Raw genomic sequence first — 144,179 nt, forward strand, 5'->3', positions numbered from 1 at the left:
TTGGTTTACAACTGTACTTTTGTTAAGGTTTAAAAATTGGCCATACACGGTACATGTATAATAAAATACATTTATTCCTATATTTTACATGTATTAGTTAGCTGGGGCGGGAGAGAGATCGAGATCGAGAGAGATTTAGATCCACGCTTCATGTGCCTGTGCCCCACCCATCCAAATGGTCTAAGAAGTATATGGAGCACTGCAAAGCATTAAAGATTAAAATTTTCTTTGAAGATATTAACATGTGCTAATAATAACATATGTTTAATATTTGTATATCTAGCAAAATAGTACAAGCTTTCAATTTCCTCTAAGGCCCCAAGCATCCAATCATCAACCCCCGCCGAGAGCCCCTGAATCTGAAACCGGTGAATTTTAATTTTGTAAACACGAGACGGGCGCTACAGCGCCGCAATCCACGTGTAATCTACGAACACAAAGAACACGTAGTTTGTGGATAAGGATACAGTTTCATTTTTAAAAGCCAAGTTTTTATAAAGAAATGTTTTGTGACATCCAATATGGCTAGATAATTCGTATTTACCTGCCGTTTGGTTTTATTAACATTTTCCCCCTATTTTTTGACACACCGGAGTTATTGTATCGGAACGTTTAAAACAGGAGGTTTTAATTCAGAAAATCTATTTCTCTGTTTGATGTGTCGAAAAATATGATGGATGTTGTGTATCGAAGTTAGTGTTTGCTGAACACATACTTTTGGAAGTCTATTATTAAACTTTATAGACGTTGGTGCTGCTTTAATTGTGTGCTAATAGGACAATATTTTGCTCAGAAAAGAGGAAAACTGAAACTACATTTCAAGTGACAATTTGGATTATGTACAAGCTTGGTATTTACATGTAATTTGTTAAGTGCCATCTTCGAAAGATTTTTTTTCTATTCAATGGCTTTTTATTCCCATGACAGACTTGCATGTTGAAGCATCAGTAATGTAAATCGTTACCAAAGTATGTATGAATGTCTTATGCAGCTGGATATTTTCTGTTTCAACTCATGCGCATTGACACCTGACATAAAAGACATACATGACCACCCCTCAAACGAGGGGTTTACCACCCTAAGCAGTATGGAATAACTTCCCCTTGTCCATCTTAAAGTGACGTCATAATCTCTGAGGTCTGATGATGTCGTCGAAATGTACAGACCTACCAGAAAAGGCCCCGGGCACCGGTCCTTGCTCCCGAAGACTCTGGGTATTCCTGGTCTTAGGGGCGGTAGACATTGTGTTAGGCCTTATCAGCGTTGGCCTTTATTTCAACATTCAGGCAATCACCACCTCTGACAGTTTGACGGAAGTGATACCCGGGTATATCGTTTGTCTTGTGGTGAGTATAGTGTACGTATACGTTTAAATCAAGAATTCAACCCGACACCTCTTATCAAGAGATCACAGTCTCTGTTATTTTAGAGTGTGTCATTTAATGTGCAGTTTTTGGCCTTGTGAAAATGATTTAAGTGTGAACAATCACCAATTAAAGACACTCAACAAAGGAAGAGATAATTGTGAGAATTGCTGATTTATTGAATCCCATGAGTGGAAATGATCATATTTAGAAACGGGAGATTAAAACAAGGAAGGTTTATATATGTACGTACCGAACTGTATTCAGATTTGCTAGATATGGTAGCTTATACAGCCAACATCCGACCGTGGATCCACGTACGTTATATTTGTCCACTCTTCGAAAGTGCTAGGGTAATGGTTGTTACGACCTTGCTATATTATAAGTAAACCCATTAATAAACCTATAGGACAAGCCAGGCAATGAAACATTAGCATGGAACTGTTATCAAACTCCTATCAGATGTTTCTTCTAGAAATTGAGGTGAAAACAGATGTAGTTAATGCTCGTTTGACACTACACCCCGACCTAATCGCTGCCTTGATCTGTACAGATCTAAGCGTCTTTACAAATAAGTGTGGAAGTGCTATGGGGGCTGAATATAATTATAAAGTGTTTGTCAGTATTAATACAGTAACTAAAATATTTCATGCTCCAAAAACACACAGACTTTATTGTACCTAATCCGTGACAGGCTTCACATAGAGTTTAGATGTATATAGTGTGTGTGCATTGATAGCCATATGTCTGTGTGTGTTGTTGTGGTAATTGTGCATATTATATGTATGTTGATCGATTGCCAACCATATTGTTCAAAATTAATGTTTTTTTCTGTGATAAAATTATATCCAAAGGAATGTACAGGCTTAAATATACTGTAACATTTTTAATTTTAGTGGCAAAAGTTGACAGCCCTTGCATTTAAGCTAATACAGTGTATAAAAATTGTGTTATATGGAGAGCTTTTTATGCTCCGAAAGTCACACGGGCTAGGTCCCGTATTGCAAGCTATCCGAAATTCTAAAAATGGTGCCTTAGATATGACATTTGGTAGAAAAGGTCCCAAGATTTGTAATGTTTGAGTTAAATAGTAACAGACGGCCTTAGCACTGTGGTCAACACCAAGGTGATCAAAATCCCATTGTCCGTCAAGAGTACATTTGTTACTCTGTCAAATGTCCCCGGACCTCGCCCAGTCAACGGGCACCTTGCCGTTAAATTTCGGACAAAATAACCCCCGTTTTCAACAATGTTCAACGTGTGTTGGAATGTGTCCTCCATTGTTCATGACCCCCCTACGGAGATTTAGCTCTTTAATTAGACCCCCATTTATGTATTCAAAATCCACCATTGTCATCCCCTAGCAAAACCACCTGTCGTATTTTCCACGGTTCGGCGCGGGTCAAAGAGGACGACATAAAGGCGAAAGAATTCACCGTCTTTTTATATCTTTTGATTTTGAAAGTGCAAGAAAGAGATCTGTATCACAAAGAAAAGGGTAGACCTCGAATGCATCCTTTGTATCGGTGTGTAATTAAGGTCCCAACAAGCGACGAGGGATGCAAGAGAGCGTTTTGTGTAAAGAAATGATGGGGACAAATTTGTTATCCATGGGATGAAACAGGCAAACAGTATTAATTTGGGAACCAGATCTCAATTGTTGCTACATGAATATGATTATGATTTCAGAGAGAGTTAATCGCAAGATCTTATGTTTAATTTTAACAAATATAACATGCCAAGGTGAAGTAAAGATATAGATCATTATGTAAAGACTTTTTACTTAAATATGCTTTGATTTCATTTCATTTCCATGTACCTAATTTTTTTCCATCAATGGCCACTAGGATTATTTAAGAGTTCTCTATGGCGAAACCTTTCCCATCAGACTACTTGTTTTTTGTTTTTTTTTTAAATTATTGGAAAAAATACTTTTTTACTTTTTAAATTAAAATTCAATAGGCTTCCTTGTGTTTCTAAATAAGCTATATGTGGATTTTAAACAAATTCCTATACATGACACTTCGATCCGCTCCTTTTCTACAATTTTGATCACACTTCATTATCCCTAACCACCATGAGAATGAGCGTGGATAACGTTGTTCCTCATTATATTGTCGTCTGTGAAGTTTTATGAGTGCCAGACTCATAATTTCAACAGCCACCGAAATTGCGTGTAAACGTTCTATCGACCTTTTTCTATAAAGACCGTGGGAAAATCTCCTGCACGCGCGGCGCTCTCAGTTTTTCACCGAGGTTAACTCGCAATTCTTGATGTAGGAAAATATTAGTTTCAGTGCTAATCATTTGTTTTCCATTAGCCCATTACCCCCCTTTTCCCTCGCAACATTACAATTAAGTATATCTCCCTTTATATGAGTTTTCCCATTTTTAAATTGAGTATGATAAAGTATTCACATTCTTTGCCAATTGCATGGTGTACCACAACTTGGATACATGTAAGATTTAACATTTTTATATGATTCGAAAATACCAAATACTATAGTAATATTTTATTCATAAGTACATGTATATATAGGTCAAGCATTCTTATTTTTAAAAAAAGAACAATATTTGATATCAGGGATAGAGTATCTGTGTAGTTAAACCTGTTAAAACTGTGTTACATGTAGGTGGTTGCCAACCCCCATTGTTTCAACAAAGCGTTAGTCCCAGTGTGGGCTGATGAAGTGGGAAGGAAAAAGTGACATGATAAATTCGACATCTGTTTTAAGTTTAATTTAATAAACAACCGTTCGATGGTCAGAGAGATAAAAATAAAAACACGTGGGAACTGACGGGGGCCAACAATGGGGGAAGAGGAAAAATAATGTATCATAGTAAAGTACATACTAGTTAAACTGATAAAGAGGGGAAGTTAACACTTGTGATAGACTTTAATATAATTGTTAGGAAAGAAGATTTACTATTATGTATTTAATGTGTGTAGCATTTGTATTAAAAAGGAAGATAACCCCGCTTTATCTTTTTTTTTTATCACGGCGGTGTATCTGGCTAGCTTTGTTGTTTTTGTAGGAAAAAAGTCATCATGCCAAATTAAAAGTGTTTATGCGATGGAATTTATGCAAATAACGCCACAGTTCAGTCAGACACCCGATACTTTATAAAATAAGTCAAGCGAGGCGACTGTCGTCTGTACACACTTCTGAAACGATTGACTGGCCAGACATCGGGTTCAACGCGTGGAGAGAGGGGATTTGAACAAATCTCTTTTTAAAACATATTCAGAATTCTTCATGCTTTATTGTCCGTAATGTTCATGTATCATTTATCAATTCGCTGATTTTATACAGACTTCACAAATTCTTTTTACAGAATGGTAGCTAAGCTGCACGATTTTTCAAATTATATGTGTGTCATTAAAATTCTACATGTTATTTCACTCATTCATGTTACACTTAAGGAAGCTCTGAACACTGCACACTAAAGAGTTCTAATTGTAGGGTAGTTTTATACAGTATGAGTGATCTGCCCTTGTAAGTAAGATAGAAAAAATGGTTATTTATAGTTAATTACACAATTTGTAATAGATTGAAATATTCGTAGCATTATATTAGACCAAGAAAAAGTAATTGAATTCATTATTTCCATTAATTTTCCCATTGTTGGTAGACAACAGTGATTTCTGTTCACGCATAGACCATTGTCTTTGAACATTTTTCTTGCAGAAATAAGGCAGGTACCCTATGTTGAAAATGAATTAAATAGTCGATCTCAATATGGACACCTTTATATGATATATTTTTCTCCAAGTCCAAAAAGCACTTTTTATTAGTGTTTAGAGCTTCCTTAAGATATAATGAAGAAAGACAACTCTGTAAGGAAAGTCTGGAGTCTGTATTGATCACATGACCAGAGGAATAAAAATACAGTATAACACGGATAAAGCGAAGACGCATATAATGATTCACACTTACATCGAAGAAATTTTTATTCCCTGCAGTTTTAAAACGTATTATAAACAGATGTAAGAATTTAATACATTTATAACGAACCAAAATACCTTGTCCCTTGTACTTCACTTCACATTTTCTCAAATGTACACACAGATTTCAAAATAATAATCACTAGTATGTTTTTTTTTCTTGCGGAAAACTAAATTTGGTTTAGCACGAACAATAAACAATCGAAAAGTGTACTTATTAATAAGTATTTTTATTTTTTGTGTAAAGTACAATTTTTTTGTAGTCAACCCACAGAAATGCAATTGGCAAGTAACATTCCTAAACCGTCTTCTCTAACCATACTTTACATAAGCAGGGATAGAGATTGAAGTTTACGAAAAGGTCTTGAATCCCCCTCCCTGATCTATAAAGGTATGATAATTATTTGTTTATTTATAATATGTAATATTTCTCTTTTTTGTAGGTCCTTCTAAAAGGGTCCATTGTGCTTGTTTTATTTTGGTTGCGGCCATCTTGTCTGGTAAGTGTTAGCATATAATATCATTGTTATCTGTATAATTTATAACAGTGATTTTTCCTATATTTTTCTTTATAACTGGTTGTTTAAGCTTTGGTGACTTAATTCTTATTTATGTCTCTATCTCCTGGGAAATATACCAGGACAAAAACGTAAGTAAAGAATATTTAAGTTACAAAAATATTTATGTATAATTTTGCTCGCTATTGCTTTATATTTCTTAGATATTTGTCTGTCTTGCGGTGGCTACAGGTTGTGGACTTCTTTGTGTTGTGTCGGCCATCTTGTGTGTGACGCATGTCCTTCAGCCAATCACAAACCTCGACTCATGTACCTATGTCAAGCAGGAATCAGTTTGCGAATGTAAATCGTCCTATCGGAGAGATGGCTTAACTGTAGAATTTCTCCCTGCAGGTTAGTCATAGGTGGATTCAATTACACTCAATTTTTCAGATTTTGGTGTCTCTTCCATTTTAAGTGAGAAATGTATGTATATAAATAATTAGATATGTGAAAAGTAAATGTTTAGTTTTTATTCTTTAAATTCAGATAAATTGATAGTCAGTTTATATAATTGGTTGAAACAGAGATGTCTTCTTCTTTTTAAAGAAAAAGATAAAATAAAGTTTGAAAGAAGCACTAGCTGTGAGGACATTGAATCTATACTTCCGGTCCTATTATATGCTGAGTGCGCCCTCTATTTGTGTATATTCATCGTGTGTACCATCGTCGCTGTCCTCTCATTCCTCATCATAAAGTTAGAGAAAAGAAATATTTTAAGGGTAAGATTCTCTCTCTCTCTCTCTCTCTCTCTCTCTCTGCAATTAAGTACATGCTTGATCTCATTCCATGATAGTAGCAATTCAAAGCACTGTTATTAGGAGTACCCCAAAAGTGCAATGCGAATTGCATTCTTTGTGATTTGAGATTTGTCCTGAGACTACCCAGTCTTCGCTAGGCAAGTGTTTCTGATTCGCTTACCTCCTCACAACCAAAAAGTTTGTGAAGAGGAACGGACACACTAACCTAGCGAAGTTAATCAAACCAAACGAAGTTCCCTCTGTTATAAAGACCTAATTTTCTGCCATACCATTGCTCATATAAATTTAATATATAGCTTACAACTGAATGCCTAGATCTTCCCTAATACGCTAATACCGAAACCTTGAAAATGTTAAAGAAATAAAAAAAAAAAAACAAAATTCATCTGAAACTTAAGTAGTCGTTTATGGTTTATCAGAACAAGAGAAAAAAAAATTGCATTCAGGTATCACTCAAAACTAGTATTAGTAACAAAAACAAACATTCAGTGTAATCAGACCTAAAATCGATTACATTTCTTTCAAAATGAAAACTGGAAGTTTAGTAGAGCTCCCAACCGGAAAAGGAAGATCGGTGTGAATTGGCACTGAGTATACTTCCGTGTATGTTGATACCGGGGCGAGAGCGCACCCTAACGAGGTCCCCAGAGTTTAACTGGGCGACCACCACCCCTGTTGTCATGTGGTACTCGCTGTTCTGCTGGCTGTCCGTGATGACGTTTCCTGTAACAGAATGATTTTGAAATTAAACGTACGGAATATTTGTGTCCCGGGTTATTAATTCATTCAGTTGAACATGTAATTTTTGTCTTTTTAGAAGCCCCCTATCTAATGATGTCATTTTTGATGACTTGGGAACCTATTCGACCTATTGACACATGATATTTATACATATAATGTATCAGTAGTATCAGTAGCATTGAATTTACAGAAATTACGTAGCCATTCTGAAACTGCCTTCAATTTTATCCCAGTGAACTACAAAATTCCCTTGTTTTTGTGAATGACTCACTGAATATTTTTTTAAGTGACGTCAGATTTGTCTAAGCCAATGAAAACACCCTGTAGCAATGTTGGATACGTTTACATGGCGGCGCCCATAATGAAACCATCTTCGCAATAAAGAAAATGAAATATATTCTGAAATCCCTACAAAGTTTAGCATTAAAAGACAGGATTTTTCATGCAAATTTTGTGCTACGCTGAATATACACTGAATAGTGTCACTCGTCTAGACAAGGAAATTCGAACCAAGGTTGATATGCGCTCGTGGTTATGGTACCTTACATCCAAATATAAGATAGACCGATCATTTTCATTGGACAAAAAATTCTGACGAAGCGAGACAGATCGTTATTCCACTGGTTTAGTGTGTGTCAATAATATGTTATTAGAGCGAGCGAATCCATGGGCTTGTGGAAAAGAATGAAAACAAAACCCTTGGCTTGCGAAGATGTGAATACATGTACGCAAAGTAACCTTTCTTAATTTACATATTAACTATAAGATAATCTGAACCCACCATTCAATTTGACGTTTTCTTCTGTTAAACTCTTTATAAATGCTTTATATGCACCAATTTATCCATTGAGATTTCTAATCTAGTTATCTTCTATGTATAATTCCGGCTATATATAAACTGAGATTTTGTTGAAATACATACCAAATGCTTTATTATACGATAGCTATATCTCTACCTGGCCCACATCTACAGATACAAGTCTCTATGCACATGTATTTAGTTTCACCATGTTGCTGACTATACATCTGGAATTCTCATCTTTCATAGAAAACCTGGTCTTCTTTCTAAGATCCTCTTTGATTTCCAATTATGGTTTGCGCTTTATATCTATTATAAACGCTTTGGTCCACCGTAATAGGAATTCTAGCTATTTAGAGGAATTTTTGTACATGCCTAAACTCTTGATCCACATAAAAAGCATTCTAGCTATTAACAGAAAATGTTTGTCATACCTAGTGCAACAGAGTTAACGGTGAGTTCCGAGAAAACATAAGAATTAGAATCCACGGTGATAGTCCAGGTAAACACGTAAGTCCCGGCATGAGGGGCTGTAAATACTCCCGATGTGTTGCTGTAACCGGAACCGACGTTAGTCCGGATGTTATCGAAAACGAAAGTAGTATCCGGATGAGGATACTGCAAGTTGTTGTTCATATAGGCGTAGAAAGCGTTACGAGTGGAGCCTTGACCTAATTAAATGAGAGACAAAGTATGCTAAGTATTTTAAGTGTTTTTAAGTATTTTAAAGTTGGTATATTAGAAACGATTTAATATTTACTAAAACATATCTAACAATAACAAGCAGATGACAAATTCCTTTTTGGGTGAATAAAATATCCAGTTAAAGAATATTAAAAAATAACGGTCAGTTTTTAAAAGATTTCTTTGGCTTTAAAGCCAATTATACTTTTACATGACCGGAAAAAGAACTTCAGACTAAATTGAGAACAGAGGTGGTATTTTGAACAAAATGTTGTACGTATTTCACATTTACCGAAAGAAAAAACAAATTACTAAATGTACATAAGACAATTACGTTTTGTCAGTCCTACATGTTCGTGTATTTGCGAGTCACACTTGTCTGATAATGCATGGATTTCTTTTCGTCCTTGAATGGCGTCTGCCTCCAGCACTCTCACTCGATCTTCTAGCTTCTGAATTGTCATCAGCAATTGACCAATCAGATCTTCGCTTTGTTGAGATCCCACCTCATCCCTACCGCTTGCTGTTGCCAAGGAGATGAGAACACAAAGAAGCGCAGCTGCAATATCGCGAGGTCCCATGTCCAAAAAATGGCTGAATGCAATGAAACGGCCTTATCTGAGATCACTAACCTAGTCCTGTCTGCAGAATGTCTGTGTCACACATAGCTTATATAGACCAAAGTGCCCGTGGTTCGTTTGGAGAGATAAGAATAAGTCCAAACTGCAGTACTTAATACACTATGGATCATAAGCCGGAATCGCCATCGACGGTATCACGACTGTTATTGTTGTTTTGTGTTGTTAAAACGTCGTGCATTGTACTGGGTAAAGGGTTCTTTCGTGCACAGTACTTGAAATGGACGGGTTATACACTTCACTTATACACTGTGTTTATTTGTACTAACTCGACTCGGTCACCATTTGATCTGCATATGACGTCACCGACTGTTTAGCTGATTTCAGTACAGCATGGGCTATATCTCTGGTGCTTATCAACCTACATTTTCATATGCCCGATTTCCCCCTTCACCTTTCTGCAAGTTTTATGGCAGGTGTATTAGTTATTGGAAATTTGCATTCAAGTAAATTTTGAAAAATGTTCCTAAAAGTATTTTGAAAGAAATCCAAGATTCCATCATCATGTAGTGCGCTTTTCTCTCACAACATACTAGTAATATCTAACATGTAGAGAAACATTGTGAAATAATATAAAAGAATTAAAGAGACAATATTAATTTTGACTGTTTATCTCTCAAAATGGATAATATCTGTATTACAGTGAACGTGAAAACTAAGTGTTAATCCCACATACATGACAATTACAATATCATGAAGGTTTTAAATGTGTGTGCTTTGTGTCGTATGAAATACTTTTTTAATCTTTAATTTGTTTTTTGATATTTTTTAGAATGAAACGTATGAAGAGATTTTTACCGTAAGCGGGGGATCTTCCTGCAGTGAAAGTGACGGCGAACCGGAAGCAGACTCCACTCCCACATCTGAAGGAAATACCGGACCGGGAAGACCGGAAGTACCCAGTCAGCTAGACGGCAGGAACACCTGCCCACCCGGGATCCTAAAAAATCAGGATAAACATGAAATTCTTGTAGAAAAATCTCTCTCGCGTTCAAAATCATGCGATTCTATTGATCTAATTTACGATGCCTCCGAAAGCGACAAGGTAAAAAAGGGCCGTCTTAAAGAACATAGAAGAAGGGAGAGGCGCGCTGTCACTCTCAACAACCTCGACTCGAAACAGTTACTGTTGATTTTAGATCTGCAGAGAAGATATCAGGAAGAAACTCGCTTGTTGAAATCTCAGGGAAATCTGAATATTACTCCGCCCGGTGCGACACCTAGTGCGGACATCACTATCCAAAGAAGGGCAATAACTCCTCAACCGTATAGAAAACCTAATCCCAACACTCTGCCACGTTCACATACACCACAACCTGGTCCCGTTAGTGGCTGTAATATCAGAATGGGTGAATTAGCTCGCGATCTACAGAATTGTCTTAGAGAGAGAGAATCTGCTACGCAGATTCAAGAACCACAAAGAAAAACTGACGGATCTGACGACAAGAAACTGATGCCTCAGAACGACGGTTATGTTCATATGGCTCCAAGACCAAAGTCCCGTCCATCTGTACAAAAATACTTTCTTCCACCACACCCAGTACAGAGGTGCAGATCCACATCTCCGTTCACCAACCCGCGCCATAGAAGGACTTCTCCTTCTGAACAACTGCCGTCTCAACCGAAATCGCGAACGCTTGATCCGACGACACTGTTACCACCCGCACCCATACAACGAAACGGATCCGCATTCCAATTAGTAGGACATCCTGTTGGACCAATGTATAATAAAGGATCTGTTTCTCACGATGTTGTGTTCCGAACACCTGGAGAGGTTTTCTGCGAAAATGCAATCCGGGACAATTTCAAACTGTATTCAAGTCCTTTTCTCTTAAAAAATACGAAGCAGGGGCGTGTTGACTCTGTGTCTGGTTCAAACATAACACCGCCTTATTCAGGTCCACCGTCGTACACGGACTTTCTTTCTAGAACGGATTCTGCCCAGGAATCCGGATCAGAGCATATATATGAGACGTACGAAAACATCTCAGAAACAAAATCACCTTCGAAAAAGGTCTCATCTCCGAAAAGGAGTCCCAAGAAAATGAGTGACATTGTTCAAACTACAGAGAGTGAGGACGACGTGTTTCTCCCTGTTAAGGCCTCGCCATGTGGTGCAAATTCCTCACCCTTACAGCCTTATATCCCCGCGTATAACGACTCCAGTCGTAGACGAAAACCAAAGAAACGAAGTGGGCGACAGAAACAGGCAGCCAATGATATCGCTGATTTCATTAGTCACGTGAGTCCTTCTAAGACCACAACAAAGTCAAGTGATTTCATTCAGCATCAGAGCCCTCCACAAAATGACAATGTATATGCAATAAGTGCCAAAGCAAGAACTAAATCAGCAAACATTGACACTGAATGCGAAAGCGAAAGCCGAAGTTCTGGAAAATTGAACACAAACAATTTTCCACAAATGCGTTCTAATTCAGCCAGTGCATCGGAAGAAAAAGTAGATGAAAAACAATCGTCAAAGAACGAGACAAGTTCGACGAAGCCAGGGAGATTTCTCTCTGGATATGTTATTGGAGCAAGAGGTTATTCCAAACGTATGTCTGAGAGTTCCGGATGTACGTACGAGGATGTGGAAGAATCATCAATAGGAGTTTCAAGCCAAGCATCTCTAATCTCAAGTAGTGACGAGATAACGCGAGAATTCAATAGAGCAATAGATGAGATCCACCCAGGTCTGGGCGATCCAAGAGTTCTGGAGACTATGATTTGACGCATGTGCATTGTTAAGTTCCTCTCTAGACATTTATTGATTAAAAGATTTCATGTAAATTTCTGCAAATTAATATGAAATAACGTGTAATGAAAGGGTGGGGGTCAAGGAATAACAAGCACACAAGTGAGATTGTGAATTTGTGTTCTGTTTACAAAACACTGTTTATTATATACTTTGTATGTGAATGTGTTCAGTCAGATTTTATGACATTATTTTCTGTTTTACCTTTATAGATTTACTTTTGTAATGTAGTTATGTCGTATTTGCGGCTGACATAGAAATAAATTTAAATTATATGTTTCAGTTTTCAAATCTATCTACAGTATAAAAGATATCAACAGATTCAATGTCGAAATTTCTAGTTGAAGAACATGTTCAAACATGCGCGGATGTAGACCCCCCCCCCCCTCCGAATTTGCAGAGGTATTAAATGTATATACTAAACCAACTAAAAGTGACCTTGGACCACCCGCTAGAAAACGCGAACCCCTGTTAAGTTGATCGGAAAAGTCGTACATCATATGGAGCTCAAGAAGTGAAGTGGAGCGGCAACAACCCCGCCAACCCACCCACCCCCCACCCCCATTCACGAAATAGGTTTTTCACATTTAGGAAAGATGTTTACTTTTTTATACGGCCGTTTTAAGGTATTCAATGTATAATGAAGGGATATCGAACTCGTCTAGACAAAGAAATTCGAACCAAGGTTGATGTGCGCAAAAAAAAAAAGATAATTTTATCCAATCTGATTAAAATCAGATCCTTTGATCCGCTCACATGAATCGCTACACAACCAGTTGAGAAATTTATGATGTATTATTTGTTATAATTAAGGACATACGCAACATAGTTTTGAACTTTATTTTCATATTCCCTGAATAATTTAATAGATACAATAACTGAGTGACCTTTGTGCAATTTTATGATGTCCCGTAATGCACTACACCTTTCCCGATTCAAATTTTGGAGAAATACCCGCTGAAACTTTTCCCCCTTAATTTTTCTTTTAAAAATGCAATGATTTTCATCATTTGATGTCTGTTCAAAAATCCTGGAAATGTCTGCTGATTTTTTGTCTTAGAACATGTGATGGAATTATGATTTTAAACTAAAATATCAAGGAAAATTATCAGTGGGAAAGGTACATTAATTGTAAAGTACATGTCCATATACATTGCGTATATCCTTAATACCTACACCACAGGAGAAGTATGTACAACAAACATTAAAGGGAATGGAAAAATCATTGAAATCTTTCTATCAAGGTTAACATGATTTTCTTGCACTCTAAACTGTTTATGATAATTGAACAATATTTGATGGGTGTGTCGTGCTGTGGCGGGGCAGTTTATTCCCTTGCTTGTCAAGAAATTTCTTGGTTGGACTTTTTTGGACCCCCCCCCCTTAGAAAAAAATTCCTGGATCCGCGCCTATTCAAATGAGGAATAATATATGCAACAGTAACACTGGTTGTGACTAGATGTATTTGGGGTGAAAATGACAAAGAATGTACACAATATACATGTAAACAAAGATTGGCGGATCGAGGCAATACTGCCCCGTGTAAACAAACCATAAAGGTCCCTTATAAACGTTGATCTAGAGTCGTTTTGAGTTTACCTATAGAATTGAACAGCGGATAAGAATGGGTCAGTATATTGAGAGATCTCTTCATATGTAACAGCTTTCATTTTTCTTCAAATACAGATCAATCAGTTATTGTTGCATGTGTTCCATTTTTGGAGGGGAGTACTTTTTTTCATAAATGGGGATTGGAAGAGATGGGGGAGGGTGGAGTCATCATTTTTTTGATCTAAAAAAAATCCTGTCATCCCCTAAAAGTTGCGAAAATCTATATCCTTCCTTTATATGTACGAAAAAATGATGTTATCATAACTCAGTTGTTAAAATTTATTCGGTGGGGGGGGGGGGGGGGGGGGAGTTCATTGTCTGAAGTATCTCTGTCGCACATTGAATGTTTCGTGAATTTCTTTCAATGTTAAAAGATTGCATGGATTTTTATTATCTCTTCTAAGGCCATGTGTCTGTAATTCATTAATGGAAATAACTAGACTGGAACGAGAAAATTGATTCTTTATTCATATACAGGTTCTTACCTTGTTAAATCAGTCAGATGTAAACGCCAAAAACATTATCATTAACCTCTCACAAAATAGTTACAAAAATTCCTGAATCTCAATTCAGCTGTTTTAGACAAGCGTAATAATCCGTCCTGATAAAATTGCTCTTTGAGATATGAGCGAGTTATTGCCCTTACAATATTAGACTTTTTCTTTCGAAATAAAAAAAAAACATTTATTTGGTTAAATTGAGGAGAAATCATAGTGACGTGTCATGCAGATTTTTCTATGAAGGGCTCGAGTCTTTACAAAAAATGGCTTTGCTATAAGTTCATTACATGTACAATATAATTGTACATCGAGATTTATTTTCATATTCCATGCATGCTTGGCACTAGGACTGTCGGAATGTTTCGTGTCGTGGAAATTGAGCAACTAAATTTACCGGAAGTGGGTGACAGACTATTAGTACTAGTTTAGCAGGAAAGGAGAAAATAAATGGCTGGACCGGGAATCGAGCCCGGAACCTCTGCATCACAAGTCAGGTACTCTATCAACTGAACTTCTCAGACACATATCCAAGGCCCAAACCATTACACTAGTATTCATCAATCAAACGTTTTTAGGAAAGAGGAAACATGACAAATTAAACTGAAAAAAAAAACTGTTAAAAATGTTGGAATTGTTTCCATACATGTATATAGAGAAGTGTTTGGGGTTTGTTTTGATTTGATTTTGCTATAGAACTGGGAGGTGGGGGGGATAGCGTTCTTTGTGTACTATATATAAAGAATATGATCATTGTACGGGTGTGGTAGACTGGTCATTTCACCATATATGTACACATTGAATGCATATAGGGAGGAAAAAAAACTTTGTTCGAATGAATTTTTTTTACAATACAAATGAAATGTGGGAAATTGCAAAAATTCTTGATATAGTGACGATGTTTTAATGTGGTAAAAATAAAAACAAAAAGAGGAAGTATCCCAAACACTCACAAAAAACTGAATAAAGAAGAAGAAATAACAAAAGTGAATTGGAGAAATACAGTGGAGAATGTTCAAATATCTCAGTACTCTGGGACATGTTAACCAACAGTTTTTACCAGCTCTCTATTAGATCAATAAAACAGAGGGATTTTTCCAACCGTTCACTAGGAATACACAAAGGCTTTAAAAGCTCTGAGTTAAATGTTTAGAGATAGATATTCCATATTGATCGTGCTGATTGTCTTTTTACAAAGATTTTGTTTAAAGCCGTAAACAATTAATTAAGACAGGGGCCAACGGCAGGGTTTCTGTCATTAAAATTAAATTAATTATCGGTCAGTAAATACAAATACATATATACCTAAGAAAAAATCAATAAAACGTTTTCTTTGGGTATTAGGATACATGAATTATTTATTTAAAGTATAAATGTAAGATAAATTAAGTATAAAATACTTAATTAAATAAAACAGTATAACGTTGTATGATAGATTGTCCTTATTTACAAAGTGCCCCATGTTCATTTGTTTATAGTGGTGATAGGTTATGTTTGGAGAAAGAAGGGTTCGAGCTTGCAATTTTCACTGAAAAAAGGTTCCTATATTTATTGAATAGACGAAAGATATTGCATGGATCGTGGTAAAGGGAAGGAGGCAATTAAAAGTTTCAAAAAAAAGAACCGGTTGTATCAGCATGAATAAGGGATCTGTGACTTCGTTGAACGGAGAAAAGGAGCCGGAAATTGACGTAATCACTTGTCCACTATGTTTACGTCACTTTACTTCTCCGAAACAGCTGGACTGCCTCCATAACTTCTGCGAGGGATGTTTAACAGCTTACATCACCTCCAGCTCTGAAGAATGTGTACAGGAGGGAAAATTCACCTGCCCGGTTTGTCATATCCCAACCATTGTGCCTGCTCCAAATTCCAGCCATGACTCATGGGCAGGGCAGCTCCCCAACAATAGCTTGATTACGTCCCTTGCGGAGGGAATCCCTTTGAACAACGACACGCAGATCTGCACACCCTGTAAACGAGAGGGAAAGTCAACTGTTGCAAGGCATTGGTGCAGGGACTGTTTTGAACCTTTATGCGACTTCTGTAAGGGAATTCATCGAAAGATTAAGCAAATTAATGGCCATCGAATCATCCCGCTTGAAGAAGTCCGGAACAAGCCTGGCAACCAGAGATTTGAATCAAACACAGACCAAACGTGTACCGTGCATAAAGGTAAGAATGTCGAGTTGTTCTGTCCGGTGCATCGAAAGCTCTGCTGTGTTGTGTGCTTTGCAGCGACTCATCGAGAATGCCCAGGAATCAAAACGATTGACGAGTTATCAGGCGACATCAAGAGCACGGGAGAACTGACTGAAGTTGTAGACGCCATGACAGAAATCATTCAGAGAGCAGACGAACAGATTGCCGAAAAAACACAGACAGCAACAATACTGAACTTCAAATACACGGAACTGACAGAAAAGATAGAGTTATTGACCAAAAAGGCAATCGAAAGACTCGAGGTTCTTCGAGACGAGTCATTAAAAAGGTTCGAAAAGTTTCATTCAAAAGAGTCGAAAAAGATCGAGAATCAAAAGGATGTTCTTCAGAGCTGGAAACTTGCAATGGATCTTGATATGAAATATCTCGAAGCAGTTGCTAAACACGGAAACTCCTCGTTACTATTCATAACATCTGAACGTTTACGTCATCAAATAGGATTTCATCGAGAAATTATGGAAGTAGACAGGGAGAAAGCTGAAGATTTAGATTACAAATTTGAATTTAATGAACAGTTTTTAATAACAGCCGAGAAAATGACATCTCTTGGGAAACTAAAGCTCCTCCGTGCGCAATTTAAGGTTGACAACCATGACAACAAAGAGACTTCACCGGAGCAGCCCGCTCATATCGGAAACATTACGTCACGAGGAGCCGGAACTTACACAGGCATGTCTGGTAAGGTTTCTAACATAGTCAACAATAATCCGGATCCGGTCAGCCTGAAAATGATCAAGGAGAAAGATTATGATGGCTCTATGCCTAATGAAAGGAGGATAGTTTGGTTTACGGGAGGAATGTTCATGTCTGATGGTCTTTATTTTCTCATGGCTGATTACAATAATCACAAACTCAAAAAGTTTAAGAAAGATGTCTATCATCCAGTAATGGAGTTTCCGCTGGAGTCAGCTCCTTGTGACGTCACACCAGCGGGTGATGATGAGATCATAGTAACCCTCCCACACGTTTGTAAGATTGCTCGTTATCGTATTCGAAACGATTCACTGAAATTTCTGGGAGCTGTAACAACATTCTCTGCCCCGGAAGGTGTGGCGTGCATGGCGGACAAGACAGTGGTGTCTTTCGGGGATTGTATCAAAGTTTTTGACGAGGACGGAGGTGAAGTTATTTCAATTCCAACTGAAGAAAGTTTTACTTATACCGCTCCTGTAGTAGTGTCACGTGACAACAAAAGATTTTACCATCGTGATGGCGACGCAATTGTTTGTAGGTCGACCGAGGGAGAAGAATTATTCAGGTAACGTTTATAAAGCTCTATGTCTCCCCTACGAAGGTTTCACTATTCTAATATAGAAAAAAATCCACCTTTTTTGCAAAATAAAGTAAAAATATATTTTTCAGGATATTATTACATAATAACCTCGACCGGATTAGTCAATATGCTTTGAAAATCAGAAAAGTACATTATAGTGGAACGAGTTCAGAATTATATATATATATATATATATATATATATATATATATATATATATATATATATATATATATATATATATATATATATATATATTTTTTTTTTTTTTTTTTTTTTTTAAGTAGAATGGTACCAGTAGGCATTAATTTTAATACTTCATTTGTAAATACAGTGGATTTGAGAATCTAAGTTTTTTCATGTTGATAAAAATTGGGAATATGATTTCATCTATTTAATAGATATCAGGATCGAGCGCTGAGAGAACCGGCAGGTATTGCTTTAGATTTTGAGGAGAACATTTACATCTGTGACTGCAAATCGAACACGATCTTCCAGGTGACGTCAGACGGTACTCGTGGGCGGATCATTCGTTCTTCCCGAGTGTGTGTTGGCAGTCCTATTGGAATAGGGTTCGATAGAACCGGAAGTAGATTGTGGCTAACATCGAATATACGAAGATCCGGACAACTCCTCACCATGTTCTATTTAGTGAATTGATCACTGTGGGTGGATCTAGTATTTATTCTATTTAGTTAATTGATCACAGAGAGTGGATCTAGTATTTTACTAACTGGTCTCTTTAAAAAGAAATTTTATTTATTTATGTTTCATACACAATTCACTGATTTGGGAGTGATAATAGTGTTATTGTCTTTCTATACTCACTACTGTGGTTCACTATGCAACAGTAAGATTTTTTTTAGAATTAACTCTTTTTTTATTTTTTTAAAAGGAGGTGAAAGATTTTGCAAGATAGATTTGCACACGATAAAAATCGATCAGTTGTTTTTCAATGATCAGTGATTTTTAGTGTAATAAATATTTAGAAACATATAACTATGTGTCATCTTTCCACTTTCTTCCTTTTAACGCAACAAATTATCCCCAACTCCCAGAAAAGTCTTAAATCTTATTTCAAAGGAATAAAGTTTAGTCTCGCAGTTTTCACAAGTTGTCGAATATACATTTATCTTCATTATCCGGTGGTTAGAAGAATCAAAGAAAATAATCGTCTAGTACTTTATTTTCACTCATTCCTGTTCAGCAAACACTTTATTTACTTTTGTCTGCGAACTCCTACTTACTAACAAACTCTGCTATTATATTTAACATATTTACATTCAAAGCCATTTAACTCGAATATGAACTAAAGATATTCAAACCATTTTATTGAATAAATTATGCCCATGCCAATTATGTAACAAAGGTGAAAAGACTGTTCATTATAATGACAGTTAATCAACTGAGTATATCAATGACAAGGAATCGTGTTATCAGGAGCTTAGAGACGACAGGCTAGATTTGCATGTTCTAGATTTTGTTTTTTCATGCTTCAGTGAACACAAATAAATGAGCAATCTCCTGATTCAGAATCTATTTTTAAAAATGCTAGATTCCCGTCACGATATATTCAGGTAGTGCGTGATTAGAAATGTAAACATTTTGACAAATAAGTTTAAAAAAATCTGGTACTTAGAAAACTTGGATGTTTGACTTTGCTCGAGCTTTACAGAACACGATTGATTTAAAAAAAAAACGAACTGACCAAATGTCAGTCCTGTCCTATATTGGAGAAGATGTTTTAAGGATAAGCAAATGTTGAAACAGGAAGTTAAGACAAGGGAACGGCGGTAAGTGAAAATTACAACTGCAAGAATATTGTTATTTACATGTAATTATTTCCGCAGACAAGACTGTATTTATCTTATGAGTTTTATGTACAAATTTCGATTGATAATTGCAATTTTATATCCACGTACTGCTTCTTCCTTTAATAGAAATAGGAATGTCAATTTCACTATGATAGACGAGTCGAATAATCGGGGGCTTTAGTCGAGTACTCATTAAAATTATTTTTCTCGTGTCAGTTTAAGGGCCTTCTATACATTACACACTAAAGAATTCTATTTCCGTGGTATTTTATACTGTTTGAGTGATCGATCTACCCTTAGTTCTAAAATTAAATAAATTGAAATCTTTACAGCATATTACTCTATTTGTAATCAATTCAGGTAATTTAAATATTTTTAAGGCCATGGCTAATTACGTGTAACTTAAAAAAAGCAGCAATGATTTTTATTCATCAGTGGTAAAATTAATGTTTGTTGTCATGAAACTTTTTCCCTGGGGGTAAATGGTGAGTTTCCTGTGTTGAAAATGAAACAGATAGACTCGGTATTTCCATTATATGATTTCATTTTCTAATGAATGTCCAAAAACATTTTTCATGAGGTATAGAGGGGCCATAACTTAATTCATGCCCTTTTCAGACTGCTTGTGCATGTACACTCGATATAAGCTACTGTCACATACATCGTACATGCATTTCTCCATACAATGATTTATTTAATACAATTAAATGTCCATACTATACATGTGCCTGAATTAAAAGTCGTCTTAACACAATATTAAATAGTATGACTTGTTATTTTTTTCTCTCCAGACGCGAATAATGACTAATTAGTTTATCACTTGACGGCATTTAAACCTGTCTACTTTTAACTAAAGTACTGACCCGTGATTTGTGTAGAGTTAAACTAAACTTATGATTATCAAAACATGAAAAAGCTTGCTATAAATAATAATTTTGCAATATTTTTTTTGCAAACAACAAATCCAATCATGAAGTTAATTTATACTAAACCTTAAAAAATATCAAAGTTCGTAACATCTTTCTCCCCAGTTTAATGTATATGTATGTTATCATTCTTGTTTTAAAAAAATGAATGAATGAAAAATATAATTTAATTCACTTGAGAGAAGGGCTTATGTTTTAACACTAAAAGACCAGTTGAATAAAAAAAAAACCTCTCAATTTATTATATTGAATTGAGAATTGCTATTAAACCGAGTAAAAATATATTTATTCGCGATAGTTAGATGTGAAAGAACAATGATCGAGTGCTGGAACACTCGTTGACATCCTTACCCAATAGTAATTATGCAAAGTATACATGTATAATATTACACCAAATTACATAGAAATGCAGTCAAGTCTGCTTTCAATGAAAGATTTTACTGCCATTATTTTTTATACGATAATTTCGATACGCAATTGTGTATTGTATCTATTGTTAATCAAGTATTTCTCGACGACTGCATGTAAAACTTGTTTCATATCAAGAAACGCTAAATACTAATCTTTTCATGTATTCCATTATCAGGCCCGGAGGAAGCAATTTCAGTGGAGGGGGGTACAACCATACATTTTCAATTTTCAGTTGGGGGGGGGCACTATCAATTTCCAAAAATTCCTTGACAAGCAATGAAAAAGGGGGTCATCAGGCGTTTTTATTGAGGGAGCACAAGCATATAGTAGCGATATTTTCTATAGTTATCTATATATCGGCAAAATTATTGGGGCACGGCCCCCGTGCCCCCCGAATCCTACGGCCATGCATTATTGCAGTACAATCGGGATTTCAATATGAGTCAGGTATTGATATGGAACACGGCAATTTTTACATTGCAGATCATATGAACAGACACCTAATTAGCTGGTATGGCATGCGCAGAGTGTAGTTCCGGTGATGTTGCAGAATGGACGTGTTTGACATGCAATGTTAGTTTGCATGATAAATGTATACAGTGTCACAGAGGAGACACCGGAGATAAGACTCATACAATCATACCGGGATTTGATGCCTGTGAGGAAAATTCAATGCTGCATTTTTAGTGATGTTTTCAAAATTTTCATTTTGGAAGCTCTAGACCTTTACGAAAAACATCTTTTTTTTAAATTTGAGAACGTTATATTATGTACATATATAGTCTTAACATCGAGTACCTGCCATATTTTCCCAGGAAAAATGGTCAAAGGCCGTGAAGTATTTGTAAACAAATATCACCGTTGTTTACTTACATTAAATACTGCATTCATTACTGTATCTTGTTCTTATATAATGTTAAGAATACATTTATCTATTACGAACTGTCTCTCATTAACTGTAGATTCATGTTTTTCATATCTTAACATCTTAAGGACGGATCAATCTAATTGCAAACAACTATCCTACAATTAGAACTCTTTAGTGTGCGCTGTTTGGGGCTTCCTTAAAAAGATGACTGAACTAAATTCCCTGACACAGTCCCCATGAACTTGGATGTCAAATGCAAGCCACTGTAGACGACACATGAGACCATTAAATACTAGTAGATTACTAATTTAATATTCATATTTCATGCGATTTTAACGAAGTTGATGGTAATTTGATTAATTTATACATGATCTCGTTTCAGTGTTACATAGCCCTGTGGTTTCATCTACTGCATCCAAACCAAGAATCGACAAAATTGTAGTCAGGGGACCCGGTGTGGCTCCAGAGGGTGTTATAGGGGAATTTGACCCTACCTTTTATGTTAACACATACGGGGCTGGACAGGGAAGTCTAGGCGTAAGGATCAGGGGGCCAAAAGGTATAAAGGAAAAAGGGCAATATGATCCAGCTCTGTTGAGCTGTTTGCTCTGTCGTCCTCGAATTCCATCTCCATCGCGTTACATCCTTGAAACATAAGGGATTCTGAGTCATCGTAGCCGTTGGATCCCTGACAAACTTTATTCGATCTTTTACGCGCTGACTGCAGCGATGCCTCTCGGTGAAATTAAATCCTGATTGTTTTTCTTATCATTCCACCAATCACATTAAGCCTTTTGATGTCAAACAACGCGTAACACGTGCATTGAGGTGTCCACTGCTTAGTTCATTTCAACTTTTGGCAGCCCCAATTTGATTGGTGCTTCTCAATATGAGAAGCTGCCCAGAGAAAAATGCCAGGGGTTCCTTGGACACAAGTGCACTCAGGACCCTCGATGTTTTGAGAATGTTGCTCTGTCCCCTCAAAATCTCCCCTACATGTAAATCTCACCTAAATGCTGAGGGAGTGAATGGCCCCTTTAGATATTTAAGATTTTTTATATTCCTTTTATAATATGATATATCCCTTTTCAGCTGCCTTTAAAGTAAAAATGGAACCAGACAAAGAAAAAAGAACTACTATGATCTGTTCTTATGAAGCAGAGGAGGCAGGTGATTACGTCATTACTGTCACGTGGTCTGATATAGAAGTGAGTGGATCACCATTTACAGTTCATTTGGAAAACAAGGAAATGTGAACAGATTTACTCTCAGAGAACCACAGAAAGCAACAGGATTCATTGTATGAAAATACGTGTAAATGTAAAATCAGAAGACAACATGTATGGAAGACAACATAAATATATCTGTTTTATTGTCTCTGTTAAACCATTATAAAACGACAGACTTGTTGAATGTACATTAATAAGTCTGGTCTGTCTGTTCGATTGTATGTATAAATATATATGTGCAATGTAGTTTTTAAACTAATGTTCCTTGTTCATGTTGAGAAGTTACTACATGTAAGTTACTAACTATACACATGTATAGTATTTAAGATTTGCATTTATTTCATGTAGTATTTGTCAACAATTCCTTTTGGTATATCATCAAATTTCTTGTGATGTTATGATTTAAAGTCATGCTGCCATTTACACTTACATAAAGTTTGATGGTTAATTTAACTAACGTGTAAACAGACTGACTGGGACAAAAATGGACAGTCATTAGCCACATTGATTTACTCAGTGTTTTTTTTTTTTTACTTTTTTGTTCTGTTTGTTTGTTTGTTTTTAACAGTAAAATGTAGATCCTGAAAGTATTTTTTTGCTGTCAAAAACCCGCTATACACAAAAACAATTGTTGGGACATTCAGAAAAAATATATTTTATAACGGTGTACAAATAGATTGGGTTTATCTATATATGATTCTACTTAAAGGGCGGAGCTATATGCAAATAAAGTGTTCAATTATTTTATCTTGGCCAATTTATAAAAAAAATGTTAAGCATGTCTAAATTGATTATGAGTAGAAATTGGGTGTTAATTTACTAATGAGTAATGACAGATCACTCTAACTGCATAAACACACCACAGAATCAAACTCTATAGAGGGTTGAAAATTTACCCCATCCCCCCTTTACCCCGACACACGCTTGAGATTTTCCTATTTGACCTTTTTTTGGCTATAGTAATTTTTTTCTTCTCAAGTACATGTACGTTTATTTTTTCATGCCTAATTTTTACGTACGTCCGTCTGTCTGTCCGTCCGTCCGTCTGTAAACTTTTCACATTTTCAACTTCTTCTCAAGAACCACTGGGCCAATTTTAACCAAACTTGGTACAAAGTATCCTTGGGTGAAGGGGAGTTTAAATTGTTAAAATAAAGGGCCAAGTCCCCTTACAAGGGGAGATAATCAAGAAAAGACAAAAATAGGGTGGGGTCATTAAAAAATCTTCTTCTCAAGAACCACTGGGCCAAAAAAGCTGAAACTCGTGTGGAAGCATCCTGGGATAGTGTAGATTTTAAATTGTTAAAATCATGACCCCCAGGGGTAGGGCGGGGCCACAATAGGGAATCCAAGTTTTGCATTGAAATATGTAAGAAAAATCTTTAAAAATCTTCTTCTCAAGAACCACTAGGCCAGAAAAGCTGAAACTTATGTGGAAGCTTCCTGGGGTAGTGGAGATTCTAAATTGTTAAAATCATGACCCCCGGGGGTAGGCGGGGCCACAATAGGGAATCCAAGTTTAACATTGAAATATGTAAGAAAAATCTTTAAAAATCTTCTTCTCAAGAACAACTGGGCCAGAAAAACTGAAACTTATGTGGAAGCATCCTGGGATAATGTATATTTTAAATTGTTAAAATCATGACCCCCGGGGGGTAGGGCGGGGCCACAATAAGTATTACAAGGGGGAAATCTGGTAAAGAACAGCATGGCCAAAGTTACTCAGGTGAGCGATGTGGCCCATGGGCCTCTTGTTTAAAATTAAAATCTGCATATCAAAATTCAAATATTTTTTATTATTATTTTTTCTGAACCCCCTTGAAAAGTATTAACCGATGTTACGTGTTTTTGCTTATGGGCTAATTTATTTAATTGATAGAGATCTTGCATAGAGTTTAGTTGTGTTATATTTATAGGGTATGAGGGTAGAGTGGTAGCTATAGCGTATGAAGGTACAATGGTAGCTATAGCGTATGAGGGTTTAGTGGTAGCTATAGCGTATGACGGTACAGTGGTTGCTATAGTGTATGAAGGTACAGTGGTAGCTATAGAGTATGAGGGTACAGTGGTAGTTATAGAGTATGAGGGTACTGTGGTAGCTAAAGAGTATGAGGGTATAGTGGTAGCTATAGCGTAAGAGAGTACAATGGTAGCTATAGCGTATGAAGGTACAGTGGTAGCTATTGAGTATGATGGTACAGTAGTAGTTATAGAGTATGAGGGTACAGTGATAGCTATAGAGTATGAGGGTACAGTGGTAGCTAAAGAGTATTAGGGTACTGTGTTAGCTATAGAGTATGAGGGTTTAGTGGTAGCTATAGCGTATAAGGGTACAGTGGTAGCTATAGCGTATGAGGGTAAGGTGTTAGTTATAGCGTATGAGGGTACAGTTGTAGCTAAATAGCGTATGAGAATACAGTGATAGCTATAGAGTATGAAGGTACAGTGGTAGCTATAGCGTATGAGGGTACAGTGATAGCTATAGCGTATGAGGGTTCAGTGTTAGCTTTGAGAATGAGAGTACAGTGATAGCTAAAGAGTATGAGGGTACAGTGATTGCTATAAAGTTTGAGTGTACAGTGATAGCTATAGAGTATGATGGTACAGTGGTAGCTGTAGCGTATGAGGGAACAGTGATAGCTATAGAGTATGAGGTACAGTGATAGCTATAGAGTATGAGGTACAGTGATAGCTATAGCGTATGAGGGTACAGTATACACTTATCCACTGGTGGTGAGTGGGATAGCTCTTTTATCAAACCCGCGACAGGAACTATTCCCCGAGGGCTTGCCTGAGGGGAATAGTTCCTGTCAAGGGTTTGATGAAAGAGCTATACCACTCACCACCAGTGGATAAGTGTTTTATTATGCTGATGTGTATCATAATTTCTGAAGGTTGAATTACCTGATGCTACAATTTCATAGGCAAAACACGAAAACTTCAAAAGAATAGTTATAAAAGTTTTGAGCAAGTATTTGGAGTAAGATTATAACACTGCAAGAATGAGCCTGAAATCCTGATGACGTCACAATGCTACTGAAGTCATAATGACATCATCAGTCTATAGACGGATTACAGGAAATCAAAATTGGCGGCAAAAATTGCATGGACATTTTCTGAGGGGTGGATAGCACAAACTATACCCCGGGGTATAGCTTTGCTCTGCGTGGAAATTTTCAGACTATAAAAGATAGTTATTTTACCTTCTTAACTTTATATAGGAAACATTTAACAGAAGTATAATAATGATAGCTATAGAGTATGATGGTACAGTGATAGCTATAGAGTATGGGGGTACAGTGGTTGCTATATAGTGTATGAGAGTACAGTGATAGCTACAGTATATGAGGGTACATTAGTAGCTGTAGCGTATGAGAGTACAGTGATAGCTATAGAGTATGAGAGTACAGTGGTAACTATAGCGTATGAGGGTACAGAGATAGCTATAGAGTATGAGGGTACAGTGGTTGCTATAGAGCATGAGAGTACAGTGATAGATATAGCGTATGAGGGTACAGTGGTAGCTGCAGAAATTTGTAAAAAGAGATGTCCTTAACAATGTTAAGAAAAATCTAAAGACGCACAGCCATAAATTCTGAATGCGTGTAGCTTACTTTATGTGATATTAATGAAGTGAACTTGGTGCATTAGACATAATATACATATCAGTAACTCATACATTGACAGTAAATAAGGATGAATTGATACAAAGAAATATTCATTGCCATTTTTAGAGAAAGGAGGAAGTTTATCAACTGGCTCAAACAAACTTTTTTTTACAGCCTTAAAATTCAATCATGTCATCATGTCCCATGTTCGTCATATTTTATGGAAGATTTTGTTTAGTGGACGTATCTGTTCGTCAGCAGACAAAAGAGGGAACGAAGGACCCAACATGTAGACTAACTTAAACGACTACGCACACTAACTCTCGATTCCTGCATATATTTTACACCCATTTAATTCAATATAAATGGTAAATTAGCTATGAAAACTTTTGAAAAGCAAAGAAGGGTTTAAATTTTTAATTGATTAATAATTTTGTGTCAAAGTGTCAAATAGTTAATTTCTCTTAATTACAACTCTTTTTATAATGAGGTAGAAAAATGTTAACCCTTGAAATCGGGCTTCAGCACTTCGCCGAATTTTCAAATTTTCATGGAAAAGGATAGATGACCCTTAAATCTTTCCGTATCTTAATTAACTTATATTAAATTAAACATATAAGTTGTTTAAGTGTGTGGGTGTTTTAATTTGTAATCTCATTGAAATTGGTAATAAAATGACCCATTTTTTCTGTTTTTTGTCTGTTAACATACATGAAACAACAAATTTAAAAGCTTTGGTATGGATTTGTGAAATCACAATTCATATTACAAGTAAAAAGTTTTGTTTCACTAAGAGAGAGAGAGAGAGGGGGGTTAAAATATTTTCCATTTTCACATTCACTATTTTCACAAGATTTACCAAAATTATAGTCATCTCTCTTTCTCCCAAATAAGTTATGTTTTATGAAAATTAATTCACATAATTATTTAGTATATACATTGTAAATTGAAATAATCATTGAAAAATTAATATGTTAAAACTTTTGAAAATTGACTTGGAGGTAGGAGGCAGTATCGTCCACAGTTATTCTAATCTCCATTATATTTTACACGTAGAAGCTCAAATTCAATGGAACTTGCATAACAGATCCTAAAAACTTCTATTGATTTATATAAATCACGAGGAATAGTATTAAATCGCATCTTCGACCTCCTTAAAATCCGGCAAGCTCAGAAACTAGGTTGTACGAAAGGCCCGAGAAGTTTCGACTGGGATAGCAATTTGATCCGCCCATCGTAGTGGCTTATCATCTGATTAATAAGTGCACAAATCTATCGCATTCAGCTCCGTGTATTAACACAAACAGACCCCTGTCGTGTCTTTTGTTATCTATTTAAATGTCTTTTACAGAATTTAAGCAGTTTTCACGGTCTGTTGAACAATGTATATAAACTTTACCTACTTTAAATCCCCCCTTCGGCGGTCCTCTAATCTAAATATAGCACGTGTCAACGAGAGAAAATTACACCGCCTTTTACAAGCACACGTTGTGACATTGTCGATTTCGTAGTGTATGTAAGTTTTAGCAGGAAGTTACATTTTTAGAGGAAAATGTAACAAACGTGGAACTGTGGTAATTTCTCATGAGGTAAGTTTTAGTGACTTTTGAGCTCCACATGTCGATTTCTTTTGCCTAACCTAGTTGACATATCTACACTCGATCGGGTTTGGTTCTGTACATCGGAAGTACAGCAGTGAATCACCTGGGTTCGGTGCATGTGTATAATCAAAACTAGTGCATGTCACTTTAAAAATGTGGTTTTATACATGCATCTAAATACGGTGATGCATATTTTATATACGTACACTAACTGACTGAAGTACGTCAATTTTCAGTCATCATAATCAGCTGTTGTTTTCTTTTGTTTGTTGATACTTCTTTAAGTGACTGTTGTCATCCTTTAATATATATAAGCCACATGCACACAAACCTGCTATTATACCCCCCCCCCCTTCTGATTGTAAAAGATTTCACGTATTGATTGATATGAATACCTCAAATCCGTGTTGATGTTTTGACCACGATAGGAATACAAACACTTGCTGGCATTTAATCTTAGACATGTTAAGAGTGGCATGTTCTAAATCTTCATTGTTCTTCTAGAGAACGCATTAAGAAATAATAAATAAATGAGAATTAAAGGGAGTTGCCATGAAAACTTTAACATTATAAAATGTCAAACTTTTCATGCATGTCAACAATGTCAAACTTTCATTGCAACTCCCTTTCATTCTCAGTAGTATTCCTAAAATTAATACGTGTACTGATTATTTTAAACAATGTTTCGATTTTTTTTTTTTTTTTGGTATCATTGGTTCTAATACACTTTTATCACGGTGTCCTAATCAGCCCAGACCCCCCCCCCCCCAAAAGAAAGAAAGAAAGGTAGATTTTCTCTGTCATCACTCACACGGACCTACTTACATTCTACTGACCACTATATATATAAGTACAATAGTGATCACGTAAAATTAAACATAGTATGTTACCGGTCCATGTGGCCTCTTGCACAGGTAAATGATTACCTGATAAATTAGCTATAGCGTGTTTTCGTCGTTTCAGGTCAATCCGGTGCTTTCGCAGCCTTGTCTCGTTAATAATGTGTGTTACATAATTTTCAGAACAACAGACTATTTGTATAATAGTCAAGAAAGTTTAAAATTCTGAAACTTTGGCTAACATAATTAACATTTACCAGTCATTTCATTATGAGAACATGTTATGAGCAGAGAATAATTAACAACAACTGTACGTAATATCGTAAAACACTATAGATAACAGAATTTTTTACAAAGATTTTATAGTTATATGTATAAACTTTAAAATATTTTGTAATTTTCAAAAATCGACTATCTTTTTCCAAATTTGTTCAATTTGAATTTTTATATTACAGTATGCAAATTTAAATTTTACACATTCTTAATTTGGTAGAGGACACTCACGTACATGTACGGATGGGAAGCTAGTCGATATTAAGTGGACTTTTTCTATCAGGCAATAATATGTAAACCCCCCCCCCCCCCCACCACCACCACCGTACCACCACAAAAAAGAGAAAAATCGATAAATATTACACAAAAATACACGCACATGTATATCTCACGCTTGAAGTTACACATGTATATAGCCACAAGGAAAATACAGAAAAAAAGTAAAAATAGTAGATTATGCATATTGTGTCAATTTGAAGGTGAATTCCTCTGTAAATAAACTAATTCAACATCATACTGTGAAGCGATGTCAAAATGTTAAAACGTACAGTATATGGTACCGGTACCAGATAGAAGGGTTAATACTTCTGCAACAAATTAATGTCCATTGCATGGTCATATTTATGTACATAATTTTATTTATTAATATATGAATATTATCTATCTTCTCTCTTCTGTCTAAAGTAATCTTCTCTGATGTGCTACAACACAAGGACAAGGAAATATAAAACTTATCTGAAGTGTTGACGCAAGTTTCTATAATAAAAACCAGGAAAAAAGTGTACTCTAGGGGGAAAAAAAATAAGGGATATAATTCCCTGAGTCCAGTCGACTTGGACTTAACTACATGTATTCTAAACTTCTCATTCTTTATTAACTAAGTTGCGCTTTTTTGACAAAAGTTATTAACTTTGTTTAATTACTTGGAGAGAATAGACTGTGACTTGCCCCCCCCCTCCCCCCCCCCCCGCTAGCATCAGTGCATTACTAAGAAAAAATATTATTAAATAAATGTCCAAGATAGAAATAAAGCGGTTAGGAAAAAAACACATGAATCGCGTGAATGTTCCTGAGTTATATATTTTTGTGTGTTTCGTACTAGGTAGGAAGACTACTGCATTAATTAATTCCGTTTATTCATATATAACATTGATTTTGTATGCACATTTTGGTTTTCTGGAGTGATAACAATATAATGACGCATACCTTTCAAGCCCTCGGCAAAACACAGCGTAAAAAAGTACACACAGGTCAAAAGTTACGAAATCTTATTTTCATAGGGATATTTTTAAATTGAAGCACTAGAACCAAATCTACTTTTTGACATTTATAAGGGGCCGACATAAATTTGCATGAAAAAATATATATGAGTATGTAGCTAATTCCTCACTTTTGAAATATTTAAAGATGTACAATTTGAAAATATGTGACCTACTTTCTGTCAACCACATTTTTTTCTGACCGTAAGTAAATACATAAGAAATGCAGTTTTTTTTTTTTGTATTTTATGTTTTAATATCTGGTTTTGAAGTTCATACGAAAGTCAAATAGATGTTCATCAAAATTTCTCTTGTCCTAAATTTTACACTTCAAAAAAAATTAATTTTAATTACAAATTAATTCAGTCTGTTTCGTTGGTTGATTTACGACTTTGTTTATTAGTTCATCAAGGACGGTCTTCTGACGCCATTATACCACTCAATCTGTAACGGGAATAAAAGATTGTAAAATAAAACCCGCAACGAATTCTCTGACTGATCAAATTGAAACAAAGAATATGCATATAAGTTTTATTTGTTTATTTTTTATTTTTTTGTTTTTCTTTTGTTTTTAATCCAAAATGAAACAATATTACATATGAAGCGGTAAGGTAGTTCTAACTCACACAGGTAAGAATTCAAATAAAAACAACTTGATGCGTAATAAACTCCCCCCTTATTATTATTTTTTAACAAAAAGCACTTGGACACCTACATGTACTAACTAATGATTAAATGAATGTTTTCTGTTCATATGACAGTCATTAAAACTGTTACATCATCCTTCTTATATAGACTAAGTTTATTCATAAAAATAAAATTATATCTATAAGTAACGTTACTCTTGAAGAAATCTATGAAAGACTGTAAAATCGTGCATTGCTCATTGCATGCTTATTGAGTTCAGATCGAAACATATAATTTCCCGGTATTTTTTAACTCTGTTGCTCAAAACTCTGATAATCTAACCAAAAAATATTCTAGTTTTCAGGAAACTAAAAGAGGGAACCAACACGATAAACAACACATAGTCCGTATGTAAGACACTTAACACGAGAATAAGGAAATAAGATAAACATCCTGTTTTTGTTTTTTTATACATGTATTTTGCTTATGATAACCCAACCTGGGTACTTTTTACTTGAAATATATATATTAAGTGTACACGAGGGATTACCGCAATTAAAACTGTTACCTCTTCCTGGTAAGCTACTCTCTGGATTTATTTTTGTGGGGGAAATTCGGTCAGAATTTTGGTTCGTATTCGTGTTGAGAAACTTTGCATTGTTTTTTGTCTGTCCGATAAAAATGTAAGATATTTATCGTTTGTTTGTATGACTGGTAAGGATTGCGGACAGACCTAAGAAAAATAAAGGTCTTGTCTGTAATACTTTGACAATGACCGTTATGATTGACTGACGCGTTATCAGGTTATCAACTTATTTGTTTAATGAAGCATTGGCTTTTAAAACTAATAAATGATACAAATCAATTTGTTCTAAGTATTCATTTTAAAGCAAAGTAATTTAAAACCCATATTCTTGTTGATCTTTCAGGGACTACAGGTTCACAGTATGAAAGAGGCTGATAATTTTGAGAAATATGTGACCTGAGGAGAAGGTATAAGAAGATACCAACATGGCGTCAAAACATTCAGAATTTGCGCAAAATAAGGTTTATGTTGACCTGCTGTTTGATTCGATGAAGAGACTCTGGACAACTGGTGACCACTCTGACGTAACAATCGAAGTTGGTGAGAAAACGTTTAAATGTCACAAATGCATCCTAGCTTCGATGTCGCCATATTTTGACGCCATGTTTAGCTCGGGCATGCGCGAAAGCATAAGTGGTCAAGTAACATTTCCGGAAATGGATCCCGATCTCTTTGAAATCGTTTTAGGCTTTATGTATACAGGCAGAGCCGAGGAGGTAATGACGACAGAAAATGCAGTGGAACTGTTACACATTGCGGCAGTGTTACAAATCAAAGCTCTTCAGGGAATCATTGAAGAGTTCCTACATCCACACCTTACTAACGAAAATTGTCTCAAAGTTTGGCGGCTCTCCGTTCTTCACGACTGTCATACTCTGACGGAAAAATCCGTTCAGCTGATAGCTAGGAATTTCCAAGAAATTATTAAGACAGAGGAATTCTGGGACTTAGATGGGCGTGAAGTGGCATCCATCATCAAAGAAGACACGCTTGACATTGATCACGAGGACCAGTTGTGCGACCTCGTCATCAAGTGGATCGAAAGAGACGTAGAAAAACGGAAAGAAAGCTGCGGTATTCTGTTTGAACAGATTCGACTGGCTTTTCTCACGCCGGAGTATTTAGTGAATTTAGAAGAAAAACACGAATTTCTGAAAGAAAATCTAGCATGCATGAAATTTATTAATGATGCAAAGTCGTTCAAACTCTTACCCGCTCGCCAACAGGAGGCCCAAGGAAAGCAGACGTGTTTGCGATTGACTGCCAATCAGGAAGAAGTTCTCGTGTTACTTGGTGGATGTGAATCGACCACGCCTCCATATGTTCGTTCATTGACTGTGATATGCTACAGTTTTTACAGAAAAGAGTGGTTCAATATTGCGCCCCTTCCTTATGATCCAGGAATTGAATTCGCCTCGTGTACGTATCAAAACGACATATACATCAACGGGGGTGGATCAATGCAGAAGTGTTTATTGTGGTATGACAGCAGCAAGAATAAGTGGCTGCAAAATAATTGTATGGCATACGGACGACGCAGACATGCAATAGTCGCCGTCACAGGGGCGCTTTACGCTATCGGTGGCTATGATAACAAGCTGGATGACGGACACCGGATGTTGTCAAGCATTGAGCGCTATATCATCCAGGAGGACGACTGGGAACCGGCGGGAGATCTACCCATCGCCGTCAGTTCCTTCTCTGCAGCCGTAGTAGGCGAGTCTATTTACATATTCGGAGGGGAGAAAAACGACCGGAAGGACACAGCGTTCATTCAATGTTACGAAACTCGTACTCGACAGGCAACGAAAGTGGACGCAAAGATCCCCATGGCGTGTAAACTTACAAAATCTATCACTTGTGACAAACGCATTTTTCTCATTTTCTTCGATGGTCGGGTTGTTGAATTTGTTAAAGACAGAAAAGACACGACGAAAAAGCCATTCTGTCGGACGGTTGGTCGCCTCACGGCATTTCAACGCATTCATTTCGGTGTCATACAACATCGTGGTAACGTTATAGTCTTGGGTGGAGAGATTGATAACGCTACTCTCTGCAGTGACCTCATTATGTTTGACCCATCAACCACCGGATGTACGAAACTAAGGGACACACTTCCCAAACCGAGGCTCATTGATGGTTGCGTGAAAGTAGCCATTCAGAAGAAATACCTGCAAACGCTTAAAGAGGATTCCCCCAAATCGTCACGAAGATGACGTTAGCATAAACCCTTGTTGGAGAAAACGTAATGCACCTATTAAATCTAGTGATTTTTACTACACTTGCTTTAAATGAACTATACATTAATCAGTGTTTGTCAGTTCGGTGTGAGGCAAGTTTAAGCATACATATACTTGTATCATCGTCAAACTGAAAGTCCAGATTACCAGTAAAATTGTTAAGAATCAGAGTAGACACTGACTTCGGGAAAGAACAGTCAAAGTGACCATACCATCTCCACATTAGAGTACACAAGTTCTCCCTTTACCGTCACCTCGACCGTTCTTTCCTTGTACTCTCACTTGAATAACGTCACCTCGACTGTTCTCTTCTTGTACTCTCACTTGAATAACGTCACCTCGACTGTTCTTTCCTTGTACTCTCACTTGAATACTGTATAGGGGATTAATTTCACGGGTTGTAATTTTCACGGTTTTCTCTCCTCTGACACGATCGCGGTTTGTTGAATTCGCGGAATCGGTATTTAATAAAAATTACCTCCCTTGTCTATATCCGTTTAATCCAGAACGACATTAATCAGCGTTAAGTATTCACTTAAAAAACAACAGAGTAGGTTTATATAAAATAGTTAGATTTAATAATTAATTGACGACTAATTAAAACAAGTGCAGTTAATAAAAGTCCTTGACTATAAACGTCGAATGACTTTCTTATATACTATTACGATGAGTGCATGCACACCCGAAGATCTTCTTTCCGAAGGGCTAATACATCGCGGCGAAAAACCACTGGACGGTAAGAAATGTGTTAATGTAGGTCGAATAAATAATATCCTTCCACATCTTCAGCAAGTTCAAAAGTTATTTGAATGATTTTTTAAAAACAAAATGTCGATAAAAACTAATACGCATGATAATGCAGGTAACAAATACATGTGGTCACATAGTTATGCACGGGTAATCAAAACCATGACCCACGTGTTTTGATTGATGTAGCGTGGGCTATTAAAACAGCTTTCTAACAAATACAGGTTTATTATCTGCTGATCTAAATTAAAGTAAAGCGTGATAATTAAAATAATTGAATGACAAGTGCGACTCGTAATTACTGAAATGACCATGTAATATACGTATATACATGTATACCTATCGTAGTGTATTCTCAAATTTCCAAATATAACATTGAGGTTATTGAAAACTTATTCACTGTTTCTTGAATTCACGGATTTCTTAACACCGTGAATATAGCGAATATTAACACCGCGAGTTATTTTCCCCCTATACAGTAACGTCACCTCGACTGTTCTCTCCTTGTACTCTCACTTGAATAACGTCACCTCGACTGTTCTTTCCTTGTACTCTCACTTGAATAACGTCACCTCGACTGTTCTTTCCTTGTACTCTCACTTGAATAACGTCACCTCAACTGTTCTTTTTCTTTACGATAGAGTGGATTTGGAAAGGAATTTAGATTTTGATAAACAGAGAAGTGACTTAAGCCAAACTTATAAATCATAATAAACCGAAATGTTTGTGAAAGGGAAGATTTTTTTCCAAGATCCAAGCTTTCGCAAAATATGCAGGGTGTGCAGTATATGTCACTGCTTAACATTGCAGTTTCAGGTTATTGTAAGCACGATATCCAAGTTATTGATGAAAACGTTTTATATTAAACGTTTTGTGTTGATTTTGGATAAAGTGCGCCCCAGTGTGGAAATAGTGTGCCAGTATTTATTGTAAAATTAAAATGAGGCTGTGAAAAAAAAATGTATTTATTGTTTGATATAAACAAAAAAATATATTATATCATGTTATCCAGAATTGCATTTATTTATATTCATGTCTGTATCACAGAATTTTCATGATTAAAGAAGAAACAGTGTTTTTGTTTTCATGATTGTATATAATACAAGCATTTGTAAGTCTACAATGCACCATCAGGCGCGTAGCTGCCTATACGCAAATACGCATGTGCGTACACATCATTTTCAGAAAAAAAAGAAAAAAAAGATATGAAAAAAGAGAGAATTATTCGGAGAAAAAAAATCTCAGTACCATCCAACAAATATTCGTGTTTCAAATTATTCTGTGTCATACAGTGTCGATTTAAATTTTAAATTATTATGGCTGTATGATAAAATTTGAAATCTTTTATTTAATAACTAAATCCAAATAAATCATTCATTATTTTGTCATTGTTCTATCATACATTGATATTTTTTTTAAAGATCTTTGAAAAATTAAATTTCAGCCACATCGTTGAATGCCATGATCTACTAGTATGATTTACAATACGATATTTTTTGTTCACAATTAAAATTTCGTATACGTGTTTTTAAACGTTAAGAATGATTATATGATACCAATTAATATATCGGTTAAATTTTTAGCCTCAATTATATGTACAATAAGTTTCCATGGAATATTAATTTTCGGTAAAGCAATAAATATTACTATGTCTTTTATTTCCTAAACAAAAACTAAATGGCATCATTTTTATATTTCAAGAAAATGAATGAAATATTTGGTAAAACTCCGGAGCTTCCGGGTCCTCACCAGCAGGCACGTAGTATCAGGGGAGCTACTTATTCCCAAAACCCAACCTTTTTACTATTGAAAATGTACATTGAAAGGGTGGACCCCCACTGTTTGTTGCACCATTGTTAAATCATGGTAATTTGGTAATGTATTAATAAAAATTTGGTTTGTGAAAGATGGACATCCCCTCCCCCCCTTCAGCAAACACACATACACAAGAAATAGGACTTAGAATTTTGAAAATCTTCCTTTTTCGTCCTTGCTTGACAAAATTTTTAAAGTTGTTATTTTTTCCTGGCTGGCAAAAGCTATATTACGTGCCTGGCCAGAACCCTTAAACACTTGGGGGGGGGGGGGGAGGGCTCAAGACCGCCCCCACCCAATCCCTTGCCGTTCTCTGCGTACACATCATTTCTATTCTGGCTACGCGCCTGACCATCTCTGTAAACATTAATTTAGAGAGGGGTTTTTCCTGTTAGTTATTCGTTTCAATCTTTCTTTAAATCTTAAAAAATTATTCTAAGAGCATTATCATATTGAATAGACCTTACCAACTGAGTTATCCGATTTCAGTGAAATCAGGATTTAAATATAAATAAAATTTTCAGTGACCTGTTTACGTCATTTGTTTATGAAATTGAATACGACGAGGGTGGATCCAGTAACTTTTTCTTAACGGGGTGGGATGGGGGATTGCATGGGGAAGTCATACACACTCAAAAATAAAACCTCTTACTCAGATTTTTTTTTACAAACAAAAGTAAAAAATATATTAAAGAAACCCGCAATTTCGAGAGGGGGTCGGTCGACAATTTTCATGTTCACCAGAGTAGGGGGGTTTAAGGCATTTTGGTTACTTTATTATGTGAAATTGAGATTTCATCATCCTTGAACCAACCAAATAAATTTTTTTATTCTAAATGTCACGCAGTTTGTAATAATTCTAGTGCCAGCTTAGATGAAGGAAAGAATTTCAAAATATATATTTAAGTTGAACTTATATTCTGTACACGAGGAGTGAGTGTAATGTGTGGGGAAAAAACAGAGAGGGATAATGGGGGGGGGGGGCGTTAATAACGGAAAGTAGTGGTACATATAGATTTCTCAGCTCAAAAATCGTCTACTTGTGGTTTAGTCATGACTTAATTTTTTTTGTTTTTTCAGTTTATTTATTAAGTAACTCAACATCATATATTAACATTACTTCTCAAACCTATAGCTGTTATCAATTCATCTATAAATGATATTTGTAAATGATTTGAACATAATAATATGGAAGTATCACATCGACAAAAATTTTTTTGGGGGGGTGGTCGGCCTCATCAAAGAAAGCGTTTCCAAATTTAAAAAAAAATGCCTTTACATGCAGTGATTTATCGTATAAACGTGCATTGTTTTGTTGTTGTTGTTGTTTGTTTGGGTTTTTTTTTTTCGTTATATAAAGTTTTAGCTGGTATATCATGCAATGTGAGTTTGTCTTTTGATTGGCCCGAAAGTACCTGTTTCTATTCGGTTCAATATTTTGCGCCTTTTTTGATTATTATTTATCAAGATACGAGGGACAACTCTAGCAAACTCCATTACGTTACATGAGTTGTCTGCTCTTCTGATGAACTTGAACAATACAGTGCATTAAATGACATTTTTAGATAAGGCTGTTATTACCTTGATTGACCTCCATAATATTTTATTGACACATATTTTATAAATTCAGAATTAAAATTCTATGGCTAACAAACATTTTATAACATATATCATTTATAAACATGTATTCAGTTATATACATTTATATTATTCAGTTAGAGGTAAAAACTTAAGGGACGATGTAGGAATTTTATCTGCCAGTGCTGACGAAATCCCCGAAGTTAAGAGTTCAACGCGGAACAATCTTATCATGAGAAAATGTAGAGTCCTACAAAAAGACCTAAGTCCAGTGTCTAAAGTAAAAACATTACAAAGATCAGATTCAAATTACATTCAGATTTCAATAAAATTAAGATTAACACGTGTGAAAGCTTTCACATTTCACGTGCAAAATACACTATCGATTAAGTATCGTAAAGACATTAAATAAAAAAAAGTAAACAGGTGTACTGGTGCAGGTAAAACAACAATTAATGTTTATTCATTAGGCTATAAATAGACTACCTGTGACGCCGCTTCCCTGGCCCCGGGGGGCAGAGTCTTCCATCATGTAATCTGACAGGACGAAACACGGCCTGCTAGGTAATGTAGGTAATACCATGTTTCTATACCCAGGTACATGTAAGGATGCAAACCTGATTTTTTAACATATGGACAATTTGTGAATTTACTTCTTATTACACCTACACGGGACAGTTAGTGGGCCAAGTTTGGGTTTTTTTATATACCATGGTCATCTAATAGGATTTTTACATTTTATCACCTTGAGCGTTCTATTTTGAAGACAAAGAAGGAAAGGTAAGAAGTATTGCTTTCTCTCTCTCTCTCTCTCTCTCTCTCGTACAGACAATGTAAAGTACATATCCATTGTGTTGTATGTATATAGTTTGTTTACGTTTCCTTTTGTAATTATGACACGAATATTGCTTTGTAAATGCCTCTATGAATATTCATTGTTACCAGGTACAGTATTCTATACCTGTGAAATGACCTACTTTCATTAAACTAATTGTAACAGTTATACGTCTACATGTACATTGTATGTATATGCATCTATCAAATACCTACCCCTAATAAATAAGTCTCAAGGTTAAACAATATACATGTACCACATTGCATGCAAAGGCAATTGCAATTTACGTGACTAATTTCACCTACGTGAAGTTATAATTATCTTTCTTGATTTACCTTTGTTACCATTAAAATTTCATGTTTCTGTAAAATATAACAAAGGTTGATTTAAATTTATAATCAAAATGTAAATACCAATTACTGCAAATATATGCAATTCATCAGAAAAAAATATTATTTTAGTTGAATCTTAGCGACGATATATATTTCATTCTAAAAATAATGTTAAACCTTAAATTAACAACTTACTTTATCGCCTTCGGCATATAAACAAAACTGCGGTTTTTTTCCCTTGATTAATTTAAAATTCTTAATTTAACATCCTCACACACATAAAGTTTTGAAATCATTAATAGTCGCATTAATTTATTAATTTCAAAGAACATTAAAAAATAATTATATGAAGAAGAATGGACATGACAATATGTGCATGATATAAATGTAAGAAAATTACTAAATAAATTGACTTTTTTTTTGTAGGATATATCTAAAAAGAATCTCCTTGAAAGATTTCTCGGTTTGATCTCTGTTGGGTATTACTCTCTGGAATCTTTGCAAAATGCACATAATTATAACTTAAAGTTCTTTTTTCCACTACCCAAAGTGAACCATGCGCTAGGTACATGTTCATCGTCAACGGGGGTGAAATGAACCATTTTCCCCAATATGAAGTCCTTGAGTTCTCGCTGGACAAAAACCAAATATTCGCCCTTCATGCATCACTTACTCACTTTTTTACTGACTTGTCCCAATTTTCCAAAATTAAAATAGCAATATGATCTTTGATCATGCAGGTCAAACATGTAAATTAGACAATTTTTCTTGCATTTTATTTAGTTCTCGGCTTTTATTAACAAAAAGAATGCTGGGGACCCGATATATAACACTGGCTGCCATTTTTTGGAAGATTTCCGGGGTCATTTGTGGAACATTTACGGTATCTGTTGAGTGGTATCCTGGGAAGTTCCAAACATATGATTTCAATCGGAGCATCTCCGGAGAGTGCATACTTTCCATGAGGGAGGATGTGGTTCGGTGCATGCGCAATCACAGATTCCAGGATATTGAGGATCAATGGCGATATCAACCTCAGAATATAACTTATATCGCTGTGAATTGTCTGATGCAGGTGCACAATGATGTTTATTTATTTATTCTAGGTGTTTAAGATAGTGTATGATGTAAAATTAAAATGTTTTGATCAATGTGAAAATTATCATTTTTCTTTCTTTATTTATTTAATTTTTTTTTTTTTTTTTTTTGCTAATTTCTGACGATATCAGTTATTTAATGGATAACTTGATATCCAATCATCAAAGGATATCTACATTATATTTTCATTTCCTGGTACAAAAACCACGCTCACAAAATGAATTTAAAATAAATGTTTACTTAACTGAAAATCAGCTAAATTTAATTTGTATATTTACAATTTTGTAGGAATACTTTACGTCTCCACGACATGTCTGCTTGTGTAAGAAAGGAAGCAAAGCCGCAAGCGCCCAACATTTCCGGCAATTTGACGAGTTTTACTACTGTCAACTTCGGCAACTCTCAGATAAAATGTTCGCCTCTCTTCGTAATCTGCAGGTTTTAGATCTCTCCGATAATATGATTTCCCACATAGAAGGGGATGCCTTAAAATCTGTGACGTCATTGAAGTATTTAGACCTGAGTCGGAATCCAATGGAAACACAGACGTTGGCGGCAGGATTTTTGTGTGATGCGTCGGGGCTTGAGATTTTAGTGATGCAGGGGACTCGTTTTCACGGTTTTCCACTCCATATTTTTGACTGCAATGAAAACCTTGTGAATCTATCTTACATTGACTTTAGTGATAGCTTAATGCATTCTATTCCACATAATGCTTTCAAAAACATCCCGAATATTTTGTCCCTAAATTTGACATCAAACAATATAAATAACAGTTTGATTCAGCGGGACGCTTTTGTAGGTCTTACAAAACTAGTCTCTGTCGACTTTACCGAGAATGACTTAACATCCATACCGGAGACACTCTGTGCGCATGCACCGGAAATTCGATACTTACACATGTGCGAAAACAGGTTACCATCATTTGATTTTCAGGCCATACAGTCATGTAAAAGTTTATTGTTTCTGGACTTGTCGCACAATGACATAAGGAATTTAGTTGGAAGAATAACAAGTTCATCTCCTTTGAAATCTCTTAGGATAGCTAAGAATTTCATCACAGATTTGCCGACAGAAGGTTTCCTCTACGAAGCCCGGAATCTGACAATGCTTGACCTATCAATGAACTCCATTAAACACGTTTCCAAGAAGGCATTTGACGGACTTTTGTCTTTGAGGAAGCTCGACCTCTCAGATAACTTACTGAAAAATTCAACTTTTCCACTGTTTTCGCAGCTTTCGGCATTAGAGGAGTTAGATATCAGCGTAAATTCCTTCAGGAAAATACAATCAGGATTCTTCGAAGGATTAAAATCTTTGAATGTTTTGAATTTGTCCCGGAACGACTTGGAAGATTTAGAAAGCAATGCCTTTGACGGCCTGAAAAGTCTTACAATTTTAGACCTGAGAAATAATAAGCTTTCCGACTTTGAAGACAATGTTTTTTCAGTGTTAAAGAATCTTAAAACACTTCTTCTCTCTCAGAATAGAATTATTTCTTTTGATCAAGTGAAATTTCCATCATTTCTGGAAACCCTGAATGCGGCCAACAATAGACTGGAACATTTTCCACCTTCTATTTCAAATACAAATATTAAAGAAGTGGTGTTGGATAATAATGAAATGACGTCATTTTCAATATCACAAAGTTTGAACTTTTCGTCAATAACCTCACTATCTATCTCTAACAATCTTATAAATACATTAATTGAACATTCTTTTAAAACTTTTACAAACCTAAAATATTTAAATTTCTCAAGGAATCGCCTCGCTCTCAATTTATCACGTGATTATTATGACGGTGCTGATTCGATTAGTACGTTAGACCTATCAGACAACAGGATACAAAATATAAATGGAATGTTTTCAACATTTGAATCTCTGTCGAAACTTCGGAATTTATTTCTGTCTAAAAATCCGATAACTCGTGTTCATAACCTGATCCCTGAACTTCTAGATATGAAGGCCTTTACTGAGATGAGCCTTGAGAATATTGATCTCTCGTTCTGTAACATTTCATATGTGTCTGTGGAGGCGTTTGATGGTTTTCCCAACCTAAACTTAGTGGATCTAACCGGAAATGAACTAACCGTGATAAAACCCTTCAAAACGTCCAATCCAAACACGGTTTACAATCTAACAAGGAACCCCTTTGAATGTTCATGCTCTATGAGATGGCTCACGGAAAGGGGTATTAAAGTAGGAGACCAATTTATTTCAACCGATAGTTATCTCGTTGATTTTTGTACCGTTTTTCCTAACAATTACACTATGAAGGTCCGAAATGTAGCGAAGATGGATTACTTGTGTAAAACGCAAGATGAATGTCCTACGAAATGTTTCTGCCTCGGAATTTCAGAAACCAATAATACGACTCTAGCTAAGTGTTCTGACATCACTTCCGTCCCTCCAGGAATACCTCGGACTTCACTTCAACTGTTCCTTGACGGAAACTCCCTGCACAATCTGAATTTCACGAGTGATGTTGATGATCACTTTCTCACAGAAGAGCTATATGTAAATAATAGCGACGTCATGCTTTTAATAAGGGACTTTTTCAGGCCATTTCAAAATCTCCGGAAGTTGGTTTTGTCGAACAATAAAATAAAGAAGCTACAGAACGATGTCTTCTCTGACCTAAAAAATCTGGAAGAATTGCACATCAGAAACAATTCCTTAAAGGCATTTAGATCAAAGGCATTACCTATTTCCAACAAACTAAAGTTACTTGACATAAGTTACAATCAAATAAAATTCTTAGATTCGGAGGTGCTTGAATCAATATCAGAAAAGAGGCATCTTAGGAGAATTTTTATCGGAAACAATGCATGGGTGTGTAATTGCAGGAACCAAGCACTGCGATATTGGGTGGACGAGCACAGGAGCCGGATTTTTGATCGTGAATCAATCAAATGTGAAAATAATCAGGAAATGACTCATGTCAGATTTCAACGATTTACTTGTGTCGCGGCAAAGCAAACAGTTACGTCATCTTCCCAAAAAGGAATAATTGTGACGTCAGTAATTCTCCTGTGCGTGGTATTTCTAGGTTTTGTCTCTTGTTTTTACTTTCGACGTGACATAATAGCTGTTGTTGGAACTAAGTTTAACATTAACTGCTTACATCATCAGTACGACCAGCTTAAGGTCTATGATGTGTTTCTTATGTTTGATTTCAATGACCCGAAAGGATGTGATTGGTCAAACAAGGAATTGTTACCATGGTTAAATAACACCGGATATAAGATAACAACTTCCGACTCAACAGACCTGGCAAAGAGTCTTTTAGAGACCGAAAACACAAAATTAAGAGACAGCAAATGTGCATTATTTGTAGTGACAAAATATATCTGTAACAATCAGTATTACTTGAACTGTTTCCGGTCCGCGGAAAAACATGCGCGCGAAGATCATAGATTCAAGTTGATTATTGTAATTGTAGGGGACATAGACCATTCAATTTTAGAGCCAGAATTGCGAAAAACTTTATCTACCGGAAATTACATCACAGCACGTTCTCGGTGTGTTTGGGAAAGACTTGCGTTTGAGTTGCCGAAGAGGCAGTTCTTACTGCAACCTTTTGCTCATGAGAATGAGGTGGATGAATCTGAGACAGCTGTTATTGTATACAGTGCTGCAGGTCCTGGTAGATCGGAGGAACAAGAGACTGTGCAGATAAAGTAAACCTAGTGTGATGTGTCAAGTTCTATGCAGTATAAAGAGAGAGAGAGAGAGAGAGAGAGAGAGAGAGAGAGAGCACAATGTATTGTAAAATGAAGGAAAGTTTGATATTTTTATTTTTTGTGCAAGGTTTAATTTAATATGCTAAAAATGCAGGAGAGAGAGAGTGTGTACAAATATTTCCTTTACAATTGTGTATGAGGGAGAGATAAGAGGGGGTATTATTCTAGTTAATTTACAGATTTGTTTACATGTCGAAGAATTAAAACTAAAATTTCTGATATTAGAATATAGTATATGGAGGTCAGCGATCTTTCCGTATGTATAAAGTTATAAACAACCTTTTGACTGAGGAAATAGTTCGCAACTTGAAATAGTTTTACATTATACTCATAAAAATTGATATCAACTGAAGGTTTTGTAAAAATTTATTTTGCATGCATTGTCATATTAAACATTTTACACAATTATATTATTATGAGGAAATCACTTATTAATATTACGATAATGATTATGGAATCAATTTTAATTTATTTCTCAAAACAACAGGGAACATTTTTTTGTTATTGTCTGAACGCGGTGCATACTGTAGATTCCTAAATATACGCGAGGAATAAATTATCGCGTAATTACGCGAAAAGCACCACTCGCGAAATAAAATTACACGCTTTTATTTTTATGGTGCTTTAATGTATGTAAAATCTTTAGATAAATCACCCATTCACGAATTATTTTTCTCGCGATTTGACGCCCTTTGACCATTTTGCGAGATTAAGTATTCGCGTAAAATAAGGAATCTACAGTATTAATTGTTTAGGTCACTATCTATTTTGTCCTCATTTTTGAAACTTTTAAAGCATTTGTTAAGTTTGGACAGTTTCCCAAGCATCAGAAAAAGAGAAAGTGGTAAACACAACATGCCAATGAATGGCGACGTTTTATTATTATACGGCGCACAGGAAATTGACTGATTGATTGTGTGTTGTTTTACGGAGAAGAGCGCGCTGTTATGTAGATTTTACATACTTTAAATGATCAAAAAGACGTGCAGGTATCACTAGATCGTCAGTATACAAGTGGAATGGTTTAGAACAAAATCTACTGAGGAATAGGTTCTGGTAAAAGCAAATGACGCCATCACTTTCACAAAAGAAATTGCCTTTTGTTGAATATAGTGAGTGTACTGTCCCTAACATACTGAAGTAAATCTTCAGAATTGCTCATGTTTGTGCGAGATTGGTCCTTAGCCTGTTTATACAAACCAGCGAAATTACAGAATAAAAGTGGGGCATATCCATTTTTTTCAAAAACAAGGATAAAACATGATCCTGCTTTAAACATTTTGACTTTACCATCTTTGCGCCCTCCTGAAGGCGATACTATGCATATCATTAAATGCCTTATATCTTTCAATTGGAGTATATACATGTATCTACTGCCATGTAAATGGACGAAAAATGTGCTAAAGAGTAGTGAAAATTTTAGAATGTTGAAGGAATGATTATTTATTTCTTTGAACAATTTTTCCCAAGATTTTACCGGCAACCTAGGCTAGTACGTACACTAGTATTGTTTAAATATCAAGAAAGATTTAAACATTTTTATCAACACCGATTATCCTCTCTGGGTTAACGTAGATGCCAAGTCCTACATCTTGTGCTTTTGGATTATGATTAAAATTGATATTTGAATAATTTTTAAAAATTGTGTAAAAATTGATTAAGAACTTTTTGGTAACTCAATGAACTTATTGTTAATTCTTTGGGATCTTTTTGAGGACAAAAACAGTAATATCACTGGGTTGAATTTTTTGAGGGAGGGGATTTACACAGAATTTTCTTGTGGTGTCTGTCACTGAAATTATAATGTGGACCAAAAATGCATGAAGTCGTAAAGGATTGAGAACAGATTTTAAGTGCCATTTTATTTTCAAACATTTATGCAGAGTAGTGCAAAAACCTCAATTTAGAATCTGGTGTTTGAAATCTAACAAGTTTTTTGATATATTTTACAAAAATTGATTCAGAATTGCTTTTTCCCTATCTCCGCCAATATTCTTTTCGACAAAAAAGTTAATTACTCATTATGGATTTTGAATTGGTATATTTTTTGCGCACAGTTTGATTACAGGTAAAATTATTTTTGTTTTAAAGGTGAAAATACATTTGTTTTGAAAGATTTTAGTACACAATTTTTGCAGTTACCTGATATTAAAGGATATTTTGAGAACTTTGTTAAACCTGCAGCTCGTTTTATTTGATAATACATCATGTAAAAGCAACTAGATTTAGTTACTGATTTTGGAAATGAAACAACAAATATGATCAAATTTTAAACATACATGTACATAAATACAAATTCTCTCTATGTAAGGAGTTCACATGTCCAAATAGTCAAATCTGACAAAGCACATGCATCGATGTTCATAAGACTACTACACACAGATGTTGAAGTTTCCCCATGATTTATGATTATAACTTGGTGAAGGTTGCCCAGTTTTTCAAAGATGTGTTTTTCTTCAAGTCACTGAATGCTATCAAAATATTTCTATCCTACAGTTTAAACGTCAACTCTCTTGGATCAATCTTGTACATGTATATATATTATATAAATATTGCATGCAAGCTAGGGTATGATTGGAAATTGCCCCCCCCCCCCCTTGTAAACCATTGTTAAGCATGTAATATTTACCATATTATACAATTATACACTGTATCACAATATGTATCAAAATGAAACAACTTAACATTTTTCTTGATATATGTCAACTGAATTCAGTAAAAATCACATAACACTGTGTTAAAAGAAATAAATATTACATAACACCATGTTTTTAATATAATGAATATCTTATAACACAAACTAAGCAAACGGATATTGCAAAACAAATATATATAACACAGATTGAACAGACGAATATATTTGTCATATAACATGATATTTAGAATCCTTTCCAAAATGTTAATTGTTTAAATTAAATGACCAACATAGTTTTTGGGAGAGAGGCATACTTAACTTACAATTGAACTGAAGTTGGTAGATAGTAAATTCAAATATAAATAATTGAACGGCTGTACCTAACTCTTTCGGTTTGTTGGAACTTCTGAAAGATTTGTGATATTCGCTGAATTCAGCTGACATATATAAAAAAAAAAGAAATTTCTGAGAATGTACTGTCATTAATTACGGCATAAGGTCAACCCTTGCAGTATCTCCCAAAGCCCTGTTTTTATTCCCTCTCTGATCCTAGACTTCTACTAAAACAGTGTCTTTTGTCCATCGAGGCGACAGGAGTGACTTCTAACTAAGATTGTACTTTTATGGCTTGATTTTCTCATCATATGCTGTGTTTTAATTCTTTTCCAACACCATCAAGTGCTCTTATGGCTATAGGTCCAATCGAACGGTAAGTGAATATATTGCAATGGACCTATTTTTACAGGCATCATGATTCCAAGTGTTCCCAGTGTGTTCTTACCTATAGCAGCACGACAATGCCACATTCTAGATATGAATCATCCAAAGGGCGCAACCATAGAGCATCATGTTTGGAGAGCAGTTTGTCTGAATATTTCTTGAAAGATGAAACAGAGCACGGCATATGGTCATATATGTATTCCCCGACCGTGAGTATATTCTTCTCTCACCGACAGTGGTATCAGTTTTCCAAATTTTATAAGCATTATCACCTCCGAGCAATATTACCTGATCACCCAGGAAGTGGATCATGGTATCATAAGACTGAGGGTATAGTAGCAATTTTTAACGAATGTTTTACGACGAATCAGATTCAACTTATTTACATGAAAGTGTAATACATGTATATACAAATGGCATATTATTTAGGAATAAGATTGTTCTGTGTTATGTTTTCTTTACCTTTCAGACTACTAATTTTCCGAATCACTAAAAAGAAAAAAAAACCATTAACCCCATACTGGTGCGGTAAGATCCTTATCTTGTATAATAGACTGTATTGATGCAATCTTTCTTGAAACGTAAACACCTGTGAGGTATAGGACAAATAAGAACAGTGCTTTACCAAAAAATAGAAAAATAATCCACATGGAATCAAAGTTCATGAATGAAGTCGCAATTCTAGATATTGTTACTGTAAATAGAAACATGGAGATAATTTTTCCATTGACCGGGAGAAATTTCTGGTTTGTCCACATTATAAGGACTGGGAAAGTCACTGATATAGAAAAACTTACAATCATAGTAAATATTAATGCACCATATATGACATCATAAAGTGACGTTAGAAGAAAGCCAAGTAAATGCAATCAATAGCATGGCATTGAATATGAGGAGCATTTTTGCCGGACTAACGCATTTCACAAGAAATATTCCAAGAAATTGTCCGAAAAGGGAAAAAAATCTGTCTCCGGAGGTGAAAAGGCTTGAAAACGTTATTGGCCAGTTCATATGTACCACGATAAATGATGGTATAATGGTTCTGTATGATGAATGCATAACTCCATATACTGCTATATAAATAATTATATAAATAATTATATTTATAAGTCCCAAAATTCGTAGACGTCGAACATGTTTCTTTTTGTTTTCCTCCTTTTTCTTTGGAATTTCCCTGACAGTTTTGTTTGGCATAGAGATGCAACATAAAGCAATAAAGGGAAGTGACATCATAAAGCAAAGTCCAGTAGTTATTGTATACGGAATATAAATCATTGACGAACGATCATCAGAAGGCGTTCCAGTTAGAGACCCGTTATTTACGTTGTTTCTATTTCCGTTAATTTCAATGTTACAGTAGATATTGTCTGTACAATTGACAGCATCCGTAACATTAAGAATAGGAATGTTGAAACCACGTGACATGGCAAAAGGTAAAATTACCAAGGAAAACACAGAATAACCTATTGCAAATACAAAAGATGAAGCAATAAGGTAGGAGTTACCATTATTACCCCACGTGGTTACCAGTCCAGCGATGCCGCCTATTTAGAATAAAAGACAAACAGTTCAATGTAAATATATGAAATAAATGTAGATAATGATAATATTTCATGTAAAATGACAGTCTCTCCCCCTAGGTAGCTAAGTGCAAATAATTTCCAAACAATAATCTTTTAGTGAACTATCTTTTTTGACTTTCTCTGCAAATAAAGTAACTATGATAAAAAAAATTTTGTGAACTCATTGCAAAGACGATATTAAACGTCATTGTACATATAACAACAAAACATGAAACTCATTACAAGTAATGAGAAGGTCTTCCTTTATACTACTTCCTGTTGTATGTCCTTTCTAATGCCGGTATTAGCCTAAAACTTATGTAGACACAAAATTACTTTAAAAAGATAACTTTTTTGCATCACTTCCAGACTTTACGATCGGAAGTAATGACGACACACGATTTTCACACGATGCAAATAAATTGATGACTGAGTATTAGTCCTGAAAGTTTTGGACTTTAGTTGTTTACTGTTACCGAGCCAATGTGAGAACAAATTCTAATTGATGACAGGAATACACACAACCGGAAGTGAATTATATAAAAATCTCTGACGTTTCTCTAGACATTTGTAGTATCTACAACATATATAAAAACATTTTAAATACTTTATCTATAAGTGATATTTATGAGAAAGTTAAACATTGAGAAAACACATTTTTCTCTTAAAACCGAAAGTTGACGTCAATGGTTCCGGTGGAATCTAACATATTTCAAAACAGCGAAAGAGATGCAATAAAGTGATGTTAGTTTTATTTTAAAAAAGAAAAGTTAAAATTTTTGATTTTTTTATCACTTCCTGTGTCGATCGGAAGTGATGACTGACGCGTTTAACCCTAATGTTTTCATTTACTTCTTAAGATCTATTACTCTTATAAGATCGGTGTTTCTCATTTTGAGGACAAGAAAACACGCGACCGGAAGTAAATTTAACAAAGTTATTTGACGTTACTCTTAACATTTGCAGTCTGAACAAGCATTCTGAGAGTATTGCATTAGCAATACTAGTCCCCTACCGGCAAGTGTAATCTGGTTCCTGTTAAAAATTGAAAATACCATAGTTCCGTCAAAAATCAATGAAGCGGAACGAAATGCAATCTTGATCTATAACTCATCAAGGTTAAGTCACATACCAAAAATCAGGCCAATATCTGCAAGCGTTTAGAAAAAAATTGCGGAAAACCCTGAAAAATTAAAAAGGCCGTAAATCCGTCCAAAATAATTGAAGCCGAACGAAATGCAAACTTGATCTGTAACTCCTCAAGATACACTCACATACCAAAAATCAGCTCAATATCTGCAAGCGTTTAGAAAAAAAAATGCGGAAAACCAAGTGGGACAGACTGACAGTCAGACAAAGGGATAGACAGACAGACGGACGGACAAACTCAGAGGAAACCTATAGTCCCCTCCTGTTTCACCGGTAGGGGACTAATAACATAACTAAAAATTATTTCAAAAAACTTTATCTATAAAAGATATTTATAAGAAAATATAATACTCAAATTATATAGTTTTTCTCTTATAACCGGAAGTTGACGTTTTTGTTTCCGGTGGGACTGACATATTTCAAAACTACTAATGAGGTGCAATAATGTGATGCAACAAAAGATTTTTTTTTAAAAATTGAAATTTTCGATTTCTTTGATCACTTCCTGTGACGACTGAAAATGACGGCTGACGATCTTAACCCAAATGGTTTTGCCTACTCCTCAAGATCTATTACTCATATAAGATTGGTGTCTTAATCTCTTACCGTTTCTGAGATATGAATAGGACAAAATATTTTGGAAAAAAACGGAAATCGGACATATCTGACGAACGGAAGTGAATTTTGAAAAAATAAAAAAAAAAAGTCTGGGGGTATTTCCATTTTCTATCATCCCTGAAAATTTCAAGAAAATCCGTCCAACCATCTCTGAGAAATCGAGGGGGACAAGAAAAGGGGAAAAAATAATAAACACTACAATCACTATAAGGTATTCCGTCTGAAACGAAAGACCTTAATAAAATAAAAGAGAGACAAAGTATTATTTACTGTGCGACTGATCAAGGAGAAAATGACAATTTAGATGACTAACAAAATTATTCGTCGATTATATTTATCTCTATGAATTATTAACAATTAAGACTGATAAAAAAATTAATGGAGAAGTAAATGTAACAAATGAAATTTGGTAAGTACTTCAAAGAAATTGTGTATATTTACATGTATCCAAGCCGCCAAAGAAAGCCCCTTTAACAGTGAACATGGCGACCATAATCTCATACATTCCACACCATGGTATGATAGCAACGATGACGCCATATCCGGCGATGATCAGGAACATCAGAAGGTTTCTATCTAACAGACGCTTGTCAAACAGATAACCAATCAGCATCGACCCCAGGAGGTAACCTACAGTATTCATCGTAAAGAATAGCGTGCCCTTCCTGATTGTTGTGTTGGCGATATGTATGAGATCTGCAAACGATTTTCCAATTTGTCCCTCCGCCAATCCCTATAATTTTTTTACAAAGGTAAAAAAGTTGGATAAATATACGTTATTTCAGCATTGGTACGTAGAAAAATATGGTTCAAACTTTTTCCTTGTGCATGTTACATTATAAAAAATGAGTCAAATGTCATTTGATTTCATACAATTGTAAATACATTTTTATTTATACAGAAATAGCGGACGATTGTGACCTATATGCATATCTAACTATTGATTAAAGCACTTTTGCTGTGATTTTTGCTATTTTTAAAATTTAATTTCAATCAGCTCATAAAGGTTACTTCGAAAAGTTAAGACTCCTCCAATTTTCTACTAAATACTTTTTATACATGAAATGAAATAATTAAAGTCAAGACTCACTAGCGTAAAAGAGCAGATGATGTATGCAACTGTCAGTACACATTTACTTCTGTAAAACAGTCCCTTCTTTAACTTAAAACAAAACTTTCCGTCATCTTCCAATGAATGTGGATTTCCTTCTATCAATTTCGACGGATCCTTGTTTTTTAAATCCTGCATTAAAATATCACCCTGACCTGGTGCATTTATGGTAGACATATTAATTCCAAAATGCTTTTTAATAAGGATCAGACTGCTTCAGCGTTTACATGTGTATAGTCTCATTGTTGGATCCATTTTTAGATTGCAAAGTGCGACTCTAAATTTTATAATCGTTTGTCCATGAATCTAAAAGAGAAAGATCAGTCTGAGGAAAATGCTTAACATACAAAAGAAGAAGGTACACTGTATATAAGAACTCATTTGCCCATAAAGCTAAATTTTAATAGTTAAAAACAAATTCATAATGCTAAATTAATCATTATCTTGTCATGATACAGACAAGATAAAAGGTATTTTCTGTGTATGGTGTCACAATTTACATATTTAAAAGCTTTTTCAAAAGAAAAAAAAATAATGTCTTCGATTCAACAACCTTTAAAATTATAGCATATGGATCGAGCAATATTTATCATGCGAAGTGATACCATGATATTGAAAAGATGCACGACGCATAAATATTCTGACTGGAAAGCTGTTTTTGTCAACTGTAAACAACCCTAATAAATTTGAAGATCATCAACAAATAACTGGAAATGGTAAAGAGGAAGGTACTATTTTGGCTTTATTATACCCTTAAAAAATTGATGTTTTTAAAGGGTTTTTGAATTGGCTTAACTGCCAAGTTATATATATCAAATTGTTATATTCAGGAAAGAATAGCCCCTATATTTTCTATGTAGCGAAACAGTCAGCATAATTGATATAAGCTCCTCCAAAAAATATTCACGGTCATATAGTTTTCACTATTTCGTCTAAAAGAAAAAAAATTCAGTGGCGTTTTCTGCATTTTTTAAGAAAATACGAAAAATGTACAAGCTCGCACAATTGACACATAGGAGGTCATTTAAGAAAATGAATCCAAAGTATCTTGTTGCATGGAATTTGTTCAATTCAGAAAGCATTAGTTTTTATTTCTCAAAACAATCTTATATTGAAAAGATATACATTTATTTTATTACTGTGTGAAGTTTGATAAAAATATCCTGCAATTGATGATTAAGCCTTATAATTATACCTCTACTGAATTTTCCCTTTATAAAAATAGATCGCTAAATGTGAATAATTCCCTAGAAATCGCTGTGTATGGACTAAACCCCCTGCTTTGGTCAATTGAGCTAATCACGCCATCAAGGATAAAATAGGCTAAGACCCCTTTTTTGCCTCTTAATCTTTGGTGTCTCCAGGAGCAGTGCAATAATTTATCATTATAAACCTGTTGTTATCCTTTTTACAAATTGTCAGTCGCGGCCGAGATTCGAACTCACGACCTCCAGATCACGGAGGGAGGGCTCAATTGTCCTGGCTTAATAACTCCCTCAATGATACGTTTTACCTGTATACCTATATCTCCGAAACTGAAACTATTAGGAAGTCTGTACATCATATTTAATGTACAAAGTAACAATAGATTAAGCTTTTGTCAAAAAAAAACTTCTAAGGTCTGCTTTGGACAAAATTTCTTTAAAAAAATTTTTAAATTGGCCATATTTCACAGTCTGATTTGACTTTTGCAAAATGTATAATAAGTTTCAAGTCAATAATAATTCGGATGAATTTCACGAAAATCCATTGAAATTTTTTTATTGGAGAAATTGCTTGGTCATAAATGAAAAAAAAAAAATAAGCAATGAACAGTTGAATTACTATTAAATCTTCTGGCTGAAACGAAAAAACCTTAACAATTTAAGAATCATAATTAAAAGACAAATTTGCAAAAAACAGTATTCCTAAACTGCATTTGGGGAACAATATGACGACAAGTTTTTGAAAATAAGGAAAATGATAACTTGTTGGCAGAAAAATGGTCGTCAATAAAAAAAAATCCAATGACTTGTAAAAGGTTTCAAGGAAACATGAAAGTTTAATTAATTGTACTTCCACTTACATCTAAAACTTATTTCCTTGAGGTACGTAGTAGCCTGTCTATCCTGTCACTATAGGATTCGCTCAGAGAGTTGGTATCTTCTGTATATCAGAGAAATCACCAACTAGATATCTTCATACATTTATCAAGTATATCGCATATATCGCCAAATAATTGGCCAACATTTACTTCCTTTTCGCGTTTTTTAGAAATAAAACACAAGTGATATTTGAAGGAGAGTTTCCTGTCAATAATTTTAATATCATATATTGATATTTCATTTGAATCATACAAGTTATGGTCAATTTCAGTGAAAGTCTGTACAAGGAAATATTTTAAGTATGAGTAATTCATCTACCCAAACCTCGGTACGAATAGATGCCATAATAATGAATTATCATTTGCTATTCATATTTTTAATTGATTGTACTGATTTAAGTTCAGATGAAGTCAAAGGATAAAGTGATCTTTTCTGGTCAAGGACGTCGAAAACATTGAACTCATCTCCTCTGTCATACAGTTTAGTTGTTAGTTGGCCCTTTATTATCTAAAGTCTGTAAAAAAACAAACAAATATAAAACAGATGTGGCAGACTCTTTGTTGTCTTTAATTTCGACTTCACATATGAATGAAAGTGACCATTGTTAATTGATAATGCATAATCGAAATACCTAATTGTTAAGTTGAAAGCCAAAGAAAGTGTTTTTCATTTTCTTATGTAGAAGTTTTTGAATATAATCTGCTTCATAGGAATATAAAATCAGGATGGCTAATTTAGGAGCACAGTAAAAGTCCATCAGAAATCCAACAGATTGTTGGAAGACCCGGCCCCAGGATCATGAAATAGACTTAAACTTAAGTCAAATTTTCAATTGCCTGTAAAATGTTTATTATTTATTGAATTAATCTCTAATTTTGCAGATAACAAAACTTTTATAAAGCAATTGTAAAATAGTTTAATTTTGGCCTGCTTGACTTCTACGGCATTTTAGTACAACATAAAGATTTTGACTTAAGCTTAAGATGTTTCATGATCCCGGGGCCCGGTCTCCAAAGGCTACGTAAATGTTGTTAATGAGGAACTCCAGCATCCTTTTTAATATCAACTTCAGAGTACTTCTGTGTAGAATCAAAGTGATTTTTAACATGGAAATATTTGTTGACGACCAATTACAAGATGTGAAAATTTCCGAGTTCCGTTGTTATTGAAGAAGCAGTTGTTTATGATTTCAAAAAGCCCATTTTTTTTTAATTTATCATGAGGAATGGTTGTATAAAGTGTAGAAAAGTATTACGTTTTGATGTTACTGAGTTTTTCATTTTAAATTCCCTAAAAAATCTTTAGAATTTTTTAGGATCTAAATCTGATTTACACCACGACAAGGAGCACCCGTCGGGTGTTACCGGTCGTTAGGGGATGCTTACTACTACATGGCAACTGAACCCATCTCTGATGATTTTAAAGGTATGTGTTTGCTCTACTTCGGATTTGTATTGTTTAAATGGACTTTTGAGCTTGATGACTGTTCAATATCTTCATACCTCATACTGTTAGATAAGTCACACTGGTCAGGAAGGTCACTATCCCCTTAAAGTTGAACTTCGAATTTTTAGTGTCATTATGGATACGAAAATTTCAAAAAGGAACATTGATACAAGAGACCCATGGGCCATAACGCCCACCTGAGTAAGGATTGCCCTTCTTGTTCTTCATAAGTAGATGTTTGCCCTATGTATTCCTATGTAAACTTTGATTGCCCATTGTGGCCCAACTCTACCCTAACACTGGGGGTCATAATTTAACAAACTTGAACCTTCACTACCTGAAAATGCTTTCATACAAACATGACTGTCCATGGATTAACTGTTCCCAGGAATTTTCTTTTTTAAAAATCATATTTATTCCTATGTAAAGCTATAATTTCCCACTCTGGCCTCACCGTACCTCCGAGGTACAAACTTGAATCTTCAATTCCTGACGATGCTTCCATACATATTTGACTGATCATAGCTTTGTTGTTCTTCCGAAGAAGATTATTACAGATTTTTCCAATGTATACCCAGCAATGTTTTAAACACAAAATAACCCCATACCACATATCAAGGGGTCATGAATTGAATAAACCTGAAACTACCCCATGTCAGGGGCCTCTTATGTCAGTTTCATTTCTTCAGGCACAGTCTTTATTGAGAAGAAGATTTTCAAATCACCCTACCCTATCTACCTCTTAATTATCACTCCTTGGAAGACGTAGTAGCCCATTCTCTGAACAAACTTGAATCCTATTAACTCCGGTATAAACTGTACCAAATTTGGTTGAAATTAACCAAGTGCTTTTGGAGAAATGTTTACTTCGAAAGGTGTTTGCGTGAAACGTAATAGGACTTCCCCGTATCCATAAACCATGTTTGAGGTTAAGCGGATAATAAGGGGTTATGGTGCCAAACCATTTGTGATACTTATATGAAAACTAAGTTTTGATGAATAAGAAGTAATGAAATGTAAAGTCCTGACAAAGCAAATGTAACAATGATCATAAATTTGCTAAACAAAGGTTTAGTTTTATTAGAAATGGTACATATATATGATTATAACTTACTATAATTTGCAAATATGTGCCTTTCGACAAATCAGTTAATAGTACTTACATATGTAAATGTCTCCAATCATACAACAGTAAATATGCGACAGTTCTTTTACTAAACTACCGGTGGTAGTCTGAAACATGAAAATTCAAATAACAACCTAGTATGCATGAAATGCAATGTGCTACATGCATATCCCTTGCCGATATAAGTCTCTGTTTCCAAAAAAACCCCAAACTGTTTCTTAACTCATAGCAACAATGAATTAGCTGCATTAAGTTCCCGATAGAACAGTGAGTTCCTGGTCTGTTATGATTGGATGGCTTGATGCAATCTTTCTTGAAATGTAAACACCTATGAAATAAAGGATATATAAGACAACTGCTTCCCCAAACAACAGGTAAGTATACCACATTAAGGTATAGGTCTCCATTAAAAACCCTAAGATGCCGCTACCAGAAACATAGAAGCAACTTTTCCAGTTACCCGAAGAAATTTCGATTCCATCCACATAACAATTATCGGGAAAGTCAATGACAAAGAAAAACCTGTAAATAATGTAAATATCCATATGCCATATGTAACGTTGTAAATTGAAGTAAGATAAAAGCCAAGTAGAGATAACAATAGCATAGAATTAAACACAAAGAGGATTTTCGCCGGACTAACACATCGCACAAGGAAAATTGCAAGAAAGCGTCCAGCAGCATATAAAGCCCAAAAACCGGAAGTGAGATAGCTTCCATCGGCAATTGGCCAACTCAACTGTGACGAAATGAATGATGTAAGAAAGCATATGAATGATTTCTCTATAGCTACATACAATGCTATATAAATAAGAATATTCATTAGAGCCAGGATTCGTAGGCGTCGATCAGTGTTCTTTTTCTTTCCTCTTTCTATCTCGGAAGTTTTGCTGTCAATTTTTTTCATCAGAGATATACCACAAAAAACAATAAACGGAAGTGATGTCATAAAACAAAGTCCCGCAGTTACTGTATATGGAATATAAATCATTGATGAGCGATCCTCAAGGGAATTGCGAGTGGAGTTCAGATTAGATATATTGTACCTTTTTCTGTTTATATCAATGAGAGTATCAGTAATATTAGTTGAATTGACATTGTTGGTAAAAGTTCTCATAGGTACGTCATCACTAGGTGACATGACGTAAGGAGCAGTAACCAGGGGAGACAGAATTGCACCAGCAGCTAAAGCGAAATGTAAAGCACTGAAGTAGGCGCCTCCCTCGCTTCCCCACGTGGTTACCAGTCCAGCGTTACCGCCTGTTCAGATTAAAGACAAATTATGCAATGTATATGCATCAATTACACATAGATAACTAAGCACTTAAACGATATTTCGTTACCTTTTAGTGTTTAAATGCAAATGAAATCCCTAATTTTTTGCACATATTTTTTTCTGTTTTGATTTGATACTTCCCTCAGTGTAATTATTCATAAACTATTTTTTTTTAAATGTGTATTTCATCTGAAAACTGTAGTTCTCTTCAAATTAAAGTCATTATGTTATCATTTATCTGAACTCGCTTTACCAAAGTAAAATGAATAGTGACTATTCAATGCTCTATGGTTAGGTATTGAATATATTTCACGTGCAGGACATGATTTCTTTCTTATATTTATAATTTCACGAGTGCAAAGCAAGAGTGAAAGTATAAAAAGCAAATCCTCTTCTATACGAGTGGAATATATTTCTTTATTTACAAGTGTAATAAGAAAGCAATAAATTTTGATTAACCTGTATTATTACATATTTCTGACGTCGACTCTCTACAGACTTTGCTAGATCTTAACGCATTTTTGTAGGCTTGGAGTTTACAGGTTCGTAGCAACGGTTTCAATAGTGGCGGGGGGAGGGGGACTTCCTAAAAAAATCTGACAAGCAGAAAAAAGAGAAAAACACTTTAACTGTCCATACCCTGGATTTTATCAGTGCTCGACATTGACCCTTACAACAATTAAAAGTGTGTGTGTGTGGGGGGGGGGGGGGTCTACCAGCATCTAAAGGAAAAGTTACTATACCAAAATACTATACTCAGAAAAGTGGGGGACCCTCGCCCCCGGCCCCTGCGTTCTACGGGGCTGGTTTAGCGGTTGTAAACGCTAGAGTTAAGCAATTGTGAGATGGAAAAATTATAAATATTGATTTTAACAATTTGAGAAACTTAGACATTTTTACTTTTGGTCATGAAAGTTTATATTCTCTTAATATCTTATAACAGACAAGGAATTTTTTTTCAAAACTCTTCTGGCAAAGAGAAAAACGTCGAGAGCTTTGCCGCACTTTTGATATTTTTCTATTAAAAAATTATAAAAATTTCTAAAATTCAACTTTATTCAATTAGTTAAAGATTTTATATCACTGTTTTAAATGTTATAAAATAAAATTTTATACTAAATCAAAGTATCAAAGTTTTTACTAAATGATAGTTAACTAGAGTAATGGGACATTGCATTAGTGTATATGCACTTACACGTATCCAAGCCGCCTGCAAAGGACCCTTTAACAATGAATACGGTGACCATAACCTCATAAATTCCACACCACGGTATAATGACAAAGATGGTGCCATATCCGGCAATGATCAGAAACATCAGAAGGTTTCTATCCAAGAGACGCTTGTCAAACAGAAAACCAATCAGCATCGACCCCAGGAGATAACCCACAGAGTTCATGGTGAAGAATAGGGAGCCTCTCTCTAGTGTTGTGTTTGTGATATTTAGCAGATCTGGAAACGTAGGTCCAAACTGTCCCTCTCTCCATCCCTGCAATAATTTTCCAAAGGAATAAAGAAACAATATATCAATATCATTGAAGCTTTTCTTGTTGTTTAATCCAAAATCTTGTCTGTTAAGATGAGAACTATTACTATTCTCTTTGAATAAATTCAATTGTTTAAAATGTTTTTTATATACATGTATGTTGTATAATCAGACCATTCCCTTTGGAAAAAGAAGTGTCCGGGTTAGGCAAGTTTTAGTGTCATCGATATATTTAAAGTCGTAATCTCAAAAAATGTTATGACACACACAGTGCCTTTTTAAAGTTTGTACAAATTGAGTAAAATATCACTCAATATTACACAGTTACATACATGTAGCAATACTAAAATGGCACGGTACAATAAATGCTTATAAGAATATATGGAACTCTGATACAAGGTATCATCAATTACTAGGAAATTATAACTTTTTCGAATCCCCATATCATATGTTTTAAATGCGGATAAGAGAAATAAGTTCATATAGAACTTACAATTCACGTCCCAATAACTTCCTGATAAGCAAATAGTACTGTTCTTTCTTGTCGGTTTTCATTCTCAATAGAAAAAAAAATCATCAAAAATAAATAAATAAATGAATTAATGAATAAATGAATAAATAAAGTAAAAAATTTACTGTATCCCTATCCCGATTTAATATGATAAATATGTTTGGTATGCATGCTTTCCACAAATGTACACTTCATTTTTATCTTTCTTCCCCAAACTGGCATTTGTCTTTCTTCCTAATCTGTTATATAATCAAGGCCTTCTGATGTTAAAATCAAATAAGGACACAAAGATAAAGTTCAGAGGTCATATCCCTGGACTTTACTGATATGGCTTTGGAACACTGGTAAATGTTCACATATAATATTAAGTCAATATACACTGTAAGCATTACGTGAAATGTTCAATTTCTTTATATAATTAGCTGTAATGCCTTGTATTATATAGTTTTAAGAAAAAAATTATATAAAACTCAATTTCTATCAACTTAATTTAATTCTTTTTTTAATTTACATCCAGCTATTGCAGACTAAAAACCTAACCTGTTCATTGCAATAGCTGGAACCTTAAAATCGTATATAAATATTAAAAGACAGTATTTTATTATTATAATAATTTTGAAAAATATGAATACTTAGTGGATCTCTATACTTACAAGTGTTAGAAAGGAGGCGATGTATGCTAGTTTCAGTATGAATTTACTTCTAAAGAGTTGGTCTTTCTTCATTTTAAACCAAAAATTCCCGCCATCCCGTCTTGATCCTGAACATTCTTCTGTCTGTTTTGACATGTTCCCTATTTTTAATTCTTGCACTAAGGCATCACCAAGACCTAGTTCATTAGCGGTTGAGTTATTCATTTAAGAAATTCCCATTGAAAAGTTGGTATGTTTCTGTATTGAAGAAGGTGTTAATGTGAGTGGAGTTTTACGCTGATAAACCCATTTTCCTAATCATTACTAATTGGAACTACCAACCAGCGGCAGTCTGAAATACAAAAGAAAATGCTTCAGATACTAAACAACAAGATAAGAGGACTCGTTTTAGCAATGAAATATATAAGTACGGGTACTTTAAAGAAAATTGAAGAATGTTTGATTACATGATATTCAACATTTGATAAATAAATGCTAGAATAATTAATTCATATATCTTGTAATGGGAATGATTTTGCATGAAAGCAAAAAAAATTAAAATTTTTAATAGATTTTTGAGAAAAAAAAAAGAAATACAAAAAAGAATTTCTATATCAAATCTGCAGTTTTGAAAACAATATTTGTGGAGGCGTAGATAAACAGTAAGTTTGATATGTATGACATGTGTGACGTCTAGAAGGTAAAAGACGTCCAGCATATGTGTTCTCTCTATAAAGTTTCTAATTGGAAAACTTCAAAACTTTTATTTTGCAAAAAAAACAAATCAAGACTTCCCAGACCTCCCCCATCTTCACCACCACCACCCCTCACGGGCCTGTAACAGTAGTTTTATAAAATGTTCAGGCTTCGTCAAATGAATGTTTAAAAGAAGTTCGAGTCTGTCAAGGCTCAGAATGATATGCAAAAGCAATTTATTCGATGCAGAAGTCCACAGAGTGTCAAAAATAAATGTTAAAAATCAGTATCGCAAATACTTTAATTTACCTGTATTTCTATATTACAAGGTTTAACATAATCCATTTCTTCAGAAGAGCGTAACCCTCTTGCAATCCATATCAAATACTGGACACAGGTCAGGTCACATATACCTGTTGTAAGATACGTAGGAGGATCCAAAAATGTAATAAAAGCCAAATGAAAGGAACTTGGGAGGATCACAAAATGTAGCAATCAGCTAAAAATGAACATTAGAGGATCAACAAATGTAACAAACACCATATGTAAGTGACATGGGAGGATCCAAAAATGTAACAAACACAAATTGTAAGGAACATTGGAGGTTCCAAAAATGTAACAAAGGCCAAACGTTAGGAACATAGGGATGATCCAAAAATATCACAAAAAACAGATGAAAAGAACATGAGAGGATCCAAAAAATGTCATATACAAAGATAGAGTTACTGCGCATAATAGTAGCTTGTTTTTTTTTTTTTTAAATCTAGAACCTTGTATTAGTAACATTTATCATGAAGCCATAACCGTTTCAACGAATGCGTGAAAACCTATGACATAATCACAGTTTTGTGATGTATGATACGTATTTAAAATCTATTTATACCTCGCATACATGTATATCTGTACACAGTTTTCTTCACATGCTTAAGTATTACTTTCCATACGCTGTAATGACTCTGAGACATGAAATTATTTTATTTTGTAATCAACATTTCTATGAGGAACGAAATTAATTAAGTTTGAATTTCAATCATTCTCAAAAATTTTTCAAAAATCTATAACATCAAAACATCAACGATTTTTCTACACTTTAAAGAGCAATTCCTCACGATAAATTAAAATCTAGACTTTTTGATATCATAGACAACTGCTTCTTAAATAAAAACCGAACTCGGAAATTTTCACATCTTGTGATTTGTCATCAGAAAAAGACAACTCTGATTGTACACACAGGTAATCTGAAATTGATATCAAAAGGATTCAAGAGTTCCTCATTGACAACATTTATCTAGTCTTCGGGGTCCAAGTTTTCCAACAAACTGTTGAAATTTCGATGGACACTAACTGTGCTTCTGTAAAGCTGACCTATTTCTATATTCCTATGAAGCAGAACTTATTAAAAAACTGGTACATGAGAAGACGAAAACACTTGCTGTGGTCGTCAATCAACATTCAGATATATCGACGATGTTTTATCTAATAACAATAGTTATTTTCATTCATATGTCGTCTCGTTATATCCCAGTGAACTTAAAATAAAAGACACCACAGTGTCTGCCACATCTGTTACATATTTGGATGTTTAACTGACAATAGACGATAAGGGCCAAATAATAACTAAGTTGTATAATAAACGAGATGACTTCAGCTTTTCCAACGTCTACTTTCCTTATTTTTGTCGTATTATTCCTTTATCACCTACTTATGGTGTTTATGTGTCACAACTTATTCGCTACTCAAGAGCTTGCTCCGAATAAGATCAATTTTTAAAGCGTGGCATGCTACTCATTGATACGTTTACGTATGTTACATGTACAGGGATTTCAACAACCTCGTTTAAAGTTAGCATTTCGTAAATTCTATGGTCGTCATAATGGCCTTGTTAGCAAATATGACCTATTATTGGATTGTAATTTTGCTGACTGTTTTCATACCATTTGTTAGGCTTTTGTTTTTATAATGAATTTGAATAGTGAATGTCCCGTCTACCTGATCAATACAGAGGGCTCACGGCAGGTGTGACCGGTCAACAAGGGATGTTTACTCATCCTAGGCACCTGATCCCACCTCTGAAATTTCCAAGGTCCGTGTTTTATGCCCTCTTCACATATTTGTATTGTTTATAGATCTTTTGAGATCGATCACAGTTATCTTCACCTTTTACATTTTTAGGTCACCTGAGTTTACTCAGGTGACCTATTGCTATCTGTTTTCGTCCGTCGTCGTGCGTCGTGCGTCGTCCGTCGTCCGTCGTGCGTTAACATTTGAACATTTTCAGCTTCTTCTCTGGAACCACTGAACCAATTTCAACCATATTTGGCACATAGCATCTATATGTGAAGGGGAGTAAAAATTTTGAAATTCATGACCCCTACCCCCCTGGGGCCTGAGGGGTGGGGCTAAAATCATCAGAATTAATGCAATCTTTAAAAATCTTCTTCTTTACTCCTGGACATCAAGCAGGCAAACTGTTGGCATGAATGTAATAAGCATTGAGCCCTCTACCTAAATTGTGAAATTTATGGCTCCAGGGTCAGGGGTTCTGGTGCTAGGGTGCGGCTCTGTTGAATATGTATTAAAAAGCATTATTCTTAAAAAATCTTCTCCTCTGCTCTTGGGTATTTAGGAAACAAACAATATGCATAGTTATGATGAGGAAAGGTGTCTCTTCTAAAATTGTGAATTTCATGGCCCCTGGGTCAGGGGTTCTGGTGTTAGGGCGGGTATCTAATGATTATATAGTGAAAATGCATTAATTATTCAAAAATCTTCTCCTCTGCTCCTGGGTATTAAGCCGATGAACTAAGTACATAGTTATGATGAGAAAGAGTGCCTCTTCCAAAATTGTGAATTTCATGGCCCAAGGGTCAGGGGTTCTGGTGTTAGAGTGGGGCTCTGTTGAATATATAGTGATAATGCATTATTTCTTTAAAAAGCTTCTTCTGTGCTCTTGGATATTATGAAAACAAAATAAATACATAGTTATGATGATGAAAGGTGCCTCTTCCAAAGTTGTGAATTTCATGGCCCCAGGGTCAGGGGTTCTGGTGTTAGGGCAGCGTTCTGTTGAATATACATGTATAGTGAAAATGCATTATTTCTTCTAAAAATCTTCTCTGATCCAGGGCAAACAAACTGAAGGCATATAGTTATGATGAATAAGGGTGCCTATTCCTATGTTGTGAATTTCATGGCCCCCTGGTCAGGGGTTCTGGTTTTAGGGCGGGGCTCTAATGATTACATCGTAAAAATGCAATAATTCTTTGACAATCTTCTCCTTTTCTCCTGGGTAATAAGCCGATGAACTAAGAGTATAGTTATGATATGTAAGGGTGCCTGTTCCAAAATTGTGAAATTCATGGCCCCTAGGTCAGGGGTTCTGGTGTTAGGGTGGGGCTCTGTTGAATATATAGTGATAATGCATTATTTCTTTAAAAATCTTTTTCTTTGATCCTGGGTATTTAACAAACAAACTGATGCATAGTTATGATGAGTAAAGGTGCCTCTTCCAAAATTATGAATTTCATGGCCCCTGGGTCAGGGGTTCTGGTGTTAGGGTGGGGCTCTAATGATTACATAGTAAAAATGCAATAATTCTTTGAAAATCTTCTTCTTTTCTCCTGGGTATTAAGCTGATGAACTAAGAGTATTGTTATGATATGTAAGGATGCCTCTTCCAAAATTGTGAATTTTATGGCCCCTGCATCATGGTTCTGGTGTTAGGGCAGGGCTCTAATGATTACATAGTGAGAATGCATTAATTCTTTGATAATCCTCTGCTCTCTTTCTGGGTATTAAGTAAGCTTACTAAATGTAAAATTATGAGGAGCAAGTGTGCCTCTTTCGAAATTGTAAATTTCATGGCCTCTGGTTTAAAATATGAATCCATTGTGGCGAAGTTGTTGCATGATACTCAGGTGACCTATAAGGCCTGTGGGCCTCTTGTAAAGATATAATTTGGTTAGCATATTCTTAACGTATGTTGAAATTGGATAAATGTATATCACGTTTCTATAGAGTTTAGGTTATTGGTTGAGTGATCAGTTTCATTGTATTTACTATTATCTCCAAGGACTTGGAAACGTGTAAACATGTATAATTGATAATTTTCTCAAACATGTTTTGACAACAAAACTGTTTAAACAGAATATTTCCATTTACTTCACCTGAGTGAGCTTCTTTGTTAGCAAAAATCGTCCGTTGTCTGCCGTCCTTGCCGTTGTTGGCATTCTCGATGTTCTACACTTTCCACATTTTTGGCTTCTTCAGGAACCATTCGACCTGTTCCAGTCAAACTTGCCAAAAATATCATTGCATTAAGGGAATTCAAGTTTGCTCAAATGAAGGCTCAGTCTCTCTCTCAGTGGGAGATAATTTGGAATTTATATAAAAAAAAAAAAATGGCAATTATTCGAAATCTTCTTTAAAACCACTGAGCCAGAAAAGATGAAACTTATGACATAGCTTCATTACATACTGTAGATTCACATTTGTTCAAATCATGACCCCTGGGATAGGGTGGAGCTACGAAAGGCGATCAAAATTTTACATAGGAATATTTAGGAGTTCATATTTCAAAATCTTCTCAAGAAAAACAAAGCTCTGATAGTCAAATTGATACGAACGCATCCCCAGGTAGTGAAGATTCAAGTTTCTTGAAATCATGACTCCCCAGGGATAAGGTGGTGTCAGCTGAAGCGAGATAGATGTATATCAATACAAATAATTAAAACTAGTGGAATTCTAAATTATTCAAACTGACACTTATTAACTATTTTTATAAACATACGGACATTTATCTGCTTTATCCGGGAGCCTTAATATACTATTTAATTTCTAGTAAATTGCAAACTGTAGAATGGAATGTTAATATTCTGAATTTTTACTTACTGATTTTCTATTTTGCACTATGCAGACAAAATACAAGTAATTTATTTTTGCTAAGAGGAGAATATGCATGCATATAGTATACGTATAGTACATGTATATGGACATTTCAAAATAGACGCAATAAATATGATAATTGTATTTTTATTATAGACAATTATCACTTAAAATACCTTATAGATTTTGAAGCTCGTTAAATTGCCATTTTTAATACTCAAACAATCCCTTTCAGATCAAAAACCCGTATTTCATTTATAGTACTAATCTACTTTATTGACCAGGACTCGGCCAAGCCCTTTAAATGTTGTTATTAATTGTGGCCAAATATACTTTCTTTGTAAATCAACCTGTTGAAAAATTTAAATAGCACACATAATCACAGGCACCGTTAAAAAATTACAGTTGACACAAGAAAACATGAAACTGGTTACTGAGCAGTGTGTATGTGTATGTACAGCTCGGCATTGTAATCAGTGAGATCTGTGCTTTATAAATAAACGGACTCAAGAAGCAATGCACAACAATGCATTTAAAGAGTACAAAGAATAAAGTCTATGCTATTCTCCGACTAACGAAAACAGGTAAGTCTACTATTCTTATCCACTTGAGCATGCGCTGTACGTTTAACATGCTATTTATAATGTGGAATTAGTGGAATGGTTATCCATTAGCTAATGATATTGTACTTAAAGTATAAACCCCTAATGATCCACTCAAATTTCATATAGCAATTCTGGTGATAAAATTAATTACATTTGTAGCATAAACTAATGATGCGTTTATATTATTCATTAGAACTTCGATTTTCAAAGTGATATTTGTTCCAGGTTACAAACTCAAAACTTTATTTATGACATTTTAAAAAGCATAAACATGATCTTGATCAGCGGATAAACACTAATAATGTCCCCAAGCTGCTACATGCATATAAAAATAGAATTCTGAACTACAAGTAGCATGTCATACATGTATATCTCCTTTGTCAAACGTTCTCAGCATTTCCATTTTTAACCCGTAGCTAGTTCATGTGAATTCCAAGATTACGTCATTGAACAGATCGATATACATTTTAACTTTAAAACAGAGAAGACATATTTAGAAGGTCGATCAAACTACATGTATTCTGATCTATCTGTACAATTATACATCTATGATATTCTTTCATCTTCTCATTAAAGATGCAGAAGATGGACGATTCTGATACCTTCAAAGCAAAGGCAGACCATAATGACCGTTCCAATGACACAGATTTAACTATTTCCTGGGCTACTTTGAAGCAGGACAAATTGTTTAAAAATAAATTCATACTAACTCTGGCCTATATTGTGTCGTATTTTGCTGAGGTAAGTTTGGTTCTCTTCTTTCTTTAAAGAGTTTTCAGAAGCCTTTGAGTTGTCGAAATTTTGACACATTTTGCACATTTGAGCTTTTTAAACAGTTTTATATAACCAGACTCAGTTTTTTTCAGGGATGGATCGAAGGTCAGTTTGGGCCAACTTTTCCCGATCTTTTATTCATTACAAACACGTCAATGAAACAAGGATCCATATTCTTCAACATGTACACGGCAGGTTTTCTTCTGGGCTGTGTCGTCATGGGTTTACTGTTTGATAAAGGAGTCTTGGACGGAAACCTTCTGACTTTTCTTACAACAATGGGATTTGGCATCATAAACGCAGTTATACCATGGTGTGGATTATATGAGATCATGATTATCTTACATATACTAAAAGGAATGTTTGGAGGCGGTTTGGACACGTGTAAGTATTGAGTTATACTTCTGATAATAGATATTAAATATATACACATTCTTACAGTTACAGAAACATACAAAGAGCAATTAACTTAATTCTTGACTGAAGTTTTCCAAAGGTCATAGTGGAACAATAGGTGAACATAGTGATACTACTTTTATCGATCCATTTCAGGAGCGTCAAGTAAATAATAATTTCGGGCTTCGCAGCATTTAAACATGTGATCAACTCACTTTGTTAACAATGATATTTTAAACTTATTTATTCATTTCTTATAGTTGCACAGGTGCAGTATATTGATCAAATCTAGACAATTTATAAAAGGAGTTTTTAGTTTTCATTTTAATCTCTACAGGTGCAAATGCAGCTCTAATGGCCACATGGGGAAATAAAGGTGACATTTTCTTCAATGTCTTACATTTTTCCTTTGCTTTTGGAGGGATTTTATCGCCGCTGTCTTCAGCACCCTATGTCATGTCACAGGAGGACATCTACAGCTTCGACAACAAAATCATTTCATGTACTTTAAATAACAATACATATGACCCCATGAGTGCTCCAAATTTGAACAATTTCAGTGACGTTTTGTGTGTTAAAACTATGGAAAAACATCAAACATCCCGAATATTTATTCCATATTCCATTTCAACTTGTCTTTGTATCTTGACGTCATTTCCTTTTCTTCTTTTCTTTAGAATGTCTTTGCAAAAAATTCTAGATAAAGAAAAAGCAAAAGAAGAAATTGAACATACCAAGAGGTCACAAAAAAGATTAAGAGTGGCAGGATTCATTAATATGACTGTTTATGTAGGGGTTTACTATGGAATAGTGGACACGTTTGCAGGTTTCCTAACAACATTTATCGTGTCAGAATTAAAATGGACAAATTCTGAAGGAAATTACCTCACTTCAGGCCACTGGACATTATTTGCCGCTGCACGATTTCTTGGAATATTCCTCGTTAACTGCATAAGTCCTGTGAAAATGATATTCATCTACAATTTGTTGATGCTGATTTCTCTTTTTGGTTTTCTAATAACATCATTGTATGACGTAACAATAGGGATTTGGTTGTTTACGTGCCTTCTAGGTTTCGCTCTGTCTGTGATTTTTCCTACAGTCGTGATGTGGACAGAAATGAAATTCGTACGTGTAACCGGAAAGGTAGCCTCCATTTTCCTAGTAGCTGCTTCTATCGGAAGCTCGGTAAATCCTCCAGTTCTTGGGATTTTAATGGAAAACTTTACACCCATGTGGTTCAGTTATCTTTTACTTGCAGAAACAGTAGTTTTGATTGTGTTGTATTTCACGGGTTTGTCAATATCTAGAAGAATTACTACTAAAGTTCCCTATATGGCGGATCAAGATCATACCATTAGCATGTGTGAACAATTTCAGGACTGAGAAAATAGTTCGCCACTCGATAGAGTTTTGAAATCTTCTTACACTATAATAAATATAAGTTCCTTTATATCAATATCAGGGGAAAAAACATTGCCATTTATAGAAATCAACTTTTTTTATAACTATCAAAAAAGTAATAAATGATATCGAAAACATTAATTCTTCCACTCAATCTTAATATTGATCACAAAAGGTAAAAAAAAAAAAAATTATATATTGCCTATGTATTTACGAAAGTTTTTGCATATTGGATAGAATCAATAAATTATATCGGGTTTGAAATATTTCTTTCTAGTAGGCTTCCGAAAGGGACACAGGCCACCAATTACGGTGTATATTGCTATATATTCCTTTATAACATAGAAATTAATTCATCAAAATACACACCAGCACAACTAACCTGAAATTTCGAAAGAATAAAAAGAATGCTAGTCCTAAACCACATCTGAATCTCATGAAAAACCATTGTCGAACACTCCTTCATGACACTGAAAGTAACCCCTACACTGCATGTTTAACTTTCCCCTTTAAGAAGCAGGTGAACATGTACCAATTTATACCCTTCGTATTAATGCATTTAGAAGAAAAATTTCGAATGAATATAATTATCATATTTTTTTTTCACTCCCTCTACTTTCCAGCACTTACATTACGAAATAAGAGGGCAATTAAGACATAAAACCTTTTAATTAATTTTAAAAAAATACATGTATATATGTATATTTTATTAACATATTTCCTTGTATTTTTCAGAGGAAACTTAAAAATTGTTTATTAACAAATGAGGTGCTTTGCTTTAGAAGATAAAATTTGGCATTAATAAATGAACGATATAAATATTCAATAAAACATCATAAAAAGAATTTGATGAACATTTGTAAATTTTTAGGAAAATTTATGTATGAAAATAAAAATCTAATTTCATAATATTTTTTTACAAGCCCATGGATAAATTCTTCAAGAAACAAGTAGAAAAATATGCAGTAGTATATATAATAAAAAGAAATTAAAATGCAAAGTTGAAGAAAAATTAATGATTATACAATTTGGACCGATTCTGGTTGAAATTTAACTGATATCCGCCCAATAACACATGGTTATAAAATGGAAATATATGACAATTTTACGAGAAAACTTGGTTGACTGAATGTAATAGTGTTTACAAACTATTTGAAGTTATCATTTCAAACAGATTTGTACGTGGCAACTGCATGATAGAGGCAGTCCTTGAGTAATTTTTCGGTTAATTTCAATCTGGGTTGGTTCAAATTTGAAAATTAGCTATTTTCCAATTTTTTTCAATTTTTTAGAAGAATGATTGGCTAGTTAATCTTCCCTACATTCTCGATTTTTAAAGATTTTATCCCTAGATTAAAAAAAAAATATCAAATAATGTGTTTTATTTTCATAAATCAAAAGGAATAAAATGTCTATTGACTTTTTCTGACATGCTGTGTTAGCTATAAATATTATGCATTTCTTATTGGCAAATTCTAAACTCTGTAACACTTTACTTGCAGTTTGACTTCAGAAAACCCGTATTGTTCTACTAACCACTGTTTATTAAATTTCTCCTATTTCAAAAAAAAGATAAAGGTAAAAATTCATTTTAATTATTTTGTTCGTTCGTTTGAGTATCTTGTTAGTTCCTGGCTCTCCCAGTGCTTGTTTGCAAAAACGTTTGATTACTTGTTATAATTTGTCTTGCGTAGTTGCGTACCTTATTAAGCATGCACTAAAATATCACACATTTTTGTTGGGAATACTCACGAATTAAATGCAAATAAACATCCTACATTACAATGAAAACTATTTCACGATTACAAAGTCATAATTTATTTCAATACATATTTCAATACAGTACCTCATTATAGTTTACTTTTGTGAATTGATGTACATATCGATTGAATTTTATTGATCAATTTATGTTTCATTTATAAAGGTTGTCACGTTTAACGTTCTAGAACTGGCAATCTTTTGCAAACATCTCTATGCGGAGATGAACATGACCGCTTTATGGATAAAAATACATTTTTTCTAAGATATTTTATAACATACATATTTTTTTTTTGCTGAAAAACAGATAAGAAATATTTAAAAAACAAAAACAAGAGAACCTTCGGTAAAGCTGCATCATGTTATTTTTGGAAAAAAACTACTGACGGAGAAGATCGAATTTTAGACAGAGAAGAAAGAACAAAATGAAGAGCGTTTGAACAGATAATAACAATGTACGTCCTCAGTCTATGCATGGATTTCACTTGTCGACAAACTCAAGTCCTGTCAAAGCAAATATATCGACGATCGTAAGGCTTTCAAACCAACGATCTGTAGTTTAATAACTTATGGTAAACGTTTTTGATTTAGGTAAAAATTGCTTAATTTGCAAAGATCTGTCTTTCGGCAAATCATCGAATGGTAATAAAATGATACCAAATAAAACTTTGGTAAAGTTGTATGTACGGACTGCGGTGTGTAACTTGGTTTCCTTTGCCGACATAACACACTCTACCCAAACGGACTGTTTTTAAATTGCCAGAAACAATGAAAGAGCTGCATTACGTTCCCGATAGAACGGATAGTTCTTGGTCTGCTATGATGGTATGTCTTGACGCAATCTTTCTTGAGATGTAAACACCGCTGAAGTAAAGGATATATAGGCAAACCGCTTCCCCAAATAACAAATAACTAAACCACATTGAAGTATAAGTCTCCATTAAAGCCCCTAGAAATGGAGGGTTTACAATGAACCCAATGGATGCTGCCACTAGAAACATGGATGCTACTTTTCCATTGACCCGAAGAAAATTTTGTTCTGTCCACATTACGACCACGGGGAAAGTGACTGACAAAGAAAAACCTATAAGTAGAGTAAATAGCCACACAAAATATATGACATCATATAGTGACGTGAGTAGAAATCCAAGCAGAGATATCAGTAGCATAAAATTGAACGTAAATAGCATTTTTGCCGGGCTAACGCATTGGACTAGGAAAATTCCAATGAAGCGCCCAACAGCAAATGAAGCCCAGTATCCGGATGTGAGATAGCTTCCATTAGCATTTGTCCAGTTCAACTGTGACGTAATAAATGTTGTCAAGAAGCTTGAATATGATTTATCTACAGCTACATACACTGCTATATAGATAAGAATATTTATGAGTCCCGTGATTCGTAGACGTCGATCTAATTTCGTTTTATTCTTTCCGTCTTCCTTCGAGGTTTTCCTGTCGAGTCTTTTCTGAAGAGAAATACCACAAAAAATAATAAACGGAATTGATGTCATAACACAGAGTCCCGCAGTTACTGTATATGGAATATAAATCAGTGATGAGCGATCTTCAAAGGACTTCTCAGTTGGAATCAGTTTAGTTATATGGTAAGTAGTTATATGGTTAGTTATATGGTAAGTACTTCCGTTAGAATTTCCAATGTCTGAAGAATTGGCAGTGTTCGTGAAATTTAGTGCAGATATATTATTACTAAGCGACATGACGTAAGGTGCAGTTACCAAGGGAGAAAGAATTCCACCAACAGCAAATGCAAAATGTAAAGCACTGAGGTAGGTGTTGCCATCGTTACCCCAAGTAGTTACCAGTCCAGCGTTACCGCCTATTTAGAAAAGATAAATTATGCAGTTTAAAATGTATGTTATAGATTTTGGTTATGTCCTAGATAATTTTGCAAATAAAATGACATCATTTCCGTTAATATTTAAAAACAAATGATACCCCAAACCATAATGTTTGAGTAGCATATCAGTTGTTTTTTTTAATTTCATATGTCCCATCCACGCAATTATTCTTGAAAATCATTCATAAACTATACTTCAAAATGTTTATTCCATCTTACATCCCCTTTCTCTGTAAATTAAGATAATAATATTTATGATAAATATTGTATCTGAACTTGCTGTGAAGACAAGAGTACCGGTACGTAAAATAGATATAAGTATTTGTATCTTGTGCCTAATTGGAAAAATAAAAGTACAAAAATTAAGCGTGAATCTTATGAGATTAAAATATTTTTGTTACAGGGACTGCTACAGGGATTAATTGAGGAGTAAATGTTACTTATGAAATTCTGTATGATACATTAAACTGAATTACACGTATCCAGGCCGCCAGCAAAGGACCCTTTAACAATAAAAACAGTGACCATGACCTCATACATTTCACACCACGGTATGACAGCAATGATGACGCCATATCCGGCGATGATCAGAAACATCAGAAGGTTTCTATCTAAGAGACGCCTGTCAAACAGAAAACCCATCAGCAAGGATCCCAACAGGTAACCTACAGTATTCATCGTAAAGAATAGGGAACCTTTCTCGAGAGTTGTATTGGTGATATGTAGCAGATCTGGAAACGTAGGTCCGAATTGTCCTTCCGCCCATCCCTTCAAAATAATTACAATAGAGGAATGGACTGGTTAACGATACATCACCATTACCATATAGTCTTATTTCTGCAAAGTTGTTACACAGGAATAAAGAAACAATTAATTTATTCTTATTCAGAAAAGAATTTCATGAAAACACAAAGTGCTTTTAAAGATATTTTAGATATTGAGTCGAATATCATTTTCATAAAATAAAATATAAATCATTAGTGCACGTCAAGACTTACTAGAGTAAGAAAGGAGGCGATGTATGCTAGTGTCAGTATGTATTTACTTCGAAAGTGTTGGTCTTTCTTCAATTTAAACCAAAAGTTCCCGCCATCTCTCCTAGCATGTGAATTTTCTTCTGTCCCATTCAGCACGTCCCCGGTTTTTAACACCTGCACTAACTTATCAACCTGACCATGTTCATCTACGCCAGAATTATTCATTTCTGTTAAATTGGTAGTAGTCGGCTTCTGTGATTATATGGTCTCAATGTGGCAGAAATTTTACTGATGTTATTCTCATTTCTGCAATCTGCGTCCATGAATTTCAAGCAGGATTCAGTCTGAAATTAGAAAAAAAAAAGCTCATTGGACTCAAAATCCATTAAAAAAAAGCAGGCCATTAAACTTACCTCATTTTGAAACATTTCTAAAATACTCTTCTTTGTTATATGGTTTACAAAAGTTGATATATATAGAGAATAATACATGGCAAAATCTGTATCACACCCCATATCAACCCGAGACTCCAATATCAGCCCGAGGGCCGAAGGCCAGAGGGCTGATATTGGTCGAGGGTTGATATGGGGTGTGATACAGATTTTGTCATGTATTGTTGTTTTTATTATATATTTGAAAATATAGTGTCTAAAAATCTTATACAAACTTGTAAATTAATTACCATTTTTTAAATAATCGAATGTGTTCTGTTTTTGCTGAATTTCCGTTTCTCATTTTTTTCCCAAAGGCAATGCATTCAGCGATAAGAAATGAAATAATTATAAATTAAACAAATAATTATTTTGAATAGCATAAGATATCTGATGAAGTAAAATTACAATTTAAATAAACTTCATTAACGAATAGAAAAAGAGACGAGATATTCCAAATGAAAAATACAGAGATGTTCCGGAAAGGTGTAATAAAGGGTGTGATAAAGGGTGAAATAAAGGGTGCTGATACAGGGTGTGTAATACAGGGCGCGTGCCTGTGTTCATATCAGGGATGCAAAAATCATGTGTTATATAACAAATATATAATAAATTTGCTTAATCAATCAATATTGGTAATGGTTAATGTCATCAAAAGAAATCTTTGTTTCCGGCTATATTTATGAAAATTTGAAAAAAGATAATTAGATATAACAGTCTTAGAAAGTATCTGCAAACACAAAAACAACAACAAACGTAATATGTATGATTCGTGTTACAAATTAGAATTTCAAAAACATCAAAATGGATCCCATTATCGAAAATACTTGGATTTACCTGTATTTCTATGAGTGAAGATTAAACATAATCCTTTTCTTTGGAAGAATTTAACCTTTATCTTGCCTTCCACATCAAGATCTAGAACACAGGCCAGGTCACAAACAGCTCAAAGAAACATAGGTGGATCAAAAAGTATTCAAATGTTATTGTCTTTAAGAACTCGAACGCTAATTTTCTATTCACGTTTTATTACATATTATTAAACATCTTTGGCAAAAATGCTATGAAAGTTTGTTTTGTTTTAAATGCGAAGTAGATATCACTAATTATTTATTAATAATCCTAACACCGGCGTTTTGTTTTATCCTGTTCACGATTCGTTTTGTTCAGTGGATAAATGAGAGTAATCAATGTTCTTGTATTCAACTTTAAAAAAAACTCGTATATTTAAAACCAACTGTATCTTAGAATACATCAGAAAAATATTATGAAAAGCATTAAAAACATCATGGAAAGAACTGGATGTTTAGCTGTTGCAGATCTTGTAAAAGCAGACTTAAACGTTTAAAAACTATGAAACTGAAAGATACTTTTTTTTCAATCGATTCAGACAAATCAAATTTTCCCTGAATAAAATTACAAGGATATTGTGACTATCCTCTAACTATATATGAATAGTTTACTGGCAAATAAGTTTATAGAATGTCCCAATTTCGGAAAAGTAGGAATTTGATCATACCTGTTTTAGTTGTTTTCAGGTTATATTCATTTTTTACATGATAGAATTAGAGTAAAATAAATATCCTTAATTTTGGGGAGATTTCATTTTTGCATGAATTTGCATAGAATTTTAATATAATTGTAAAAGTATAGTTAAGGGCCGAAAAAATAAAATAAGGTTGATTATATAAGGAAATTTCCTGAAAATTGTTTTAAGGATAACTGACACAAATTATTTAATATATTCTTCTCTCTCTCTCTCTCTCTCTCTCTCTCTCTCTCTCTCTCTCTCTCTCTCTCTGTATGTGTGTGTGTTTTGGGGTGGGGGGTAGCCATTGAGTACTCTTGAATTCAATTTAGACAGTCGTATATTCTACCAGTAAATTTATAACAAAATTTCAATTACTGCGATGTGTAGAAAAAAGCATGAAACTATATTTGTAGTATAAGAAAAGCAGACATTTTAATCCACCGGAACATATGTTTGTATTTACATATTGAATATCTATTGATCGTCCTATGTGATGTAACTGGGAGAAGTGTGTTTCCAGTACAATTTGTTCGAGTTCTGATATATAGAGAGATCAAGATCAAGGTTGATATGTTCTCCTACAGGTTTAACATGGAGTAACAGACAGGTATTTATAAAATAAAATTATTTATAAAATAAAAATAACACATATACCGGATGAATTTTTCTTTTATGTTCATTACTATATAAAAGCATTGGATACCTATTTTCTTCTATTTTGTAAGTTGTGTGTTCCTATCCAATGAAAAAAAGATTGTTATATAAATATCGAATAGAATTAGAATAATGCAAACCATTCAAATCTTCAATTTTTCATAAAAAAAACCCCAGTTGCTTTACTTTTATAACATTATGCAAAGAAGTGAGAAAAGTACAACATTTAATATACGTTTAAATCGTTGAAAAATGTTTATACCTTGCATGTAGTAGATAAATAAACGATATAATTTTTCATGTTTCAGATTAATTGTAAGCCATTTGCTTACAGGATTTGCTTACATAAATTTTAGTAAGAAAATAGTACAATAAAAAGTCAAAATGGCTGCCTTCCTTTAAATATGCTGAACCTAATGACAAACGTGGCTTCATAAAAAATATCACAATGAATTGCTCCTATGAGAAAAAAGGACTACAGGAAAACCACCCAGACCACGACTTCAATTACCAGGAGAGGACACAAGAGGAAGGAGAAAAATCAAATCCACAGAAATATGGCGGAAAACTCTGGAATAAACTGAAGAAAGACCAATTTTTTAGAAAGAAATACATGCTGACAGTGGCGTATATTGCTTCCTTTCTGGCACTTGTGAGTATATTACTTCGACGAAGGATGTATTTTATTCCTTTATTTGAACGATAAATGTAAATTTACGCCGTCATGAAATTTACAGTTTTTCCCAATAACTTGAAATTATGCAGCAATTTCCTAAAAATGCATTACGCATGCATGGCAAAAAAATATTTTGAAGAACTAAGAAAAAAAATATGATGAAATACTTGAACAGTAAGAAATTGTTTGTTTCCAGCCTCTAATCAATTATGTCACTGTCTTTGCGTTAATTAAAACATTTTCCCCCAATAATTGACAGGGTTGGGTGGAAGGTCAGATGGGACCTACCTTTCCAGACCTTAGACTTGTCGCCAAGACAACGCTCGAGAAAGGATCTCTATTCTTTACCATGGGTACCGTTGGATACCTCCTTGGCTCATTGTTAACAGGCTTTCTATTTGACAAACGAGTTTTAGATAGAAACCTGTTGATGTTCATTGCCACCACCGGATATGGCGTCATCGTTGCAGTCATACCGTGGTGTGGAGTGTATGAGGTCATGGTCATTATACACATTTTCAAAGGTGCTTTTGGAGGAGGATTGGACACATGTAAATATACGATTCACCATATATGCAATAAGAATGCAATAAGAAACTGCTTCTTGAGGATAGTTAGAATTTTATTTTGAACATTTGAAATATAATTGTGAAGCAAAATTCAGACCTATCGAAAGAAGAAAAGTATCTATAGTGAGAAATATTAATTTACGATTAAAATAAAGAAAATCTATTTTTTAGGAAATTCCATGGTAGAAAGTTTCAAAAGCATTTTTTTGAAAAGATATTTTACTATTGAATAAGGACTATACTAAGTAAATAAAATTTTATTTCCTAGTAAATTGAATACCTATTTAAGTAGTTTGTATTTAAACTTCTTGCAGGAGAAAGATGATGTCTCTGTTTGTCATGCTGTTTCAAGTTCTTTTAAAACTACATAACACTTTGTTTTATTCTACATAGGTGGAAACGCGGGACTTGTTAAGACGTGGGGTAACGAGGGTGATGCCTACTTCAGTGCTTTACATTTCGCATTTGCTGTTGGTGGAATTCTATCCCCCTTGGCAGCAGCACCGTATGTTCTGTCACCTGATGAAAATGATCCCCAAATGTTCTCAAACTCTAAAAACTCTACAAATGTTATATTTGAGGTCACTAACAGGTACAACACGACCAATAATTCCTCAGCTCAAAGATCTACGGACTATCAGGCATCGTTGATATATATTCCATACACTATAACCACAGGACTTTGTCTTCTGACATCCATTCCATTTATTGTATTTTTCTGTATATCCCTTGAGAAAACACTCGATAAAGATACAACAAAACAGGAAGTGGGAAATGACAGAAAATCTGACCGACGGCTTAGAGTATTCGGATTCATCAATATGGTTTTCTTTATGACAGTATACGTGGCTGTGGAGGATAGTTTTGCAGGTTTCCTAACAACATTTGTTACGTCACAATTACATTGGTCAAATGCAGATGGAAGCTACGTCACTTCCATCTACTGGGCATCATTTGCTGCTGGACGTTTACTGGGAATTTTCCTCGTTAGATGGTTCAGCCCCGCGAAAATGATCTTTACATACAACTGTGCCCTATTGTTATCTCTACTTGGCTTTCTTCTTACGTCACAACATGACGTCATATATGGCGTATGGATATTTACTTCACTTACAGGATTTTCTTTATCAGTCATTTTCCCCACCGTTTTTATGTGGACAGAGCAGAAATTTCTAAAGGTTACGGGGAGAGTAGCCTCCTTTTTTCTCGTGGCGGCATCTGTAGGTTTCATGGTGAACCCCCCAATTATGAGTACTTTGATGGAGACTTACACCCTCATGTGGTTTAGCTACCTGTTGTTTAGCGAAACAATACTTTTGCTTGTTCTTTATTTCTCAGGATTGCTGATCTCTAGGAGAATAGTATCGAAACTTCCAAGTTTAGCGGATAAGGAGCTCGTAGTTTTAAACGACAAAATGCTGGGCTGAGGATAATATTTGTTTGAACAGTCATCAATTAGTTCTATTAATTTACAAATTCTTTTACCAAAGCAAAGAAAAATACGTTTTCATAATTTCACTAATTAAGATTTTGTTAGGGACAGATTAATTTCGTGTTAGCTATATGCACAAGTGTAATAAGGCAGTCATATTTTGGCAATAATATTTTGTAAATATGGAATACTCATTTGTTTCTACGTGAGTTAGTAATAGTTATATGGTTTCTCAGTGGAGACAATAATTTACCGTCCAGAACAGGTACTCGGCTTACTACGCTTGTTCACAACAGGAATGTGTCGGCATGCATCGCTCTTTCGTATTCACAACAGGTATCTGTCGGCATACATCGCTTTAACGTATTCACAATAGGCACTTGTCAGCATACATAGATGTACAACCGTATACCATGTCCAAAGCAGGTACTAATCGTCTAAAAAGCGTTATTCCGTGTCCAGAACAGGTACTTATCAACAAACAATAGTCTATTTTGGTTTGTGGATTCCACAAGGATTGTAGAAAAAGTCATTTAATAAATTTAAAAAGAAGTGTCTTGTTTAAAGATAATTATTGCTATGAGAGATGAAGTAAGTTGTTCATAAAAATACAAATAAAACAAGATGTGTTTGTGAAACACTGATGCCCCCGTATGGCAGCTTATGTCGAAGGTTAAAGTTTCTCAAATGCAAGTCAAAATCCAGGCCAAAAGATAAAAAAATGTTGATACCCAAAGAAAGATCTTGTCTCGAGGAAAACCTGTGAAATTTGAAAGACCTAGATACAACTGTTCAAAAGTTATGGTGAAGGTTAAAGTTTTTTAAATAAAAGTCAAACGTCAAGGTCAAGGTCAAAGTGGTTGGTATCCAAAGGAAGATCTTGTCACAAGGATTACATATGTGAAGTATGAAAGCCCTAGCTCCAACCATTCAAAAGTTATGGCCAAGGTTAAAGTTTTTCAAAAGTAGGTCAAACTCCAAGGTCAAGGTCAAAGGATCAAAGTGTTTGGTATCCAAAGGAAGGTCTTGTCATGAGGATTACATATGTGAAGTATGAAAGCCCTAGCATCAACCATTCAAAAGTTATGGCCAAGGTTAAAGTTTTTCAAAAGTAGGTCAAACTCCTAGGTCAAGGTCAAAAGGTCAAAGTCGTTGGTATTCAAAGGAAGATCTTGTCACAAGGATTACATATGGTATGAAAGCCCTAGCTCCAACCATTCAAAAGTTATGGCCAAGGTTAAAGTTTTTCAAAAGTAGGTCAAACTCCTAGGTCAAGGTCAAAAGGGTCAAAGTGATTGATATCCAGAGGAACGTCTTGTCACAAGGAATACACATGTGAAGTTTGAAACCCTAAGCACCAACTGTTCAAAAGTTATGGCCAAGGTTAAAGTTTTTCAAAAGTAGGTCAAAGTCCAAGGTCAAGGTCAAAAGGTCAAAGTTGTTGGTATCCAAAAGAAGGCCTTGTCACAAGGAATACACATGTGAAGTTTGAAACCCCAAGCTCCAACTGTTCAGAAGTTATGGCCAAGGTTAAGTCTCATAAAATTTTGCAAAAGTGGGTCAAACTCCAAGGTCAAGGTCAAAAGGTCAAATATGATGGTACCCAAAGAAAGGTCTTGTCACAAGGAATACACATGTGAAATATGAAAATCAAATCTCCAACCAATCAAAAAGTTATGGGCAAGGTTAAAGTTGACAACAGACAGACAGACAAACAGACAAACAGACAAACAGACAAACAAACAGACAAACAGATAAACAGACAAACAGACAGACAGGACAAAAACAATATACCCCCCGGGATCTTTCGATCCGGGGGCATAAAAATAAAAACGTGCTCACACAATTAAGTCATATTTGATTGAACTCGTAAGTTGATCCGTCTACTAATAGTATATGATTAAATACTAGTATATTCCACCTTGCTCAAAACTATTTTGGAAAAAAATTGTCTATTAATGAATTCATTTACGTAATGTATAAACCGATGTATAAAACACGAATTTGATTATGCATGTGCCTGGATTTTTCTATCATTTTTGGTTCAAAATGACACGAATACGCTGCCATACACGAAAAAGAAAATTGGAGGATGTAGGAACAATAACTCAGTTATTAACTATGGGATTGCATAGACACATGCAATATATATTCAAGTATGATAGAAAATGTGTGATTGTATTCATAATACCACACTTACTCAATAGGAACGCCCCTTTTGCTTTTGAGGTAAGCTTATTTGTGTTAAATACATGTATCTGTAAATCGGTTGTAACGTGACTTGTATCATATATGGAAGTCCATGCAATCAATTATAACGGGGACGCTTTATGTGGAAATTATTGAATAAAAAGTTATTTTTTTCTCTTTAGAGTCACAATGTACAAATAGTACAAATATTTCTCTCATATTCGATTGGTTTGATTTTATTTTTTGATATTTTGTTTTAGAAAATGTAAACTTTAAATATTTAGATATAAATTTATATATAAATAGCTTTGTGAATGGCAAATCCATGCGTAAACATGCTACACTTTAAGATCTCTTAAGAGAAAAAGGAAGATTCGATTTTAGGAAAATTTAAGAAAAGAATTGACATGATACAGCAATAGACGACTTTCACATTTACAAAAGTTATTTCCCTTTGCGGGGTCAATCTGGGGTCAACCGGCGTAAGACACTGTTTTCCCTTTATAACATTACCAACTTTACGGGGAAATGTTTTATAAATTAAATCTGCTTGAATATGTTCATTATGTTTTTTATGTTGCCCCATACTATGGCAATACAGGAACGAATCAGATAGCATTTGAAGGTTGAAAATATTTATAGGTAAGTTACAAGGGACAAAGTGAGAAAAATGAGCGTTACGCCGACAACGGGAGATAACTCTTAAGAATGTGGAATTCGTCTATTGAAATATTTCAAAATGAATAAAATTTATCAGAGGGTGTCAGACATTTTGGAGCTTTTAGAAAATTCAATATAAAAAAAAAAGAATTGTTGAATGTATTCGACATATTTGACCTTTAACTTCAAGATTTGATGACTTTGACCTTCAAATTGCATTAAGATTGAATACTTTGAATACATGTTTCCAAATACCAGGTTCTCTAGACTAATAGCAAAAAAAAAAAAAAAAAAAAAAATAAAAAAAAAATAAAAAAAAATAAAAAAAAACATACGCTACATTTTATTGATATTAAACACTCAACTAAAACCTAGCTGAAATAAACATATTTCAAGATATCATAATCAGATGTCTCCAATTTTTTGCAGAATATACAATATAGCAAATGAATATCACAGTTTATAATTTTGTTAAGAATATAAGAACATAACTTAATATTGGCAAATTAGAGTTTTTAGCTCACCTGAGCCGAAGGCTCAAGTGAGCTTTTCAGATCACATTTTGTCCGGCGTCCGTCTGTCTGTCTGTAAACTTTTCACATTTTCGACTTCTTCTCAAGAACCACTGGGCCATTTTTAACCAACTTGCCACAAAATATCCTTGGGTAAAGGGGATTCAAGTTTGTTCAAATGAAGGGCCACACCCTCTTTCAAGGGGAGATAATTAGGAATTAGTGAAAAAATAATGGCATCTTTAAAAAATCTTCTTCTCAAGAACCACTGGGCCAGGAAAGATGAAAATTATGTGGAAACATTCTCAGATAGTGTAGATTCAAGTTTGTTCAAATCATGACCCCCGGGTGTTGGGTGGGGCCACAATATGGGATCAAAGTTTTACATAGAAATATATAGGAAAATATCTTTGAAAATCTTCTTCTTAAGTACGACAAAGCCATGATTGGTCATATTTATATGGAAGCATCCTCACGTAGTGTAGATTCAAGTTTGTTCAAATAATGACTCCCGGGGGTAGGGTGGAACCAGAACGGGTGATCAAAGTTTAGCATAGGAGTACATAGGAAAATTCTTTAAAACTCTTCTTCTCAAGAACAGCAATGTCATGATTGGTCATATTTTAATGGGAGCATCCTTGGGCAGTGCAGATTCAAATTTCTTCAAGTCATGACCCCCGGGGATAGGGTGGGGCCACAATGGGGGATCAAAATTTTACATATAAATATATAGGAAAAAATCTTTTTTTCAATTTCAGAAGAGCCATGATTAGTCATATTGATATAGAGGCATCCTCAGGTAGTGTAGAAACAAATTGTTCAAATGAGGGCCCCGCCCCGGGGGTAGGATGGGCGACAATGGGGGATCAAATTTTTACAAATGAATATATAGGAAAAAATCTGCTCGAGAACAGCAAAGTAATTTGTTATATTGATAGGGAAGCATAATCAGGTAGTTTAAATTCAAGTCCCCCTTTTCAATACTGAACTGATTTTTGCTTTTTGCCCTAGCCAATGTGCTCAGGTGAGCGATGTGGCCCATGGGCCTCTTGTTTTAAATTGGTGTGTTTGAGAATATGTGAGTAAAACTAATTTCAGGGTGCTGTGTACTACTTTTAGTCCCCGATTAACAGAAAATCGGCCACTTCTTGGATCCTCTTACATGTATGATTTTGATATGGTATTCAAGTAAAAGGTTCTTGTCTAAATACAGAGAACTTAACTCTTGATTCTGTAATATTCACACTAGAGTAGACTGTAACTATGTAAAAGATGCATGAAAATAATATGTGTTGAATAATCAGTTTAATCTGAATAAATGTATTTTGACATGATGATATTGTTTTACATTACAAAACAATCCTGTTTATGTTCGAATTCATATCATTCCTAATTCGAAAAAAAAAACAACAACTTTTATTCATGAATGAAAGAATTTCATAAAAGTACATGTAGGTTCCATATGTATTAAACTTGTATAAGTTACTAGTACCAGTTTTTTTCCAACTCGAGATCCTGAATATAGAAAGGAGGCTTGCCTTGAAAATTTAAAAAATTAATATTAAGGAACGAGATTTTGAGAAAACTCGTTAAGTAATACGCACACTCTACGGAAACTTTTTCCCTTCACTAAAGTTCTTCATATCTACTGGTGTACATTATTGCTGCACGAAATACTGATCGACAAACCAAAATTACACAGCACAATTTGACGTCATACATGTAATAGGTGTTAGAGGACATAAAAATTACTTTACGAGAATGAAACATATGGCAGTAAACTAAATTGGAGAAAATGTGATAAATGCCTGATAACCAGATCTTAGAGAGTGCTTCAGAACGAAATGGGGAAGCCCACTTAAGTTTCTCTTCTAGAGGTAGCTATATAAAAACTAATGCAAACCACTCCAAAAAAGAAACTAAAATATTCTTTTCCAAAATTATTTAATATAAATGTACTATCGCACTGTTTCGACTTGAACTAATATATCATATTTCAGATTGACTGATAACTTGATCATCTAACAGATGGTCTATTTTTAAACTGGTCGATAGGGTATGCTTATTCCAGATCTCACCTCTGGAATTTCTGGGGTCCGTGTTTCGTGCTCTGTTCAGAGATTTGTATTGTTTGTAGGTTTTTTTTGTTTGTTTTTTTGTTTGTAGTTTTTTTTTTTTGTACATGTAGGTTTTTTTTGTTTGTAGTTTTTTTGTTTGTACATGTAGGTTTTTTTTGTTTGTAGGGTTTTTTTGTTTGTACATGTAGGTTTTTTTTGTTTGTACATGTAGGCTTTTTTATTTGTAGGGTTTTTTTTTTGTTTTGTAGGTTTTTTTTCCTTTTTTTGAGATTGATTACTGTTTTATATTCACCTTTTCCGTTAGCACATTAACGATGGCCGCCTCTAAGAACACGCTGAACGCAGAAACAGACGACAAGCTACTGAAAGAGAATGCCATCATAAATGGTTCCACTTGTAATGAAGGAGACCAGGATGATTCATCTGCGCAAGGGTTAACTACAACGGACAGGTTATTAACGGGAGAGGAAAATGTAAATACCAACAAGGATGGTGGATCACTTTGGAATAAATTGAAGAAAGATCAACTCTTTAGAAAGAAATACATGATGACTATAGCATATATTGCTTCCTTTCTGACCCTGGTAAGACTAGCCTTTACAAAGGATCAATTTTCTTTTTTGACTTTACAAATACACTTGTATATACTAGTACTCTGTGTGATTTTGTCATTCGTGGTATCCAAGAACCCAAATGAAATTATACAAACTTCTCATCTTAAAATATTCACGCTCAAGTTTTCATACTTTCATACTGCATTGTATATGAATAGTATTGTATAAATATTGCATGTAGTTGAGTGTAACATTGAAAATTTTCACCCGAAGAAAACCGTTGTCAACCGAGGCGCGGCCGAAGTTGACAATGTTTTTCAAGGCCTGGGGTGAAAAATTTTCAATGTTACATTTAACTACATGCTATATTTATTTATCATACTGAATGTTTTATATAAATGCATATAACAGTGAACCTTGCGCGCATAAATTCTGCGCAGTCACTATTTTTTGGAATATCACCCGTCGTCAAGCAAGGTTGACTGTTGCTACGCTGGAGGACGTGGCTTCATCATTCAGCGGGTAATAGTGTTTTTTAACAATATTTCTCGACGAACCAGATTCAACTAATTTACATGAAAGTATAATACATGTATAATAAAATTTACAGCACATAAGTATAACAAAATTTACGTCAACACGGTCAACACCCAAGAAATTCATTATAATCCTTCCTTTCACTATTGTCTTTCAGGGATGGGTGGAGGGCCAGTTTGGACCTACGTTTCCAGATCTTAGACTTATTGCCCACGCAACGCTCGAGGAAGGATCTCTATTCTTTACCATGGGTACCGTTGGATACCTCCTTGGCTCATTGTTAACAGGCTTTCTATTTGATAGACGAGTCTTAGATAGAAACCTGTTGATGTTCATTGCCACCGCCGGATATGGCGTCATCATAGCTATTATACCGTGGTGTGGGCTGTATGAGGTCATGGTCATTATTCATATTGTTAAGGGGGCTTTTGGTGGCGGTTTGGACACATGTAAGTACGCATGGATTACTATAGTATCAAACATGCACTAAAGTTTCAATCTTCTACATGTATACCAACTCCTTATTGAGACTAAATAAGAGTATGAAAGAAGAAACTGTACTTTTATTGAGAGATTGACCCTTTTTTCTCAATGAAAATAATATCTAACAGTCTATGATTCCCAGAAAAATCCCCCCAAAAAATTGTCAGAAGGGCTTAAAAAAATATTTTGCAGCGCAATGTATGCTGAGACGTTTTACCTTACAATTAAAATGTAGATTTCTTTTAAAGCTTAAAATATATATGACTACTATCATTAGCAGAGCAAATTCTTTACAATGCTAACTGGACTAGAAAATTTATAACGAAATTTCTATGGAAATAAAAATTAAAGTACGAGAGCAAACTTGAACACCGACATCAAGATTATTAATTTCTGTAAAATATATTGATGCTAAAAAATGTGAGAATTAATGAACACATCCAGGGGTGCAGTATTATCCAGTATGCATGAACCATTATCTGTTACAGGAATTCATGCTGAGGCCAAACAAAAAAATATGTGTGGTTCCGGTTACACCTCCAAAAAAAATTAGGGTAGGTAGGTAGGGATTTTTTTTTTTTTTTTACAAAATTATTTTTCTAAATTTTTGTAAATAATGCCTATCACTACTTTGCAAGTGGCGTTTAGATGTGGCATGATAATATACAAGTCAACATTGGTAAGGACACCCTAGTTATGAATATGAAACAAATATTTTAAATCAAAAATAATAAACACACTAATAATCTTATTAATTTCTTTTTTGTAAAAAAAAAAAAGTTTGAGGTGAACATCCTTTATTTAAATCCATGTTTATAAAGGAAATTAATGACTTTTATCCAGAGTAATTTTTATTTTATTTAATAATAAATTTTGAATGATAAACTAGAAAACGGGCATAGAGTACTGCTAAGAGCTGTCAGAGGAAATATATTTAATATTGTGAAAATGTTAAATTCTTACAATGAAAATTTTTTGCCTCAATGAAGACTTTATACTTCCAAGCTCATTTCTCAGATATATATTGGTACTATGTGAGTTGACTTTATTCAGGTAAAATCAGCTGTCTTGTTTTTCACTTTTCCTCATCAACTGTTTTTTGTTCTACTTTTGGTTTAAAATAAAACGATCCTGATTTAAATAATTTCATAATTTACAAGTTAATCTATCTTAAACATTGGGCTATTTCTTGCGTAATCAATGCAATCAAATGATGTTTTCTCATGCCCTAACTCCCAAAGCCATATTACCTGGCCAGCTGTCTGTGAACGTATATTTATTTAATTTTGGCAAGCAAAAACAAAACAAAGCAAAAAAACATGGTGCTGGAAAAAGGGAATGCTTCTGCGCTATGCTAACTTGCTTTAGGTTAAACACTTTCAATTGAACACTTGCACTAATTGTTGAAACGATGTTTTGCATGGAGGCCGCCATTGCTGAAAGTAAAACTAATACTGGAGCCGATGACGGAAAGCTAGGAAAATTCCGGAAAAAAATGAAAATTGCCGGAAAAAAGTTTAGGGTCGGGGGTATAAAATAGGGACGGTCGGGTAACCGGAACCACACATATTTTTTTATATGGCCTGACTTATATAAAACGACATAACTCTATTTTGTTTTAAACAGGCGGAAATGCAGGAATGGTTGTAACGTGGGGAAATGAAGGTGATGCTTACTTCAATGCTTTGCATTTCGCTTTTGCTGTTGGTGGAATTCTGTCTCCCTTGGCAACAGCCCCGTATGTTATGTCACTTGACAACAATAATCACGTGATGAATAGGACCACGTTTAACTCAACTTCTATAAAAAGTACAGGATTAGAGATTACTGAAAACATGTACGATGTAAGTAATTTATCCTCAAGTAGAAGGTCGATTGAGGAGCAGACATCGCTGATTTATGTTCCATACGCTATAACTACGGGGGTTTGTTTTTTGACGTCACTTCCGTTTATTGTCTTTTGCTGTATATCACTGCAGAAGACACTCGAAAAGGAGAAAAAAGAAGATGAAGAGGAAAATAAAAAAAAATCTCATCGACGCTTACGAATTGTGGGATTCATAAATATGGTTGTTTATATAGCTGTATACGTAGCTGTAGAGAACTGTTTTGCAGGTTTTCTGACAACATTTGTTACGTCACAATTACATTGGTCAAATGCAGATGGAAGCTACATCACTTCCGGCTATTGGTCTTCATTTGCTGTTGGACGTTTTCTGGGAATTTTCCTCGTTAGATGGTTCAGCCCTGCAAAAATGATTTTCGCGTACAACTGTGCGCTGTTGTTGTCTCTACTTGGCTTTCTTCTTACGTCACAATATGACGTCATATATGGTGTATGGATATTTTCTATTCTAATAGGACTTTCTATGTCAGTAATTTTTCCCACCGTGTTTATGTGGACGGAACAGAAATTTTTAAAGGTTACGGGAAAAATAGCCTCTCTTTTTCTCGTGGCGGCGTCTGTGGGCTTCATGGTAAACCCCCCGATTGTTAGCGTTTTAATGGAGAAATTTACCCCTATGTGGTTCAGTTACCTTTTGTTTGGAGAAACAGCAGTTTTATTTGTGCTTTATTTCTCCGGTTTATTTATCTCTAGGAAGATAGCGTCAAAGCATCCTATTATGGCGGACCAGGAGCTTACTATAAAGGAAAATATTGATTAAGCGGTTTCTTTATTTGTAAAGTCATAAATAAAATCTCAGAAAAGTCCATGATAATTGAACATGGCACTGATTAACAGCTCTTGCCAGGAACCAGCTAACGTTTTGTAACTAAAGTTTACTTGACACAATTTGAATGAAATACCAATGAGTAATTAATAAGTGAAAATGTATTCAGTGTACAATGATAGTAAAGTTGGATATATCGCTCTCTACTGTGTTATTAGAACATTGTCTCCAGTGTGATATCAAAATAGTGAAATGATACCGATGTAATATGATACAGGTGTTATATGATACTGGTTTAATATGATACCGGTGTAATATGCCATTGTTATACCAGTGCAAATTAAAGATAGTTTCGAAAAAAAATGTTCTTTCTTCCTAAGAAAATCTTTGCCTTCTCCATTTTACAGGTATTTTTTCAATATAAAGTTGTTGAAAAAATAATATTTTTCTTGTGTAAATAAGATTTTTACAAAACATATGGAAAGGAGGTAGATTTTGTGGAATGTGAACATATGCATGTAGGTACATGTACCTCCAGTCCCTAGTTTTTGGCAATTACGGAGGGGATAATTTGCGGTGTATATTTTCGCTATACTCGTTCTCCTAATGAAGTCGCAAACTCAAGAAGACGGTGAATAATTTAATGTCAAAAAATCATTCTATATACATAAAAGACAATAAAATCCTTGTGCGAATTCAATCATCAGCGATAAGGTGTTTAATTAAGGAAAAACAAAAGGAAATTATACATCAGTAAACTGAAAACCCAGTAAAGACAGGGGATTTTTTTTTTTTTTACAATTCTGTTATTCATATTTTATTGACAATCTGCAATTTGAAAAGAATTTTTACTTTTGTCTATCATTTTTTTTTTAAACAATCTGCTCGATATATTTAATTAATTACCGGTAGAAATGAAAAGCTATGATCTCTTACTTAAAATAAAATTTAAAGAAAATAGAAAATTGACAACTTATGGGATACATGTACCATATGTACATGTATTTTAAATATTTTAGAAATATTTCATATGCAAAAATGTGTTTTAATTATTAGCCTGCAGTCTAGGATTGATTTATCAGTACTATTAATGGTAATGTCAACGGTGTATACACAGATAAGTAAAATTTAATCAGTGGAAATGTATCATATTTAACAGTACACATGTAAATAATATATATATATATATATATATATATATATATATATATATATATATATATATATATATATATATATATATATATATATATATATATATATGTTATTATTTACACATATAGGTACACTCTAACAATTTGACTCTTATTTGAGGAAAGATTTTTCAAAGTAATCATGTTAACCTGCATTACAAAATAATATTTTAAAGGCCCTTTTCAATAACAATTTAGAAATTTGAAAAAATATATATATTTTTATTCATATTAAGTATAAAATACACATAATAATATAGTCATTGCACAATTTTTCTTAATGAAAAAGTTAATATATTCCTGGGATGATGTCACGTTAGATTTGCCATGACAGTCTCTGCTTGTTTAAGTTCTGTTGAGAGAAAAGAAAACACACATCTTATAAAAATATTTTAATTTTTTAAAATTTTTTATTCCTATCTCATAAAACATATTCCTAAACTGCATGAATTTACAGACATGTTTATGTACATACATAGACCCCACATTCCCATCAGTGATAAAAAGTTAGCAATTTGTTTCTTCTCTTAGTTAACATTACTTCTTCTTACATAAATAAAATATTGTTATGTCAAAAAGGTTTGTCAAACAAAGTTCTTACCACTTAGAAGTACACGGAATTTATCCATATCTACTGTAAATGAGATAGGAGTTGTCGCCCCTGTGTCTGGGTTCCGTACTTGTAATCTCATTTGGACACATGGTTTGTTCACTTCCTGTAAAAAGATTTTATATGATCGTTCATGTACACCACTATCTCAGAAAAAAGGGATATTTCAAAGTGAATCCCAATCACTTCTTCGTTATGTATTTTTAACCTTGACATCTCAAATCCTTGGATATCTCTGTTTTATCTTGGTCCCATCTAGTTCCAGACTAGGATTGACTAGGTACCTCTAAAACCTCTGTTTGAGCCCCTCCCTATCCTACCCTCTCACCTCTATATCAGAAATAAAAGTCTACACAGTCCACAGAATCTACTGACCTTAAGTTCACTGGAACTGAGGATATAATCCACTCTCCACTCTGTCTTCTCCAGGTGAGATACTAAAATATAATGTCAAAAACCGATAATGGAACAGACGAAAGGCTTTCAGGAGATTCATAAATTACAGTTGAACTCTAGTATCTTTAACAATGATATCTTGAATACCATGGATATCTTAAAGTGACTTGGAAGTCCCTTCCCCTTATTTTTCAGTATTTTACCCTGGATATCTCGAATCCTCAGTTATCTCAAAGTTTTTTTTTTCCCATTGAGTTTGAGATAATGAGATTTGACTGTATTATAAAATATACAGTGTATTATTTGAAATTTATTTTCTTAATTTAAATAGAAAAAAAAACCATCAACACACCTGAAACTGAGATGAAAGAACCTGATTTCAAGTAACTTGTTAAATGTTCAACAAATATGCTGTAAATGAGTGAGGAAAAATTTTTGTGATGAGCTGAATTTCACAAAATTTAACCATATAAATGAGAACCACTCAAGCTGGGTAATAAACAGCAAACCAACACATTTTGTGAATTTTTTTGACTTCTGCAAAAATAACTCCTATCATGTTGCTTTATTATGTTAAAATCATAGAATTTACCCTGTAAAAATATCCAATTTACAGTATATCTATGTTGATCAGTACCTGTTAAAGAAAGCATGATACAGAGTGCCAGTTATACTTACATCTAAGACTTGTTTTCCTGAGATGAGTCTGAAGTTTGTCTGAGCTGTCACTGTATGATTTACACAAGGAGGTGGCATGTTCTATAAATAAGGAAAAAAATCCTGTTTAATAATTATTGAGACACTGACCACATATTTCTCATCAAAGATAAAAATTTTAGGTTGCATAAATTAAGTATTATATTGAGGAAAAATTCTCATTGATATATGAAAGAGGATTTCCATGCTACCGTATATACTCGCCTATAAGTTGGTCCGCCTTTAAGTTGGTTGTATTTTTTATGCTCAAATTAGAGGGTTTGACCTACTAAAATACCAATCTTTTTAAAACTCGCGTATAAGTCGGATAAAGAGTTTTGGACCAAAGTTTAACTCCCAGAAAAACGACTTATAGGCGAGTATATACGGTACTTTTGGTAGTTTATGTAGAATATAATATGCTTGCATGTCACTGATATAAATTATGTCAAAACTGCAAGTCAATTTAAGGATAGGTGTTTCTGCAAGAAAATATACCATAAGTTGTTTTAATTCTATGGTGTTAAAATTTCACAATTTCTTACTTCCTACAAGGGTACCAATAGGGATGATTTTAATTTCACACTAAAGGAATGTGCCTTTGACAGATACTTTCTTGTGCGGTCTGATAAATTTCTTCACTGTGGGTTTAATTTCATGAAAAAATAATAAATAAAGAACAAAGTGAAATTAAAACCATCCTGTTAATTTCCAACTGTGTGCATAAATTACCATACTCAAACCTAAGCACAAAACATCATACACAAGCTGCTATAATCATTAAGTGGCAATTAAAAGTTTACATACATAATTTATGGTATAGATTTATTTTTTTTGGTTGTGATCCTGAATTTGAGTTCTTAGTTCCAAAGTTGATGTCGTACCTTTGGTATCTGACCATTTACCTTTGAGGAGCCCCAGCTATTGAAGTTCATCAGAACCACTTACCTTTGGGGAGCCCCAGCTGTTGAAGTTCGTTAGATAATGTTTCTCCATCACAGCTATATTTAGCAGCACTAGATAAAATAAATGTCAAAGCAGCAATGGATGCCTTCACGTCTCCAACCTCTGTAACAGATACTTTACACTGAATCTCCTCTTACTGGCTATGTTGGTCACAAGTAGATCAGCAGTAAAATTTTTAGACTATTAATGACAGTATTTGAATATACAATGTATTATCACCAAAAATGCAGATAAAACAATGAAATTTTGATCGAAGTTTTATTCCGAGATCTCTAGATCAATTTTACAACCATATCTTTTGTTTTACTACTACTACTACTAATTTTTTTTTTCATTATCTTTTTAAAACAGTCTTTAGTTTATAAACTATTGTTAAAAGAATCAAAGTCCTTCCAAGTAAGATTCCAATATTAAGTAAAATTTAAAATGTTAAGTCCCCTGTTTGTGCACTGCTGTCTTTTCCTCAGTATTAAAAGATGAAAATATACTCCTGATTGCATGATAATTGACCTAAGCTGTTAAAAATATGTACTTACCAAATTTGGCATCCTGTGTTATTTTATAGACCTTTTCATACTGAAATCAAAGAAAAATGTTGTGAGACATGAATGCAGATGACCTATTGAACACTAAAATAATCTGTTTTAAATGACACCTACGAAATCAAACTTTTCAGAAATTAATTCAAATGAAAGATATAGCAATATACGTCTCTTCAAATAGAAACTCCTGTTATGAAACGGTGAACAAACCAGGGATGGGCACGATTACTGAAAAATGTAATCGATTAATAATCGATTACTTAGAGGAATTTTGTGTAATCGATTATTAATCGATTACACTCATTTTTGTCCTGTAATCGATTGTAATCGATTACTTTGGAAGATGTAATCGATTAATAATCATTACTCCCAAGTTTTTATCCCTTCAAATACCAAAGCAATATTTTAAATGGTAATGATGATATCCACTGAAGTTTGAATGTATTCCTGCAGTTTCAGTGCAGATTCTTTTAAGGTTTTATTCTGGCTAACATTCTCACTAAATGCCCAAATGAGGGATTCTGTACCATGAAAGGTGGAGACATGATTTCTACAATAAAATATGTCAAGGAATTAATTATTCCTCTCAACCTTGGATCTGAACCTCCATATTCAGATTTGACTTGTTGCAAAAATTATTTATTATAAAATAATTTTATTGTGAATAACTTCCTTAGAAGTATTTGGGCTGCCCGTATGTTGACAGTACACATTAAACATTCTTGTGTCTTCTTTAAAAAAAATAAGTAAATTAGAACTCTTCGTAATAAACATGTAAATCAAATGTGTCTTTAAGTAATTAAACTAATAGCACAATTTCATTCTGTATTGAAATAAGTGTTTTGAGAGCTATTACTTGTTTTAATAATATTGTTTGTCTTCAATAGAACTATGAATAATAAAAGTTAAAACTAGGTAGTTCACAGTTTACACCTCATTATCTGCAAGTCAGGGATGTCTCAGTCAATTAATTAGCCAAGATAAGCAAACACAGTGACACTTACTCCATCTCTTACAAACACTTATAACCCTTCACTGATACAAAAGAAACCTTACAATTTTGAATGAAAACATGAGAATGATTTTGCAAATTTTAAAGTTACTAAAACAACAAGTTTGAAGTTGTTTAAACATTTTCAGATATGAATAAGTATTTCCATCTTCTTTTTTTCGAGTACAATGTAGTTTATTTACCAAATCATTTATATTTAATACAGCACTTAAATCTGTTTTTGCTATTTATAATTTTCTATTACAACCACAATGTTTTTCAATATTTGAAATATGAAAAAGGACATGCAGCAAGAGGACTATGTGTCAAATGTAAAATGCATACAAGTATATATTTTATTAATAAATAGTTGAAATACACTTCTGATTTATTTAATACTAGACCAGTAGGTCTATAATGCAAATTTTATTGAGAACATTATTAAACTTATGATAATAAAAGTTAGGTAATCCAAACATTACACTAGGTTGTTTATATTTGATATTTGTGTGTGAATGACAGGAAATAATTCTCCAAAATGACATCCATTTATGCATAAAATAATCGAAAGTAATCGAAAAAGTAATTATAATTACATTGAAAATTTTAGCTGTAATCGATTAAATTACGATTACAAGTAATCGAAAATCTCTTCGATTACAGATTACTGTCGATTACTTGAAAAAAAGTAATCATTACAATCGATTACGATTACTCGATTACGATTACCCCATCCCTGGAACAAACACAAGCACTCTTACATATCACATAAATATTTTATTACCGGAAAAATATATTTTTTTATACAATAGTCTTAAACTGCTTCAAATCACAGCAAACTTACATCAATGCCTTCTGATAACATGTCTTTGATTACTTGTACACACAATAACTTCATCTTTATTGAAGTCTGCAAGAGAAAAAATTCTTTATATCTGTAAAAGTTTGACTACACATGCTACATGAACCTTGTTTAATTCAACATTTAATGAACATGTTTTTTAAAACCAAAATTTGTACATTTCAACAAAAATATATTGTCATTTTTCACTGACTAAATACAAAGCAAGAATCACTATAAGTAAAGATAGGTAAAAGATAAATTGGCCAAGGTTCAAATTTGGGGTTGGATAAAAAATTCTACCCAATTCCTATATAAAATGTGAATAGAATTAGTCAAATACATATATTGTGAACTACTAGAATAATAAATATAAAAGTAAATTGAATGGCTACTGAATCTTTCCCTTTACTTAAAACAGCGATTTTTTTTTCAAAATCCCTACACAATCTCTTTTTTTCTGGGTTTCTTACCATTTTTGACAGAATACTGATCTCAGCCAGTACCCAATCTGGACAATCGAGGTCTCCACAAAAACGGAATTTCTACAAATAAGATTAGAAGGTATACTTAACTCTATAAGCCAATGGTAAAAAATGTTTTCATTTACTAAAAATACTCATTTTGTAGCATGAACGTTGTCAAGAAATGTCCACTTTCATTTCTTTATAAACACTGATAAAGCATTTACAAATGACCACGAAATGGTTTAGCACGGTTGCAGGAAAAGTACAAAATTTCAAAGCAATATGTATGTACTTTTTCCTGATGCTTACCATTGTTAGAATTCAGAAAAAAATGCTCAATATTTCAACACAGAACGCCCCTTCGAACAACAAAATCAAGTAGGAAGTCATTCACGAAAACTAATTCAGGAATCTGCTCGTAAAAATTTCCGGAATATACCTGCCATGTGTCCTTTGTAAAATTGATTTCAATATGCCTGTAAGTGTTCCTTTTAAAGTTATGATATTTTATATTACATAATGAAACTGTTTTACATACCTTACTTTTTATTTTCAAACGAATTTGTTTGATTAAAAAAAACATGGGGGGGGGGGGGGCTTCGCCGAGTACTTTTTAATCTGTGATACAGGCCAGCTTACAGCATTCTTTACACACCCAGTTCAAATAATAAAGTTTTAAATAGCTTCCAGTAATTTTTTAGATAAATCATCATTTCCATATACATTGTATTTTTGTCCTCTGTGACAAATTAATTTAATATAAAGAGCGAGGCCTAGGGAAACAGTGTTAAAAAAAAAAGACATTATATCACTCAAACCTTCAAATGTCCAAACATGAATTAATTAAAATGTTGCTATCAATTCAAATTTCCCCGTTCAGACATTTTATGTATAACAAAAACGTGTAAGCTTTTGATTCCGAGACGGTATACCTGTACATATTTGTAGTTTAATCCCAAATCGACCAGCAATGTGACTAAAGATAGTTCTGTGGAGGTATGCTACTGAACGAATGCCATGAAGAGAGTATCGTTTTTCCACGGGGGGGTTAGACCATATTATACAAATATTTTTTTTTAAGAACAGTAATGTGTTTGATATTGTCCAGAAGTGATTGAGATAAGTGTGACCGTGAAGATTTGGACGGTACTTGGGAATTCGTCTGGAACAGCATCCGTTGTTTGCAGAACGAACGGGGTGAGGGAACGTTGGCGTAGGGGGGTACGAGGTATAGGTAGAGGCGCTGTGTGGCCGTGAGGTAAAAACAAAGTATAGGTGTGCCGTATTCCCGAAGGTCCACCAATATGCAATTCCAGAGATAAAACAAATGATGAAGGATTCCGTATTTATTAGATGAGTCTCAACGATGGCAACAGTTTACATGAATCAACAAACAGACATATTATAAATGATCGAGTCGGATTTGGCCGAAGTGGCCCCGGACTCAGAGTCCTGACGAGTCGGACGTGGCCGAGACTGGCCTTCGTATATTCCAGACTAAAGATTGAAATTATACATGACTATTTATAAGAATGTACATAAAGAGTAAATATATGACAGGTGTTGACATTAAGTAAAATGAGTGAAAGATTCACAGGTATGGAGTAATTAAATAAACTCAATGACGCTTTGATGTTTGGACATAAAAAGATAATTACACAATGTTGTTATAAAAGATTAACAGTTTTTGAGACATAGCACTCTGTCTCTTTGTAACAACAGATCAAGAGTCCGAAAAGTGTCACTGGTCAATTAAACAATTAGATTGATCATTCGCGAAACATATCGTGAGAAATGAAATATGACACAACTTAAAAATTGAAAAGTAAAGCCCAAAATAAAGTTCTTTTTTGAACAGTGAATTTTTCACGGTGATATAAGGAAGATAATTCTAAATTCTATGTAGTTTTGTGATATAATACATGCATTTGAAGTTACCTCTCTTGAGTTCCTTGTCCTAGTGAGTCATGAGAAAGTACGTACGAACTTTACAAGAAACCCTTCAACAGTACTAGTGTAGGATAAAATTTATATCCCTTCTATAGGAGTAATATTACATTTACCCGCTATTAGATTTCACCATTCAAATCACGCTTATAATGTGTTAATTATCGCAGATTTTTCTCTCACACAAATTTCTAACATTATTGTTAAGATGAATTCTTAAGATTATTATTAAAATTATGCACCTTCTCCATTAACGAATTCATTGACTCCGTCTCTGACCCTTGATTTAAACCACAGCTGCATTTACATTTCAATATTGCATCTACATTACAGTATTGTATTTATATAAACTATATCATCACTTCTAAACTTACAGGCTTTCTGGAGTAAGTTTTGAAGGAATACATATATTCCTGTCTATTTTGAAGTAAGACTGACCGAAACCCCTTCTTGTGATTCCATCCATAAAAAATTGAGAAGGGGGTCGAGTTGATGTGATTATAATTAGAAAAACTAATTACAATTTTTTTTATTGATAAAGCGAGGATACTTGCATACAATTAGCCTATACAGTATAATATGCAACCTTGCCGTTCGGATGAAGATTTTGATTTTTCATGAGATTCCTATTAAATAGTTTGAGCTATGACCTCCCTGACACCCCCCTCCCTCCCTTATTTTCACCAAGAATACTTTTGATCAAAGGTTGAAACTGGTCAGTAATTCTGGAGAAATGTAAATTTCAAAGAGGTTAGGGGAGGAAAAGATCGAAGGATTTCTCCATTCATAAAAAAATCCCCCTTGCTTTACAATGTGTCAGTATTTTGAGGCTTTGATTTCACGTGCATGATAAACAGCTATATTGCACACAGAATTGCATGGTTGTCTAATTAATGACACTTTAGGCATGTATCTCCTCTTCCTTAACAAGATATCCTTATCAAACAGGTTTTACAGGTAAATTTATTATTTTTTCTCAAGCTAGCAAACAACAAACTGTTCGGAGACAAAAATGAACAAAAATCTTCGAAAGAAGATCCATTGGCACGAAAAGAAAAAAAAATCTGTCAATAAAAGAAACTTAAAAAGAAGTTTATTTCCTAAACAGCCCTCAGTTCGTGACCCGTTTCTTCTGCACCTCTGTCATCTCCGTCATCTCCGCGTTTGTAACAGGACACCGTGAGACAGACACTTGAATTATAAAAGAAAAGCTTGGCCGCATGGATTTTCCTTCGTGCTTATTGAAAAGATTTCAGGGCATCTGAAATTTAACAGTATTTTATTTATCCTCGCTGATAACAGTGGGAGATACATAAATTGTGTTTTAATGGGGTATCTATTTACCTAGGAAAACATAGGAACTGTCATAGGCCAAAGGAAGTCAGTGTTGGGTGATGAATCATCTATATGCCTCGCATTTCTCTACGCTAAATGTGTAAAGGTTTGATTCGTATTTCTCACTAAGAAACGTTGGCAGTGGGTTATGTATAAATGATATTTCTTTCATTCACATAAACATGTACTTGGAAATCACATCATTACAGTCCACTTTAATTAATCTCTCGTTGTTTTGTTTTACTGGATGATTTTTTTCAATTTTAATTGTATGTTCCGTTAGATTATAAAATTACCAGTATTTCGCCGATTCTTCATATTTAGGAACTTCCATCGGAATATTTCCATCAAAATGACCAGTAGACCCATTCGCTTATTTAAATAATCCATATAAAATTCTTAAATTGCATTATATGGAAATATTCAATATACCACATTTTATAGTCCTTAATATAGTGGATATATATGATAAATAAGAAATCTCCTCTTTTTGTTGTGTTTTGAAAGCGGTCATCATCTAGGGCCCCTCCATGCATTCTTTCCGGTCAAGTGATCGACTTTGGACGCCATGCATTGGTCGTCCATTATTACCATCGCTTAATTTTTTAAGACATTCACCTTTGATACATGTACTGTTTATTTTTATTCATTTTTTTTACTTCATTTGATCTAAATGTCTTTTACTGTTTATCTACCAGTTTCGGATGAATGCTTTCACATAATTAGTATCTTAATGTAAAACAGTGCTTACACGCTTCTCAGTGCCTTTTTGTCAACTTTTCACGAGACACATTTTTTTGGTTGAAAAATATCAATTATTAAAACGATGTATATAATGTTTTTTTTTCTGCCAGTTCAATGAATTAAGTTATAATTTTGATTATATATTTTAATTATATACATGTATATATATGTATCTGTTCAAACATACTTTTAAATAGGTTTGTCCTTCCTTTGCCAAAAAGAGGTTCATTTACACGACAGAATGATTGAGAAATCAGATAACGTGGATTTATTGTCGGGGACCAGTCAAACGTTACACAAAAACGTGAAATAACTGTGTCCTGGTTGGCGGCCCTTTATATATGCTACATACAGAAAACAGCTTGTACTAAAATGAGATGATGTGATATACAGAGGTTGAATGGGTACCGCCATATTAGTATTTCAACAAATGGGAAAGCCATACTATTTTTTGCTTTAAAAGCACATTTGAGAAATATGTTGTGAACTTGCGAGAAACAACAATAGTAATTTATAATTACAATGTAACCTATATATAATATTACAGTTTAAACTTACATTTGAATCATTATCATTCGTGTTCTTTTTATTCTGCTGTGATTGAGAGTTAATTATAAATAAAATTTCTTCAAAATTGGTGTCACTCGCCGGATCCTTTCTTGAACCAAATAGCAAGCTTCAACCCCAGGTGGAGTGGTCAGCCATAGCTTCAGATTGGAAATCCTCTTCTTTTGATCTCGTTCGGTCTCTACCAATTAACAATGCATGTCGGAAAATCAAAATACATTGTCTACAAAAAGGGCATAGATGTAAAAAGTGCAGATATATTTCTGTTCATAATTACACTCATCTAAGTGAACTTTTTCTAGAACCCAAGGCTCCAACCGCTGTTGACAACATTAATTATTGAAGTCTCGGCAATAAAATTTTCTTGGTCAATTCAGCCATTATGTTGAACTTTTTGCTGTGATCATTTTTCAATAAAAACACAATTTCTTATGTAAATTTTTATTATTGAATATCATTAGGTTATAATAATCAATAATATTACAAAGACATTTGTAAAACTAACAAAGAGACATTCAAACATATTAAATACGTCAGAGCGGATATACATTTATCATTGTATCTATCACGCCCCCAGGCGGAGAATTACAAAAACAAGAGACGATAACAACTTATGGTTTACTGAAAAACATGTTGTCAATGTTATTATATCTGTTGATGATTTGATCAGTTGATTTTTTTTTTATTCAGGGATGTTTAAATAATGAGTCTATTTTTATTGCAGATTGTCAGTTATAAGAAAAATGGAAACAGGGGTTCAGTAAATAGTTTGTTCATGTACTATTGTAATGTCCTGGGAGGTTACACATATATGTATTCGAATACGAAATTATTTTTTAAAATGATGTGAACGTTAAGATACGGACCAAACTGAAAATATTTTATAATTCTGTAAAGTTCTGTTTAGTAAATGTGAAAGAAATTCTTCAGATTTCTGCAGTCAAGTATGAATGGAGCTTCTTTTGATTAGTAAATCCCGCCTCCCCCCACTGACAATCACACAGATACACACAATAAAAAAATACTTTCCTGCGTATAATTCTTCCATTTATTTGCCGTTCCTTTTGAAAGTATCAAAATTTTGTCCAAACTTTTCCAGTCAAAGTTAATTATTTATAATATGGAAGACATGACATAGAATCCAATGAAAAGAAAAAAAAAAACCTTGAAGATTTCGTGATAACACATACTGGTGTCATCATATACATCGCACATCTGAACACCCCAACAGATGATATATGAAAATTCATTCATCTACCCTTCCCACACCCTTTTTTTAAGTCGACCAGTCAGGGATGATATAAAAATGTGAAAAAGCAGTTCGGAAGACAGTGTTATACAGTACATAAATGTATTATTTAAAGTTTATGTATATTTAGTACTGATTAAAGTTTGCTTGACTAATTTCCCTGTACAAGTAAATTGAATGGATCAAAATTAAAACGTATTGTCCATCCATAATTTGGCAACAGTTCTTATTCTTTCACCCAAAAAGTAAGTTTGCTTCAATGTCATCCAAGATCACTGCCTTTTGATAGTAGCTAGTAGCCATGATCATGTGAAAATGGGTGACATCAGCGCAAAACATGAGTTCGTTCGATAGAAAACGTCACTCATAAATGTGTTGTAAACGTTCCACATCATTTCTATAGACGTGGAATAAAACGAAATGGTGATAGCACTATATAACAACAAGTATATAAAAACTGACTATAAATTACATGAACATGATGTATGTGACACAGTTGTTAGATTCTGCTTATTACAGTTTTCAACTGCATTTTACTTCGAAGCAATTTATTGCTGAAGTCAAATTTACGGTCCTAATTATGACTGCTGTGGAATCGATCATAGCTGAGTTCTTCAGTTTAGGTATTGTCTGCTTTGTCTGCAACACAATTTCCTTCAAGACTTTTAATGCACTTGTCCAGACTTTTAGCATGTTTCTGACAGAAATTCTACCAGAACATAATTACAGAAAGTAAAATGTGGTGCATTATTTCGATCAGGCAAATCGTTTTTGTGAGACTTGCTTTGTCAATTGCACTCTTTCATTACACAGAAATCTCATTCCACGTCTGTTTGCCGTCGGCTAGTCAGGCGGTCGTCTCAAACTGCTGAATTCTATAAGCATCGTGCAAAAGTTTGGCAACATTTCCATTCGGAACATTCGTGCGACCGTTTGGAATATTACCGTTCGGAAGTTGAGTCCTTCCGTTCGGAGTCTGTGTTTCACCCAAAGTCTTATCGTGACCCTGGTATGTTTGAAGCTGTAAAGGTTGGCCGTTCGGAACACTGTTTAGTTTAGGGCCAGCAGATAGCTGTCTTTTGAAAGCTTGACTTGTGTGAATAATGTTATTATTATTAAGATGTCCATTCGGAATATTTCCGTTTGGTACTCCATGAGAAGATGGGGAGGTGGGTTGAGATGATCGAGATGGATGCGTTCCGAAGAGAATCCCATTAGGACTAGGATAAATTGGAGTGGGTCGAGCAATCGCACCAACATTATCAAAGTGAACAGGAGCACTTCCGGAACGGTTCCCACTGATGTGTACGGGATGACTGTTTGTCGAGGGTTCCGAGTTTTCTCCGGTTTGCAGTCCAGACATGGAATGATGTTGCTGATGGATAATGTTCGACGAAGGCGGAGGATGCCCGGAAGGATGCATCTGCATTGGACGCCCATTCGGAATGTTTCCATTAGAAGTCTGCTGTGAAAGTGGCTGACTTCCGTTGTTATTGCCATGGTGTCCAGCTGCGTGGGATCGATGATGCAAACCACCATTTTGTTGTCCTGTTGGTGGTTGATATGGGGGAGGTGGGTAATTCTCGAGGATATACGGTGGAATGTTGGGCGTTCTATGTTCTCGGAGATGATTAGGGTTCATCGAAACTCCTCGAACGTTATGCCCGTGCATGACAAGCTGAGTATTTATGCTCTCGTAGCTACGTCTGTCCGGAATTACCTCATAATAATTCTCTGATCCGCTAGATTGACTATGGCTATACTGAGAGTCCGAATGTTCTCTGTCGGATAACGAGGGGTTAACGTAAAAAATATCTTGCGTCATCGTTGCTTGAGATGAAGTCACAGACCCACCTTTCTTTTTCTTGTTCTTTCGTCTGATTCTACCGAAAAAGAACAAGACTCCAAAAACAATGGCGGCGATGGTAGAAATCCCACACAACACTCCCAGAATAACAACGACCACAACATCCGGATCACTTTTAATGATTTCCGGGTATATTGTTTTAGATAGGGGATCTGCTTCACATTTTCCATAATATCCGGTCACATTGAAATAATAATTCATATTCAGCATCCCTTGACTTGATGAGGCACCACATCTACTAATAGCGAAATACCACGTCCGAGGTCCGTCGGATTTGAAAGTCCGGTCACCCGTGCAAACATACAAATTCGTCCCCTCACTGTCGGGGTAGAGAATGCAGCCTTTAGTAGCATTCCGAGTGGACAATGGGATGACCTGATAATTATGTGTTGGAAGTACATCCACACGTTCCTGACAGGACATGGAATCGGTTAACTGGGATATCTGATCATCATAATAAATCAACAGGTTAGCACAGCATTCCTTTTCTGGATACGTTATCTGATACTCCACCTTAGCGTCTTTTCCCTGAAATGTCTTCTGTAACATGTATCCGTACCACGGCAGCCTCGTGTTCACTTGACCTTTGATGACGCATTGTTCCGCGGAGGTCATCATGACAAACACTGCACACAAAACAAGAATCTCGCATAACATCTCCATCTTTCTACCGGAAGAAGTAGTTTTTTTTTTACTCTTTACTCGTCATGTAGACTTTTTGCCTAGTGGTCTTCTTTGTTGATTAGTTTTCTGTAATAAAACAGAAATATTTTTAAAATGACTGTATCCGATAAAAATACTTTTCTAGATAGGATTAAAGGTATATGGATTTTAATTCTATCTTTGAAAGTTTTACACTAATCTATGACAATCCCTTGTTAAATGACGGCTTAATTGTTGAAAGACTAAAACAGTTATTCGGATAGATGCCTACAGTAGCTGTAATCCGATTATGAGTTTTTTTCCCACATAAACACTAGCAGTGAAAGTAAGAATATTCAGACTAATCCGGAATTATATACCAATACAATAGGTGAAAGGGGATTCATGTGGCAGTGACGTGAAGTAATTGATAGTTATCTCCCCCTTTTATTGATATTTATCGCCCCTTTTTTATTATAATGTTATACACAGGGTTTATTTTAATTTGGGATTTATACAGTATCAAGACATCTGAATGTTGATTAAAGGTTTTGTGTCAATCGAATTGACAAGTGTTCAATGCATTTCATAATACATGAATTAGAGGGTAGGAATTTATACAATGATAGAAATAATATCTATTATTATTGTAGACGATTAAATTTGGGAATAAAAAGGAAGTTACGTGTAACTAAATCCACTTCATCGTGGGTAGATAATACCCCGGTATTCTTACAGATCTTTGAAAAATCTTTAATGTGCAATTCACTTGTTTGAAACTTTATTTGATTTTACACAATTCTCCCTTATCTGTACTTCTTACTCGATTAATCACATGAGAACAATATTATATGATCTTAAATTGAGTGTCATTTCATCATTACAATTATATTTTCAATTTACAAACACAGGAACACTTATAGGTCTTGTGTTTTCCAGTAGTCAATAATACATGGAAGACAAGACAACCACCTCCTAATAATAATAAATTAATAATACAAATAAATATGCCTTTCAGGTAAAAAGACAATTAAACCCAAATCAAATTCTGATGCCTCTCCCTCTTTAGTTAGGATTCACCAAATTATAAAATAATAATCCCATCAATAATAAATAATTGAAAATGTACTAACTTTAAACAAATACACATGTAGTTCCTTTGCAGGGAAATCAAGTTGAAGAAAAAAGTTATATACTAAAAAAATCACCTTAAAATGTCCCGATATTTTGGTGCACACTGTCCAATGTCCCTAACACTCTGTCCCCCAAAACAAATGGAAACATACTTTTACAGACATATAAAAAAACTTATTTGTTCATGTGTGAATGATTATTTAATGGACCGAGTCCATTCGTGATATGCATGGCTGAAGGGGACAGTTGATGGTCAATTGTTCTAGGTCAGACTATCCATCTATCAGTATGTTATTTATGTTTACAAGGTCTGTCTGTCACCATAAAAAAAACTACACAAAGCATCTGACAGCATAATAAGAAATATGAATGTTATTTCATTGCGTATTTTTTTTCAACTATAGCATGAGGAGGATATTTCCCTTAATAGTATTAGAATTAAAGAACCAGATTTAATTTTAACTATTTGTGTAAATTAATAAAAATAAAATCTTATTCTTATAATTAACTTGATAAAGTGTTTTTTTCGCAAAAATACAAAATTAATTAAAACAGCCCGGTGGCTTCAGAGCACATGAAACTTTGTACAATTAACATTATCATTAAACATTATCACTAAACATTATCAAAATACCTGAAAGTGTCAAAGTAACCCTAAAAAGTAATGTAATAATATATTCAGAGAGTAGAAATTAAAATTTGATGTCCTTTGGTGAAAAATGGAATGTTCTTAATGATCGAGTAACCATAAAACAACATTATTGTATTAATTATATGTAAACTATAATTAATATCCGGGAAAAAGAGGGGAATAAGATTTCTAGAGAATAAACTTCGTGAAATATGAAAACATTATTATTTTTGTATTCTTGTCAACGCTTTTGAAATCTTGTTTAGATATACAAGTATATTATGGGAACCATAGATTCATTAACATCTTTCTTTTTTGGTTGTCCTTTTCCCGCATGATGCACGCAGAGATCTTGTTGCTACAACACTGCACGGTTAGTTAACACAATGTCAGATTTTATCTGCATGCAATGATCGCCTCTAACAATGTATAGAACTGTAGCATTTTCCCCATTATCACTGGGCCGTGTAAAGCATTAAAAGGATCATTTAAAAAAAATAACTGACATTTTTGACAGGTTTACTTTACTTAAGCGGTTATTTTGAAGCACTTAAAATAATGCGTCAAATTTGTAAAGTTGTTTCACAGCAACGTATTATCGGGTTCACATGAATAAATCATTATATTTTTAATAAAAGTTTCGAATTCTTGAATATTTGGATCGTTTTATAATATGGCTAGAAATAATCTTACACCAGTATAATTGCACTTCCTCATAATGAAACTATGACAAAATTTTCTGAATACTTTCGTATAAAAACAGACCATATATATAGATATGCAAATAATTACAGTTTTGTATTCAACATGCATAAAAAACAAATCTTATCAATCTTATTAACTAATCATTGTGTAAAATTACTGTTTTGTATTCCACATGATAAAATATTTCATAATTTATTATCTACCATTCTCTGCTCAAAAAAAGCCTTAAAACCCAACATAATGGACATTTTAAAGAAGTCATTTTTCTGTTCTTCTCGTTTGAAAGTAATTGTGATGCACGAATATTAGCAATTAATATTATCGTAAAATATATGCTTTACCACAATCCAGGGATAAGAACATTCCCTACTCCCGTAACACAATGTTAGACGAACCTACAGCAAATCCTTCAATTGTCACCAAGAGAAAAAGACAGAAATCGGGATCTAATACAGGGATTTCTGGGGGGAAATGCAGACATGATCCGTTGCCATGACAACATGGATTTTTTTATGTGTTAGGTCAGAGGAACAAGAAATGCCTTCCTCTTATACAAGAGCCGTTGACGTTTATAGCAGAAATGAGCATACTGTCGGACAAGAGGTTTGTTCTGAGGGGTCACTGTAATTAACTACAGTTTGTGTATCAATGATAGTGGCGGATCTAAGGAAGCGATATTTTCATTATTTGAATACTGTCTGACATGTCTTATTCTGCCTAATAAGAAATCCATATATCATTTTAACTGGGCAAATACGACATTATATGAAGAAATATCACATGAATAGATTTGAATTGGTTTATTATTTCCATTAAATATGTTATTTCCCCCAATCTTATCCCAAGTTAAGACAACTCGTAGGAGCGTTATATATTGTCCTCAAAAACAAACACTGATATTCTATTGCTGTATGTCATATTCTTAATTTACCCCCCCCCCCCCCACACACACACACACGTTCCTCTTAGCAGAAAAAAAAACTATAGTTGTAAAGTAGTATTTTGTAAGATCTTGTTACTATTTTGGAGAGAGAGATAGAGAGAATTCAATGCGTAAAGAACAAAATTTTCGTGAAGTTTGAAAAACAAGTTTAGCATTTAATGACCTCTAATGACAATTGTTTTTGGTTTGAAGAGGAACGATTCTCTCTCCCTTTATCTACCTGATAAGACACGGCCTGTGGTGGACACTAATGTCGTGGGGTATACTTGGTTTTATTTACCTGTATGTGGGGGTTGTTTGTACTAGCACGTTTGCTGAATACACAACATTATGTTGCCCTCAGCTCCTCTCTATATACATATAGATAAGAAAACTACATTAGAAAGGGGTGTTATGTGTGGTTTGTACAAATATGTAAGTAAATGAATGGCTTCTACTCATGCCTGCATCATGCAGATGTCATCATATTTTCTCTGTTTCATCCGTTCCAGTCTTGCGTTATATACAGTTCGATATCAATAGTTATTAATATTAAATACAATAATTAGCATATTGCCGTCAAAAACATTTCATTCTTCAGTTCTCCGTCTATGACAGGTATTCTGCATGTAAGCAGTGAGAGAAAAAATCAGAGTAAATCTTTTATAGGGCAGACAATTTTGAAAGGAAATTTAATACATTTTTGTTATTTTGAAAAAAAAGTACTTATTTATGTTAGTTTTCGACAAGTTTTTACTCTTAATGAAATGATATTGAAGATGAATCGTGGAAATAAATAGTTCATGTATATATAATACGACTGAAGCTTGGTCGCAAATTATTTTACATAAACAAGAAAAAAATGGACCAAAAAAAAAAAAAAATAAATAAAATAAAAAATCAAAATCAAAATGGTCCTCATAAGTATGAGCAAACTTCGAAAAAAATGTATCGATTGAATTAGATGATGGAGGGCAAGAAGCAACAAGAATCTAACACGATAGATCACACGGAATGGTTGCCTAATTCTTGATGAAACACCGGCCATTATTTACATGTACCTATACAACCAATGACAGAGGACCACAAGTTTCTCGATAAGCATGGTGAGATCCGCTTTATTCATCCTTACATCTCTTCCCGCATATAAACGACAAATTATCTAGCGAATCTCTGAACACAGGCCACATAAAAGGCATTATTATTCAATCCAAGACAAAGATTTACAAAAACCGCTGTATATACATACATAATTAATCAGTCCGATCCTAGAACGTCGTCCCCAGACTGGGATAATAGATTCAGCTTTTAATTTTTCTTATTGGGAGTTGATGTTTTCATAACTTTACCCTTGAATTTATTAATTTGTCTTGATTTTATTAAAATATATGGTATACACACTAAAGGAAAATTAGGAATCATTATGTTTTTGTTGCATTTTTTTTGGTTCATTTCTAGCAATCGTATGCTGAATTCAAAGCAACTAAATTTATGTTTTTTAGACAAAATAAGCTTTAGTATGATTAAAAAATTATTAGTAAAAGTGTCCACTGCATTTTGACATATGGCATCAATAAACGATTGAATACGATCAAATGTCAACATTCAAAGTCTATTAAAGCATCGCCTCTAACTTGAAAATCATATACTATACGCTTCAAATAAAAGTTTTGAAGAACCAAACAATCTGCATATTTTTGTAAGTTTCGCCGATGAATACAAACCCATTGTAAACCAAATATGAGTTATTATGATCATTACTGAATGAAAAATATCTGAATTACCAAAAACATGAAATCACAAACCTGTTCACATTTCTTCTCAATAAGAGAAAGTCCACACCCTAACAGATTATAATGTTTAAATCAACAATCCATTTACTCTAGAGAGAGTCTGTGTCCAACATATGTACAGATTCTGGAATACTTAATAGCCAGAACCGCTGGCTTAAGTTTGACGAGCAATTGAAGAAACACGGCCAAACAAAAGCTCCAATTACAACAACAAAATCTCTGTTCCCGATAAAAGTCAATTCCAAAGCGAAGGCATAATTTTCCTTTCTCCCATAATTCACATAGCACATATGATGGGTAATGAAAATATCTCTTAAAATTGCTGTCTAACACGAGCCTGAAGGGAAAAAGAGAGGGGACCGTTTTTCTATCGCTATGTCAAGATTTTGCTAATACACGTGTGATAACGCTGAATTAATGAGGTCTTCTTTCACCTTTACATATGCTATTAAAATTCCGTTGAATCGGACGATTTTTACCTGTATTGCTAGTTTGATTCTTGAAAGCGCGCGGGGTCAATGATACGCTTTACTGATCTGGAGATAACACATACCGAACGAAACATTCGTGAGACATTGACAATGGTAATTTAACAGCCATAATGTGCGATTGTGGTTATATTTATAATGTATCGAATTTTTTGTCAAATTTTGCGCCATTAACATTTTATATCTACATTCGTACCAGGTACCCTAAAACATTTCTCCATTTCCCTTTACTCTGACGGTTTTAGTTTAATCAGAGAATCAGGTGAGCGAGTTTGTGTAGAACTCCAATTTAATGCTTCACATCTCCGAAGCATAATATTTTATGTTCCATACTGAAGGCATGATGTTACCTCTATTTTCCTTTATTTACTTTATTCAATTACATTTATCAGCGATATTCATCCACCAAACATACCAAAAACACACATAAATTTTAAAATGAGAAATTAAAAAATCTTGTATCGTCCGTTTTTACTATATACAGATATAATTTTATTTGATCTTTTTTTTTACAAAATGAAGTTTTTAAAAAAAAAAATATAAATATGTAAAAATTTAAACCTGGGGAGTTAGGAGTTATTCGATTCGATTCATTTTTAACAATAAATAAACAAATAAATAACTCTGCCTGAACAATTCATATCAATAGTAATATCCATATGCCAAAAATTATTCAGGAATCCATTAATTTTAGCATTGATCTTTTTGGGTAGAACTATAAAAATATATGCATTACCTCTGTACATCTATACTGAAGATCCGTTTTTTTTCTGTGCCTGCAAATAAAAACAAACAGAATTAAATGTTGATCATCATTTTATTATTATATTTTTTGGGGGTGGGAGTGTGAGTGGTGTCTTGTGGAGTGCCAAAATAAACACCACCACCATCACCACTCACGATCAAAATTCAAATTAAATAAGCTGGACATATTTTATTTTTACACATGCACTTCTTATTTATTACGTGCTGGGTTCATAATATCTATGCATAATTAATTGATGTAAGTACTGCTTCGAAAAGATACAAGGGTCCACTTATTAATATTCACATAAACTAATCAAAAATCATGGCTGATGATTTTTTTTTTTTATTTACTGGCTGGAGAAAAGAATTAAAGCATTTACAATACTATACACATTAATTACTGTGTATACATTATATAGTAGTCTATATGGAAATGAATAATAATTTTACATACATTTTTTTATCAGTAAAGGTCATAACTAAAATTTAAATTAAACGGTTTTTGAAAACAACGACAACCAAAAAAAAAAAAAAAAAAAAAAAATTCCTTACTTCGCATAAGTGTGTGAACTCTGAACTCTAATCATGTCCAAAACTAGTTTAAAAGTGTCCCAGAAATGTCATATCACTTTTCCCTCGTGTTTATCGCTGTTTACACAAACATTTACCCGCTGTTTACCTGTTGATCGGAGTTAATCCCCTTGTCAACACAAAAGGGCGGGATAATCCCGAGGTAATCCGGTGTTGTATTGTGCGTTTGAACACACTACTCGGAACTCCTTTGTTTTCTTATTTATCACAACATTGTCACATACAAGTAAACTCGTGTAAAATGTATTATTTGTTTCTATTTTCTACTAAAAAGTATTTTTTACGGCTTGGAAGATTATTGTGATGGCTGAGTAAACTTGCTCTTTTTTATATTGAGGGTTGCATCATCAAATATGTCAAACTGAAAGTGTGAAAAATGAATGAACAACTAATAATTGTCCACAACAGTTAATTAATAATTGTGTGAAAACCAGTGTGCAAAAAATCAGAATTTCATATTTCACATGCGAGAAAGATAATTAAAGTCAATACAAGCCCCAAAAAAGTAAATAAAATAAAAAATATTAATTTCCATAGTTTGGGGATTCTGATGATGAACTTTATGAATTTTTATGAATACGTAACACCTACAATACCTATATGAATGGTAAGAGAAAAAAAATTGTTAATTTCTAGTTAAAGGTTCATTTTTTCCTTGACGTACTGGGTGTCAGGGAAAAGCAATATTTCAAAATCAAAATAAAATGTTACCTTGGATATTTCCTGCAAGGGTAAACAAAATGCATGTACATTCACCATGTAAAACCAATCTATGTTGGTGATACATGCATCCTACGATTCACATTGTCAGAGAACATTATCAATGTGAAGACTTATTCCCCTGACACACAAAGGGCACTATACATCTAGATGAAGGCGTAATTACGATAAAAGCATAACAAATCGCAGATAAATTTCCAATCGAAAATTAATTATGACAGATCATTGTTTCAGCGCGAGTGAACATTCACAGAAGCAGAAGATACATCCACACGTGGCTGATTTTTCTAATGGACGAAACAGCTGTGAAGCAGATGTTTGATGTCCGTGTGTTGCGGAAGAAAAATTACTTCCCGAGCCCCGGAGAAGCTCGGTGTAAATGGACGAATACCTCGCTGACTCCGGAAAAGTGTAAATTCTTTAAGATAATTTGTCTTTTGGATCGCCATAGCAAATGCGCAGACGACACGTTAACGATATCCGCACGGAGATGTTCCAGGGTTCGTTAAATTCCAATTATACGCATTCATCGGTTCTCTGTCCATTTGCATTCATGACACTGCATTTTCACAAGTAGAATTTCCCTAGCTACAGTGTATATAGTGAATAGATACTAAAGACCTCTGAGTTTGACTCATATTATAACCAAATTTACATTGTAATCATTACTTTTTCAGGTCCATACAATCCTGTACAGTGTTTTCAAGAAACGAATGTGACAGCTAAGAGTTACAATAGTTCAAGCAAAAATCTTTCTTCTTATTTTTAGAGTTCCTAACAAATTACAACCAAGCAATGTACAGGTAACCGTAATTTTTTTTTCTGCTGAATATCCAAATCCCTCCAATATCCCCCGTAACCTTTAATTAAGCGCCATTAAAAACATGGCCACTTCTATAAAGAAAGGAGGGCCGGAAGGCAAAAGTCTCAATCGAATTGTCTCTAAATCAATTAGCGTCCAGCACTATGTTTACCATGCTAAACACAGTCAAGTGAGGATGACATAAAGGCCGCAAATAGCCCCACAATAGGTGTATTTATTTAGAATTGATTTAGTTTGTCATAAGCTGGACAAAGGTTTGCTCTTATTTTACCTGTAAATCCCCTTTAATCTTGTCGAAGTCCGTGTAAATGTTTAATGTCACTGCTTGGTCGGGATCGATATGTAATAAATTGTAATAACAACGCCATGTCATATGTCACAGACAGCTGTGGAATAAAGGTCTTTTGATTGGTTCAGATGCAGAATTTGTTAGGATGTTATGATTTTTTTAAGGTCTGTATTTATGAAACAGGTTTGCAGCTAAAGTGTGGTTCAGATATAGACAACTACGATTCCGAACTTATGTTAAATTTATTCACGTGTGTAGCAATATAATATATATATATATATATATATATATATATATATATATATATATATATATATATATATATATATATATATATATATATATATATATATATATATATATATATATATATGCTGACATTTCAAATATGAAAAAAAACATAATGGTTATTTAAGAGAGGTGATTATTTAGTTATTTCAGGACTGCGTGCAAAGTTAGAGTGATTCAAAAGCATACAGATAAAAAAAAGGGGGATGGGGGGAGGGGGCTATTTATGCTGAGAATATATGCATATATACAGCAAGTTTATTACCATGTTCAAGTATTATTATTCAATGTCTATGTCTTGACCTATTATACAAGGAGAGGGTGTGCATAGGCCTTGCCTGTTGCCCAATCCTTATTGAATTACTCAATAAAATATGTTTAAATTACATATATACATACATTAAAGAATTAGAATTTCCGAACAATCGTGCGAATTCTGTCTTAGGTATAAACTTCAGTCATCATTTTCACACCAGAGTCGATTTTCGTCTCATAATTGAAAAAAAAGTTGTGTCTGATAAAATCGCTCTATTCAGAACTAACTGAAGATTCAGCCACACACAGATTATGACCCTCGTACCCCCTCGTCCTTTACCCAGACCACAATGTGATATATTTCAAATACCCAGAGAAACCACATCTCCCATAAATCATTGTAACAAAGATGGGTATAAAGTTTACAGCCAGTGATTCATCTGTCATATAATACGAGATTTACCTAAAGGGGGGAGCTTATAAGTGTTTGATTACGGACGAAATAACTTGGCAGGTGCGGATCTAGGCATTTAACGTTCAAAATGCCCAGAAGTCAAATCAGTGAAAAGTCATTAAGGATGATTTTTATAGTCTTGCATGGACAAGGACTACGTAGAAAAATGCTTAGAATATCGAGAAACAATTTTGGATACCTATTTAATGAAAATGGTAAAAAGCGTGAAAAAACTTAATTATTCTATCCAATGTTTTAAATGTATGGTATTGAAATTATAAGTTCAAATTAAAGTACCGCAAAACCACACCATCTAACCTAATTTCCTCATACATCTGTCCTAAATAAAATCATTCTAAAGACCTGGAAGCTCCTTGTTCACCTGAGGTACAGATGATTTTATTTCAGTCATACGACACGAATCTCTAACCAAACATCACAATAGAACTGTCTCTTATTACATGTAATTATCCGCAATATATCGACACGGAGTTCACCATAGGGATAGCGTTACATGTAACCTCAAAACCTCGCCGTGCCGCGAGAAGACACCGTTCACTATTAATGTCCATCATGATCAACTACATCTCCGGAATGAAACGTAATACTGGAATAAAAGGACTGGTAGAGTGCTTAAAAATGAGAGAGAGAGAAAGAGAGAACTCACTTCCCTATGTATTTGAATTTTATAAAAAAAAATATTGAAACTGTAAACAGCCATTTTAGGTACTCTATATGTATTTAAATGTTTACAAAAGGATTTTTTTTCATATAAAGTTAATGCAAGCGACGGCCATTAATGTCTACAGAATACAATGCACTAAGATGACCCCTTTCGCTGGTCAGGTATGGACATTTTTATAATTACTATAATCCGGATATATTCCAGCGGTGCGAAACATAAAATTCCCTTATTTAATTAACACTAAGGTTCAACAGAGTGTCATATTAAGAAAAATGTATTGATCTGCTACTACAACGAAAGACTTGAGTGAAGTCATCACGACACGAATATGCTTGACAGCGGGTTGTCTTTGAAGAAACGCAGCCGGATGAGAGGACATGGATAAAGGGGAGATAAGCCTCGGTAATTTGAAAATAATTGCATTCTCTCTTGCAGGCCTTTTTAATCAAGCTTAGAAAAAAAATTAAGAATTTTATACAAAATATATACCCCGCTAGTGCATGTTTGTGACAGGAATACTAGAACACTAAAAGCAAACTTTAAACTATATGCATGTGTAGGAGGTGTCCGAAAGTCTCCCTACCTGTAATACAGACGGTAATAGAATATTTTGCATAGTAGTGTACAAATGGTATTGGGCCAAAATTCTCTTTGGTAATTATTTATAGGGGATCAGTGCTAATTTGAATATATTATTACAGATGGTGACGGTCAGCCATTTCGGAAAGAAGTCTTTTGTATATGTAGAAATATTACGGAATGAATGTGTGATACACGAAAAAATCAATTGCAATATTTTTTTTAAAAATTATTTTACTAAAATTGCAGGTAAAAAATTCAAGACTGATAATGTTAAAAAGATTGATAAAACCCAGAAAGTGTTTCCCCGTGGTAAAAGCGTTGCTTAATAAAATGACAAGTGGTTTTATTGATCGTCTAACACTCAAAGTCAATAAAATTAATAACAAAAATCACCTGTTTTATAAAATATCGACAGAACCCCTGAGTGCATTCCTAGCGTGCGAGGAAACAGAGTTTAGTACGCTATCTGTGCTGGTTTCTACCAAGGTTTGAGGATCAGGGGATTTCCGTGTTAACACATTTAAGAATATCGTGTCAATGATAAGTCACCATGTTGACCTTGTGATCCATTACCCTTTGACCTTCCATGTGACCCATTGTACTTTGACCTTGAATGTGACTCATTGCACTTTGACCTACGGAATACGATAATCGAAGTGTTTTTCCATTCCTCACTGAATGTAAAAGAAATCATTATCTAAGACTGATTGCTTACTCTGAAGTATTTTTTTTTTTTTTTTGGTTCTTAGCAATCATATCAGTACATTCTGCAGGAAGTGAAGGGAATTTTAAACCATATAGTAATAATTGCTTCCATTTCCAGTTTTTAATTATCTAATTATACCAACTGTATTTAAAGCTGTGCGGCTAGGAAATTATACAACACACACACAAAATGAAAAAGACGTCCTTTAGCTACACATTTTGGCGACAAATAAAAAAATCTAACTTCTCAAACTATCAGAGAATATAAACCATTGCTGGTAATAAAGTTCTCATCTCGCTTCAAATGAGGTAATGAATAGAACTCCTGTATTGCTGCAAGTTTATTTAAACATCACAGCCTTACATGTTTTTAGGAATATTTACTTGTGTGTAAACATCATTACGTAAGGTGTGGGGACTAATTAATTCTGTGCATGGGCGCATATAGAACGAATTGTCGCTTCGGAAATTTGGAAGTACATTGAGAGATCAGAAATCAAACTGATAAGATATTTTACCTACATGTACAAACAAAAATTGAAAATTAACACGATGTTTTTGAGTGTTTCTCATTATTTATGTATTATCAATTCAAACGTATATTTTGGCTTTTGATGTATGCATATTATTTTGAAATCAAGATCAAAATTCAATTTTTAAGCACAACAACAAACGAATCCTGCATAAAATATTCATTAAGATAACATAGCGATTAGTAACAAGATACCTCGTCTCTCGTCATCCAAAAGATAACTTTGTTTTAGAAAACAAAATGGACGCGGATGTGCCGTAAACGGTAATTACAGAATGTCGTAAACCTTGATACGAATCTTTAACGGCAATTGTAAAGTCCTTATAAATATTCATACGGCTTTTATGAACATTTTACACTGGTCATAAAGCAGAGTCCTGTTTACCGGTGAAAACTGTGACGATTTTTGTCTTTAAGACGATGACCTTAGGTTCGCGTTGTCCTGTAAGGGATTTTTATTATGAAATACTGGGGGTTAAAAAGGTGAATAAATTCTTTACTCTGTCACCACAAAAATGTCTTTAACATGTATAAGACAACGTTAATCCAAAATAAGATTGACGAATCGAATTTATGAGTAAGTTTCCTAAAGGTAAAATAATGGTTGCCTTTTATGTTAATTTAGTGTTTGTTGGTTTTTCACTTTGTCTTGATCAGTACTGTGGTATTAATTAAATCAGAAAATCACTTAAAATGCCATCACGCATAACTAGTTCCATAAATATGTTTTATTTTCTACGATTGTCAGTTGAAGTGAGAATGAATATTTTTTTTAATTCGACTTCGAAGAGAAGTTAAATTAAACAACAGCCATCTAAGGTCTAAAACTTTTTTTTTTTTTTGGTAACATAGCTTAATTGGAGCAAAACAAAATACATGCTGATAGAAATTATTCCATTTATCTAAAAATGGTCTCCAATTTTACTGTCCGGGAAAAAGAAGTCTTTGAAAGCGCTCCAGATTTAACACAAAAATGTTGAAGTAACAAGTGTTCGTGGCAAAAATTTCCTGTTATTTGGAAAGGTGAAAAAAAGTCACGACAACACTGACATTTCATGATTTGAAAGAAGAATATAAAGTGATAACGGATGTACAAACTTCAGACGGGAAACGAGAACTCCGTGTTACATCGGTATCTTCTTTCTATAAACTAAAAGATTTTTTCTTTCTCTCTTTCTCTGTGTTTGTGTGTGTTTATTCCTTTACATGTAATTTCTTTGTGAGGTGAGTGAAATTTTTAGGTACTTGTATGTTTATGATTTTGTTGAGAATTCAGAAATGACAATTATACTGTATCTCAATAAACTAGTGTCTTTGGTTCTTTGTCTTGAAGTGCAGTTTGATGGACAGCCATTTACTACTTTGCCTCTTATATACTGTAACCATTGCAAAGTTTCTGTCCCCGGGTACCATCTGAGGTTTAAATACACAAATATCTCAGATTTTAATTTTACATGTTACTTTTACTTGAATCAAATTGCATCACATCTGTTTAAACAACGTGTATAAATATTACTTCATTCAAAAAGGTGCCCGAACTTATTTTTATCATTTTCAGTGATTACCCAGTGCATTTCAGTGATTGGCATTTTCCACAAATTAAAAGTCCTATCAAATAAGAAAATTCCAGGGTACCTGTTCGGTAGCTCAGTCGGAATGTAATTTTCATTAATAAATAGAAGGGCATGAGGTTATCTTTCAAGAAATATAATCGGAGTTTAATGACCAATAGAGACAGATTTAAGACGCGTAATTACCGAGGTGACGCGATTACGGACAATTATCATTACACCGTTCCTTATCTCGGGTTTTCTCTTGTAACACCTTAAGTAAACGATCAAGATTAATCGATAGAAAAAGTGTCTGCTTCTGTGAAGTTTTTAATTAAGATAATCTTTTTTTACTAACGAAAATATCAAATAGATGAAAGAAGAATAAAATAGAATGAAATTGGAATTCAGGTGAGAGATATTCTCATATGGTATTTTTTTTTCTAATTTAAAAATAAAATCGAGCAGTAAACAGAAAGCTTTTTGCTTCCTTGACAAATAATTCATTTGTCAAATGTCGAATTCTTCGAATATTTTAAAGCTATTGCAATGTTTGTTACGTAACAGGAACGTTTTAATAAAAGAATTGTCAACCCATATATATTATATAATACATGTACATTTATTTTTACAAAAATGAATGTATGCAAAAATAAATGAAAAAAAAGATAATAACGAAGTGAAATCAATTAAAAAATATTTTTAAAATGTGCATGTATTTTGCCATTAACTCTATTTTGACCTCCTTCCATCCCGCAAAAATAAGAAATATGCGTACACTGGTATCAGCTGCAGAGACACACGGTAAAATATGGATCTCTCTCTCTCTCTCTCTCTCTCTCTCTCTCTCTCTCTCTCTGTAGGGTGTACACTTTCCCATGACATTTCGGTCTGTAATCCTTTTGAAACACTTTAAAACAACACGAAAAAGCTTACAACACAGGTACGGGCATTTAATAGTGAAGAGATTAAAACACTCAGAGTGCTTATTTCAATAAAAACATTTCAACAATGCTTTTCATAACACATAATGCGATCAATAAATTAGAGATAAAAGCTATGGAGAAAGAGAAAGGGGGGTGGTAAAAATGAAATCGACATTCCCATGTGATTATTATATGTTTTATTAAATACACGAAGAACATTCATGGAATAGACCTGTTTATATTAAGTCTGATCCACTCCATTTTACAGGAATGCTCTAAATATTTTGTATGATGAGAGAGGGTAGTTATGAATAATGACAGGGAAAAAAAGGTTGATAAATTCAATATCACATATGATTATCTCTCCTTTGGGATATTTAAATAGATACTCATAGGTTTTTAATTTTTTCCCCAAGTTTTGTGAAAAATTCAGAAATCTGAAACGTATCAATACAATAAAAAGAATTGAGGATGTCCTAGTTTTGTTTTGTAAAACAAAATTTCCTAAAATTACATTGTGGACCTGGTACATGTAATATAAACTGTTATTTTAAGGGAGAAGATGTATTTAAAATAAAAACTGGAAGCACATTGGTCTATTTTAAGAGCAACTTGCAATTTTCGATATTTAAAGTTGACAGAACTTAGTTTGTGGATCTATTTTTAATAAGTAAAAAAAAGAATCTGGGAAAATTCTTTAAAACAGACATATTGTCGACATTTATCCTAAGCTGGTAAAATAGGTAAAATTTAATTAATTTGACATCGTTTAGAATGTGAAAATTTAACAAAGCTAGGTAAATACTCTTTATTATTCTTAATTAATTTAATTCAATAATCCTTAATTTGTGCGGATTATGAAAGAGAAAATAAGATTCAGTTCTACTGATTAACTGAAATCAAATTTAAACCATTTTTTTCAATAATAAGCACATGCTATGCTTAATTAATTTGTCCTTTAATTAATAACTCAAGAAAAATAAATGTTTTCAAATTTTTTTTGACACGAACAGTTCTTGAATATGAAATAAACTCAAACTGTGTACAAATTGTGTAACCCAAAATAAAAGCTGATTATGTGACGTTTATAAACCCTATCTTGTGAGACAACTGAAAAAAAATTAGTTCAGATTTCCTAGCGAAGGAATTTTCAGCTGATTTTTAATAGATTTAATTTTGTTTGATTTTGAGATGCACGCCACTTTAAATGATGAACAGCCCTTGACAGTGTTTGAACAGAAATGGAGATTTCTTTTCATTTCTTTTAGGTACACAGTTTTTCTTTTAATGTCTATAAATTCAATTAAAAAAATGTTTCGAATTTCGAGTTTTTGTAATTATATGTCGGTATATAAAAATGTACTTAGTCTATTTTTTTTCTTTATTAAACTCCAGACTATCCTTTCATGTGAATAAATCAAAACAAGATCCAAATAATCTTTTTGGGACCACGATTTTAGATGAAAGGATGTTCTCAGCCAAGCATTTCAATGAATTTTAAGTTACAAATCATCGTCCCCCATAAAGTGATTCTCTAACTTACCTATGTTTTACAGGTAAAACTCAAATCCTGCTAGAAACTGGGTGGTATAAATCCATTTATTGGGGTAACAACTTGCTGTCAATCGTTCATTTTTTTCACACAATCAAAAATCCAGGAAAGAGTAGGTCCTCTCTTCTATGAAAATGATTATTAAAACTCCGCATACGTTCACAAAATTTGAATGTTTTTACCTAAAAGTTAACAAAATTTCTCAACTGTGAAGACCCTGATTTGGTGTAAAAAGAATGTATCAGATAAGTAAACAGGTCCAATATTATACAGAACGTCTGCCGTCGCTTGAAGGGTTTTAATGAACTACCGCGCGCACAATGCAGGCAGACGACACACACACAAAATTCTATTTACACTAATCCAAGATGGCGGCTTAGTCGTGCCTTTGAAATGTCGTAAACCATGGCGAGGTCTATTTTATTGAACAAAACCGGGGGTTACTGAGGAATTTTAACGTACCAAAGCGCATCTCGTCTACTTTTAACTCCACAAAAGGCGTAAGAAATACGGTGGGGATTTAAAAGGACCCTGCGTTAATGCACTTGCTATGTTTGGTGGTCTAGGGACCGTGATTGTATTTTTAAAGTACGTTTTATAGTTTGTTGTGAGCCTTAAGAACTTGGGCCAATTTCCTAAAGTTGAGGTTTTGAATGCTTAATATTTTTCATCTTTTTCTCTTTTTAGATGTAGGATATCTGTAATACAAATATGTGAATACAAATTAATTGTCATTTGTTTAGCAAGGGTTTCTGGACACATAGGTCTTTTTTGAAAGGACACTTTTTCGCTTTGGGATCCTAAGATGAAAGAAAAAAGATTATTCAATATTTTCGTTTTATTTTGAGAAAATGTTTTAATTTATGGAATGACAAAGAAACATAAAATCAAGATGTTCCCCTTCCCTGCAGCAAACATTTCATCTAAAGAAGACATAACTTAAAGGTAGAAGAACAGAACTATAAATCTCCGATTGGAGAGAGGGAGAGAGACAGGAATTTCTGGTTCCGAAGAAAATTCCTTATTTGGTATTTTAGAAAATAACTAGACATGTTTGTAATATAGAAGAACTACCTATCTTCAAGACCAATACCAATTGCGCTCTTCAGATCATCGGCATCTATATTAAAATTAATCTCTGCACTGAAATGTTTGCGTGTCTTTTTGTGTTCCACGTGACAAACAAAGTAATGGAACCCTTTGTAGGGTCGACACTATTTACCTCCCATGTACATCCGATTGATAGAAAGATAAGGTTAAATGAATTGCTCTATTGCAAGGTGTTTTGCGGTAATTAGAGATACACGAACTTCACTATACGTAATACAATGGCGAACTGACAAGTTCATGTCATAATGTTTAAATGATTTTTTTTAATGACGCGGGTAACAATGAAAGAAGTCACTATTATTATGCCATCAGAAATTATTTTATCGGAGTATTGTAAAATGTTTAGATTATTTTAGATTTTTTTTTTGGCAACTGGGTTTGGAATCTTGCAGTGCATTACATAACAAAGAAAATACGGTTGTTTTTACTTATATTAGCTCAAAGAGTTGAAGCAGGTTGATCCATAACATTTTTTTCTTAGTTTTGAACCACAATAAAGTGTTTAAAGTTAAATTTGTTTTTATGAAAATTGTTTGAATCAGGTGAGCGTGTTAGCCCGAGGTCCTTTTGTTGAAGTTTCTCATGTGATCGAGTATTGCAACGATTTTGGATTATTATCAGACTGACAGACTAGTTCAATCTATTTACATCTCTCATGTCTAGCCGAAGAATATGAAAGTTGAAAAAAAAAACTTTATTCTTATATATGAAATTCCTTTAAAAAATATTATTTTGTCAAAACAGCAGTTTTTGATGAAATAAAAATAGATTTTGTAACTTCAGTATTCAGTTAAGTCCAGGAGAGGAGCAATCATAAATTGAACTCAGTTTGATGTACACTGTATACAGATTCTGTTATGTGTAGAAGTTGCTAAGGTTCTAACAGTCTTTAACAAAACCATCATTACCTATTTTTTATGTCCATGAACCAAAGATTATTGGGTAAGCACATGCTCCTTTCTTAAGAAAGAGCGTTTGCTCTAGAGTCCTGGAGTAAGGAGATGATCCTTACGTCGCGGGTTCGAATCCCACTGTGGGACGTGGAGACCGGTCCTTCGGATGAGACCGTATAAAATGAGGTCCCGTGTTGCAGTAAGTGCTGGTACAAAAAAGATCCCTCACTGCTTAATGGCCCTGAGTTCCGCGTATAGGTCAAAATTTGTAGCTTTCCACCGGCAAGTGGTGGCGTCTCCATATGAGTGAAAAATTCTCGAGAGGGACGTTAAACAACAATAAACAAACAAAAACAATGCACTGGACATGTGTATTTATATGTCACACTTGTTCGCCCATTTATTGTTCATGGGTTAGACTAACACTGCTCCACGCGGGCGACTCTAATGCATTGTAAGGAACTACATACATTAAAAAATTTTACATCCTTTATGTCTGTCGCCCACTGTGGAATAATTATTTAGACTACGTGAAATAGCAAAACGCTACAACTTCAAAACACATCAACCACAATGTGAAAAGAAGGAGTTGACACCAACATAATACATAAGGTACACCTGTTCGGAATTGATCAGGTTAGAATAGCATGACCGGTACCTGACCTTGCCAATAGTCCCGCCCAGGATCTGAATCTTTTGAATTCTTTACAACTCGAGCAAAAAATTAGAATGACTTTGTATAGCTGAAAATGATGGAAAATAACAGAGTTTGTTCCAAACTGACGTTTTTATTTAAAAAGGATGTTTTGGACTTTTGTTTGTCAGTCAACTGCCAGTATTTCATAAAATTGCAAAGGACTGGTTTTATAGAGATAGTTAAGATAACAGTGTGATAAATTGTATGGCAGAGGGACAGGTTTTTCTAGATGATTAAAACGCAACTTGCTGCCATTTTCCTTTTTATATAAAACTTAAAAAATACTTTCGTTGTAGATATGTCAACGAAGGATGCGTGCTTTCCTTAAAGAAGCTAATATTTGTAGAAAAACCGACATGTATATCTCGAAAGTGGATATTTGGGTGTGTGTATAATTATATATTATATTGTAATCGCTCGACTGTATATCATTTCATTCTGATATATATATATATATATATATATATATATATATATATATATATATATATATATATATATATATAATTAAAAAAATATATATATATTAAACATGTTAGTATGACTTTTCATTTTTTTTATCTTTCAACTGGAATGGCTCTAACGTATATACATTGTACAATTAGTTCTTATTTGTCGCAAAAAATCTGATTATATAAGAAGTTACCTTGCTTGGATTTAGAAACACAATGAGGACCCTTAAATTCGATAAACAAATATACTTAGGTGGGTCAAAAGGACTATTGACCAAAACTAATTTGCATTAAATCCTTAAAGTTTAAGGATATGTACTTCTACTATCTCAATGATAATCTTTGTGAAGTAACGTGTAGGCATAAAACTTTATTCCTTCCTTACTTGTATAGTTAGTAACACAAGCTTTCGAATATTCTATTATAACATATAGAATTCTAATTTAAACGTCATTCTGCAATGCTGAGACAGAAAGAGAGAGGAATGTGAATAGGAGAGAGAGAGGAGTGTGAATAAGAGAGAGAGCGGGAGATAGGTAAAAGAGAGAGAGAGAGAGAGAGAGAGAGAATGTCTGTGGTATCTAAGTGAAATATTAAAAGGATTTAAGCCTGAATAAACATCAACTAACAATCACCGACCGGATAAAATTGAAAATCAAACACAGCCACAGTGTACACGTGTAATATAATTGATACTGCAAACATGGAGAATTAGGCCTAGGGTGATGTTTATTTCACTTAGTCCGTGATCAATGCGGTGTTTGGCTGTTTAATTGATATTGCCGATTTGTGTTAATTTCTATATCAAAGGAAATCTATTTACATCAGTATAGGTATATATTTACAGGTAGTATATGGTGTTTTACAGTCATATGTTAATACATGTATATAAACATGATAAATCTTAATAAAGTTTGAATTTGAATTTCAAAGAGAGAGAGAGAGAGAGAGAGAACAAACCACCGGATGAGGGGGACACACAACTGTTCATGTATAAAAATGTTAAAAAATATACACTTAAAACTGCAGGAGAGATTACTCTTATTCGTCTGAATTTTAACTCAGTATATATCATGAAATTATTTTGGAAGTTTTAATGTTTATCAGTAGCATTAGTGTCTGTAGCACATATTTGGTTGTTAAGTAAAGTAAATGCTTTAGGTTCTTCCAATAGTGATATCTCCCCCCCCCCCCCCCCCAAAAAAAAAAAAAAAATAAGAGGAAAAAATGGCCCACTGAGGTCGCTTTGTACGGTTTAATAATCCCGGAACTGTAAATCTCAGAGGGGATTCAGCAGACAGAGTAAATATTTAACGTTCATGATATTTTCAATCGAAATGTAATAACTATAGCGCATGAGATACCTAGAGATCTCGTTCAATTTTCAGAGGACTTTTCCCACTACAGTCTACTTAACAAGAGAGAGAGAGAGAGAGAGAGAGAGAGAGAGAGAGAGAATTTGATAATTTTCCTAAAACTTTAATTTTCTTCGATTTATAAATGTACTTTTTTGTTGTAGCTTTAAAAATATCTTACTTTAGTTGTTAGTTGATGCTGTATTGTATAGTTCACATTTTGCAGGGTTTTATGTTTATGAATCTATTAGATATTAATATTCATGATAATTAAAGTGGAGTAAACAATTGATTTATCCAAGAGTGTTTCTAAAACATTCTTAAATAAAAATATATGATCGCTACCACAAGTTCAAAGAAAGTTTGAGTCAAAAAATATATATAGGGCCCATGATAACTTGGCAGTGTTTATTGCATTTATGGAGATGAAATTGATCATCACCAATAGCAGATCGTTATTTTTAATTAATTAAAAATCATAAATACAACACACCGAACATTTTTTCATTGAAACTCTCATATTGATGACATATTAAAATGAAATATTTGTAAAGACCAGCGACTTGGGGTCATCATTTATCATTTTTTAAATTATAAAACGCTTGTGATTGCTGGCGACAGATGTTTCAACCTTGATCTAATTAGATCAACATCGAGGCGATTGAAATAAGATACATGGACAAGTTTATTAGTTTATCGATTTTTCTACCGATGTCAGATGGTTATCATATTTCACTTTTCATACCTTTACATATAAGAACTTACGTGCAATGTATTTACAAGCAATTAGTGAATATATTGTATAGACTGTCAAAACGTATTAACTGCTTTTCATTACACGCTTTGATAATTGACAAATGGGAAAAAAGAGGGGCGGCTAAAGAAGGAACATGCTGGTTAAATATACAACCTTAGTATCCCGAATGCAACAGATAGGTGTGCAACCAGGATTCCATTTTTTTTTATTGGGGGGGGGGCACTTAAAATTTTACAATAGAAAATGACAAAAGAAACTTGTAGATAAGAGGAGTTTAAGAGTGTATATTTTTTTTAAATCAAGAATTAAATTTGCTCATTTTATATTAAGAGGTAATGGAGCTTGAATAATCCCTCTGAAACCTGCCACTTGCAGGACATAAACCCATTTACTTCACTTTTATTAAATACTAGTAAATAAGTTTATTGGAATGGGGTTGTCCAAGGTTTAAAAACTATATGAATGCACAGTATGTACATATATCAACTTGTTGAAAACACAAATTGGACACCAGTTAGTTTCCAGTATGTGCAGATCTCGTTACGTTTAACTACTCCTTACATGTGTACATGTATGTAGTGTAAGTATGTACAAGGCAATGCTGGAATGAAGTATATAATCATGATGATACAGTAAGAATTAAAGAATTACTTTTGAGATGTACTAATATATTGACAGTTTCATATTTAAAAAATATGCTGTTACAGTAAATATATCTGATGTCACAAGACATATCCATGGACAGAATACTATAATTGCATGCTTATAAGCATGTTAGCCCAGGTATACCAATATCATACCGCTCTAAATTCCTTTCTTAATGGATAGCGTTATCAAACTGAAAACGTACACATTACATTCACAAGAAAATTCGCCAGCATCCCCAGCTACATATATACCCAATAAAAGAGATGTAAAAACGATGGAAAAAATCAATCATTTTCAGAAGAACTGTTCCGTTTTAGGACTAGAATGACATTTGTATTCAGAATACGGACTCTTTTAATCCGTCTCTGATTGGTTCCGTTATTTCTCCTGTCATTCAGTTTCCGCTACACACTAATCACTGTCATGGCCGCGAGAATTATTCCTTGCGGTAATGAATCCGTGAAACGTTGTAATTATCCGCCATCTTTTTCAATTTTCTTAGATGGAATTTCGGCATTGGCAAGATTAAGCCTTTTCAGTCTATTGCTCTCGAAGGCACTTCAGATATTAGTTTCCATGGAAACGGTTCTGTGAAAGATTGGTTGTGCTTTCTAACGTGTCAAACAAAGCTCAAATACCAATCTCGCTAAAAGTGTTTGCCCTTAAAAACATGATATAGGGTATAAAATCTAGAAAGGGAAATATAATTAGAAATGGAGCATAAAAAATTGTCTTGTCTTGGATATTTGATGTATTTATAAACCTTTAATAAAATCAGGTCCTCGAAATGTACGATATCATAAACAACGAATACATTAATCTCAGCGAGATTCGTAGGGACTAAAAATTTTGGTCTGATGTCCCTACGAATCTCAGAACAGTGTCACACAAACTGATTCGGGTTTTCTTGTCCCGACTTCGACCGCTTGTTTCAATCAATACTGGCTGAAATGAATTAGCTGTCCGCTTCAACTTTTTTCTTTGGACATCCTTTTAAGTCTCTTTATCACTACAAAACTTTCGTTTCTTTCCTTTAAAAGGTTTAAATCCAATAAAATATAAAGTTGTTGATTTTTCATAGGAATATCCTATTCGTTTAAACCTCCGATGCTGAAGAGTTCAAGCAATAGTCTGCATCAAATACTTCGTTCTACTCTATTTCCTATAGAAATGAACCGACGAATCTCGCTGAGATTACGAATACATGTACTTTTCTCATTAAGTTGATGGATATTGTGCATGCATCGTAAACGAAAGAAATATCTCAATAGCAAAAGGTATAACAGTTAACTATATTTAACTGTTAGCTATAATATAAAACTAATTTTAATACTTTAACTCACTGTGATTCTTAAGTTTGTTCTCTGAAAACTTTTATTAGATCAATGGTTTTTACTGAAGTTTTACACTTATGCTTTTTTAAAAATAAAGTTTCTAAAGGCAATTGTTTATCTAGAATTTCAAAGACTTGAATATATAATGCCCAGGTAACATAAAAGATGAGTGTCTATTGAAAACAATCTGAAGCCTGCACGGCATTTAAAAAAAAAAAAAAAAAAAAAAAAAAAAAAAAAAAAAAAAAAAACTGAAAGGTCGATTTCGCGTGATAACTGTTATTTAAACTTTGATTTAATTTCTGAAGAAAAGTATGGAACTTAAATAAAAATTTCACTTACGTGTACTTTAGTATTTAGGATTTGTTCAGGATTCCTGACTGAGGTTTTTTTTTTTTCATTTTTTGGCCGAATTTTGACTCTGAAAAAAAAAAAAGCCCGATTTAACGGTATACCGTTATATCGTGATATTTTTTTTTTTATTCCGCGGTAAGTATGATGATACAGAGACTAAATTACTGGTATTTACACTTGTAATTATGTAAAAAAAAATGTGAAACGGTAAAACAACGGCATCCTAGCATCCAAACATGCTTTTTAAATACATAAATAACAAGAGGCCCAAGGGCCTTAACGGTCACCTGAGTACATGTATAATACATGTACAACAATTTAGAGGACCCATAGAGTATAAAATAAACTGATAAATGAAGCATTCTTGCCCAAAAGCAAGAGAGGTAGGAAAATAAGGATCAACTAAATTATTAGTCTAATATTCAGCAACGACTCATAAATTAATTTTTAATCTGTCCCCCACTCATTACTATCACCATGCAGACTATTAGCAAACTATTAGTGCTTCTGTACTATTTTTAACCCCGTATCAGAACCTCTCACATTGGCCTCTTTTGGTCTTTGAAGAATATTTAATTAGATAAGTTATTTTTGTCTCATTTTTATTTATCTATTATTTATAGGTCCATCTGATCATTAAAACTATGTATTCAAAATACTTTTTGTATTATACAAATAAAAATTCTTGCATTATTCTCTTATACTATTAACCTTTCAAATACATTATTTACAGTGATTAATTATCAAAGGTGAATGGAAAAGGGAAATACACATGTAACTTCTCTCAGTAGAATAAAAATTAATAGAGCCATGCCCAGGACCAGAATTCTTGACCAAATGGTCCATATGTTCAAAATTCTGGTAAAAATACCCTTGCTTATTAAAACTTTTACTCAGTTTGCTTCCGATATGCCCAGAAGTAGAGAAGAATTTCACATTTACAATGCATTTTCTCTACAGATTCAACACAGCCATATCCTAAGACCAGAACCCATGACACAGAGTCAAGAAATTTGCAAATTTGGAGAGTTACCCTCATCATCATAACTATACACTTTAAAGAATTAACACATTTCCAATATATTATCAATACCCCCCACCCCCCACCCCGTTATGACAGAACCCATAACCTGGGACCACAAGTTTTAAATTCTGTTAGAGACAGCCTTGTTCATGATAAGTATGAAATTTGTTTATCTGCTTAACACTAAGGAGAAGACAGGATCAATTAATAGAATTAATGCATTTTCAGTATATATTAAGAGATCCCCACCCTTACACCAGAACATCTGACCCGGGGGAGGGGGGGGTCATGAAACTCACAATTCTGGAAGAAGCACTCTTGCTCATCATCATAACTATACACTCAGTTTGCTTTATAAAACCAGAAGCATAAAAAAGAATATTTTCAAAAGTATTATTCTTTTTCACTATATAATCATTAGAGCCCCCCTCCCTCCAACACCAGAACCCCTGACTCAGGGGTCATGAAATTTTAGAAGAGGCATCCTTGCTTATCATAACTATGTACTCAGTTAGTTTATTTAATACTTAGGAGCAGAGAAGATTTTCAAAGAATTAATATATCTATATTCTATAGAGCCCCACCCTAACACCAGAACTTCTGACCCAGGGGCCATGAAATTCACAATTTTGGAAGACACACACTTGCTCATCATAACTGTGCATTTTGTTTATTCACTGAATACCCAGGAGCAGAGGAGAAGATTTTTAAGGAATAATACATCTTCACTATATAGTCAACAAAGCCCCGTCCTAGCACAAGAACCCCTGACCTTGGGGCCATGAATCTCACGATTTAGATAGAGGGCTCAATGCTTATCATAATCATGCCAACAGTTTTACTGCTTGATGTCCAGGAGTAAAGAAGAAGATTTATAAAGATTGCATTAATTTTGATGGTTTTGGCCCCAGGGGGGCAGGGGCCACGAATTTCACAATTTTTGTTCCCCTTTACCTATAGATGCTAAAATTGGTTGAAATTGGTTCACTGGTTCCAGAGAAGAAGCTGAAAATGTTCAAAAGTTTACGAACGACACACGACGACGGACGAAAGAGATAGCAATAGGTCACTGAGTGACTCAGTTGACATAAAATGAAAAGAAAAGTGAAGTTACGTTTTCACAGTACATTTCTTAGGGGAAAAAATGAAATTCATTTACAATCATAGTAAAAATTGCTTGTAAAAATTTTATATGATATTATCATGATATTTTTGGGAAAAAAAAACTGCGATACCTATTCCTTATTATTAAACCATATTTAAGTACCTCCATATAACAATTAAGAGACTACACAATATTTGGCATATTCCATTATATGCCAGTAGATTATGTGTCCATTTCATAGATATAAGCTGAATAGATACGAAGTATCAGAAAAATTTTGTCACCTGGAATGCTTCATTCGATTCGTTTTTAGCTGTTATGTTCTTTGTACAGCTAGTAAAAGAGAAATAACTCGTTTTATTACGATTTCAACCCAACAAATAAGTATTTTTGAAATTTTAGGAATGCAAATAAAATAAAAAATTACTTGACATATACAATTGTATATTAGCATTTTAACAAAGGGTAAAAATCAATTGTTATTTTTGCATGTTGCATGTTTCCATAAAACAATTTTTATCTGTAACATATATTTAAATCACGGTTGCGGTGTTTTTTCCTTTGAAGATTGCTGTGCTATAAATCTTCATACCGTTTCGGAGGCGGAGCCTAGGGTATGCGGCGTCATACAAATCAGAAGGTTCTTGCATGTCCAATAACTTCCAAAATGTACGCGATACCACAAATGTAGGCTAGCATGAAAGTGAAATAAACTTTCAAACATTGTTTTTAGTCATTTTTCATACAAACTTTGTAAAATCTATAATCTGCTAACATGTAATAAATTGATCAGAAAGAAAACAAAAATAACATCTTTTACATCATGCCTGCAACAAATCAAAAATTAAATCCAAAAGCCATAACTTATTACTTTAATTTGAATAAAATGTTGCAGTTCTTAGAAATATGTCGATTTTATAAAAAGCTGATTTTATAAATAGTGTACAGGGACGAAGCAGTTTGTTGTTGTTGTTGTTGTTTTTTTGTTTTTTTTTTTTTTTGGGAGGGGGGGGGGTTAGTCAGAAAATAATTGAGAAAAGGGGGGGGGGCTTTAAATGTAAAATTCCACACTAAATGAACAGTGAAATACTAATCACGGAAAAAAGAAGGACAGCCCCCCCCCCCCCCCCCCGGTAATACTACGTGCCCTGTATATATAATTGATCAAAATTCTCTCGTTATTATTAAGTAAGCTATATATAGAAAGCCGGTGTCATATTTAGCAGATGTTTAGCTGGCTTGTTTCAGTTTTTGACAGCACTGTAATTAAACGGTTAGTTATTTTTCATCAGATATTAATTAATGATATTATTATAACATGTTTTGCGCGAACTGAAGTACTGTCTCCCCGGAGTAGAAATGTGTAAGAAAATTTTATTTTTGAGTTTTTGATTCTTAATTAATTTTCAATGTAGAATTCTCTTAATGACTGATTTTTTTTACAGACATTGTTCTTGTACACATAAAGCCGCTTTGTACACCCTGATTTAAATTCTGCTAAGAGATCCTCTTTCCGATAAATCTTTTATCTAAATTACTTATCAACAAATCTTAAATATATGATTATCAATGTATTTAGTACAGGTGTACTTCTGCGTAGTTTCCGTAGAGCTATATACGCAGTAATTCTCAATTTTTATTCATTTCACAAACTAAAGGAGCAATATTTATAGACTTCCACGCCACAGTGACATCATTAAGGTTCTTATGCACTGATATCTTTCAAAAGGTAGGGATCACAGAATCTTGGATTTATTTACATTTCAAAGTGATAATCTTTCTTTACTATTCAATATTTTTTGTTACAGAAAACCAACATATCTCTTTTTATGTCAGGCACGTACTATCGGAAGGGGGGGGGGGCTTTTCTCCAACCTTTTTCGAAACATAAACTTTGACTATTGAAAATCTTTACCAAAAGGCCGGTTGCTCCCCCCCCCCCCCCCACACACACACACACACTTTTATTGCAGCATAGTGTCACATAGTAAATTTTACAAAGTTAATTTACAATGATACACAATTTGATTTTATAAAAACAATCATTTTAATTACCTACTTTTTGACGTATACTTAAAGTTATCTATCCAACAATTAATGTTTAGACAGTAAAAAGGAAATTGTCACTCAATATTTATTTAAGGAATTAGTGCCAATCCTTTGCCTCAAAGAGCGTTCGACTCGTATGTGTGATAATTGCGTAAATGTGTTAATAAAAGTTTGAGTGAATTCCGTATGTTGTGTGAGAGGGCCAATCCCGGACGTGAATATTAGATGTACTGGACATTCCGTCATCAGGAAAACAAAGTTTTACTCTGGACTATTCCGAGTTTTAGAACCAAAAAACGTGTGTGTGTGTGTAGTTGTGTGAATCGAACTCTCCTTTGTTATGCTCGTAATGTGATCTTACGTGAATTATTTGTCAAAATACAAACATTTACCTTTTATTGCTTAACTTTCATTAAAATAATTTTTCATCATAAGTTTACTTGTGTTAATAGTCAAATTGCACCACCGGAATGTAATAGTAGGATTTTCGACTTCGAACAATTTCCTCCCTTTTTCTTCTGGATCCCCCTCCCCCCCCCCCCCCCCCCCCCATCAGAGACGATACCACGTGTCTGGATGTTTTATCTCAAATAATTCCTCTACGAAATCGGCGTGCTACTAGAATGCCAAATAGTAACGACAGGACTACAATGAATTCACAGTCCGCATAGTCAAGCTATCAGCCTCACACTAGTTCTGTTAAACACACATTAAGAGTGAACAAAATTTAAATGTTGTTGTCGATCACGTTGCCACCGACTTCACACAAAACAGCGATGCTTTGCTGCGAAACCATTTAATATGTTTTGGTTACTGATTTCTGATTTACTTTTGTTTGGTATGATGGTAAAATTTAAGTAACGTGATATGAAAACGAATCAGGTCAAACTCAATATTTTCAGACTTAGTCCATGCAACAGAAATAAAATTGTTTATCACTCTATTGTTTATTTACAATTTATTTCAACAGCAAAGGATTCACAATGAATTCACCATCAACATCTATGTTTGGAGTCTTCAATGCGACTACAGATAACTCCAATCCATCCATTACCACAGAGATGCCAACAGAAGATGAATCTATAAACGTAGGATTAACAATTGGTGTCTTCGTAGCCTGTAGCGTAGTACTTATGATAATAATTGTTGCCTGTATATGTTGGAGAAGTCACAAAAGATTTTTGCGAATAAGAGGTATTTATTTTTAACTTATCAGCAAGATCACAAACTAGCAAACAAGCAACACTTTGAAAGGTTCCTCTTAAAAAATTAAATCATACATTGTACATTTAAACATCAATGCGGTCAAAAATACCTTTCACTCGCAAAAGAGGCTAATTTTCTCTGAAAAGGATGCAACGGTTGATCACCTTGTATTCAATCCATTGTTTGTTATACTCGCACTTTCTAAAGAAAGTTCGGGTATATTGTTGTTACTCATGTCTGTCCGTCCGTCTGTCACACTTTTCTTTCTCAAACTCCTCTTACATTTTACACAGTAGCCTAATCATCTTTTGGGAGATGGTTGGTGGTGTCATGTAGATGTGCAGTAAGGTTTCGGAATTTTCATTTTCACCCTAGGGGTCAAATGGGGGTCGAAAAATGACATTTTTTATGCAAAAAGCCCCTAGTTCCCTGAACTCCTCTTACATTTTACATAGTAGCCTAATACGAAAGCCCATTGAGCTCATTTTCGTAGATAAAAAAAAATATATTTTTCGCGTTATAACGCGAAACTTTCGCGAATAAACGCGAAACTTTCGCGAATAAACGCGAAACTTTCGCGTTATAACGCGAAACTTTCCCTGTAAAACAGAGACATTTGCATAAGTCTACAGTTTGTTTTATTTTTTAATGATCTAGTTTATTCATTACAGTGTGAAACGAAAGACTATTTTGAACTTGGATTATCACGAGCTGAAATTTTATGTTTTTTCGCCATTGAATGTGTCTTTCCTCTTTCTAAATCTTTTTTGCCGTCACATTTTGTCTTTCTCAATGCTGTTCAATACAAGTGTTGAAGCGTATAGAAGAGGAGCGAAAATACAAGTCTAATTTTAATTAGATTGAACATTCTATATAGAATTTGAAATAAAAGATCTCAGAAAATTGACAACAATGAGGTAAATTTGTATTTTACGGAACAATTGTGTCACATCACATGAGTAACTTAATGTGAAAATTGGATGACAAATATTCGTATCAAATATTTCATCTCCGATAGACTCACTGAAGAAATACAACATTGTATTTTAAGGTTGCACCATTTGGTCGTACCATTACTTACGAAAACATAGACAATTTATTCAAAGAAAGCAGCGAGTGGAGATCTTCCTGAGAAAAAAAAATTAGTCTACAGAATTTCTTGGATTCAACAAGTGAAAAACAAGAACATCTTTAAAGAAATATTCATTTAATTAATTAGTAGGGTTTTGAGATTAAATGCAAAATCAACACTAATCTATCGATTTCTCGCATCAATTCTCTTTTACATCTTCTGAAGAAATGTCATTTATAAATTCATAGAAGTCCCCCTCTGCGTTCATGTTTTTTATCTGTCAGTCAAGAACACAGGTTCCTGAGTAACATGACTATATATGTATAATTTCGCGTTATAACGCGTAAGTTACGCCTTTATTCGCGAAAGTTACGCGTTATAGCGCGAAAGTTACGCGTTATAACGCGAAAGTTGCGCGTTTATTCGCGAAAGTTTCGCGTTATAACGCGAAAAATATATTTTTTTAATCTACGAAAATGAGCTCAATGGGCTTTCGTAAGCCTAATTATCTTTTTGGAGATGGTTGGTGGTGTCCTGTAGATGTGCAGTAAGGTTTCAGAATTTTCATTTTCACCCTGGGGGTCAAATAGGGGTCGAAAAATGACGTTTTTTATGCAAAAAGCCCCTGGTTCCCTGAACTCCTCTTACACTTTACACATTAGTCTAATCATCTTTTGAGAGATGGTTGGTGGTGTCATGTAGATGTGCAGTAAGGTTTCGGAATTTTCATTTTCACCCTAGGGGTCAAATGGGGGTCGAAAAATGACGGGTTTTTTTTGGAAAAAGTCCCTGGTTCCCTGAACTCCTCTTACATTTTACACAGTAGCCTAATCATCTTTTGGGAGATGGTTGGTGGTGTCCTGTAGATGTGCAGTAAGGTTTCGGAATTTTCATTTTCACCCTGGGGATCAAATGGGGGTCGAAAAATGATGTTTTTTATACAAAAAGCCCCTGGTTCCCAGAATTCCTCGTACATTTTACACAAGAGGCCCATTGGCCACAACGCTCACCTGAGTCAATATGGCCCTGCTGTTCTTCATCAGCAGATTTCTTTTCCTATATATTCATATATAAAGCTTTGATTGCCTGTTCTAGGCATATACACTACCCCCAGGTGCCATGTTTTGAATGAAATTGAATATAAACCTTCTGAGGATGCTGCTATATTCATTTAACTGTTCTTTAAAACGGAATTTTAAATATGTCTGACACCCTACTCTTGGGGTTGGGGGTTGGGGTGGGGGGTTCATGATTTGAACAAACTAGTCTTGTTTGTACACTACCTGAGGATACTTCCATATCAATATGACTAATCATTGTTTTGTTGTTCTTGAGAAGAAGATTTATTTCCTATATGTTTCCTTTCATAAAACTTATTGATCCCCCATTATGGCCCCAACCTACTACTGGAGGATGCCTTCAACAAACTTGAATCTTCAATACTTGGGGATGCTTCCATATCAATATGATTAATCATGGCTTTCCTGTTCTTGAAAAGATTTTTAAAGATTTTTCCTATAATTCCTATGTAAAACTTTGATCCCCCATTGTAGCCCCACCTACCCCCGGGGTTGATGATTTGAACAAACTTGAATCTACACTACCTGAGGATGATTCCATATCAATATGACTAATTGTGGCTTTGTTGTTCTTGAGAAGAAGATATTTAAAGATTTTTTTCTATATATTCCTATGTAAAACTTTGATCCCCCATTGTGGCCCCGCCCTACCCCCAGGGGTAATGATTTGAACAAAATTGAATCTACACTACCTGAGGATGATTCCATATCAATATGACTAATTGTGACTTTGTTGTTCTTGAGAAGAAGATTTTTAAAGAATTTCTATATATTCCTATGTAAAACTTTGATTCCCCATTGTGGCCCCACCCTATCCCAAGGAGAAATGATTTGAACATACTTGAATCTACACTACCTGAGAATGATTCCATATCAATATGATAAATTATGGCTTTGTTCTTGAGAAGATGATTTTTCAAGAATTTTCCTATGTATTCCTATGTAAAACTTTGACCCCTTATTGTGGCACCGTCCTACCCCCGGGGGTACTGATTTCAACAAACTTGAATCTACACTACCTGAGGATGATTCCATATCAATATGACTAATTGTGGCTTTGTTGTTCTTGAGAAGAAGATATTTAAAGAATTTTCCTATATATTCCTATGTAAAACTTTGACCCCCCATTGTGGCCCCACCCTACCCCTGGGGGTCATTTTTTGAATAAATTTGAATCTACACTATGTAATGAAGGTTTCAAATAAGATTCAACTTTTCTGGCCCAATGGTTCTTGAGAAGAAGATTTTTAAAAGATGACACCAAATTTTCACCAATTCTTAATCATCTCCCCTTGGAAAAGGGCGTGGCCCTTCATTTGAACAAACTTGAACCCCCTTAAGCCAAGGATGCTTTGTGGCAAGTTTGGTTGAAATTGGCGCAGTGGTTCTGGAGAAGAAGTTGAAAATGTGAAAAGTTTACAGACGGACGGACAGACGGACTACAGACAAAATGTGATCAGAAAAGCTAACTTGAGCTTTCAGCTCAGGTGAGCAAACAACAGCCTAATCATCTTTTGGATTGATTATGATTGATTATTATTGTTTAATGCCGAGTCGGCAATATTTCAGCCATATTTCGGCGATCAAATTAAGTGTATATTCCCCTTTATGAAATTTGACACAAATTTAAGAAAAGTAAGGTCAAGTGAAAGGAAAGGTCAAGGTAAAAAAATATTGACGCAATTGAATAGCTCTCATTAATATGTAGCAGCATATGAAGTTTGATTTAAATATCTTGAATGATTTCATTGAATTTGAGCTAAACACTAATTTAAGAAAAATGAGGTCAAGATCAAAGGAAAGGTCAAGGTCAAAAAATGTTGATTCAGTTGAATAGCTTACATCAGTATGTATCAACATATGAAGTTTGATTACACTTTCTTGAATGGTATTTTAAAACTGAGTTAAACACGTATTTAAGAAAAGTGAGGTCAAGGTCAAAGGAAAGGTCAAGGTCAAAAAATGTTGATGCAATTGAAACCGAGCTTTGAACAGAGCTAAACGCTAAGCGTGACAGAAAGACAGACAGAAGGACAGAAGGATGAAAGGACGGAAGACGGACATGACAAACACTATATGCACTGGCCATATTGATCAAATATTTGCCGAGTGAAATTAAACGTGACGAGAATTCATGCAAAACTAGAAATATGTCCATAGGACATGAATGCCCCGTCGAGGGTATATTAGTAATGCAACATGAAAATTTGTATTAGTGTATGAAATTTGATGAGAATATCTTGAATAGTTTCTTTAAAATTGAAATTGAAATGTAAAAAGTTGGATATAGATGATAAATTTTCACCAAATTATGTATAAGTGCATAAGCTTACATAAATATATCTTAAATGGTTTCTTTAAAATCAAGCAAAATGCAAATTTAAGTAAAATGAGGTCAAGGTCCCAGAAAAGTTCAAGGTCAAACGTTTTTGATGCAGTTGAATAGTTCTCATAAATAAGTATCAGCATATTAAGTATATTTTGAATGGTTTATTCAAAACTGAGCTAAACACTAATTCAAAATAAATGAAGTTAAGGTCAAAGGAAAGGCCAAGGTCAAAAATTGTTGATGCAGTTGAAAAGGTTACATCAGTATGTATTAGCATATGAAGTTTGATAAAAATATTATAAATGGTTTCTTTAAAACTGAGCTAAACACTAATTTAAGAAAAGTGAGGTCAAGGTCAAAAAATATTGATGCAGTTTAATAGCTCTCATCAGTAGGTATCAGCATATTAAGTTTGACACTAATTTAAGAAAAGTGAGGTCCAGGTCAAAGGAAAGGTCAAGGTCAAAAAATGTTGATGCAGTTGAATAGCTCTTATCAGTTTGTATCAGCATATGAAGTTTAATAACACTACCTTGAATGGTATCTTTAAAACTGAGCTAAACACTTATTTAAGAAAAGTGAGGTCATGGTCAAAGGAAAGGTCAAGGTAAAAATATTGATGCAGTTGAATAGCTCTCATCAGTATGTATCAGCATATGAAGTTTGTTAAAAATATATTGAATGGTTTCATTAAAACTGAGCTAAACACTAATTTAAGTGAGGTCAAGGGCAAAAGAAAGGTCAAGGTCAAAAATGTTGATACAGTTGAATAGCTTACATCAGTACGAGGGGTGATCAAAAAGTACTCGAACTAATTGAATAACTTCCTTAAAAGAAATGAAATAAGGTTTAAGTGTTCATAATCCTCTCCGATTTAAATGCACATCTGCCCATGCGCAAATCACGTGATACAGGCGGTCACGTGACATGCTCCGAAGCGTTCTGTTCACAGGATGTAAAAGATTTTTTCGAGTCTTATATTTCTTACCATGCAAGTTATTTTTTATAACAAGAACAGTCAACTTGTCAAAAATGGCCAAATCTCGGCTATAGGATGGGTGGATAAGGATATCCTTTCCCGGAATGAGCATGGTGACCATCGCAACCCGAGTTTTCCGTCTTGGGAGCGTCGTTTATCCAATGTGGATATAAGGCATGGCGCCTTCTTTTTATCATATCTGATATGATTAAATTCTAAAGTAAACGATATTTTGAGGGATTTAATAACTGTATTATTGTTAAGATATTCAACTATTTTTCTAACTGTAACTTGGCGGTCTTTCATATCAAATTGCTCAACTGTGGACACATCTCTTCCCCAGCTTGCTTTCACTGGGCAAAAGACCAAACATCAGTTTTAACCATCTCACTTCTTTCACTAAAACAATCAATCCAATTAATGATTAAACTCCTGGCAAGTCTTTTGTCTTCATAAACTTTGTACAAAGTATTATATGCTATTGCAAAGGAATTTCCAAGATACATATTAAACTTTACAGCAGTTCGTTGCTCGAGTACGACTGAGTCAATCATTTTTTGTCACAAGTAACCTGCCTAATGACGTCATTTTCACATTCTGACGTCACAAACATGGATCAAAACATTACATAAAACTGCTATATATAGAACACATGTATGACTATATGTGTGCCAAATTTCATTGTGATCTGAATCGTGGTTTTGAAAATATAGAGATAGTTCGCGAACTTTTTGATCACCCCTCGTATGTATCAACATATGAAGTTTAATTACAGTATCTTGAATGGTATCTTTAAAACTGAGCTAAACACTAATTTAAGAAAAGTGAGGTCAAGGTCAAAGGAAAGGTCAAGGTCAAGAAATGTTGATGCACTTGCATAGCTCTTATCAATATCTATCAGCATATGAAGTTTGATAAAAATATCTTGGATAGTTTCTTTGAAACTGAGCCTTGAACAGAGCTAAACACAAAGTGTGACGGTAGGACAGACGGAAGGACAGAAGGACGGAAGACGGACATGACAAACACTATATGCCCCGGCCATATTCATTTCGGGGCATAAAAATAGATGAAATGGGAGTTTTAAAGCATATACCGTGAATGTTATATGTGATTCATACGGAATTAAAGATTAAGAATCATGCAGGTACGCTGATATATTCTTATCATGATTTCTTATAATGAACACAGGCAGTGCTTTGAAATCCCGATCAGCCTTTCCTCTTTCGTTCTATAACAACAAAGATGCAAAAGTTCAACACTACGCCGCATACTTTGAAACATAATTTTTGTTCGTATCGAAAGCTTGTATTCTATAGTACTTGGAAAGTGCTGCTGGAATCGTATGGTTAACATGATTTGATAATAATTCCTTGATCGTATGTATAAAATGTAAAAATTTTGGTAAGGTTTCATGCGAAACTTTGGAATATTTCTTTCTGTGTCGGGAGAGTAGGATTCTAGCAGCACTTTTCATGGCTCAGTGATGTTTTTACATAATTATTTTCCCTAAAAGAAATGAGTTAGCCTCGGGGTAGTGTTGAACTTTTCACTTTTTCATTAAGGCAATTTTTCTATTTATAGACGTCACGTGATGATGTCGAAGTGGAATGCTTCTTCTAGCCTAAGACTCGATGACGTCTATACAATGGATAATAATAGTAAATGTTTTATCTAAGGCTTTTCCGATTTATCAATGTTACATTTTACGAAAATGCCTTAGTCTAAATTCGCCGAAATATGATCTGGGTACTGCCTTAACATACCTGCGTATACAGTAAAGCATGCTTATAGCGAAACAAGCCAATAATGAATTGACAATTACATCAAAGCGATTTTCATTCCCCGTTACTTTAAAATATATTATAAACTTAATGGATATAAGCAATTACACTTATAACTAAGCAAAATTGTCTGTCCCAGGGGCCTGTTTTACAAAAGTACTTACGACTAAGAGCAAAAACTTAAGTTGATTGTAAAATTTTGCTATATTGATGATTCTCTTTAAAATTGCTAGCGTAAAATTATCTTACTACATTCTTTTTTAAAAGATTAAACTCATTCTAATATAATGTAAATTAAAAAGTTATAAGCAGAATAAAATTTTGGTCTAAGTCGTAAGTTCTTTTGTAAAACGGGCCCCAGGCACTTTGTTATAAGCGTGTTTTACTGTACATTCCCATGATTACAAAACTTTGATCCTCTATTGTGGCTGCACCCTACCCCTGAAGGTCATGATGTGGACAAAGTTGAATCAACACTAAGTAATGAAGTAAGTTTCACATACTTTTAAACTTTTCTGGCCCAATGGTTCTTCAGAAGAAGATTTTTGAAATAACATATTTTCACTCAATCTTATTTCCCCTTAAAAGAAGGTTTGGCCCTTCATTTGAACACTTGTTTTTACACAAGAAAGAATATTATGCATGAGAAATAAAACTCTTTGTGTTTCTAAATATTTCCTCACACTTCTAGTGTGTTTATTCTTAATTTAAGAAAGATAATGGTGATTTAATCCTGACTGTTCAATTTTGTACGGCCTATGTATGATAATTATACCCTGAGGGGTATATTTACCTGTCTTCAACAAGTCAGGTGATTGTTCACAGTGAGTACTTTTCAAGCAAAATTGATCAAGTTCATTTCTGCCTACTGAAAATACTGATCTTGAGCAAATTAATAGGAGTTCCAAGTGAAATTTGTAATAAACCACATTAAAAGACTTCTGGCTGTGTCCTTTTGTAATTATAGATAGAGATCAAAGACAAGATAGTGAGTAAACTGATTTTTTTTCTGGGAGGGATAACATTCTTGCTGCAGTATGAATTAGTGTAAAATCCTAAAAAGTCATCAATTAAAAAAAAAAGTCATATAATTCCTCTTTAATTTTGACTCAAGTAGATGTTAGAGAGAGAGAGAGATTACTCCAGGTATATAGCCCCATGCAATATATATATATATATATATATATATATATATATATATATATATATATATATATATATATATATATATATATATATATATATATATATATATATATATATATGTATATACATATACATATATATATATATATATATATATATATATATATATATATATATATATATATATATATATATATATATATATATATATATATATATATATATATATCTGTGATAGCAAATTCTCAGGAGACAATTTTTGAAAAGCAATTTTCCTTCATGCACTGTTTTCAGAAAACTCAAAGCTGAAAATTTAAAATTTATACCCATGTCAACATAGTGCAACTTTTATCTATATTGATAAAAATGTATATTAAAAAAAGTATATTTAGATAGCTAAATCAAAGTGTTTTGAATAGCAAAACCAAGCTATACCAGTATAGCTAATTCAACTACAGAGCTTTAAATCAATTTTAAGAGATTGTGCAAGACCTGTTTTAATTCTTAATCATTCTTAAAATTTAAATATCACCATTACTGATTCAAGGGAGAGCTAGGCATATGACCAAAAAAGTCCATGATCTATTGATTTAATAAAGACACATGTATGTTGTGAGAAGATCAGTAAATAATGATGACAAGTGGAAAACGGCCAGGTTAATATTCACAAATTTTAGGAGTTTTCAACATTTAAGACCATGCAGACATAACCCCTTCCCCTTTTCCAGCTTCCCAGCCCCAGGCTCGTTTATTTATACAAATTATTTATAACTTGTTTTGGTATTAAATAAATTGTGAATAATACAAAAATGTTATGTACGCAAAGTATAATGGCGGGTCTCTGAATGATTTTCATTTTCTAATTCTAGGAGGGTGGACTGACCCTAGGGGGTCCTGAATAAAATGTCAAGCAGACTTTTGACGCAGGTCATATTGTGATCATTTCCAGTTTCAGGGTGAGGATGACTTCAAGGGTCATAACCTTTATACCATTTAATGCATAATGACTCGAGGGACAATATTATATATGGTTAAGGGAAGAGTTTTCAAGATACAGTGTATATGATCATTTGAAGTTTTAGGGGTTGGGAATGACCTCTGGGGGGTCATGACCCCATATATCCTATTTATTGTGTTATAATACAAAGATGACTTAGGGGCTTTTGCTCTAATGAAAGCTATTTTATTGTTTCCGGTTCCAAAGATCGAGTGGAATGACCCCCAGGAACTTGCCTCATTGTATAATTTGTATAATTGTGGCATTCCAATGATCTTTGACCCTTTTCCACCTAAAGGCCCTTACCCATTTTCATTTCCGATTAATTTACCCCGTTCTAGTCGCCCGTGTGGCGCAGTGGTTGGAACGTCTACTCTAGAGTCGTGGAGTAAGGAGTTGATCCTTAAGTCGCGGGATCGAATAACTGCGGGACGTGGAGACCAGTTCTTTGGATGAGACTGTATAAACCGAGGTCCCGTGGTTAAAATTTGCAGCCCTCCACCGGCAAATGGTGGAGTCTCCATATGAGCGAAAAATTCTCGAGAAGGACGTTAAACAACAAACAAACCCCGTTCTATACTAAACGTTTAAAATAATATATTCATAATGTACTTACCGCCAGTTATAGGTACTGTTAACTTGATAGAATAATAAATCCATTTAAAACACACACTAAATATTAGTAATCCCAGTGGTAATAATAATGTATATACACCATGTGCAAAACAATAATGATAACGGTAAAAGTAGTGCTCGCAGTGTGACGTAATTCAACATGGCCGTAGGAACAGGTATATAGAATACTATAGAAAATATAGCTACTACATGCCTTTGCCCCCTCAATAATAACGTCTGATGACCTTTTTTTTTTTGCTTGTCAAGGAATTTTGGTAGTTGATAGTGCCCCCCCCCCCCAACTGAAAATATATGGTTGCGCCCCCTCAAGGTGAAATTGCTTCCTATGGGCCTGAATTCCATGCAAGAGTCTAGAAATTTTCCAAAAAGGTGTTCATTTGTAAAATTTATATTATAATTACATACAATTTTTTTTCATAAGTTTGTGTTATCTATTCTAAATATGACAGGAAAACGGGTGAATCGTGGGTGGGGGTTGATTTTTGACAAAGTTGATTGGGTCAAGATTTGGAAAGGGGTTCTCCGAGTCCTACCCAAATACTGATAAAAATTTGCACAATTTGTCATTTGGATCTATTTTTTTTTTAAGTTCATCAAAAAAGCTATGAACTAAAATAATAATATGTTGTTTTGACAATAAATTCAAAAGTTCCAATTATGGGTAGAAAATTAACCACCCCCCCCTTTTTTTTTTTCAAAAATTCTCTCTTTATCAGAATTTACATTATTAGGTAATATCAGACTGGTAATGAAATATTTACATGCGCAGATCTAGAGGGGGGATG

The 144,179-nt window shown here is 34.0% G+C and overlaps 12 protein-coding genes across 14 annotated transcripts; 7 read left to right on the forward strand and 5 right to left on the reverse strand.

The window, feature by feature from the left end:
* The first annotated feature begins 378 nt into the window (after window positions 1–378).
* LOC133189149 (uncharacterized) lies at window positions 379–12,522 on the forward strand. The gene is made up of 5 exons (XM_061324555.1): window positions 379–1,346; window positions 5,754–5,810; window positions 6,032–6,221; window positions 6,417–6,589; window positions 10,263–12,522. Exons 1-5 carry the CDS (start codon window positions 1,143–1,145, stop codon window positions 12,219–12,221), a joined length of 2,583 nt encoding a protein of 860 aa, XP_061180539.1. The 5' UTR covers window positions 379–1,142; the 3' UTR covers window positions 12,222–12,522.
* On the reverse strand, window positions 7,010–9,551 carry LOC133189336 (complement C1q-like protein 4). Its single transcript, XM_061324723.1, has 3 exons — window positions 9,187–9,551; window positions 8,603–8,839; window positions 7,010–7,351 (listed from the first exon to the last, which is right to left on the reverse strand). The coding sequence occupies exons 1-3, from the start codon at window positions 9,431–9,433 to the stop codon at window positions 7,170–7,172; spliced, it is 666 nt and encodes a 221-aa protein (XP_061180707.1). The 5' UTR covers window positions 9,434–9,551; the 3' UTR covers window positions 7,010–7,169.
* A 3,468-nt stretch (window positions 12,523–15,990) lies between the features above and the next one.
* On the forward strand, window positions 15,991–18,733 carry LOC133189337 (uncharacterized). The gene is made up of 2 exons (XM_061324725.1): window positions 15,991–17,834; window positions 18,251–18,733. Exons 1-2 carry the CDS (start codon window positions 15,991–15,993, stop codon window positions 18,507–18,509), a joined length of 2,103 nt encoding a protein of 700 aa, XP_061180709.1. The 3' UTR covers window positions 18,510–18,733.
* Window positions 18,734–19,434: 701 nt separating this feature from the next.
* On the forward strand, window positions 19,435–23,684 carry LOC133189151 (filamin-C-like). Its single transcript, XM_061324557.1, has 4 exons — window positions 19,435–19,642; window positions 21,484–21,658; window positions 22,251–22,427; window positions 22,961–23,684. The coding sequence occupies exons 2-4, from the start codon at window positions 21,514–21,516 to the stop codon at window positions 23,122–23,124; spliced, it is 486 nt and encodes a 161-aa protein (XP_061180541.1). The 5' UTR covers window positions 19,435–19,642; window positions 21,484–21,513; the 3' UTR covers window positions 23,125–23,684.
* A 4,526-nt stretch (window positions 23,685–28,210) lies between these two features.
* LOC133189150 (kelch-like protein 24) lies at window positions 28,211–34,442 on the forward strand. Its single transcript, XM_061324556.1, has 2 exons — window positions 28,211–28,294; window positions 32,234–34,442. The coding sequence occupies exon 2, from the start codon at window positions 32,316–32,318 to the stop codon at window positions 34,104–34,106; it is 1,791 nt and encodes a 596-aa protein (XP_061180540.1). The 5' UTR covers window positions 28,211–28,294; window positions 32,234–32,315; the 3' UTR covers window positions 34,107–34,442.
* Window positions 34,443–38,954: 4,512 nt separating this feature from the next.
* LOC133189152 (slit homolog 2 protein-like) lies at window positions 38,955–44,597 on the forward strand. Its single transcript, XM_061324559.1, has 3 exons — window positions 38,955–39,050; window positions 40,221–40,512; window positions 40,824–44,597. Exons 2-3 carry the CDS (start codon window positions 40,246–40,248, stop codon window positions 44,217–44,219), a joined length of 3,663 nt encoding a protein of 1,220 aa, XP_061180543.1. The 5' UTR covers window positions 38,955–39,050; window positions 40,221–40,245; the 3' UTR covers window positions 44,220–44,597.
* A 12,380-nt stretch (window positions 44,598–56,977) lies between these two features.
* Window positions 56,978–60,788, reverse strand: LOC133189243 (sodium-dependent glucose transporter 1-like). Its single transcript, XM_061324646.1, has 5 exons — window positions 60,654–60,788; window positions 59,201–59,492; window positions 57,776–57,989; window positions 57,190–57,251; window positions 56,978–57,057 (listed from the first exon to the last, which is right to left on the reverse strand). The coding sequence occupies exons 1-5, from the start codon at window positions 60,786–60,788 to the stop codon at window positions 56,978–56,980; spliced, it is 783 nt and encodes a 260-aa protein (XP_061180630.1).
* Window positions 60,789–67,393: 6,605 nt separating this feature from the next.
* On the forward strand, window positions 67,394–69,373 carry LOC133189244 (sodium-dependent glucose transporter 1C-like). Its single transcript, XM_061324647.1, has 3 exons — window positions 67,394–67,558; window positions 67,684–67,975; window positions 68,325–69,373. Exons 1-3 carry the CDS (start codon window positions 67,394–67,396, stop codon window positions 69,371–69,373), a joined length of 1,506 nt encoding a protein of 501 aa, XP_061180631.1.
* Window positions 69,374–71,931: 2,558 nt separating this feature from the next.
* Window positions 71,932–74,209, reverse strand: LOC133189245 (sodium-dependent glucose transporter 1A-like). Its single transcript, XM_061324648.1, has 3 exons — window positions 74,006–74,209; window positions 73,484–73,775; window positions 71,932–72,986 (listed from the first exon to the last, which is right to left on the reverse strand). Exons 1-3 carry the CDS (start codon window positions 74,207–74,209, stop codon window positions 71,932–71,934), a joined length of 1,551 nt encoding a protein of 516 aa, XP_061180632.1.
* Window positions 74,210–77,212: 3,003 nt separating this feature from the next.
* On the forward strand, window positions 77,213–89,314 carry LOC133189338 (sodium-dependent glucose transporter 1-like). 2 transcript variants are annotated; one of them, XM_061324726.1, is made up of 4 exons: window positions 81,396–81,506; window positions 85,022–85,301; window positions 85,966–86,257; window positions 87,918–89,314. In XM_061324726.1, the coding sequence occupies exons 2-4, from the start codon at window positions 85,032–85,034 to the stop codon at window positions 88,955–88,957; spliced, it is 1,602 nt and encodes a 533-aa protein (XP_061180710.1). In that variant the 5' UTR covers window positions 81,396–81,506; window positions 85,022–85,031; the 3' UTR covers window positions 88,958–89,314. The 2 variants fall into 2 exon arrangements, with proteins under 2 accessions (XP_061180711.1, XP_061180710.1); XM_061324727.1 differs by lacking the exons at window positions 81,396–81,506; window positions 85,022–85,301 and adding an exon at window positions 77,213–77,252.
* Window positions 89,315–90,357: 1,043 nt separating this feature from the next.
* Window positions 90,358–96,044, reverse strand: LOC133189339 (COMM domain-containing protein 4-like). The gene is made up of 9 exons (XM_061324728.1): window positions 95,975–96,044; window positions 95,672–95,743; window positions 95,202–95,267; window positions 93,361–93,400; window positions 92,807–92,926; window positions 91,841–91,921; window positions 91,142–91,203; window positions 90,758–90,872; window positions 90,358–90,508 (listed from the first exon to the last, which is right to left on the reverse strand). The coding sequence occupies exons 1-9, from the start codon at window positions 95,975–95,977 to the stop codon at window positions 90,468–90,470; spliced, it is 600 nt and encodes a 199-aa protein (XP_061180712.1). The 5' UTR covers window positions 95,978–96,044; the 3' UTR covers window positions 90,358–90,467.
* Window positions 96,045–100,683: 4,639 nt separating this feature from the next.
* On the reverse strand, window positions 100,684–120,784 carry LOC133189153 (uncharacterized). 2 transcript variants are annotated; one of them, XM_061324560.1, is made up of 3 exons: window positions 120,380–120,784; window positions 110,426–110,465; window positions 100,684–104,124 (listed from the first exon to the last, which is right to left on the reverse strand). In XM_061324560.1, exon 3 carries the CDS (start codon window positions 104,035–104,037, stop codon window positions 102,355–102,357), a length of 1,683 nt encoding a protein of 560 aa, XP_061180544.1. In that variant the 5' UTR covers window positions 104,038–104,124; window positions 110,426–110,465; window positions 120,380–120,784; the 3' UTR covers window positions 100,684–102,354. The 2 variants fall into 2 exon arrangements, with proteins under 2 accessions (XP_061180544.1, XP_061180545.1); XM_061324561.1 differs by lacking the exons at window positions 110,426–110,465; window positions 120,380–120,784 and adding an exon at window positions 109,214–109,665.
* Window positions 120,785–144,179: the final 23,395 nt, after the last annotated feature.

The sequence above is a fragment of the Saccostrea echinata genome, unplaced genomic scaffold (assembly GCF_033153115.1).
Source record: "Saccostrea echinata isolate AGI-Se365-2 ecotype Australia unplaced genomic scaffold, CSIRO_AGI_Sech_v1 ptg000017l, whole genome shotgun sequence".
NCBI classification, from domain to species: domain Eukaryota; kingdom Metazoa; phylum Mollusca; class Bivalvia; order Ostreida; family Ostreidae; genus Saccostrea; species Saccostrea echinata.

What these genes read in the sequence shown, in the direction of transcription:
- LOC133189243 (XM_061324646.1), bottom strand. Translation starts at nt 60,788, where the DNA reads ATGTCAAAACAGACAGAAGAATGTTCAGGATCAAGACGGGATGGCGGG. An exon ending in TCGCCTCCTTTCTAACACTT is followed by an intron (nt 59,493 to 60,653) that starts GTAAGTATAGAG and finishes AAATTATTGCAG; the next exon opens with GGATGGAGAGAGGGACAGTT. An exon ending in ATTGATATAAACAGAAAAAG is followed by an intron (nt 57,252 to 57,775) that starts GTACAATATATC and finishes CATTATTTACAG; the next exon opens with GTTTTTCTTTGTCATTGACT.
- LOC133189149 (XM_061324555.1), top strand. Translation starts at nt 1,143, where the DNA reads ATGATGTCGTCGAAATGTACAGACCTACCAGAAAAGGCCCCGGGCACC. An exon ending in GGTATATCGTTTGTCTTGTG is followed by an intron (nt 1,347 to 5,753) that starts GTGAGTATAGTG and finishes TCTTTTTTGTAG; the next exon opens with GTCCTTCTAAAAGGGTCCAT. An exon ending in GGTTGCGGCCATCTTGTCTG is followed by an intron (nt 5,811 to 6,031) that starts GTAAGTGTTAGC and finishes TATATTTCTTAG; the next exon opens with ATATTTGTCTGTCTTGCGGT.
- LOC133189151 (XM_061324557.1), top strand. Translation starts at nt 21,514, where the DNA reads ATGGCATGCGCAGAGTGTAGTTCCGGTGATGTTGCAGAATGGACGTGT. An exon ending in CATACCGGGATTTGATGCCT is followed by an intron (nt 21,659 to 22,250) that starts GTGAGGAAAATT and finishes ATCTCGTTTCAG; the next exon opens with TGTTACATAGCCCTGTGGTT. An exon ending in AAGGATCAGGGGGCCAAAAG is followed by an intron (nt 22,428 to 22,960) that starts GTATAAAGGAAA and finishes ATCCCTTTTCAG; the next exon opens with CTGCCTTTAAAGTAAAAATG.
- LOC133189244 (XM_061324647.1), top strand. Translation starts at nt 67,394, where the DNA reads ATGCAGAAGATGGACGATTCTGATACCTTCAAAGCAAAGGCAGACCAT. An exon ending in TTGTGTCGTATTTTGCTGAG is followed by an intron (nt 67,559 to 67,683) that starts GTAAGTTTGGTT and finishes AGTTTTTTTCAG; the next exon opens with GGATGGATCGAAGGTCAGTT. An exon ending in TGGAGGCGGTTTGGACACGT is followed by an intron (nt 67,976 to 68,324) that starts GTAAGTATTGAG and finishes TAATCTCTACAG; the next exon opens with GTGCAAATGCAGCTCTAATG.
- LOC133189338 (XM_061324726.1), top strand. Translation starts at nt 85,032, where the DNA reads ATGGCCGCCTCTAAGAACACGCTGAACGCAGAAACAGACGACAAGCTA. An exon ending in TTGCTTCCTTTCTGACCCTG is followed by an intron (nt 85,302 to 85,965) that starts GTAAGACTAGCC and finishes ATTGTCTTTCAG; the next exon opens with GGATGGGTGGAGGGCCAGTT. An exon ending in TGGTGGCGGTTTGGACACAT is followed by an intron (nt 86,258 to 87,917) that starts GTAAGTACGCAT and finishes TGTTTTAAACAG; the next exon opens with GCGGAAATGCAGGAATGGTT.
- LOC133189150 (XM_061324556.1), top strand. Translation starts at nt 32,316, where the DNA reads ATGGCGTCAAAACATTCAGAATTTGCGCAAAATAAGGTTTATGTTGAC.
- LOC133189152 (XM_061324559.1), top strand. Translation starts at nt 40,246, where the DNA reads ATGCTGGGGACCCGATATATAACACTGGCTGCCATTTTTTGGAAGATT. An exon ending in CTGTGAATTGTCTGATGCAG is followed by an intron (nt 40,513 to 40,823) that starts GTGCACAATGAT and finishes ACAATTTTGTAG; the next exon opens with GAATACTTTACGTCTCCACG.
- LOC133189245 (XM_061324648.1), bottom strand. Translation starts at nt 74,209, where the DNA reads ATGAATAATTCTGGCGTAGATGAACATGGTCAGGTTGATAAGTTAGTG. An exon ending in TCGCCTCCTTTCTTACTCTA is followed by an intron (nt 73,776 to 74,005) that starts GTAAGTCTTGAC and finishes ATTATTTTGAAG; the next exon opens with GGATGGGCGGAAGGACAATT. An exon ending in TGCTGGCGGCCTGGATACGT is followed by an intron (nt 72,987 to 73,483) that starts GTAATTCAGTTT and finishes TTTTCTAAATAG; the next exon opens with GCGGTAACGCTGGACTGGTA.
- LOC133189153 (XM_061324560.1), bottom strand. Translation starts at nt 104,037, where the DNA reads ATGGAGATGTTATGCGAGATTCTTGTTTTGTGTGCAGTGTTTGTCATG.
- LOC133189337 (XM_061324725.1), top strand. Translation starts at nt 15,991, where the DNA reads ATGAATAAGGGATCTGTGACTTCGTTGAACGGAGAAAAGGAGCCGGAA. An exon ending in GAGGGAGAAGAATTATTCAG is followed by an intron (nt 17,835 to 18,250) that starts GTAACGTTTATA and finishes TCTATTTAATAG; the next exon opens with ATATCAGGATCGAGCGCTGA.
- LOC133189336 (XM_061324723.1), bottom strand. Translation starts at nt 9,433, where the DNA reads ATGGGACCTCGCGATATTGCAGCTGCGCTTCTTTGTGTTCTCATCTCC. An exon ending in ACATGTAGGACTGACAAAAC is followed by an intron (nt 8,840 to 9,186) that starts GTAATTGTCTTA and finishes TCATTTAATTAG; the next exon opens with GTCAAGGCTCCACTCGTAAC. An exon ending in CGTTAACTCTGTTGCACTAG is followed by an intron (nt 7,352 to 8,602) that starts GTATGACAAACA and finishes ATTCTGTTACAG; the next exon opens with GAAACGTCATCACGGACAGC.
- LOC133189339 (XM_061324728.1), bottom strand. An exon ending in TCAGTATTCTGTCAAAAATG is followed by an intron (nt 95,268 to 95,671) that starts GTAAGAAACCCA and finishes TTTCTCTTGCAG; the next exon opens with ACTTCAATAAAGATGAAGTT. An exon ending in TGTTATCAGAAGGCATTGAT is followed by an intron (nt 93,401 to 95,201) that starts GTAAGTTTGCTG and finishes CTTTGATTTCAG; the next exon opens with TATGAAAAGGTCTATAAAAT.